This window comes from Lampris incognitus, chromosome 1 (genome assembly GCF_029633865.1).
Source record: "Lampris incognitus isolate fLamInc1 chromosome 1, fLamInc1.hap2, whole genome shotgun sequence".
NCBI lineage: Eukaryota > Metazoa > Chordata > Actinopteri > Lampriformes > Lampridae > Lampris > Lampris incognitus.
Window position 1 is genome coordinate 31,846,049 of NC_079211.1, and position 105,926 is coordinate 31,951,974.

At 44.9% G+C, this 105,926-nt stretch overlaps 2 protein-coding genes and 2 pseudogenes across 2 annotated transcripts; 3 read left to right on the top strand and 1 right to left on the bottom strand.

Moving 5' to 3' along the window:
* Positions 1 to 4,866: 4,866 nt before the first annotated feature.
* atp1b4 (ATPase Na+/K+ transporting subunit beta 4) lies at positions 4,867 to 11,021 on the bottom strand. The gene is made up of 9 exons (XM_056292463.1): positions 10,880 to 11,021; positions 10,404 to 10,471; positions 9,496 to 9,712; positions 7,748 to 7,876; positions 7,497 to 7,601; positions 6,876 to 7,075; positions 6,281 to 6,337; positions 6,061 to 6,153; positions 4,867 to 5,905 (listed from the first exon to the last, which is right to left on the bottom strand). The coding sequence occupies exons 2-9, from the start codon at positions 10,467 to 10,469 to the stop codon at positions 5,744 to 5,746; spliced, it is 1,029 nt and encodes a 342-aa protein (XP_056148438.1). The 5' UTR covers positions 10,470 to 10,471; positions 10,880 to 11,021; the 3' UTR covers positions 4,867 to 5,743.
* Positions 11,022 to 23,605: 12,584 nt separating this feature from the next.
* Positions 23,606 to 24,155, top strand: LOC130110316 (uncharacterized protein K02A2.6-like; annotated as a pseudogene).
* A 13,727-nt stretch (positions 24,156 to 37,882) lies between these two features.
* Positions 37,883 to 69,441, top strand: tmem255a (transmembrane protein 255A). Its single transcript, XM_056294131.1, has 10 exons — positions 37,883 to 37,940; positions 39,698 to 39,840; positions 40,672 to 40,734; positions 43,374 to 43,463; positions 49,154 to 49,219; positions 60,541 to 60,629; positions 60,887 to 60,958; positions 61,428 to 61,596; positions 62,616 to 62,759; positions 69,301 to 69,441. Exons 1-10 carry the CDS (start codon positions 37,883 to 37,885, stop codon positions 69,439 to 69,441), a joined length of 1,035 nt encoding a protein of 344 aa, XP_056150106.1.
* Positions 69,442 to 87,072: 17,631 nt separating this feature from the next.
* LOC130110324 (striatin-interacting protein 1 homolog) lies at positions 87,073 to 91,371 on the top strand (annotated as a pseudogene).
* The last annotated feature ends 14,555 nt before the right edge of the window (positions 91,372 to 105,926 follow it).

Here is a 105,926-nt window from a genome sequence, read left to right on the forward strand (position 1 = left end):
CGACGCGTTATTATGGATCCCACTCCTTTTCTGGGCAAGACACGCCCTGCGTAGCGTCCAGGCGCTAGGATTCCAGGAAGATCCACCCCTACTCTGACTCTGATTAGCTAACCTTACACCTAACTCCGCCCTAACCCTAACCTTAACCAACCCAACCAACGGAGGCAACGAGTACTGGCCAATAAGAGGCAGAGTGCCCAGAAACGCAGTGGGATCCATAATAATGCGGGATTTATACTATTACGTCGTGGCAATTTATACCCGAGCGTTCACTCATTACGTCCTTGCGGCCCCCCCTTACGTCCACTTACGTCCACCGCAAGGGCCTGACGTGTGCCTCCCCGAAATCCTAGACGCACGTCGAGGCGACGTAGCCCGAGCGCAGCAGCATTGGTTGTGATTGGTCCACTAACCACATCCGCTGGAGGCCGCTTTTCCGGTTTCTGCCCGAGAAACACCGCCATTTTTAAACGTCTTCGAGTCAGCTGGTTGGTTTTGTAGCACATTGTTTGAGTTGTATTCAGTGTAGTTATCTTCTGCATTTGTAGCACATTCTTTCATTCAGCTATCAAGTCGATAGAATCCAGAGTGTAGAACGAACAACTTGGAAGAGCGTCTGGCGGAGGAAGTTCGCAAGCACGCGAACCTGTACGAGGTGTCCGCGAGAAATTATAAGGACCATCAGATGTCCACCAACTCGTGAGAGCAGATCTATCGGAACACCGGGTTGTCGGTCGATGAATGCAAGCTGAAGTGGAAGAATCTGAGGGACCGGTTCGCACGTGTGAAAAAATCAATGGCGACAAGCAGCGGTGATGCAGGCGGCAAGAAAGTCCCTCTAATTTACCATATGCTCTCCTGGATGGGACCGCATATCAAACACCGGGCCACCTCATCGAATTTTCCTGCTGTGGTAAACATTTGTCTCCTCCACCTTTGTTTCGTCTTGCTAGCCGACTAGCAGAGATCCAACATCTCGACACATAAACCCCACGCAGAACCATCACGGTCTCATGACGGCGTCCAAGCAACGGCGTGGTTCTTACGTGGCCATTACGTGATCACCACGGACGACCATAACACAGGCTTAACGCGTTGGGCGAGCGTGACGATTAGATGCGGTGTAGTCTACGTCCTGGTCTGAGCTGTGAGCTAATCCGTTTACGCGTCGGGATGCTAAACATTAGTTAGCGGCTATCACTGATCACTATTAGGCTACTCAACAATCGTGTTTCGGTCCGTGGCAAGGTAGGTCCTTTTAATCCACAAAATCCTCGTCGCCATTGTAATGTCCACAAATACACGGGACGACTGTGTGAACGAATAACTAGGGCTTTATTTGATCACTCTCGTTCTGTCGTTCATACATCCATGCTGTGTGTCCTGCATACATGCTTGTGCCTCCTCCTACTTCCGTACTCTCCCCATAACCCCTTGCTTCTCTTAAAGAGGTATTCTCTATTAAAGTCTGAACGTCACACTGTTTGCATTTCTGCTAGCCAGCGGTGAAGGTTGAGAGTGAGACGTGACAGGCACAACACTACACCAACACACTAGACGCTTCACAACAACCCGACTTCTTACACAAGAATGTCAGACACACACACACACACTATATATACACACATATACATATGTACATGTATATATACACATATATACATACATATATGTATATACACATATATATATAAATATGTACATATATGTGTGTGTATATATATATATGATGAGTTCGATATATATCTATATATATCTATATAGATATATATAGATATATATCATCAGATCAGCAGCCGACGAGTGTGCGACGCACGAAACAAGGACGTACTGCAATGTATTAAAACTTTTTTCCTATATCTGTATTGATATTCCGCAAAAAACCGCTATATATATATATGTGTGTGTGTGTGTGTGTGTGTGTGTGTGTGTGTGTGTGTGTGTGTGTGTGTGTGTATTCAGTGGCGGCTGCTGAGCAAATTTTTTGGTGAAGCAACTAAAAAAAAAAAGCGCAGCGGCAATCTCACTTTTTATCTCCTGAACGGTAGCAGCAGTGGCTTCAGTCAGATCATTTTGTATGGTCTTAGACGTCCCAGAAAACACAGTGGACGATTTCAAATGAGCAGCCAGAACATCATCATAGCGGGAAAACACTTCTACCGTCTCTCTGTAGTTTCCTTTATTATCGGACTTTTCACTCTCATCATGCCCCCTAAATGCCTGCTCCTGGCGACCCAATAATGACACCGAATCAATCAACCTTTTCAGAATGTCACGGTTTTTCCGGACGGAACGTGTCATTATGCTTTGCGAGTATCAATCCTCACATTTCCCAACAGACTTGACTGCATGGCTGCACTGACATGCTGCATTGATTTTTCAGGAAGCTTAACAGATCTGTCAAGATTTAGTAGATCCTCAAATCCATCCCTTGCAAACTTTGAAGAACATCAATTTCCTGCTGCAGCACACTTAAACATCACGCAAGGCCAGCAATACAAGCGGTTTGTTAGCCCACTCTCAGTTAGCCACTCCATCTTGTCATACCTAGAACACTTAAAACTCCGACTTACCGAGCCCACTCTTTGCACTAGCTTGGCGGGGGGGCTTTGATCTCTCCTGTGCCTTCACTCCTAGTTTTTCCTCATAGGAGAGAGTGTGAAAAGATTCCCGTAGGATCGGGTCCACGATGTTTGCATCCATCATAATTCTTCTTTGCAAAAATTGTGAAAGACAGGACAGGAGCTAGCTAGGCTAGTAGCTAGCTAGCTAAGCTAGTTAGAACAACTAACGTTAGCCAACAGTACAGGGCTACTACACGAGGTCAAGATCAAAAATGCAAATATAAAGATGAACAATAAAGTTGAACAATAAAGATCTGAACAGATTAATTAATTATTATAATATTTACAATATATATACAAGAACCACCAAAAACTACTATAGTAACCCCTAATTTATCTTGGGCTAATCTCTTTTTCTTATCTTTTACCACACTATGGATGATGAAGATTGGCGAACAGGTCAAGGATCGGAATGCTGAACTGGTGTTCTCTGATTGGTTAGACGGGTGTCAATCATTTTCAGGTCGAGGGAAGACTAGGTGAAGTACTGCTTCACTGGGTGGGCATTAAAACGCGTCATAAACCATAACTGTCCAATCAACAACGTGTGAGGTACTTTTTCAACTTACATCCACTTACATTGGGTTACTGAAGCAGAACACTCCCCAGTATCACCTGAAGAGGGCGCTGTGTTGCACAATACCCACTACACTTTTTTTTTTAACAGTGACACTTTCTTGTTTGATTAGTCATGTTAATGAAATGTTGGCATCTAAAAAATATGTTTTATGTGATATGTTTGGTATGGTTTTTTTTGTTTGTTTTTTGGTGAAGCACTGCTTCACCTGTTGTCTTATAGAAACCTCCCCTGATATCTATATAGCTCTATCTATCTATCTATCTATCTATCTATCTATCTATCTATCTATCTATCTATCTATCTATCTATCTATCTATCTATATAATTATCATAATAATATTATAATATTGACACAAATATTGATATGAAAAATAATTTTGGTTCAGAAACATCGAGATTTTAATGTGTCCATGGTTTCCAAAAAGTAAAATACCAGCAATTTGTTCTGGTGACTGCGCTGTCTTTTTTTTTTAAATTGAAATTAAAAGCTAAAATCATGAAAATTGTCTTTTTAATTTCTAGAATGGTAATACATGGGACCAAAGATCCATCCAAAATGACCCCCACCACTGAGTAAAAAAAACAACAAAAAAACAAAACGAAACATTCAAACAAAACCTTTAGCCTTAATGTAGTAAAGGTCTTCTCTGAGCTCGTCCTATCTGATCTCTGCTTGTTAGGAACAACTTTGCTTCTTTGCTTCTTTTACAAATTCTCAATTACCTGCCTCTTATCTTCCACATTTCTGCTGCTATGATGAAAATGTAACTAGCTATATGCCATATTATTATTACTATTATTTCTTTTCTTTCATGTTTCCTGTTTTACATCCTGTAGAACTGGGTCCAAACTATGGACCTGAGGCACTATCGGGCAGATGTCACTTGATTGACAGTACTCGTTGTAATATGTGGGCTGTTCCCCATATTACAGAGATAATAATAATAATAATACGTATTATTATTATTATTATTATTATTATTATTATTATTATTATTATTATTATATTTTACCGGGAAAGTCCTACCCGACAGTAAGCATTAAAATGAGAAAACCAAGAAATGTTCATGGCTGGGATATTGGATTAGCTGTTGTCAGCAGCAGCAACGCGAAGTGTCAAAAAAGCATTTGCTTGCATGCAGAGAATTGAAGCTTTGGCTCACGAGGTAGAGTAGGCCGTCTGGTAACTGGAGGGTTGCCGGATCGATCCTCAGGGTGTCAAAAAAATTAGACGTGATCCTGAGCAAGGCATCCAACTCCTCCGGATAAGCTGGTTGTGTGTGTAGTGTTAAATAAATGTAAAGCAGCTAGAGAAGTGTTGTATAAAACACAATCTATTTAACTTGAAAAGCTCTGCATTGTTCTCAGTGTCCACTGGAAGAGTGGTTATCAGTTTGGTATTTGTGTATGGAAGAGGTTCCCTATGAAGAAATAATTTAGCCCACAGCCTGCAGCAAAGTCAAGGTACACCACAAGCCCAGTGGGGGAGAAATATTCAGATCAGACCATTGTATTTATTGCAAAAACTATTGTGAGAATAAATACATCATGGATACCAAGTTTAGTAGAACAGTTCAGACAAAATTAGTTATATTTCAGAGTAACTTGTTATCCTAATGCAATTGATATAAGTTTTCTTGAAAAAAAAGAAACTATTCCACAGTAGGTCTCTTTTTTATTGATCACATTCTTCTGTAGTATTTCATTTTCAAAAGCAGTCAGATGTTTTTACAAAAGAGAAGGCAAGAAGGCTTATAATGCTTGTTCATAAATGTAATATAATACTGAGCTAGCCTACACCAATAAAGTAACTCTGTATTTGCAGTCATTTATTTATTCATTTTTTTACCGTGTAAGTACAGTATAAGTCCTGCTTCCAGACAGTGTTTGCAAGATACTTCTTGGAATCCTTAAAATATACATGCATTTGAAAAGTATGCAAAAGAAATTAGTACACACTTTGATGTCACACCAAAAAATGCCACAAAAAACCATATCCTATCCTTATTCAACAAAATTCTAATTGTCTATTAATGGTTTAAGTCAAAATCGGATTTGCATAGCTAAAAATGCTAACTACTGGGCAGTGTGTAAAAGATGGCTTCTATTGTGAATTTAGTTATTTTAATCTTTGCTATTCATTGCAAAATATCAGGTGTTCAAGGGTAATAATTCAGTCTCTCTACATGTCGTGTGCTCAGCACGGTCTCTGTGAAGTGTGTTTGTGCATGTGTGTGCCGGTGTGTTTGTGCATGCATGCCTTAGTAAATGCTCTCAAGGCACCAGGGGAAAACACAGAACAGGAGGACTAGAAGGGCAATCTACCTCCTGTTCCTGAAACCATACTTGAGGAATTTGCTCTCCTGGGCAAAGGGATGCACAAGTGAGGAGAGGAGGAGGAGGAGAGGGGGGGAGATCTAACTTATTTCGTGTAAAAGGAATGGTTCAACAATGAGATTTGTCACATATTTTCCCATCTCATTTTGTCATGGGAGGTGATGGCTGGGGGGTGGGATGGGGGGGTTCTAAAAGTTTCCCTCTATGCTCCCACCTCCAAGGAGAAGGTCACACTGCCCAGGTAGCGATCAGTGGGGGAATCATTGATGATGCCCTTACCATTGAGTTTGCATTGTATTTGGATGTGGGAGTCATACTGCACTCCCGCAAAACGCACAGCTACCACTGGTGAAGAGTAGTTTACCTGGCGTGGAGGAGACGGGGCAGAAAGTTAAAAGGCATAACGTCAAAAGGGCACATATACAAATAATACATAAAGAAAAGAGGCAGTTTTGAAATGAGCTGCATTCATGCCACATCATACTACAGGTAGACTCAAGAAAGGATATCCCCACTTACATGTCTGAGTTTCCCATAGTATGGGTAGTACTTCATGTCAAAAGTGCTTTTAGGAAAGAACTGGAGTTCTCCCAATGCTTCTGGCGGCCCTCTCTGAAAGCATGAGATGTCCCATTATTGTTTTCTACCAATGGCACGACATCATTATGCCATGTTCATATATGCTGTTATTGCCCTGGTGAGATGTTTCAGGTAGGCATGCTGAATGATGACACTGTACCTTAACTGCACAAGTCACATTTACAGGTTTGCCTTGACCAGGTAAGTACCCCAGAATCTAAAGGGGAAAGAACAGTAAAAAACCAACAACAACATGTAATCACAAGAGATATAAAACATGTACATTTCAATTTTTTCCTGGTTATGTTTTCTATTTGGAGTACCAACAGGCTGTGTGTTTGGATACTGTACAGAGTCACACATTAAGCTCACTTAGCAAACTCCAACAAAGCTGACAGGATGTTTGACAGCCAAGACCTTTTCTTTCAATTTCAAGAGTGAATTGCATCACTTGTTTGCCTTCAATTATTCAAAATCAACACACGACAACAGTGTAGTTCAGATATCCTCCCATTTCACCTTCTCCCAAAATGACCACAAGAGGTCCCTGGATGTGCAAAAGGACAACTTCAACAGTACAGTGTGTATTTTACATTCACATATTTATTTGCTTTGCTCGTTATGTAACAGCAACCCCAGGACATGTCGCTAATACATGCAGTTGCAACACTTTTAAGACATGTTTCAAGTGCAGCGCTTCAAAGATGTGATGCACGTTTGTATGAGCTCTCCATTTCACGTGCCACTCATCTTACCCGGTTCATCCGAAGGAGGATGCATGGCTTTCCCTGAGAATAGCCATAGTGGGGGTCCTGGAGGCCTGAACAGTCCCCCAACCAAGACCTCTTGAACTGACATGCCTTTCGCTCCGCACTCTCCTCCAAGTCGTCCTGCTCGAAGTACCTCTCACGTGGACAGTGGATATTCTTCCTCTCCTGAGCGCCATCATTATATGCTGAAAGTGGAGAGCAATGTGTGTGTGTGTGTGTTTGAGACAGAGAAAAAGAGAGAGTAGGAGAGAGAGAAGGAAGGGGGGAGGGGGAGGAAGAGAAGAGGGCATAAATAAGCCACATCACAGCAATGCTCTGCCAGACCCAGGCCTCTGATTAAGGCAGCTTCACAAAAGCAGAGTGTGGAAAAAAAAGCAGCATTGAATGGCTGCACTCTATCCACAAAGAGGTGTCCCTTCCCAGAATGCCCTGCGAGGTGGCAGATGAAATAAGGGGACAAAGGTGGTGGAGATAGGGGCAGAAGGACTAACTCACTGTCTGTCAGTTTAATTTCAACATAGCCCCCCTGGGTTGACCCTATCACACATCCTGCCCCCCGCAACCAAAACCCCTATTACTTCAGTGCCTTTATCTGCATAGACTCACGCTTTAGATATTCCTCCATAGACTTCGTATATCTCTTCCAAGACTTCCGATCGGAGACGTTGAAGGTGATCTCATGGCCATCTAGGTGTGGGGCCATCGTCATACCTGCCAATGGAGACCCATAGACAGTCAACAGTGCTGAGACTCAAGTAGAGCCAACATACAGCAGGGCAGAGCAGTGGAGTGGAGGATGGCGAGTAAGATGAATGGATGGATGTAGGGAAGTGGTCAGAGATAGAGGTCATATTTACCTGGTGGCATCACTCTGTCATTGAATGTTGGATGGTAGGGACTTATAGACCACATGAGGCAACACATACAGCCACCGAACATGGCTGCCAGAAACACGTAAAGTGCAGCATAAAAGAGGAGGATGAGACCTAAAAGGAGGGAGGAACAGGAAACAGAGAAGGACGTATTCATGAGATAAATAAGTCTCACACTTTGGCACTAGTAGTTGTAGTATTTACATGTGCCTTCAGAAAGCACTGTCTTATTTAAATGGATGAAAACAAAGACCTGCAAAACATTTTCAGTTTTGCTGCGACTATCTGGTCATTCCAGACTAAAGCTATTGGCTTTGCTCAAGATTGCTCACCAATTTGTTTAGTTACACAAAAGCACTTCCTCCCTTCGTGTCTGGAAAGGGAAAATCACTTGAATCATTTCAGTACGAAGCCTACTGTACTGATCTGATGTAAGACTCGCACAGCGAGGAAATCCTGAGAGCTAGCATTGTGCTTTTTTTTTTAAATCAACAGCCCATTAGCAACTAATCAAGTCAAACGTGTCCTAAATTAAATGGCTTTTGCTGTGCAGGCAATTTCACAGGGCAGTAGTTGCAGCCAGCCTTGCGTCCCTGAAGCCACAAAGGCCTTTCTGTTTAAGCTCAGTGAGAATTCTCCCAGCTGTCCTTTCACTCAGGAACACAGTGAACCTCCGGTTGCCATCGTAGTGGAGGTCTTTTGCAGCCATAGAGTCCCGGCCAGCTCCAAGGAGCCTCAATCACCCCACTCTGGTATTGTGTCCCCTCTCACAGGACACACATCACAGACTTCAACTCAGACCCTTTCTTCCCCGGACGCATGCCCCCCCCTTCCTTCACAAGTGTACACACTGGTCTCTGCAATGAGCTCAGAGACCCGGGTCTATCTCTGTGTTACTGGGAAGGAAGTGCATCAGCTCATTATGCTATACAAGCTAGTGATGCATATTTCCCTGCAGTGTTTTCCCTTCGTGTTAGATCATGGATCGAGTTTGTATGCCCTTGCATACAGTGAATCTGCAGGGGGGCTCAACAGCATCACACGTACCCGACCCTGGAGAATCAAGAGACTGCTACATCATCACTGACTCGACGAAATGTCCCAGGCAGGGGAACTTCTGCCAAGAAATTTTGTCTACATCAATGGCTGAATTTGGCATCCGGCTCTATGGAAAACCACTTGAGCATTTCTACGTGTTTGACTGCAACTGTGGGGCTGCGAGCCTGCTAAGGTCAACTTTGGGGTTGCCGAGGTTTTGGGAAAGAGGCTGCAGAGTGCAGGGCAAGATGTATGAGGAATGTGGTTCCTGGTCGGTGCAAGGTCTGGAACAGTGCACTCCCGCTGGGGACATGTCCCCAGGCAGTCTGTTTTTGTCGGGACTGGTCTGAATTGTCCATTGCACCTATGTAAACATTGAGCTTGAGGACACACACACACTCACAGCCCAGTGAGCAGAGTCACTGGACTGGAGAGAAATTTCTGACCCCCTCAAACATAGCAGAATGCATCTTCTAAGAACAATAAACCATTCAAACACCATGTTTGCTCCTAATCATTGCTGATTATTGCGCCTGATTTCAATGGTAATGCACTAATCTATACAAAAGAATCAAAGTTTGGTATTCTGTGAACAATATGCAAGTGTAATGGGTTTCTTAATGGTAAAAGTACTTTGCATAACATTGTCCTCCCTTCCAATGCCCCAAGAACAAAGAACCTGTCTTTAAACTCACTCCAGCTCTTTCCGGAACGACCCATGAACTCGTTGGTCTCCGCGTTCCATAGGTACGTCTTCAAATCATCTATTTTCTGGTGGAGTGTCCTCTTGGGTAAAGGCTTGCGCTTCCATTTCTCAAAGTTCAGGTCTTCCTGCTCCAAAGGCTGGTGTTCAGCCAACTCCTCCTGCTCTTCTTCCAGCTCATAACCATGTCTGTGTATCCCTTTGTGAGGCTGGAGGAAGGGACACATTAAGAGGAAATGAAATATCAGGACAAAGAAGCCCCCATCACACATAGTCACATATCAACTTTCACACTTCATCTAATTTCTTTCTACTTCTGCAGCAGCACAGCACAAAATGAGATTAATTCTGACACAAGTATAAGCCATTATAAACTTCCAAACCATGTTTTATGTTTTTTCTTTTTTTCCCCTCCACTGATGGTTCTGTCCCCTGTTTCATCAAATTATAAACCCGCTGGTGACCCTTCTGGCCCTCTTTGGGAGAGCTGGTCTCCACTGAGCGGACCCTCCTGCTTGGCGCAGCAGCTGCAGAAAGCAGAGTTGGAGGGTCACTCTGACAGCCAGATGTTAACACTGTGACTCTGGGTGACTGCAGCTCGACACAGATCCCCAAGGATTTCCGGATACTTCACAAAGTAAATCACAATGTCACTTCCTCTGTGAGGTTATCAAAAAAAAGGAAAAAAAAGAAAAACGATTGTAGAGTTGAAGGGTTCAGATGAAAAATGATGGCCGCTTTTCAAGTCTTGGGAATCCAGAGTATTACTGAGTAAATGATAACCTGGCCGTCAATTAGTGACCAGCATAGCTGACGTGAAGGACACGTTTGCAGGGCATCTTCACAAAGCGTGTTGAAACAGTATGCATTTTCTATTCCATCCCTGAGAGGTGGACTTACTGGATTTGGTGGATGGTTTTTAAGCAGCGTCTCTTCAGCTCCTCCCTCTGTGGAATTGGGCTCCATGACTATTCACAGAGAGAGAGAGAGAGAGAGAGAGAGAGAGAGAGAGAGAGAGAGAGAGAGAGAGAGAGAGAGAGAGAGAGAGAGAGAGAGAGAGAGAGAGAGAGAGAGAGAGAGAGAGAGAGAGAGAGAGAGAGAGAGAGAGAGAGAGAGAGAAAGGCACTTGTTAAACCAATCACATCTGATCCCCTGTCACCGATGAATTAAAGAGGCACATCGTTAACAAAGTCCTCGAGTTGCATAAAACTTGCATTTTCAATTTCAATAGGTCCCCCCAGCCCCTCCACCCCACCCCCACCCCCATCCCACCACAGCAAATGAGAAGCAATCTGGCTGTTCGAGCTGTAATCAAATCATCATCCTTTGCACATTCCCTCAAACAGTGATTAAAGTTGGAAACTGACGTAGCCTACCTGAAGTTTTCTTTGCACGGAAGACACGGATAAATCAGTGGAGACCCCTGTTGACCCCCGGAGGCAATAATTCAAAGTTGGTCAAAAAGTATTTGGGGGTTTCATTAAGAGAGTTTTACGCACGCAATGAGATCCGGGCACGGAGAACCTCCTCCTAACTAGATGCGCATCATAGTGAATGAATGCTGGGACCGAGAACTGGGGGTGGGATGGAAAGTGCTTTTTTTTCTTCTTTTTTTTTAATCCCAAAGAAGTTTTTGGCAGTGGCCAGAGCTGATGCACGGAGCTGCATTCTGCACACGCACAGCAAACCCCCATTGTCTGTTGAGCTGGGATAAGACAGAGGCAATGAGTCGCAACGCCCGAAAATAATATTTATAGCTCATCTCAACACAGGACCCTGTTGTCAATCGCAGCCTGCGTGCATGCGTAAAAGTGCGTCGACCGCTGCGTTTGTAAGGTTATGTTTGCATGGACCGAGTCTTTACAGAAAGCTTCTTTACAGAAAGTCCACCAAGCATAAATGAAAGGCGTTTTTCTATAATTTCAACGTTAACAACGTTAAGCATTTCGCGAGTAACGCCTCGGTCGTAGCAAGCACAAAAGCCCCCCCACCCCCATACACACGCACACTGACGCACCAACTGCCGACCATAAGCAGTCCTCCTCTTGAGAAGTTCAAGTAGTCCTCATCGTCGGGTTTATCTGTACACTGGTCACGTTGCCTTCTGTTACCCCATGTACAAGCAGAAAAGGGGGACTTCTGAGGGGTTTTCTTTCATGAAAAGAGAAAATGCGTCACGGAAAAAAATCTAGTCTGTGCGTGCGTGCGTGCGCGCGCGCGCGTGTGTGTTACAGCAAATTATCATAATTATGAGCATACACAGGCTACGCATTTTGGCAAAGAATTGCATTTAATTTAACATTTCAAGGATACACTCATCATTTATGCTGTATAACATACGCTCATTTGGCTGATGTGAAAGCAGTATAGGCTGTCAATCCGTTAGTGCAGGCCTTTTGTGGTATCCTACCATTTATACCGTTATTTCCTAATGATATGGGTTATTACTAAAGAGTCCACTAGGCGGCGATCTTGTAATGTTCAGAGTGTATGTTCTATAACCGTAGAAGAGGAGTTATCTACTCGCTCTATCGGATGTGCTCGGGGTCCTGCCACTACAGATGATATCACTACTTCACGCATTATGATTGGGTAGAGTCTCGGGTAGGGGCTAGTTCAGTTTAGGAAGAGTGGGAAACAATAGATTGACATTAGACGCAGCTCGGGCCTTCGACCCTTGCGCGCGTTCGCTTGTCCTGAGCCTGCGGCCTCGCTTCTTAGATGCAGCTCGGGCCTTCAGCCCTCGCACCTTTACTAACCAACTCTGTGTCAACGTGGATTGTGAAAAACACACAGCTAAATAACTATAAAGCTAGCGTTAGTTTTGTTCTTCTTTTCCTTTCTTCTTAGATGGCGGGATGAGCAGCGAAACTTTTTGTGGCTCTGCTTCCTTACAGCCCAAAGTTATAAAATAGATGATTGTATCGACATCAAACAGCTGGATTTCAAGCTGTTAAAATGCCAAATTCAAAGAAACCTGTTGAGGGTCGCCCCTCGAGTTCTTCAGCTCCTCCCAATCTACTTGAAAACATAGGACACAACTACTTCATGAAGGTAGATCCGAATGCTAACAGCAGCAAGAGGGAATGGGAACAAGACTCCTCCAATTACTCTGTAAAAGAATGCAGAGAAAAGAAAAAGAAGTCAGAGAAAGAGGGAAGTGATGTCTCCAATAAAGCCATCTTGGAAGGCATAAAATCCTTACTGGATGACCAGTTGGTGGAGATCAAGGACCAGTTGAAATGCAACACCACCATGATAGCGAACCTAGCATAAATCACGCAAGTCAACTCAGAAGACCTCGCTGAATGTAAGAAAAAATCAAGTTGATGGAAAATGACATTGACCAGCTTCGGAAAGAGAATGCTGAGATAAAAATGAAAGCGAGGGAGCAAGAAAGATACAAGCGAAGGTGGTGTCTGAGGATTAAAGGATGGAAGGAGAAAACACTGGAAAACATCAGAGCACAGACAATCCAGCTCCTGAAAAGCATTGCTCCTGACTTGGATTAGAAGTTGGAGGTTGCAGCTGATGGGGTGCATCGAGTCAGAAGGAAAGAAGATGGCAAACATCGCCAAATGATTATTTTGTTCGCCATGCGCAATGTGAGGGATGAGATTTGGAAACACACTAAAGACTTTCCTGTGTGTAAGGAGGCCGGAGTGCATTTTGCAGAGGATCTGACCCGGGAGGACTTGATGGAGAGACAACTTCTCTGGCCCCAGATCGAGAAAGCAAGACAGGCCAATAAAGTTGCATACTTCAGAGGCCCCTTTGCCTACATTGAAGGTCGCAGGATCACAGCTTAAAGAAGAGTCAGAAGGAGCAACATTCAAAAAGCTGAACATTAGGAAAGCAGCAGGGCCAGACGGCTTCAGTCCTGCTTTGTTGAGCCACTGTGCAGCACAATTGGCCCCAATATTTTCCACCATATTTAACACCTCTCTAAGTCAATATACAGTCCCACAGTGCTTCAAACTCTCTACCATTATTCCTGTGCCAAAGTCCTCAAAGAGCATCTGCCTCAATGACTTCAGACCAGTTGCCCTGACATCTGTGGCCATGAAAGCATTTGAGTGCATCATTTTGGCACACTTGAAATCTGCACCTCCCCAATGATGGACCCATATCAATTTGCCTATCAAGCCAACCGGTCTGTTGAGGATGCAGTTAGCATAGCCCTGCACCATGCCCTGCAACACCTAGAATCACCAAACACCTACGCACGCACCCTGTTCATAGACTTTAGTTCCGCCTTCAACTCCATCAACCCACTCAAACTCTTAACCATACTCTTGGATAATGAACATTGACCCAGCCATATGCCACTGGATTCGCAGCTTCCTGTGGAACAGGCCACAGAGGGTGAAGGTTAATAACCTAACCTCACACCCTCTTACCCTCAGTACAGGTGCTCCTCAGGACTGTGTTCTCTCCCCCTGGCTCTTCTCACTTTACACCACCCAGCTCACATCCACGGATAGCTCTGTGAAAATAATAAAATACGCAGACGAAACAACCATTGTAGGCCTCATCTCCAACAATGATGAAACCCAGTACCGCACTGAAGTAGACCAAGCTGTCACTTAGTGCTCAAACAACAATCTTCTGCTTAATACAGCCAAAACCCAAGAACTCATTATTGACTTCCGATGCATGCCGAATCCTAAAACACCCAAACAAATGAACAGAGACCCCATCACCACCACCCACTCTTTTAAATTCCTTGGAACATACATCAGCAATAACCTGAAATGGAAAATTAACACTGAACACATTATTGCAAAAGCTCAACAACGACTTTACTTTCTTAGGCAGCTTAAAAATACCGGATTAAACATCAATTGCTCGTTCTGTTTTACTCAGCCATTATCGAGTCCATCATAACATCTTTTATTACAGTATGGTACGGCGGCACAGACAGTCAAACACAGAAAAAACTGCAGCGGATTGTGAACAAGGCATCCAAAATCATAGGCAACCCACTCTCCTCAGTTGAATCTCTACATACTAACCGGACTGTAAAGCGAGCAAAGAAGATCACCTCTGACCCTTCACATCCTGCTCATCAACTCTTCCAGCTCCTTCCCTCAGGGAGGCGCTATAGGTCACTGTCAACTAAAACTAAACGCTTCACAAAGATTTTTTCCCCTAGCCATAGGGACTCTGAATTCCTCCCTATAGTCCCCTCCTCACACACCATTGGCATAAATACCACCATTCACCTGTTATGCCTGATATGTTTATTTCTGTTATTGTGTAACTGTATTGTTCATGATAATATATGGTGTGTCTGTTGTTGTCCATGTATGTATTGTGCTGCAGAGTGTAAAATGTAAAGTGTACCAAAAACAAATTCGTGTGGCTAATAAAATTATCTATCAATCTATCTATCTATCTATATTCACCGTCAAGACGTCATTTTGTCATTCTGCTCCTCGTGTGCATTGAGAGAAAAGAGATCTGGAGACACACCTGACGCCCCTTCGCCTTTATGGAAGGACGCAGGTTTACAGTATGAAATACACCCACCGTACGTTACTAAATAGTCAGAATTACATTAGATGTCACTGACTAATTGTTTGGGGCGTTTTATTCGCTCTTTCTGCTATTTTCCCCACACAATACTCTACAATTCATTTGTTGTTATATCTACTTTCGTTCAGTAGAGTTGGTAAATGTTATTTTTGAATACTCATATTTCTTTTTGTTCCTTAAATACCCGGGGTTTAAAAGACAATGTTAAAGAAAAGTCTTATTTCTTTTCTGTAAAGGGCAAATGTTTAACTTTTGCTTTCTTCAAGAGACTCACTAATGCGTCACTGAAGCCACTTTCTGGTCCAATCAGTGGGGTGACTATGTTATTCAGCCATGGTTCCAACCATTCTGGAGGAGTTGCAATCTGTTTTAACAATTTTGCTGGTAAAGCTGTGACACATAGCGCTGATATTAATGGACACTGGTTAGCGTTAGTGGTGGATATAGACAATTTAATTTTTATCTTAGTCAATATATATGGGTATGTAGAGCCGAAGTAACGGAGAAGACCGTAGGTTCACACTTTAGCCGTGTAGGCAACTTTCTTTAATTAACGGTAAATCAGCGAGACAAACAAAACCCACAGCTCGACTGAGCGGAGGTGGCAAGAATAACCAGAAAACTGGCTGGACAACCATAACTTAACCCTGCGTTAACCTGCCAGGGCAACCATGACTTAACCCTTAGTTATTGGGTTGAATTCTGTCCCCAATACGTGTCCACCACATGAGCCCCCCCAGAATTCGCCCTAGTAATCGAAGTCAGGCAGGCGCGGGTGGACAACAGGCCGTCCGCGGCGGCTCCGGATAACAGGGGCCGGAGTGTCTGTGGGAGGCATTGACGCGGGCCTGTGGAGGTCGGCCTGAGGAGCAGAAGAGGCAGCACGGGCCTCCACGGGGGGAGGAGGCGGAGCCGGGGGACGACCGCGACGAGGAGGTTGGGCTAACTCCAACGGCTGCGTCAAGTCCAGGTGTGCGGGTTTAACTTGGTCCACTGAAACATGCTCGGCCGTGCCCCCAAAATCCACCACCAGGTGCTTAGTTCCCCGTTCCAGGACGCGGAAGGGGCCGTCATAAGGGGGTTGCAGAGGGGGGCGGTGTGCGTCGTGACGGATGAACACGTAGTCCGCTGACTGCAGACCTGGGGGCACCTGGGACACCGGAGCGCCGTGTTGGGCGGTAGGGACGGGTGTGAAAGCTCTGACCCCGTCCAGCAAGGAGGCTCGTTGGTCCACAGCTGACCAGGGACGCGTTGCATTGGGCATGAAATCGCCTGGGACTCGCAGCGGCGTGCCGTACACCAGCTCCGCAGAGGAGGCTTGTAGGTCTTCCTTCGGGGCGGTCCGCAGGCCCAGCATGACCCATGGGAGCTTGTCGACCCAGTTGCAGTCCTTGAGAGTAGCCCGAAGCGCAGCCTTCATGGACCGGTGGAAGCGCTCACATAGGCCGTTCGCCTGAGGGTGGTAGGCGGTAGTGCGATGAAGCTTGACGCCCAGAGCCTCACCCACAGCATTCCATAGCTCTGAGGTAAACTGTGGCCCGCGGTCAGATGAAAGGTCGGAAGGCGTACCGAAACGTGAGACCCACGACCCAATAAAAGCCCGGGCCACATCAGCAGACGTCGTGGATGCCAGGGGAACAGCTTCAGGCCAGCGCGTAGTCCTGTCCACCACAGTGAAGAGGTAGGTGAATTCCGAAATGTAGGAGAGTTGTCGCTGCTGGCGAGCGGACCATGGCTCGGCCGTCTTGGACATGGCAAACGTGAGGGGCTTGTGGTCCACGTACGCAGTAAACTCGCGGCCCTCTAGCAGGAAACGGAAATGCCGGACGGCGAGCCAGAGACCGAGGAGTTCCCTGTCAAAAGTACTATACTTGCGCTCTCGGGGTGTAAGCTGGCGACTGAAAAAGGCCAAAGGCTGCCAAGCCCCCCCCACCCACTGTTCGTGAACCGCACCAACAGCATAGTCCGATGCATCCGTGGTTATGGAAATAGGCGCTGTAGGTGAAGGATGCGCTAGCAGGGTAGCCTGGGAGAGCGCAGCTTTAGTCTCGGTGAACGCATGGTCCCGCTCTGCTGTCCAGTCGACCGCCTGGTTGGGGGACATGCCTTTCAGCGCCTCGTACAGTGGCCGGATGATAAAGGCGGCTCGAGGAATGAAGCGGTGGTAGAATGTCACCATCCCGATGAACTCCCTGAGCGCACGAGCTGTTTGGGGGGGCGGAAAGGCCGCCACCGCTTCCACCTTTGAGGGCAGGGGGACTGCCCCGTCCCCAGTGATGCGGTGCCCGAGGAAATCAATGGCTGTCAGCCCGAACCGGCACTTCGCCGGGTTGACGATCAGCCCATGCTGGCTGAGGCGTGTGAAGAGGGCATGAAGATGGGACAGGTGTTCTTCCTCGGAGGCGCTGGCGATGAGTATGTCGTCCAAATAGACGAAGATGAAAGGAAGGCCACGGAGCACTGAATCCATCAGCCGCTGAAAGGACTGGGCCGCGTTTTTGAGTCCAAATGGCATTCGTAGGAATTCAAATAGGCCGAATGGGGTTGTCACCGCTGTCTTGGGGATGTCTGAGGGGTGCACGGGAACTTGATGATAACCACGGACCAGGTCGACTTTTGAGAAGACGCATTTGCCAGACAGGTTTGCAGAAAAGTCCTGGATATGCGGGACAGGATAGCGGTCAGGCGTGGTGGCGTCATTTAGTCGGCGGTAGTCCCCGCATGGGCGCCAACCTCCATCAGGCTTAGCGACGATGTGGAGTGGGGACGCCCACGGGCTGTCAGAGCGGCGGATGATCCCCATGCGTTCCAGGTGCTCGAACTCAGACTTGGCAATGGCGAGTTTGGCGGGGTCGAGACGCCTGGCTCTGGCGTAGACCGGGGGCCCCTTCGTAGCAATGTGATGCTCCACCCCATGCTTAGCGGTGGGTGCAGAGAAGGTAGGCTGGGTGAGGTCAGGGAACTCAGCGAGGAGGCGGTTGAACTTGTCTGCCTCTGAGAGAGAGTTGGCTAGACCTGCATAGGCCGCTTCCCTCCGCGTACATGCGAAGGAGGAGAAGGTTAAGGCATCGACCAGATGGCTGTTCTGAATGTCCACTAGCAAACCGTAAGCGCACAAAAAATCAGCTCCGAGGAGGGGAAGCGTTACATTGGCCATGACGAACTCCCACGTGAAACGTTGTCCACCAAAACACAGTTCTACAGACCGCTCGCCGTAGGTGTGGACAGGGCTGCCGTCAGCCGTCGCCAACTGGGGGCCCCGCTCCCCGCCCATGATGTCGACGTCAGTAGCAGGGAGCACGCTTCTCTGTGCGCCCGTGTCACAAAGAAATCGCCGACCGGAGATGGTGTCGAGGATGAAGAGTAGCCTGCTCGTATCGCCAACACTCATGGCCACTACTGAGTGTTGGCCCTCTCGTTTCCCGTCGGCCTGTAGTTGCAGGGGGAACGGCACCGTTTAGCTTTCGCACCAAATCGAGCGTGGTACATACAGAGTCCAGAGGGCTTGTAGCGGTCTGATGCTGTGGCGCCACCGTCGGCCCACGCCCGCGATGTCGGCGGGGGGCCAGTGAAGGTAGGAGCCAGCACCCCGGCATGGGAGGAACGTTGTGTAGCGACGAAGAATCGGTCAGCCTCCTTTGCCAGCTCACGGGGATCAGTGATGGTGGAGTTAGCGAGCGCAGTCTGGACGTGGGGCGGCATGTTGCGCAGAAACAGCTCCATAAACAGGAAACATGGCTTTTCTTGACCCAGTAGGTTTAACATCCTGCTCATTAGCTCCGATGGTTTGCCATCTCCCAAGCCCTGAATTGCGAAGAGGCGACGAGCTCTCTCCGTTGTTGACAGTTCAAAAGTTTCAAGGAGGAGATGTTTAAGTGCGGCGTATTTACCATCGGCCGGTGGGTTGGTTATGAAACCGCTTATCCTGGAAGCCGTAGCGCCCCCCAGCGCTGCCGCTACGTAGTAGTACCTGGTCTCGTCTGCTGTTATGTCTCTGAGCGCGAACTGTGCCTCAGCCTGCGCGAACCATGTAGCCGCGGAAGACTCCCCAAACTCCGGCAGTTTAATTGCAACGGCGTTCGTAGCCATAATGTGTGTGGTTTCAGAAAACTTATCCGAAAACCGACGTCGGGGTCACCAGTGTAGAGCCAAAGTAACGGAGAAGACCGTAGGTTCACACTTTAGCCGTGTAGGCAACTTTCTTTAATTAACGGTAAATCAGCGAGACAAACAAAACCCACAGCTCGACTGAGCGGAGGTGGCAAGAATAACCAGAAAACTGGCTAGACAACCATAACTTAACCCTGCGTTAACCTGCCAGGGCAACCATGACTTAACCCTTAGTTCCTGAGTTGAATTCTGTCCCCAATACGTGTCCACCACAGGTATAATTAAAATCACAGAGGTTATAGTTTAATTGAAATCGTCCTTCCCTACTGACTATGTGTTAGTAGGTGGCGACTTTAATTTAATGACTGATGAGGGGTTTGATAGGTGGTCATCCAATTATGCTAATTTTCATTACAACCCAGCTATTTTACAATTTAAAATTGACAACCATTTGCTTGATATTTGGAGAAATTTAAATCCGAATGTAAAACAGTTCTCTTGGATTAAACCTAATGCAAGCAGCAAGTCAAGAACTGATTTTTGGCTTGGCAAAGAAGCAGTGATGAGAGTTACATTTAATTCTACCATTGCACAGGCCCCCTTCACTGACCGTTGTTTAGTCTCGTTAGTTTTGAATCCAGCTACGAAGCCTGTCAACTCCAAAGGTTATTGGAAGTTTAATGATGATCTACTGAAAAATGAGGAATATTGTGCCAATATTAGAAGAATGATTTCTGAAATTAAAAATGATATTCAACTCCCCTGTTTCCGGTCCTATTTTCTCTCTTCTGTGAACACCAGGCACACGAGATGTCACGTTAATGGTGGCTTCGTCATGTCAACTATTAAGTTAATAATGAACAGTAAAGCTGCCGCCCCAAAATGTGTAATCATTCTAACTAAAGACAAATTACAAACATAATAAAAAAATAAAAATAAATAAATACACGATAATCATATTCTTCGTTTTTTGTTAATACGACTGTAAACTACTAATAACAGACGTTAGCCCCTAGCTAAGAGATCTGACCCTTTAGCCAAGCGGTTAGTGATGTCGCTTTGTGGTGCAGTACACCCCGTATCGAATCCCGCACCGGGCAAGAAAGTAACCGGTTACAAAACTTAACAAGCACAACTAAATATAATAATCGTATTCTTCGTTTTTGACCGCACTGTCTGTCCGTCCATCTGTCCGTCGATGAACCTCATACGTTGGAATTCTGCAAACGTGAGAGCTCTGCGTGAGACATGAATGTAACGTGTAATGGTGCCACATTTTAAGTCAGTAAAATGTTGAAACGAAGTTTGCGATGTTGTAAACAATGCATTCTTCAGAAGATACAACATCTTTTTGGCGACGAGGAAAACGTCTTTTGAAGAGGACACCGATGCCGGTTTGGATGACAAAGCAGACGGCAGCGCGACGGGTCAGGTTGGTTAGCGGTCGCTAATGCTAAAGCTAGCAAAGGAAGAGGATTGCTTTCGGCTAACAACGGGGAAAAGAGAAATATTGAAGAAATGGCTACCGCTGGCACGCTCGCAGCGTATGATTCCAAAAATCGAACTTGGGAAGAGTATTGTGAAATACTGGATCAGTTTTTTTGCGGCTAATGCCATTGACGATGGAGATAGGCATGTGTTGTCGGAGCATCAACATGCAGCTTGATGAGGAACCTTCTCAGCCCAGACAAGCCGAATGACAAAAACCTACCAGCAACTTGTAGCGCTGCTGAAAAATCACTTTGACCCAAAGCCGTGCAAAGGTACAAGGTACAAATTGTGCAAAGGTACAAGTTTGATTCCCGAAATCGCAAGTCTAATGAATCAGTAATTGAATATGTGGCAGAGCTGTGTCGGTTGGCGCAGGACTGTAACTACGGTGACACTTTACAGCAGATGTGGAGAAATAGGATCGTCTGTGGGATTAATGACGACCGGGTTTAAAGATGGCGCCTGGCAGAAGCGGATTTGACACTTGTTAAAGCCTTGTCAATTGCCGTAGCAGCGGAGACCGCAAACAAAAATGCCCGCGATCTGCAAAAATCCCAGTGCAACGGCAAAGTGCTTCAATGTAAACAAAGGCTCGTAGGAGGCTGGTGCGTTCAAGGGAGCTACGAGGGAGTGCTGCCATTGCAAAGCACAACATACTGCATTAGAATGTAAGTTTAAACAAGACAAATGCCATGCTTGTGGGGAAATAGGGCACATTGCTAGAGCTTGCTGTAACAAGAATACCCAGAATAAATGGAATAAAAATGTAGCTGATGTAAAGAGAGATAAAGGGCAGAGTTCAAACTACCGTTCCCATAGTGTGCAAGAGAAGCATGATGACAGTAACACTGATAGCTCAGAACAAGGCACATTCACACTGAAGTGCATGAAGTTCAAATTGAGACTTATGAGTGAAGTGCACCTGAGAAGAGTAGACCCATATACTGTGAAGATGAAACTAAATGGGAAAAGTGTTACTTTTGAGATAGATACCGGCTGCAGTCTCACAGTAATGAATGAAAAAACATTCCAAATGATGTGGAAAGACAAAGAAACTCCTCGGATGAGGCCAGTCACAATCAAGATGGAGACTTATACAGGGGACCCTATTAAGGTGATTTGAGCAGTACTTGTCAGTGTTAAATACAAACAGCAAAGCGCTAAACTGCCCATGGTTGTGGTCAAAGGGAATGGCCCCACCTTACTCGGACGAGGCTGGCTGGAGGAGATACATCTAAGATGGAGAGAAATCAAACACCGACACAAAGCCTGTCAAGTGCAACACACCACAGCAGAGAAAAGAATACTACAGCAGGTGTTAAACCAACATGAGGATGTGTTCAAAGAGGAGCTTGGCACACTTGAATGTACCAAGGCTACCATCCATGTGAAAGACAACCCAATCCCACGATTCTTTCGTCTCAGATCTGTCCCCTACGCCATGCGAGCAAAAGTAGATGATGAAATAGACAGACTGTTGAAAGAAGGCATAATCACACTGGTGAAATATTCCGAATGGGCAGCCCCAGTTGTGCTAATCTTGAAGCTTGGGGGAATCGTGAGATTATGTGGAGATTACAAACTCACCATGAACACTGTTTCCTCACTGGAACAATATCCAATACTTCGGGTAGATGACCTTTTCGCAGCACTGCCTGAGGGAAAACCGTTTACAAAATTGGATATGAGTCATGCGTACCAGCAAGTACTCATGGACGATGAATCAAAGAAATACTTGACAGTGAATACGCACCATTGTTTATTCACATACACCAGACTGCTGTTTTGAGTGGCCTCAGCACCAGCTATATTCCAAAGGACCATGGAGGGTCTGTTAAGAGGAATTCCACAAGTGGCAGTGTACCTTGATGACATTTTGATGAGTGGAGTGGATGAGGCAGACCACCTAAAAAACCTCAACACAGTGTTGACAAGGCTGGAAGAGGCTGGGCTGTGCTTAAGGAGGAATAAGTGCACCTTCATACAGGAGGAAGTGGAGTATTTGGGACATCGGGTGGACGCACAGGGACTTCACCATGTGGACAGAAAAGTGAAAGCCATCCCGGAAGCTCCTGCTCCCACAAATGTCACTGAACTCGAGTCATATTTAGGTTTTCTAAACTACAACAAATTCCTTCCCAACCCAGCAACCTTGTTGGCTCCACTGCATTACCTTTTAAGACAAGATGTGCAATGGAAGTGAAAAAAGGAGCAGAAAGATGCTTTTCATAAATCCAAGGCCTTACTGAACACATCAAACGTGTTAGTTCACCATTCAGCTGACCGAGAATTGATTCTGTCATGTGGTGCATCACCACATGGAGTGGGCACCGTTTTATCACACAGGATGGATGATGGTAGTGAGAGGCCCATAGGATTCATGTCACACACACTGATGCCTGCTGAGACAAGATACACTCAGCTTGACAAAGAAGGCTTGGCAGTATGTTTGGTGTTGAGAGGTTTCACAGGTACTTATATGCCACCATCTACACAGATCATAAGCCGTTGATCTACCTCTTCAATGAGAAAAAACCCATTCCACAGATTGGTTCCCTGAGAGTTCAGAGATGGGCTGTGCACCTGAGTGCCTACGAGTACAACATAGTGTACAAACCAGGAAAACACCATGCCAACGCAGACACGTTGAGCAGACTGCCTCTGTCTCAAACACTAAGGAAGGAGGAGAAAACAACAAGTCTTGATGATGGATCTACTAGATGAGACACTGGTGGACCCAAACCAAATACAAAACTGGACAGCTAAGGATGTGATATTGTCACAAGTCCATGCTTATGTCCTAAAAGGCTGAGCTGCAGAGACACACTTGCTTCAAGCCTTATCCTCAGCGGAGAATGGAACTGAGCGTGAGGGATGGCTGTGTGCTCTGGGGAGCCAGAGTTATCATACCTACAAAAGACAGAGACAAAATGCTAAAGTTACTACACCAAACCCACACCAGCATGTCAAAAATGGAAGGTCTGGCTAGATCTTATCTATGGTGGCCAGGAATGGACCAGGACATTAAAAAAGCAGTGCAGTCTTGTGAGGAGTGTCAGATACACCAAAAGGCACCACCAACTGCACCGTTACACCCCTGGGAGTGACCAGAGTTGCCATGGTCTAGGATTCATGTGGACTATGCGGGGTCTTTCCTAGGAGAAATGTTTCTATTGATAGTGGACGCTCATTCAAAGTGGATGGGCATTTACCTGATGAAGACAGCGACATCACAGGCTACCATAGAGAAACTACATCAGTTTCAGTGTCTTTGGCCTACGGAAAATGTTGGTATCAGACAATGGAACCTGTTTCACAAGTGCAGAATTCGAGTCATTCATGAAACAAAATGGCATCTGTCATGTGAGATCAGCGCCATTCCACCCATCCTCTAATGGGCTGGCGGAGAGGGCGGTCCAAACCTTCAAAGATGGGATGAAAAAGAGGAGGGGGAGACTGTGCAAACCAGGCTGTCAAGGTTCTTCTTCAGTTATCCCATCACACCTCATGTGACAACAGGCATGTCACCTGCAGAGTTGATGATGTCACAGAGACTCAGATATCTTTTGGACTTGATCATGCCAGATGTGAAAACTAAAGTGCAGCAAAAACAGCGGAAGCAGAAACGGACTCATGACACAAACAGGAAACTGAGAAGTTTCAGACCAGGAGATGACGTTTTCATCAGAAACTACTCATATGGACCTTAATGGATTTCTGCTGTCATCGAGAGCTCCTCAGGTCCAGTATCCTACACTGTGCTCGTTGGAAGTGGTCAAACAATGAAGAGGCATGTGGATCAAGTGAGACCTAGACTAACAGATGCCGCGCCAAGCTTGGAGTTTGAAAGTGACTTGGTGTTGTTGCCGAACACTGACCAAGGCTCTGTGGGCCCCTTGCCTGCAGTGATGACTGAGGGAGACGGATCACCTTCAGGTGAGCCACCGGAGCCACAGCCTGCCCCGGATATCCAGGTTCAATCAGACTCACCTGTTGCCCCAGAGGTGCAACGCTCAGACAGGACGAGACGTTCACCCATGCACCTCAGAGATTTTGTTAGTTAGTGAGATCTTTTCCAGGAATGGAGCCACAATAAAGCTCTGATCTCACTGGAAGGACTTACCTTCCAAGTTTGAAAAACAAACACAAAAAGAGTTCCAGTAGGATATAAAAAAGGGGGAAAGGGGGTTCCAGAGCATTGTAATGTGATGCACTGTACATTGTAATGTGGTTATTGTGAGTTCAAGAGTTATGGTATTTTGTATTTTCTATAAGTAACGAGTTGTTGACTTAAAGGTGGGGGAGATGTGGTATCCTAGCATTTATACTGTTATTTCCTAATGACATGGGTTATTACTGAAGAGTCCACTAGGCGGCGGTCTCGTTAAATTGTTATGTCACTATGTTCCAGTATGTTCTGTAACCGTAGAAGAAGACTTACCGAAGACGGCGTCGGGAAGCTCGGTGTTGATACAGCGTTAGACATGTGAATGTAACGTGTGATGGTGCCACACTTTAAGTTAGTAAAATGTTGAAACGAAGTTTGAGATGTTGTGGACAATCCATTCTTCAGAAGATACAACACCTTTGCTGCAGCAAATTGAACAATTCGACTTTAAGATGAAAGACTAAGATTATTTAAGATTAAGAGTTCACATTTACAGATATCTGAAGAATTAGTCATGCATTTTCCAAATCATAGCCTGTACGTGCTTGATTCCCCGTGGTTCTTCAAAAATACCAACCACATATCACACTCGATATTATATGTATGTATTGTCATTATACCGGAGGTAGGATTTCTTAGTTTTTGATCTGCACAAGACCACAAAGGCCCGTGGGGCTTTTCAGAAACTGGTTTCACTGGTTTGAACCATTTTCAATGTGATAGTTTTGACATGGGGTGGCGCTCTAACATCATCAGTGCGATGTGGGCTACGTACTATGATTATAAACTCAGTAAATAAATAACACTGGAGCACATTTTTCAACGTTTTGCTCCCTGAAAAATAATTAAAGATAATCATAGACAATGTCGAGTTGAACTCAAAAATAACACTGGACAACGAAGATTGTACTTCCTGAACACGTTTGGGTGTATTTTATGGACTTTGGAATGCTGATCACGGAAACCACCTTAAGAATTTCCTATCACATACCATTTTTTAGATGTAACCTATTTTTGTGATTTCCCATCATATTTTAAGTCTACTAATATATAGCCCACAAAGCAAGCTGTTTTGGTCAGTCCAAGTATACCTGGACATGAACACAGTATAGGTGCTATGCAAATGTCTTAGGCATGCCTGGGCACGCTTAGTCAGGTTAGATGCTGGCAGACAGGCTATAAAAACTGTTCACATTTACAGACGCTGTTTGGATGTATGCTGATGCACATGTTCTTCAGGCCATATCGTAGTGAGTATAAATAATAGGATTTATTGTTGTCAGGAAGATTTAATACAGCAGAAATGTCACGTGTCCACCACATCATCAGTGTTGCAATAGCTGCGATACATTCTGTTACATCTTTGGCGAGTATACGCTTAAGGCTCAAAGACGCACCATGACTGCACTTATCAAGAAAGCTTATGAGCTCTACTTTGGATGTAAAATTGGTGACCAAGAGAAACCCTGTGCTCCTCACATTTGTTGCGCAACATGTCCAGTCAACCTGAAAGCTTGGCTCAGAAGTACTCGGAAGTCAAAGCCATTTGCAGTCCCAATGATATGGCAAGAACCGAAGGATCATGTGATGGACTGTTAACTTCTGTCTGACCAATGTATCTGGCTTCTCTACTAAAATAAGAACTCTGTTGAATACCCCAATCTGCCTTCAGCCATGAGACCAGTGCCACATGATAACAGTTTGCCAGTACCAAAGCCACCAGATGGAGCCTAGATGAGGTAGATGAAGATGACACAACACATGCACCAGATGTGGAATACGGTACTGATCCAGATGTTGAACCCTTTACACCTGTTTGTTCTCATGCGATAACACAGCCAGAATTAGATTTGTCAAAAGCTAAAGCAGAACTACTTGGTTCAAGATTGCAAGGATGGGGTTTGTTGTCACCAGGTAAAAAAAGTTCCGTCTTTTGGAACCGTCAAGAACATTTGACAAACTTTTTTACGCAAGTTGACAACCTTTTGTTTCTGCGCTTACACTGATGGGTTGTTCATAGCTTTGGGTTGTGTGCATGACCCACAACAATGGCGTCTTTTTATAGATTTGTCAAAGTTAAGCCTAAAAGCTGTCAAGTAAAGTCAACTTTATTTGTACAGCCCAATATCACAAATTACAAATTTGCCACAGGGGGCGTTACAGCAACACAACATCCTATTCTTAGACCCTCGTATTGGATAAGGAACAACTCCCTAAAAAACCTTTTAACAGGGAGAAAAAAAATAGGAAGAAACCTCAGGGAGCACAACAGAGGAGGGCTCTCTCTCCTAAGATGGACAGACGTGCAATTGATGTTGTTTGTACACAATTTACTGAATACAACATTGAAAGAAGATAACAGAATTATAATGGAATCATAAAACATATGAAGAATGGGGCATCGCATAAAGGTCTATTCCTTTGCCTACCAACACGAGGATCGCTGGTTCGAATCCTCCTGTAACCTCCGGCTTGGTTGGGCGTCCCTACAGACACAATTGACCGTTTCTGCAGGTGGGAAGCCGGATGTGGGTATGTGTCCTGGTCGCTGCACTAGCTTCTCCTCTTGTCGGTCGGGGCGCCTGTTCAGGGGGGAGGGGGAATTGGGGGAATAGCGTGATCCTCCCACGCTTTACATCCCCCTGGCGAAAGTCCTCACTGTCAGGTGAAAAGAAGCGACTGGCAACTCCACATGTATCGGAGGAGGCATGTGGTAGTCTGCAGCCCTCCCCGAGGGGTTGGAGCAGTGAACAGGACCACTCGGAAGAGTTAGGTAATTGGCTGAATACAATTGGGGAAAAGAGTCCAGCCCCTCTCCAGGAAATTGGTACCAGAGCCCATGCTATGTGTGGATGTGAGCCCAACTATATCTAGTTTGTACCGCTCTACCTCACACACCAGCTCAGGCTCCTTCCCTGCTAGAGCGGTGACATTCCACCAATCTGCAATGCCGGAAGTCGGCACACCCCGGTCTCTGCCTTTCCCTTTGCCTGGCCTGCATTGCACCCTACCCCAATGCTCATCCCCACGTGTGGTGGATCCAGGAGGTGGTAGCTCCATTTTGTTTTTTCAGGCTGGGCCCGACTGGGTGCCATGAGCCAAGGCCCGGCCACAAGACACTTGCCGGCAAGCTCCCTTCCCAGGGCTGGCTCTAGGAGGGGGCTCCGGTTTCCCTTTTCCGGGCGAGGTGCTGAAGCTCTGGTGGTGTACTTTCAATTGATTTCTTGGGAATCACTCTTAGTCTGGCCCCTCCCCTGGGACCAATTTCCCTTAGGACACCCTACCACGAGCTATTGCCCCCGAAAACACAGCTTCCGGGATCACTGGGACAGCCAAACGCCTCTACCACGTTAAGGTGGTGATTCTCTGAGAGGAGGAGACAGGTACCGGGGGCCAGAAGGGCTGCAGCTTTGGCGGTCGCAGAAGCAAAAACTCGGATGTGGGAGGAGTTCAGCGAGGTTATGGAGGAGGATTTTCGTTTGCCTCAAGGAAGTTCTGGAAAACCATCCAGCGACTCAGGAAGGGGAAGCAGGGTTTGACTCAGGCTGTGTTCAGCCAGGGAGGGGAACTGCTGACCCACACTGGGGATGTTGTCGGGCGGTGGAAAGAACACTTTGAGAACTTCCTGAACACGGCCAACACGTCCTCAGTGAAGGAGGTAGAGACTGAAGACTTTGGGGAAGCCCCTCCCGTATCCCTGGCAGAGGTCTCTGATGTAGTTAAGAAGCTCCTCTGTGGCAAGGCGCCGGGTGTGAATGAGATTCGCCCTGAGATACTGAAGGCTGTGGACATTGTTGGGCTGTCTCGGCTGACACGCCTCTTTAGTGTCGCGTGGAAGTTGGGGACAGTACCTGTGGAGTGACAGACTGGGGTGGTGGTTCCCATATTTAGAAAAGGGGACCGGAGGGTGTGCTCCAATTATCAGGGCATCACATTGCTCAGCCTCCCTGGGAAAGTCTGCTTTAGGTGCTGGAAAGGAGGCTCCAATCGATTGTCAAACCTTGGATCCAGGAGGAACAATGCAGATTCCGTCCTGGATGTGGAACAATGGACCAACTGTTCACCCTTGCAGAAGTGCTGAGGGAGGCATGGGCGTTTGACCAGCCAATCTACATGTGTTTTGTGGACTTCGAGAAGGCTTATGACCGTGTACCCCGGGGCACTCTGTGGGGGGGTACTGTGGGAGTATGGGGGTACCGGGGCAGTTGCTACCCCCTACCCCTCACCCTGCGCAACGATGTAACTACCAAATTACAAATGCTGTTGGAGGCTGGCATAATCGAGTGGGTGGATGCGTCCCCTTGGATTTCGAACTTAGTGGTGGCAAGGAAAAAGTCAAGAGGCCTGCACCCGTGCGTCGACCTCAGGTCAGTGGACAAGGCTGTGATCCCGGACAAGTATCCACTGCTCACAGTGGAGGAACTGACTTCCAAATTCTATGGCTCCTCCATGTTTGCCAAACTTGACCTTCGCTAGGGCTACCTGAAGGTCCCACTGCAACCTAACAGCCGCAAACTTACAGCTTTTGTGTCCAATGTTGAGGTTTTTTACTACACATGCATGCCTTTGGGCCTCAGCTCCTCCCCCAGCTGCTTCCAGAAAATCATGACCACCATCTTTGCTGGCATTCCAGGAGTGGTCATTTACCTGGATGACATAGTGGTACATGATGCGACATTGGCCCTTCAAGATGAAAACCTGACTAGGGTGTTCGATTTCCTCACCAGCCACAACCTCACACTAAATGGGGAAAAGTGCATCTTCACTGTGCCTGCCATCGAGTTTGTGGGGTTTCGACTGACCACTGATGGCCTCAGCCCACTTCACTCTAATGTGGAGGCCATGCAGCATCTCCCTGATGTGTCCTGCCTAGCCCAACTGGCATCATTCCTGGGGATGACAGCCTACTACCTGCGCTTCCTTCCCCAATACTCCGCAACCACTGTCCCACTATGAGAGCTCCTGAAAAGGGACACAACCTGGACCTGGACTTGTGCCCTCTCTGCTGCTGTTCACCAACTCAAGGCACAGCTCATCTCGCAGCCCGTGCTTGCACACTTTGACACAGCAAGCCCCACAATCCTGACCTGTGATGCCTCCAATACAGCGGTCGAAGCTCTGCTGTCTCAACTCCAGCGCGACGTTGAACGCCTGGTGGCATTTGCCTCTCGGTCCCTCACCTCAGCTGAGCAAAAGTACTCAGTAGGGGAGCAGGAGGTGCTGGCCTGTGTCTGGGCATGTGACCATACGTCCATACACGTACATGTATGTGTATGGACGGCACTTTACACTGCAGATGGACCACCAGGCCCTCACGGCCCTGCTTGCTATGACTGGGTAGCGCACGAATGACTAAGGATCCACCACGGTTGAAGAGACTCCCCACCAGGCCCTCACAGCCCTGCTTGCTATGACTGGGTCGGGCACAAATTACTAAGGATCCACTGCTGGTTGGAGAGGCTCCAGCAATACAACTTCACCACGCTGTTTACTCCCGGCAGAGAGAACGTGGTGGCAGACCTACTCTCTCGACCACCCCCAACCCTACACCAGACCCAGGCCCAGACACAACGGTACCAGAGCTTATCCACAAGCTCCACACTCAACTCCAGGCCACAGTTTCCCTTCAGGACCTCCAGCTTGCATCAGCGCAGGACCTCATGCTCTTCCAGCTCCACACCCTCATTCAGGAGGGGTGGCCCTCGAAAGTCCTAGAGGAGCTCACGCCTTACCATTGAGTCAGGGATGAGCTCTCCTGCTAGAACGACATCTGTGTGGCCCGGGAACTCCGCACGGTCATCCCCGGCACCCTGAGAGCGTGTGTCTTGTCTATGGTACACAAAGGTCAAAGGTCACCTCGGCATTGTGAAGGTGAAGCAACACTACAGGAAGCAACACTGCAGGAGCTTAGTATGGTGGCCGGGTATTGACAGAGATATAGAGACTATGGTAAAAGACTGCACTGCCTGCCCTGTCAGTGGGAAGACAGGCCCACTGCCGCCGCCACATCTGCAGACTTTGCAGTGGCCTCCGATACCTTAGAAACACATCCAGGTGGACATCTGTGGGGAGCTCCATGGCATCTCACAGCATCAATGCTTCCTTGTGGTAGCCTATGACCTCCATTCGAAGTGTGCAGAGGTGGTTGCCACAGGATCTGTTACAGCTCGGGTGGTCATGGACTTTCCCACCTCTCTGTTTGCTCGGTGGGAAATCCAGGACATCATCACTACAGATAATGGCCCTCAGTTTGTCTCAGTTGAGTTTTCAGCCTTTGTGGAGGACCAGGAAATTAACCACATCTGCATAGCCTTCTGTCACCCAGAGGCAAATGGGGTGGTTGAGAAGTTCAACGAGACACTGAAAAACGGTTTCAGAGTGCACCTGGCGGATAGTCTTCCCTTCTCAGCCGCACTGCTCTGCACCCTGCTACACTATCAGGCAACACCGCACTCCACTACAGCCAGCTCCCCAAGCCTTTTTGATTATGGGCTGTAGCTTCCCCTGGATCGGCTGCAGCCACCTGCAGTTAATACACCAACAGCAGCACCCCGACAGAGTGGCAACGTCACAGATTGTCAGCGTCAAATGAAACAGCAGTTTGACAGGAGACAGAGGGTGAGATCACCTCCCTTCACTGTGCTGGACTGGGTCCGGGTTTGCCAACCCAGCCAGAACCACAACCTGCCCTCCTTTTGGTCCACACCGATGCAGGTCACCGATCATCTGGGGCCAGCCACCTTCCGTCTGTCCGATGGATCACGGTGGCACACAAGCCTGCTTTGGAAGGTGGCACCACCCCCCATCACAGAGCTAGGTACTGATTAGGACTTGGGCTCTACGGTTGAAGACCTTGATTTCCCTGCTGAGCAGCTGCAGGCTCCAGCTGAGTGCTCACCTGAGCCAGCAGAACCCCTGGCTAAACCAGAAGCCCGTCTGGCCTGAGTCCAGGTCAGACCAAGTTACCCCAAAAACTATGTCACAGACTTTTGATTTCCTACACTAGTGTTCAGAGCATAGTCTGTCACGTGGCAGAATAATCCACATTGCATATGCTGGTAACTGGCAGTCTACCAGATACCTAGTTAGGTTGAGTTCAAGTGCAAGCACAGCTGTGTTGTATCCGTGGGTTCTTATTGGGGGGGGGGTGTTATATATGAGCCACACAAGTCGTGGCTGTACTTGCCACAGTAAGCACGGCAGTTTGACGACAGTCTGCTGGAAAATAGGCTTGGTGCAAAAGACTTAAAGACTGCGGTTGAAGTTACGATGTGCAGCACACAATAAAGTTAAAGTGTTCGAACTTAAGTTGCTGTCCGCAAGTTATTAAACATAATACGGACACACGCGTGCGCACACACACAAACACACATACGCGTGTGTACATAAGGACTCACTTTTCATGAATCTTGTGGACTTTAACAGAGCAAAATTGAACCATTAACTACCAAAGTACAGACAGCATATCAGTTGTCCCACCAGGGAAAATAACACAATGGACCACTGCTACACAGGGCTGGACTTCTCCTCCAAACTCTCCCAGCTCACTGGGTTCCCCGCAACTGACGGATGGCGGGGGACCCAGTGACTTCCCCCAGTAGGTCAGGCTGGGGAAAGTCACTTCTGGTATACGGACAGTCAACACTGGTGCTGCCCAGGGATGTGTCCTCTCCCCACTTCTCTTCTCCCTCTACACCCGCGTTTCTCAAAGTGTGTGGTGCGCGTGACCGAGGGGGAATGTACTGTTTTGACGTCGGAATCTTTTTCACGGCGGAACAATCAACAAAACGTGCTTTCATGAGACAGAAAGCCTTTCTCAATCTGCGTTCTTGTGTCCTTGTAAAACATCATCAATCGCAGCCCAAGTACTGTCCCAATACACAAGTTCGCCTTACGCCAAGAACGGTTAAATTCTCGTAAGTGTTTTTGACACGCCGATTTTACCGAGGGTACATCGGTTGGTAACTTGTATAAACTTGTCAACATACATATCCCAGCGTTCCTTCCGGCCTTCAAGCGCAGCACTGAAAGCAGCGGAGGCAGATGCATGCAAAGGTACGTTGTTTTTTTGTTTTTGTTTTTTCAAATTTTCGAATGGTATTTCTATCCATCCATTATCTGAACCGCTTATCCTGTTCTGAGGGTCGCGGGAATGCTGGAGCCTATCCCAGCAGTCATTGGGCGGTAGGCGGGGAAACACCTTGGACAGGCCGCCAGGCCATCACACAGGGCCAACACACGCGCGCGCGCTCACGCATGCGCGCGCACACACACACACACACACACACACACACACACACACACACACACACCTAGGGACAATTTAGTATGCCAATTCACCTGACCTACATGTCTTTGGACTGTGGGAGAAAACTGGAACGCCCGGAGGAAACCTACGCAGACACGGGGGTCCCGTTTGACTACCGCGGGGCTCGAACCCAGGAGCCTTCTCGCTGTGAGGCGACCGTGCTAAAAAGTGCGCCACCATGCCGCCATCATTAAAGTCACTTCTTAGAATTTTTCAGGTGAGAAATCAACTATGTACCTTTCAAATGTCGGCAGTTTAACGAAAATTTATGGCGAAGAGAAATTTTGCTGCACAATGAAACTAGTAATTTATCCTATTCATTCAGGTTTGCTCTCATAGTATTTCTCCACAAGGTGGTGTTGAGGCATCATCGACTCTATCAAACGATAATCTTAACTGATGGATGTGATCAGTTGTAAGAGTGGATGGAAATTTCCCGAATGAAGGGGCGAGCCTACAGCGTCACTGTTACACTGGGGGAATCCTGTTATTCATATTTTATGCCTTCACATGTCTATCTACGGTATTTTAGGCTATTTATTGTGGTTAATGTCCATAATTATTGAAGTTAAGTGCTGCTTTAGATAAACTTAAAAGATCACTTACATAGCCAGAGAGAAATGCTAAGATAGCCATACGTCTTTCATTCCCCCTCCTCCTGGCTCTTCTCTCTTGAATTTGCCAACATCACCCGATTCTTATTTTATTGTAAAAGTTTTATTACCTTTATTGTTTGAATCAAAAGCATAAACAGTAGCCTTTGCCGCCGCCCCCCCCCCCCCCTGGCCGTTGGCTCCTGATGTACAGAAAATTCACTTTAAAGCACTTTGGGAAAAATAAGCAACAGAAGTGGGGCTGATGTTGCTTTATTATTATAAATAGACATTACATTGTTAGTATGCAGTTGTGGAGTAAGCAGATGAGCTTAGTGTATTGCACAACATCAATCGTCTTGGGTCATTTGGAACACTTCCGGTGGCCTCTTTGCTGGGGATATTGCGCAATACCAGGAAGAACGCGTCGTCTCAAATTGTCAACAGAGTGTTCTGTGTGCTTGTGAACTTGCGAGTTCATTCTTCCAAGAACAACTATTAAGAACCTTCCACCAAAGAACACACGTCCATTCTTTGCGTTCTTTGGTTTGAGAAACAGAGTCTGTAGGTTCACAGAATGGAAAGATATTTGACAGAGACGAAAAGAAAGTCTGAGACAAACAAGAGAAAGTGCTTAGCTGACGGTAATCAACTATAATCCAACATGGGCAACAACAGATTTACTATTTAAAAAAACCTTCCTGCAAAAGTAAGTTTTAAGAAGTGATTTAAAAGAAGGCAACGAGTTTGCTAGCCTAATTTCCTCAGGTAGGGAGGTCCACAGCTATGGGGCTCTTACAGAAAACACCCGGTCGCCTTTAGTAACGAGGCTGGCTGAGGGAACAGTTAAAAAGGACCTGCCTGAGGAGTGCAGGTAGCAGCCAGGCCCATGGAGTGTGAGTAAATCAGTGATATATGTAGTATCGAGGCCATGTAGGGCTTTAAAAGTAACTAGTAAAATTTTAATCCTATACCTAACAGGTTGCCAGTGAAGCATTGCGAGAATGGGAATGATGTGGTCATGTCTCTTGGAATTTGTTAACAGTCTGGCAGCTGAGTTTTGGATGAGCTGGAGGTGGGAGATGGACTTTTGACTGAACCCTGAATACAGGGAGTTACAATAATCCAGACATGATGAGATGAATGCATGGATGACTTTTTAGAAAATGTTTAACTTTTGCGGTGTTCCTGATTTGGAGGAAGCAAGATTGTACTACCTTGGAGATTTGTGTGTCAAAAAGGAGCTCGGAGTCAAAAAAGACTCCCAAATTGTAGGCAGAATGCTCAATATTAGGGGACATGTCCCCAAGACTCTTTTACAGGTCGCCAGTTAGGTTAGGGCACCAAATAAAAGGACCTCAGATTTGGACTCATTGAGCCGGAGGAAGTTTTGTGACATCCAGCATTTAATATCAGAGAGACAAGCCATAACATTGAGAAAGATCGTGTGTGTCATTATCAACAAGCAGGACATAAAGCTGGGTGTTGTCCGCATAACAGTGAGAATTAATATTATGATGACGGATGATCTGACCCAAGAGAAGTAAGATTGAAAATAATAATGGACCAAGAATTGACCCCTGGGGGACACCACATGCGAGGGGGGGGGCTGGGGATGAGGAGAATTCTCCCAGTAAAACAGAGAAAGATCTGTCAGTTAGGTAGGTTTGGAACCAGGCAAGAGCAGTATCCTTAATGCCAACATAGTTTTCCAGGCAATTTAAAAGGATGTCATTGTCGACCCGACCATATCAAAAGCGGAACTCAGATCAAGCAGAATTAAAACTGAGCAAGCGCCACAGTCAGTGGTGAGCAATAAGTCATTGGTAACTTTAATAGGAGCTGTTTCTGTGCGTGGTGGGTACGGAATTCTGATTGAAATTACTCAAAAATACTACAACTATTCATGTGTGTGATTAGTTGAACAGCAGCAGATTTTCTAATATTTTAGATAAAAGTAGATTTGAAATTGGTCTAAAATTGCTTAAAATGAGGGTCAAGAGTAGGCTTCTTGGGGAGAGGTAGGACTATTGCGTGTTTAAAACTAGAAAAGAACAAACCGGTGAAGAGTTGATAATGGAGAGAATTTGTGGGCCGCCAGTGTGAAATACCTCTTTCAGAAATCTAGTGAGGATGCTGTCCAGTTGACAGGTGAAAGAGTTCAAGTGGGAGATTAACTCTTCTAAGTCTAATAGAGAAATTTGCTTAAAGTGTGTCAGATTGGTGGAGGATTCAATGCAAGTGGGGAGATTGCTTGTCACCCGTGTAATGTGGAGCCCAATGTCATCTATTTTCTTAACAAAGTGGTGGAGAAACTGTTCGCATTTTTCAGTGGATGCATCTAAAGGTTGGCTGGGAAGGGGGTAACCACTGAATTTATAGCCTGAAATAAAACCATGGGGTTGTGGCAGCTACTAGCAGTTAAATTAGAAAAGTAGAAATGCCTTACTTCCTTGACAGCAGTCTGATAAGCCAGCATCAAACTTTTCTTATCAGTTGTTGATTACTCGCCATAACAAGATTCTGTGTAGTAGCGACGTACCTGTTGTGCATACCTGCTTGCCGCCAATGTCCTGTTGTTGTCCCATTTATTTCTTCTTTTTTTGTTGTTTTGTGTGTGTGTGTGTGTGTGTGTGTGTGTGTGTGTGTGTGTGTGTGTGAGTGAGTGAGTGAGTGAGTGATGTATGCAAGTGCTAGAAGCTGCTGTGTATCGGAGTTAAATTCCTCTTGTGAATATAGGCACACTTGGACAACAAAGTTGATTCTGATTCTATCAGTGATCTTAATGTTTTGGCTGAATGGTGTATATTGCCGTTCGTGGATACCACTGAGATGCCTAATTGCAAAAGATCCCATTCACAAACATCAGCGCTAATAGCCACACGCAGTTAGCATGAAGTGTCTTCAGACAGTTGGTGGTAACTGAAGGGCATTTAGTATAAGGGGCGTCACACCCAGACTTTCCAGTTATCATGGTAGCAGTGATTGTAGCCAATTAATTGTTTCATATGAAAAAATATTGGTGGTATTTAACTTTATGAATAATCAGGGTTTGAAAACTGCTGCCCAGTACAGCTGCTGTTCATGGAACTGATGTCACAACAGTCATTTAATAAATATAAACACGGTCCAGCCATGTACCAGGTTTTAACCTAGTCTTGTTTTTCATTGCTTCCACAATCCTATGCAGTACAGTTTGGATCGTGCTTTTGATTTCAATGTTAAAAAAATCTTTCTTTATTTACTGATGATAGATCTTGCATTGCATACAGAAATTATATAGTGCAACAGGCATGTAAAATTACATAAAGTTTTACAAGTACAACAATTACTGAATAACAAGAAAAGAAAATACATAAGGAAAAGTAATTAATAACAGTAAAAACAAACCAGAGGACAACAACGTTACAATGCAACTTTATTTGTTTTAAATGTATTGTTAACATTTTTCGGCTGCTTTACCGTTCATGCTGAGACACATTTTGTGTATTTGTTCAAGATTTATGATACATATAATGAGCTAGTGGTTTCAGTTCATACATTTTGGCTTTGTAAACGAGGTGTTCTCTCCCAAAAATAATAAGTAACAATAGTCTATATCGATAAATTGAGTTAGGGTTTATAAAATATAATAACCCATCAACTAAATAGACAGTGATGTCTTTTACCGCTTTTCTTTTAGAAGTATTCGTTTTCCCAGAATAGTTAATGAAGTAGCTGTTCAAAAAAATAAACAAACCAAAACTGCAACATATATCTAAAGCAATTAGGTAATACTTTGGCTTATTTGTTTTGGAAGGGTAACTGTGTAACTAATCTTTCACGATAACGTTACTGATAGTGAGAAATTGAGGTTTGATTCCATTTGATCTTGTCATGAAAAATCTGACCCCGTTGTCTACAACGAGGGGTGCGTCGCGCATGCGCAAAAGCAACAGCGGCGGAGCGCAAGGAGAGGGGGAGCTGTCAACAGATGTAAATGAGACGGACAGGGCTGCAGCGGGACTTCTGCTATCAGAGAATGCCACTGCAAGAGAGGATTCCTTTCACGTCACCGCATAGCTGTAAACAATTAGTTGTCCCGTTTATCAAGTATTTAGTCTTTAACCTTGAATCTTAATTTTGTGTGTGGGTCTGTGTGTGTGTTTCGTCCGGCGAAACATCCTTCAGCATGCCTCCCGTGCAGATCCAACAAGCCCATGGAGTGACTCTCTCCGATACTGCCATGGGTACGTGTGTGCGTGTGTGCAAGGTCAACGGCGTGGCCGGCGCAGCTTCGCAGATTAAAACGTGCATCGTTTTACAGGTTGTGTAGAACGGACCGTAGGCTGCATTCTGTTGGAGGTCAAGGGCTTCTTAGACGGTTTATTTACTATGCCCATGCTACACAAAGGGTTTTGTTTTTGTTTTTTGGAGGCCGAAGCCCAATTCTTAAGTTTGTCCACCTTTGAAGGTGAACATTAAGAACCAGTCCCAAAACCGTTCTTTGGTGATATCGCAAATCAAACGAGAAAACACGTTTCATCGTCACATTTCATTCTCCTGTCCTGAGGCCTGTGCGCGTCACTGCAGGTGCTGCAACGTTCGCGTTACGGCAGCATCAGGAGCGCGGGCGTTAGGTAAGCCTCGGACTGGTTACGTCGTCTAAAACGCTCAACATTTTTTTTTTAAAGAAATCATTTGATCCCAACTGGAAAAATGGCTACCCAACCGAACTCAACAACCCTTCCAAAGTTTTTGAATGGGTTTATATAAACATATTTATTATGACTTGAATGAGAGATGCCTTAACCAAAATCTATTCCATCAAATGCAGTCTAGGACATTTTTTGTAAAACAAAATAATGTGTGTGTGTGTGTGTGTGTGTGTGTGTGTGTGTGTGTGTGTGTGTGTGTGTGTGTGTGTGTGTGTGTGTGAGACAGAGAGAGAGAGAGAGAGTGAAAGAATTTTCTTTGTGTGCTTGTTTTTACATTTGCTGCAGAGCCTACATCTTGTGCAGAAAACCAGTCTCATTATTGTACTAAAACTTTAACATTTCTCGGGATTTTGGCTTTTAGTGTCATGACGGAAATGCATTTTTCTATCAGGTGTCTTGTAGACCTTAAACATTTGAGTACCAGTTGTGGTGACCTCAGTTGTTCTCCAACTTAATCTTTCGACAAAATGATAAAAGTGCATGCACAGTTATTGTCACTGGACCACAACATCTTAGGGCTAAAGTTTGTCTGTTCATGAGTTTATGACTACCTTTTATCAAACTGATTTATTGTTATAAATCCCCAAGACAAAATGAAAGTCTTCCTTTCAGAACTTTTCATCAGTGCAACTTTAATGAGAGCTTCCGAGACTCCCATTATTGCAGTGTTGCTGTGTTTATTGAGGTCACAATACACCAATGATCTTTTAACATTACCCTTACAATCCTAATCTCCACTTGGAGTATAATGTACATTTTTGATACACCCCTCTAAATTGCTTTATTATTTGATTTGCCTTATTATTGACTATGAAAGTTGCAGAATGCTAATTTTTCCTTGTACAAGTCCAATTCATCAGCAGTTAAAATATAGACTCTGGATTCTGAAGAATATCAGTTTTATCTCCCTTGTGGTATATATCAAATTAGATATGCTCATCTTGGCAAGATGTTGTCGATAGAAGATGAGTCTTGTCTAACCACAATCAGATACTTTCATGAGAGCTATGATATTGAATTATATTTGCAGCATGCCACAGCCATATAGCACAGAGTCCAGTCACAAAAACAGTTTAATGGAACACCTGTGATTCAGGTTGGGGCTCAGTGTGTTGGCAAATGGACTCTTCAAAGAAGATCGACGATGGTCATGGGGATAGAACCAGACCAAGTTGCGACTCTCGCCAACCAAAACCTATGTGCACATGTGCTTGGAATGGATGCTTTTATGACTTTGTAGCATTGGGAGTATTGTTACAACATACCAGTGGATATTCAATGTCTTCCAGGTTCCTTTAAGAGGAGGAAGAGGAAATCCATCATGGTGACAGGGATGCTGTTAATTGTGTCTGTACTCATCCTGATCTTTGGACTAGCAGCGACTACCAGGACACAGAACATCACAGTGGGCGGCTACTACCCAGGAGTCATTGTGAGTGGATAGCCCCACATAAATATACAGCACTATCCTGCCTAGGGCTACATGCTGTGAAGGAAATGTCCAGTGTGAATGAAAACGTAGATAAGACAGTTTTCCCATGTGCTCTTCCCACTCCTGTCCTCTGGTGAGTTTAATTACCAGAGGTCCCTGAGTGGTGAATTTTCCCCACATTCATTATTCAGCAATTCTGTCATTATGGGCTGGGTGAGGCAAGAGCTTACAGTCCATAAGTTTGTTTTCCTTGCAGTCCTCAGCCTTTAGCATTCTGCCCTAGGGAAGGAACAGATGAGTTACTGGATGAGCTGCGGCCAAACGCCATCCCAGAAGATGTTTATTCTAAATGCAAATACAATTTCCTAGTTAGAGAAAAGGATAATCTGTCTGTCTCTCTGTCTGTCTCTCTGTTTGTCTGCCTTTCTGTCTCTCTGCCTGCCTGTCTGTCTGTCTGTCTGCCTGCCTGCCCGTCTCTCTCTCTGTCTGTCTGCTTTTCTGTCTGTCTGTCTGCCTGTCTGTCTCTGCCTGTCTGCATGTCTGTTGGCCTGTCTGTCTGTCTGGACAGGAAATGCACAACAAAGATTGTTATTCTCATTTTTATTTTATAAACTAGTTCTCTTGTTTTGCTGTACTCTGATCCGTGATAGTGAAAGCATTGACAATAATGTTCTGAATATACCAGAAGCTGTCGTCAGAGCTTTACATGTTTTGTACCCAATGTAAGTTAAACCTCATAAAACTCATCCACTGCATTTCAATCACTATCAAAGCTGATTCTGCACAGTCAGATGGCACCAACATCCTATCTGAGATTTCCTGTCATTTCAGCTGGGCTTTGGCTCTTTTCTGGGAATCATCGGCTCTCATTTGATCGAGAACAAGAGGCAGATGGTAAGTGGATTTATATTGCCTCTGTGTTTTGTGATCAGTTCAGTACATTAGAATACAGCCCTGTGCAACTGCAGGTCTCTAGCCACAGAGAACACAAGCATGAAGCTGCCTGTGAGTTCCAGTTACCTTAAGACAGACTACAGGCTGTTTATGTTGTAAATGTCACAATGGTGGAGTAGCAGAGCCTGCCCTGATAACGGCTGGCAGTTGCCATGCGGAGTTTTGGATTGTATATCCGAAACAAGTATCCTGGGCTTCATGCGAGATGCAGCCAGAAATAGCCGGGTGTAAGTGGAGGCGGACAGATGTCCAAGTTGGAATGTACAGCAGGACCTGCAGATGAGAGGAGAGACATGAGAGTTGCTATGCAAGGTTCACCATTCCTGAAATGAAGAATGAGTTTGTAGTGCGATACGCTTTACTTCTCCTTAGCCAGCAGAGTCTGGATGCGGGGCAAAAGACGTGCGGCAAACCTAGTCACCCTCAAGTCTTAACCAGTGGTCATGCTGAAACAAGTGGTGCTTACTGTAAAGAGTGGGACATAAAAAGGAAAATTCCGTTTTTTTGCAAGCTGGGTCTTCATACTTTTTTGCTATCTTGCATACAGGTTATGCTATTTCATTTACCAGCTTCATCTGGAGATTTTGGATATGGATTACACTGGAAAGAGCTTCACCATGGCATCTTATGGGGCAGCTGAACACGAATGTCAAGACATGTTTCAGCAAACCCAGTTAAATGCAATTATCTAAAGCAAATATTTGGAAGTGAAAGCGAAAGTGTGAAAATTGTTACCTGAAATGTCCATTATTATCAATGGTCAATTGTATTGCTGTGCTACTTCCTGGCCAAGAAGTGATAGAAAGTGAGAAATAATGTACACAGTCTGTCGCACTAGGATTGTTTTTGTGTGTTGTTGAAAGGACAGGTTTAAAACGTGTGCTTGGTTCTCCTGTAAGATGCCATTATAAAGCTGTGTTTATCGGGGTCCAAAATCCTGTGTTTATCCCATGTCCAAAATCTCCAAAATGAGATAGCGAGCAAAATGATATTGAAACAACATGCCAAATGGGAAAAAGTACAAAAATAAGACCTCAGCTGGAAAATAAAAAAGCAGAATTCTGCTTTAAGTTGCACTTCCTGTTGGTTATGAAAGCCTGGTTTAATTACACAGAAAATATAATATAATTTATAGTTTGACTATCTGCTGTTCCCAAAGGCTGTTAGATGCTATTAAAAGTTCTTTACTAATGCAGTTACACCGTTTTCATATAGTCATATAGTCAACAAGCAAACAAATCCATAATTTATTTCCACAGTTTTGTTTCCTTGTAAATGCCAGAAATCAGTTTTAGATCTATTTTTATTGATCGCTAATTTTTCTTCATTATAACAGTTCTAATAATAGGAACAGTCAATATGATGAAGAGGGACCAGCCCCACTCACGATCAACCTATTTAAGTAGAATTTTGCATCTTGATAATGGGGCTGCAACTGACCGTTATTTTGATTATTGATATTGATTATTGATTAATAATTTAGTTTGTAAAATGTCAAAAATAGTGATAAAATGCCCATTGCAAGTTCCCAGAGACCAAAGTGGTGTCATATAATTGTTTACTTAGTCTGAAAAAAAACCCCAAATTATTCCTTTTATTATGACATGAGTTGGAGAAAGATGAGCATTTGTGAAGCTGTAACCTGTAAATTTTTGGTATTTTCACTCGATAAGTGTCTAAAATTATTAATCAATTACCGAAATTGCAATCGATTATTGTTCTGCCAACTAACTAATCGATTAATCAACCAGGAGTTTCAGCACTACTCGATAACGGAGGTATCAAACCTCAGACTATCCAACCTTGCTATAATTTGATTGGTGTCTGATTGCATGCTGCTAAATTTACTCTTGCCAGCGTATGTATTCTTGATAGTAATAGAAATATGGGTGTGGATGGGAGAATCCCTTGTCGCAGTTGGCACGTGAATCTGTTGAATCTATTGCACTCAATGCACTCAATCTCCTTCCCTCTAGCTGGGGTGGCTGCAGACAGGGTGGGGTGATGTGTAATTGAATACTTGCTGTCTTTCATAGAAGACTAAAAGGAAGGACTTGAAGGGAGCTAAGGGGAATTGGAGAATAAAAGGTTGCAGTGCCTATAAAAGAGCTGGGCACCGTGCCAGCCATGAGGCACAACTGGAGCTAGGTGATCGCCAAATTACTCTATTATTGTTATCGTTCAGCGCCTCCACCTCACCCTGACCATGGGACAATAAACACAGATACACACAAACACACGCACACTAAACACTTCTCCCTCCTTTTGTCATCCAAACGCACAGATGCGTGACACATGCACACGACTACATGCCGGTATCGCACAAGTACTGCATGTGTATGGTCAGTGAAGTAAGGTTAAATTAAATTGACTGGCAGTGGACAGTGACTTGCCCAGTGGAAGAGGGATTAAATTTGAAAGATGAATCAGAGCAAGTTATATTTAGGCTTGCTAGCTGTGCTAACTCTTCTCATGTGGTGCTATAGAAAAACAGCTAACCTATTGTAAGCAGGGAGGGAGATGGAGATGGTAGTCTGAATTTCACTCGTTATTCTCTTTTTTTTTCTTTTTTATTACAGTTAGTGGCATCCATTGTGTTCATCAGTTTTGGAGTGGTGGCTGCCTTTTGTTGTGCTATTGTAGATGGAGTTTTTGCTGCAAGGCACATTGTAAGTACAGTATCTCACGAAACAACTACTTAATTAAGTGCATGAATAAATTATAGGTATTGATAACGCTGTTATCATCTGACTTAAAGCCAGCTCATTATTCGAAAGCCATCCCTATAAACACTTTGCTTTGCACTTGAACAGTATCTTCAGGTCCATCTTGCCTCTCTACTGTTCAGATACGGCAGGCTATGGCTGCTACCCCACCCTGAGTGCCTGGTCAAAAATATTTCGCTTTAAAAGGAAATTATTTAATGTTACACCTTCCACTTAGATGAATAGATAAACATCAGCACATTGAATGTGCTGTTAAAAGTACTCAGTAGAAAAAAACCCATTGCAGGGTGAAAATGAATATCACAACCATTAGGATGCAACCAGGGACAATATTGAAGTGGAAATATCTTTAAGCATGTTCAATAATCCAGGTAAGGTAACCACAGAAAGTTGAATCAGTTCATCTGGACACAACGTTTATTGAGAGAAACGTTTCATCACTCATCTAAGTGACCTCTTCAGTCTCAACTGACTGCAGGTACCCCCACCCTTACAATACAGTGGCATAACAACCAAAACAATGATCTGTTTCATATGCAAATTACTATGACCATTAACTAGAATTACAATGGCCATGTGTACTATTCACAGAGGATTTTGGAATGTTTGCAATCACAGCGCTGTAAAATGGTGACAAATGTACTCTTAGCCCCCCCCCCCCCACACCCCTCGGTTCAGGGATGGTCGTTCTCTCTTCATATAGATGGCCTCTTTGATTCCCCATTCAAACCAGCGTTCTTCCCTATCAAAGGTGTACACATCCTCATCCTTGACAGAGTGACCACTGGTCTGTAGATGGGTTTAGAGTGTGGAGTCCTGGCCCTATGTGTTAGCTCTTCTGTGCTGTGCCATCCTCTTGGCCAGTGTCTGTTTGGTTTCGCTGATACAAGTCATGGCAATCCTCCTGGCACTTACCAGCATAAACTATATTGCTCTGTTTGTGCCGAGGGACTTGAGGTGGACCAATTTCTGGCACAGCGTGTTTTGGGGTTTGAAAGCAACTGAGACGCGGTGTTTGAAAAATACGCGTCTCAACTGTTCCGACAGTCCTGCCACATACGGAATCGCCGCTGGTTTACACTTAGACAGCTGTTGTCCTTCTCCCCTCTTTGATCGGCTGTTGCAGTGTTTGGGCATCTTCCTGGCTTTGACAAATGCCCAGTTAGGATAACTGATCTTACCCAGGGCATGTTTAATGTGAGATTTCTCCCCTTCCCCAGCCGCTGTGTCAGTGAGGATGTTGTCAGCTCGGTGGTACAGAGTCCTGATGACTCTTAGTTTGTTCTCCAGTGGATGATGAGAGTCAAACCTTAAGTACTGATCATTATGTGTTGGTTTACAGTACACATCCACAAACAAATGTCCCACATCAATCACCAATTGCAATCTCAAAGTCTAAGAAGTCTAACCTGTCATTTTTCACATCCTCCCTAGTGAACTTGATGTGGTTGTTCACAGAGTTAATGTGGTTGATGACATGTGGTACATCCTGAGATTTAATTTTAACCCAGGTGTCATCTACAAATCTGAACCAATGGCTAGGTGGTATCCCTGGATAGGACATCAGAGCCCTCTTTTTCACTTACTCCATATATACAGAGGTGCTTGAAAGTTTGTGAACCCTTAAGAATTTTCTATATTTCTGCATAAACATGACCTAAAACATCATCAGATTTTCACACAAGTCCTAAAAGTAGATAAAGAGAACCCAATTAAACAAATTAGACAAAAATATTATACTTGGTCATTTATTTATTGAGGAAAATGATCCAATATTACATATCTGTGAGTGGCAAAAGTATGTGAACCTCTAGCATTAGCAGTTAATTTGAAGATGAAATTAGAGTCAGGTGTTTTCAATCAATGGGATGACAATCATGTGTGAGTGGGCACCCTGTTTTATTTAAAGAACAGGGATCTATCAAAGTCTGATCTTCACAACACATGTATGTGGAAGTGTATCATGGCAAAAACATAGGAGATTTCTGAGAACCTCAGAAAAAGCATTGTGGTGCTCATCAGGCTGGAAAAGGTTACAAAACCATCTCTAAAGAGTTTGGACTTAACCAATCCACAGTCAGACAGATTGTGTACAAATGGAGGAAAGTCAAGACCATTGTTACCCTCCCGGCAGCACAGTGGCGCAGTGGTTAGTACGGTCGCCTCACAGCAAGAGGGTCTTGGGTTCAAGCCCCAGGGTAGTCCAACTTTGGGGGTCATCCCGGGTCGTCCTCTGTGTGGAGTTGCATGTTCTCCCCGTGTCTGTGTGGGTTTCCTCCAGATGCTCCGGTTTCCTCCCACAGTCCAAATACATGTAGGTCAGGTGATTCAGCCATACTAAATTGCCCCTAGGTATGAACGTGTGCGTGCGTGCGTGCGTGCGTGCGTGCGTGCGTGCGTGCGTGTGTGTGTGGGCCCTGTGTGATGGCTTGGCAGCCTGTCCAGGGTGTCTCCCAACCTGCCGCCCAGTGACTGCTGGGATAGGCTCCAGCATCCCCACGACCCTGATAGCAGGATAAGTGGTTCGGATAATGGACGAATGGCTGTTACCCTCCCCAGAAGTGGTCGACCATTAAAGATCACTCCAAGAGCAAGGCGTGTAATAGTTGGCCAGGTCACAAAGGAACCCGGGGTAACTTCTCAGCAACTAAAGGCCTCTCTCACATTGGCTAATGTTAATGTTCATGAGTTCACCATCAGAAAAACAGTGAACAACAATGGTGTGCATGGTAGGGTTGCAAGGAGAAAGCCACTGCTCTCCAAAAAGAACATTGCTGCTCATCTGCAGTTTGCTAAAGATCACGTGGACAAGCCAGAAGGCTATTGGAAAAATGTTTTGTGGACGGATGAGACCAAAATAGAACTTTTTGGTTTAAATGAGAAGCGTTATGTTTGGAGAAAGGAAAACACTGCATTTCAGCATAAGAACCTATCACATCTGTGAAACATGGTGGTGGTAGTATAATGGTTTGGGCCTGTTTTCCAACATCTGGGCCAGGATGGCTTGTCATCATTGATGGAACAATGAATTCTGAATTATACCAGCGAATTCTCAAGGAAAATGTCAGGACATCTGTCCATGAACTGAATCTCAAGAGACCGTGGGTCGTGCAGCAAGACAACAACCCTAAGCACACAAGTCGTTCTACCAAAGAATGGTTAAAGAAGAATAAAGTTAATGTTTTGGAATGGCCAAGTCAAAGTCCTGCTGACCTTAATCCAATCGAAATGTTGTGGAAAGACCTGAAGTGAGCAGTTCATGTGAGGAAACCCACCAACATCCCAGAGTTGAAGCTGTTCTGTCCGCAGGAATGGGCTAAAATTCCTCCAAGCCGATGTGCAGGACTGATAACAGTTACCAGAAATGTTTAGTTGCAGTTATTGCTGCACAAGGGGGGGTCCCACCAGATACTGAAAGCAAAGGTTCACATACTTTTGCCACTCACAGATATGTAATATTGGATAATTTTCCTCATTAAATAAATGACCAAGTATAATATTTTTGTCTCATTTGTTTAATTGGATTCTCTTTATCTACTTTTTAGGACTTGTGTGAAAATCTGATGATGTTTTAGGTCATATTTATGCAGAAATATAGAAAATTCTAAAGGGTTCACAAACTTTCAAGCGCCGCTGTAAATTGACCACTATAGGTGAAACTGGAGAACCCATAGCACACCCATGTCTCTGCCTATAGTACTGACCCCTGTATGTGACGTACGTGGACTGAAGACAGCTTCAGGAGCAGACACACTTGGTCAGTGATAGGGAGGAATGCTGGTTTGAACGGGGAGTCAAAGAGGCCATCTATGTGAAGAGGGAATGACCATCCCTGAACTGAAGGGAGGGTCTAAGAGTACATCTGTCGCCATTTTACAATGCTGTGATTGCAACTATTCCTAAATCCTCTGTGAATAGTACACATTGCCATTATAACTCTGGTTAAGAGTCATGGTAATTTGAATATGAAACTGATCGTTGGTTTCGGTCGTCATGCTACTCTATTGTTTATAAGTAAGGCTGGGTGTTTGTCACGGAAAATATTGACTAAAGCCATGGAGCAATCACGGCAAAGTTGTAGACAATCACGGAAAACTGAAAAGAAAGAGGCAGAAATCACGGAGTGTTTTAAATAGCTTGAATGTATTCAATTAACCAAGAGATCTCATGCACAGTAGTGGTAAATTATTGAAATAACATGCGCAACTGTAGCAACAGTAACAAGTGCTTGAATAAAAAAAAACAGCGGGCAGTTGCCCGCTGTTTGCCTTGTCAGCAACAATGCTAATTCCGTCTCAAACTTGGAGTTTGTCTTTGATCTCGTTCACGTGTTTCACGAATATGCTAGGCAGGTGGGTGCGTCGGAGTTGACAGCACTTGGAATCACTCCGATGTCGCGGAGATTGCGTTCCAGATAGGACTTCAGGCCAACATTGTCCAGTGTGTGTAAGGGGATGTTGGCTGAATTGAAAGCTTCTGTAAGTTTAATTACCTCACTCTGTCTATGCAATTGTGCGGTTGTTTTAGCTTGAAACAGCTCTGACGCAGTTTTCGGCTGTTCTCGGTTTCAATGGCCCGATCTGCGGTTGTCTTTTTATGGTCGTTTGTCTGCAAATGCTTGTCGCAACTTGCTTTTCGAGTGTAGTCCACCGGGATGTTACACGCTGAGCAAAATAACAAACCACCACTGACTGACATGAAACGTTTTTTCTGGGTATTGTAGGGATCGTGCTTTAGCGGAGGTCTTTGCAGTTTTACTCATTTTGAAGTTTTTGATCGGACCGTGACTAACGTTAGGTGTTCATTCATTCGCACTTCTAACGTAACCATGGGAACGTAACATTACACTGTAAACTTCCACTAATTGGGACAATCTATGGGTCGGAGTTTAGGTCAAAATGTACAATGCTAGGCTATATGCGGTTCAGAAGTGATGGTTAAAATGCTTAGTGCCTATACAGATCACACTGTAGGCTACGTTAAGATTGACAGTTAGGCTACCATTCAAAACTGTAGAAAAATCACGGAAAGCACTAAAAACTGGGGAAATCGCGGACATGGCAAAAAAATGGCGAGAATCACGGAATCCGTGACACCCGCGACTTCCGTGACAAACACCCAGCCTTATTTATAAGGGTGGGGATATCTGCGGTCAGTTGAGACTGAAGAGGTCACTTGGATGAGTGATGAAACGTTTCTCTCAATAAACGTTGTGTCCAGATGAACTAATTCAACTTTCTGTGATTATAAGTGGAAAGTGATTGAAAGTGGAAAATTTGCTACAAAACTATTTCTGGTTTTCATACCAGAGAAGTACACCATGAAAAGATTCTCCCTACCATGAACGGAGGGGCTGGAAGCAATAAGCAGTGTCAGTCTTCATAGATAAATGAAATCTTTTCAACTTTTCAGCTTTTACATTATGGATGGCAAAAAACAAAACAAAGAAAGATTTGAAACACAAATAGAGGCAGTGTAGATGCACAATTTGTGTTGGCTGATTGTGATTCATTGAGCAACTTTCTCATACTTGTTTGACTTTGTTTTCTCTCTTCTTCTAGCATGCTAGCCTAAAATAGCCCTAAAATGATGCGATGTGCATACGTGAGTAATGGTTGATCATTGCACTGCAGGACCTACGGCCTTTGTATGCTGGTCGATGTGACTTCCACTCAAGTGAGACTTCGTCTGAGCGTGATGTAAGAAACACATGTTGCTTTTGGTCCTCCAGCAATGAAATGTAGCATTGAAACCTTTTTATTTTGCCCCCCCCCCCCAATAACACATCCTACACCTAGGGCTGTCACGATCATGACATTTTAGTTGCCAATTAATTGTCATACAAATAATCGCGATTCACATTTTTTAAAAAATTTTTTTGGTTCCCCCTTTTTCCTCCCCAATTGTATTCTACTATTGTAGAATACTGTATTGTAATATGGACATCATTATTAAGTTACATTTTAAAGTAAGCAAATATTTTTTATCATCTGGTATGAAATGACCAACAGATTTTCTAGAGAGTGAGGCAGAGTCCTCTGAGTTGGGTTTGGTGATGCTCTTTTCCCTGCTCTTTTCCTGGAAGTGATCATAGATTTGGCTAAATTATAGACTACGCGGTGCATGGATAATTCCCAGTGCATTTCCAAATGGTTTGAGGCGATTTTTCCATCATCGTTTCCGCTATCGAATCACAAGCGTTCATGGTTAGAATGCCTGTTTTGTCAATCAAACATATGTGGTGGTGTGAAAATTGCAGGAAAGTAGAGACGGACACTTTCTCTCATTGACTACACGAACGCGTGTGTCATTTATCTTCCATACAAAATCACGATCTCAGCAACATGGCACTGCTCCAACCAACCTCGTTCTCACTCCGCCCTCTCAACACGGAAACCCTTTCTTAAAGGGCCCGTGTCTACCAATTATGGTGAATTGTGCCCATATAGTCCTCCTACATACGTCCCCCCAGAATTCACCGTAACAAAAAAAGTCAACGTGGAGGGGGGCGGATTGCCCAGCTACAACGGCTTCAACAAACAGGTGCAGAGGCTGGGGTGCTTACAGAAGGGCCTTAAGGACCCTGCAGCGGCGTGGGGGTAGGGTGGGTGGTGGAGGAACCTTAGGGGCCTTGTTCGGGGGTGGGGGCAGGGTAGGAGGACGCCCCCGCCGTGGGGGCTGGGCAAGTCCAACAGGTCGGTCCAAGTCCAGGTGAGCTGGTTTGAGGCGATCTACTGAAATGTGCTCTGGCTTGTTGCCGACCTCCACTACAAAGTGCTTGTCTCCGGTCTCCAGGATGTGGAATGGCCCGTCATAGGGAGGCTGCAGGGGTCCACGGTGGGCGTCGTGGCGGATGAAAACATTATTTTTTCCCCCCAATTTAGTGGCCAATCGATCCCTATTTTAGTTCAAACTCCCACCCTCGTACTGCATGCGTTCGCCAACTGCATCTCTCCGGCCGGCAGTCTCAAAGGACACGCCTCGTCACTTTCGTGACAAGGTGAACCCATGCCGAACTACTGCTTTTTCCGACACACACACAGACACATTCATGTGATGAACACAAGCCGACTCCGCCCCCATCCCGAAGACAGTGTTGCCAATTATTGCTGTTTCATCGAGTCCGGCCATAGTCGGATCTGACGAGACCGGGGCGCGAACCCTGGGCCCCAGTGGGCAATTGCGTTCTAAGCTGATGCTTAGAACGCTACACCACCGCAGACCCCGGATGAAAACATATTCTGCCGATTGCAGACTTGTGGGATGTGAGACTTTGGGAGGCTGTGTTGCGAAGTGGGGACCGGTACAAAAGCTCTGGCATTATCCAGGAGCGTGGTCCGTTGAAGGGCTGCAGACCAGGGAACTGTGGTGTTGGGGACGAAATCCCCTGGGACCCGCAGCAGCTGTCCGTAAACCAGTTCAGCGGACGAGGACTGGAGGTCCTCCTTAGGGGTGGTCCTGAGGCCCAGCATGACCCACAGGAGCCTGTCAACCCAGCTGCTATCCTTGAGGCTGGCCTGAAGAGCAGCCTTCATAGAGCGTTGAAACCGCTCACACAACCCATTGGCCTGTGGGTGGTACTCGATGGTGCGGTGGAGCTTAACCCCTCTGCTCTCTGCAACTGCGTTCCAGAGCTCAGACATAAACTGTGAGACCCGGTCCGAGGAGAGGTCAGATTGGGTGCCGAACTGGGTAACCCAGTTCCTGATGAATGCCCGGGCTACGTCGGTGGACGTCGTCAATGACAGTGGGACGGCTTCTGGCCATTGAGTGGTCCTATCCACCATGGTGAGGAGGTAAGTGAAACCGTGGGAGGGGGGCAGGGGGCCCACTAGGTCCACGTTTACATGGTCGAACCTCCTTTCGGGTAGCGGGAACTGTGCTAGGGAGGCTTTGGTGTAGCGGTGCACTTTAGAGCGCTGACACTCCACGCAGGTGTCAGCCCAGTCTCTCACGTCTTTTGAGCGCGTGCCAGACGAACTTGGCTGCCACTAGTCTTTGAGACGGCTTTTTGCCAGTGTGGGAGAGGCCATGGACAGCGTTGAAAACATGCTGCCTCCAGCCAGTGGGAATGATGGGCTGGGGCCGACCTGTGGAGACGTCGCACAGGAGTGTGGTGCCAGCGTCGTTGAAAGCCACGTCCTCTAACTGCAGCCCTGTGACAGCTGTCCTGAAAGCCTGTACGTCTGGGTCGGTGGCCTGGTCAGCTGCCATACAGGCATAGTCAAGACCCAAGTGGATGGCCCCCGCAATAGTCTGGGAGAGGCAGTCGGCGACAAGGTTGGTTTTGCCAGCAACATGCTGTATATCCATGGTGAACTTCGAGATGTAGGAGAGCTGTTGTTGCTGGTGGGCGGACCACGGCTCAGCCACCTTGGCCATGGTGAACATCAGTGGTTTGTGGTCCACAAACACCGTGAACTGGCGGGCCTCCAGCAGGGAACGAAAGTGTTGAACGGTGAGGTAGAGAGCGAGGAGCTCCCAATCAAAGGTGCTATACTTCCATTCACTGGGGCGTAACTGTCGGCTGAAGGAAGCGAGCAGCTGCCAAGCACTATTCACCCACTGCTCATGCACCTCCCTTACCGTGTAGTCCAAAGCATCTGTAGTAATGGTGATCAGAGCCTTGGGTGACGGGTGCGCCAGCAATGTTGCATCAGCCAGAGCAGCCTTAGTGTCCACAAATGCCTTGTCCCTCTCCGCAGACCAGTCCACAGTGTGTTTGGTGGCCTTGCCTTTCAGGTCCTCATACAGGGGTTGCATGAGTTGAGTAGCTCGGGGGATAATGCAGTGGTAAAAGTTCACCGTGCCGAGGAACTCCTGTAGGGACTTCACTGTGAGTGGTTGCGGTAAGTTCACGATGGCATCCACCTTTGACAGGAGGGGTACCGCCCCGTCTTTGGTGACTCGGTGTACAAGGAAGTCGATGGTTGTCAGCCGAAACTGGCACTTGGCTGGATTGACGATCAGCCCATGCTGGCTGAGCTGCTCGAAAAGAGTCCGGAGGTGGGACAGGTGTTCCACTTTGGAGGTGCTGACGATAATGATGTTGTCTTGATAGACGAAAACAAAAGGCAGGCCCCGTAGCACCAAATCCATGAGGTGATGTCTGCACAGAATTCTTGAGGCCTAACAGTATGCGCAGGAACTTGAACAGTCCAGTCCAAATGGGGTGATCACCACTTTTTTGGGGACATCCAGTGGGTGGACGGGCACCATTTGGTATCCACAGATGAGGTCCACTTTGAAAAAGATGACTTTTCCAGCCAGGTGGAAAGAAAAATCCTGGATGTGTGGGACTGGGTAGCGGTCCGGTGTTGTTGTATTGTTGAGTTGGCAGTAATCGCCACATGGGCACCACCGGCTGCCAGGCTTCGGGACGATGTGGCGGGGTAAAGCCCATGGGCTGTTGGAGCAGCCAATGATGCTGAGATGCTCCATATTTTTGAACTCCTCCCTGGTGGCGGTGTGCTTGGTCAAGTCGAAGCACCGAACCCGAGCATAGACTGGTGGGCCAATGGTGGCGATGTGGTGCTCCACTCTGTGCTTGGCATTGGAAGACAAGAAGGTGGGCTGCGTGAGGACCAGAAACTCAGCAAGAAGCCGGAGAAAATCGTCTGCGGCGGAGAGCACGCTAGACAGTCTGATGGAGTCCGCTCCGCTGAGAGTACCCACATACGAGCAGAAAGTGACCACGTCAATCAAGCGGCAGTTTTGACATCCACCAGCAGCCCATAGGCGCATAGGAAATCCGCTCCAAGGAGGGGGACAGACACTTTCGCCGTGACAAAATCCCAACCGAATCGCTGTCCTCCGAAACACAGTTCCACGCACCTAGTGCCATAAGTGTGGATGGGGCTGTCGTTAGCGGCTTCAATGGGGGGGCATATCTGCAGGACAGGATGTCAACTCTCGATGCGGGCAGGACGCTCTCTGCGTGCCCGTGTCGCACAAGAACGGCCATCCAGAAATGGAGTCTTTGATGAAAAGCAGCCTGCCAGTCCGGCCGACGCACATTGCCACTACTGAGCGCTGGACCCGGCGTTTCCTGCCGCGCTTGGCCTTGGGTCTAAACTTTGCATGGTAAAAACACTGGCTGTGACCCTGCCACCGTTGAGGAGCTGCTGCTGTCCCGGCGACTGTTGTGTCTCCAGGCAGTGATGAAAATGTTTGGGCAGGAAAAAACGCAGCCGCGCAGTGCTGTTGACCAGCCAGGACAAATTTATCAGCCTCCTCGGCCAGACAGTCAGTGACGGTGGTGTTGGCTAAAGCAGCCCTTACCTGATAAGGCAGCTGTCGTAGAAACAGTTGGATGAAGAGGAAGTCGGGCTTGGGCTCTCCCAGGAGATCCAGCATCCTGTCCATAAGTTCAGATGGCTTACTGGCACCGAGGCCCTGTAGAGATAAAAGCCGGCTGGCCCGCTCAGCGTCAGAAAGTTTGAAAGTTTTCAACAGGTGAGCCTTAAGTGTCTCGTATTTATCCTGCTACGGAGGATTTTTAAGAAGGCTCACCACTCTGGTTGCTGTTGAACTGCCGAGAGCCGACACCACATGATAGTATTTTGTAGTGTCTGCGGTGATTTCGCGCAATGCGAACTGCGCTTCTGTCTGAGAGAACCAAGCTGAGGCTGACGACTCCCAGAACTCCGGCAGCTTGAGAGAAACTGCATTAGTCATCATGTTCGTAAAGATTTGTCTGTGGAAACGTCCAGCAGACAAATGTCGAGGTCACCAATGTGGAAATTGCAGGAAAGTAGAGACAGACAATTTCTCACACGCGTGTGTTATTTATTCCTCCGTACAAAATCGCCATCCCAGCAACATGGCGTTGCTCCAACCAGCCTTGTTCTAGCTCCACCCTGTCAACCCGGAAACCCTTTCTTAAAAGGCCAGTGTCTACCAATTATGGTGAATTGTGCCCATATAGTCCGCTACAGCAGCTGTCTTTCCAAGTTCGGCAAATTGGGTGGGGTGTTGGATCCGTAGATGTTTTTTTTTTAATTTGTAGCATTAGTGCTTTTGACCGCCAACTTTTTGCTGCAAATCCGACAAATCGCCTACTCCAAGTGACCAGTCTGACACAGCAGTGGCCTTCCCCAACTTTGCTACAGGGTGTGTCCGGGAAGATCCCTGTCCCAAATCTCACTGGCGAGCCGTGGCTGGTCCAGAAAAGCCACCACCTATGCCGTGTCCGCACCACATATGTTCCGTCACTCAGTGACGCCGCCGTGCCAGCTGATCCCCCCCCAAACCGGCCCCAACGACCATGTCAGCCTTGTCCTCTGACATTGTCGCTCTGGATCCAGATAACATCATGCCTGCTGACATCAGAGATGAGTTCCGTGCCCTGCATAGAGAGTTTGATGTAGTGTTTGATCCCCACTTTGAAGGATATAATGGCGCTGTGGGTCCATTCCAGGCCAGGGTGAACATGGGACCTGTCCTACCTCTACCCTTCACCAACAGGTCGGCCTGGCTTGCCATACAGGCAGAGTGCTCTGACCTCAGACGGACCTGCGCTCACCTCTGTCAGGGTACGCGTCCATCCAAGAAGCTGACTAACATTCGTGATGTGAAACGTTATCTGAACGTCACCACAGGGGCTAAGGACGGCCTCCTAGTTATTCACCGGCACCCCCCCCTCGCAGCCTCGACGGACTGCATCGTTGTGCCTTGGTCTGGCCTCGATAGCCTACTGACCTCTCTCCATATCAAGCTCGATCAACCCACTGGCAACCAGTTGAAGACAGTTATGCAACGCTACTTCTACGCGTTGGATATGGACTCTGCTGTGCAACGTGTCTCCAGCGGCTGCCACCAGTGCGCAGCTCTGAAGAAAGCCCCTGCGTTCGTATCTGACCAGTCTACAAGTGACCCTCCGGAAGTCGTCGGGTCTTCTTTCGTGGCTGATGTGTTCAGGCTAGACCGCCAGTTCATTCTGATTGTCCGGGAGTGTGTCACGTCTTTCATGCTGTCTTGTCTCATCGACGACGAGCGTAGAGACACTCTCAGGGACGCTTTAACCCGCTTATGTGTGGGTCCGTGCCCTCTCGACGGCCCCTTTGCTGTGATCAGGACTGACCCTGCCCCTGGTTTTGCTGCATTGGCAGGGGATGGGGCCTTCACTATGCACAGAATAGTTGTTGACGTGGGCAACGCCAAGTATGTCAATAAGAACCCAGTGGCGGAGGAGGCTCTTCAAGAGATTCAGGGGGAGATTTTTCGTCTCGAGCCTAACTGTAGGGCTGTTACTCCCCTGTTACACTCTGTTGCTACGGCCAACCTGAACAGTCGTGTTAGATCGCGTGGATTTTCCTCCCCGTGAAATGCTGCTTCAGCGTGACCAGTTCTCCCATAGGTAGTTGCCTGTGGTCGATCAGGGCCTCATCTTGAAACAACACTCGGAGCGTGTCACCAACCATCCGTACAGTCAAAGGTGCCCTCTGGTCGTGTGGCCGTGCCTCCCGCCATTCGACCTGGTGAACTCTTGTACCTGTGTGGTGACCGGAATAAGTCAAAGGCCCGTGACAGGTACCTCGTCATGAGCATGGATGGTTCATGGTGCAATATCCAGAAGTTCACGGGGTCTCAACTCTGTCGTACCTCCTACAGGGTCAGGCTGGGTGACTGCTACAAAGTGGAAGGTCCCTCTATGGCCTCTGAACCCCTCGCGGACGATTTCGTGTCTGATGAGGACTTGGACAACCCTGCCCCGCACTGCCCTGACATACCGCCAGCCATTGCCGAGCCCCCACCTGCACCTTGCCTGCCTTGTGAATAACGACATGAGGCTGGGGGATGAAACTGTGTCTCCCGTCGAGGTCGACCTGGGGGGAGCTCCCCTGGCGAGTGTGTGCCTGCTCTTGCACCTGATGCTGCACCTCAACGCTCGGAGCGTCGCCGGCACTTGCCACGGCATTTAGAGGACTTTGAACTTTAGGCCGGTTGTTTGTGTGTACTGGTGATAATGTTTTGTCTTACCTTACAGGTCTAGTTATATAGAGCTGTGATGTTGCCTGGTGTTCTGTGGTGTTATTGTTGTACTGTGTGTAGGAGGGGGGGTCTTTCTTTTGGAAAAAAAAGGGGGGACGCCAGTATTGGTTGTGGTTGCTATACTTACCAAGCCTCCCTTCTGGTCTGCCTGTGTTGCAGTCTCTGTTGTTCTTCCTGTTTTAACTAAATGGCTGCTGCTGCACGTTACCATCTGCGTTGTGTGATTAATTGATGTCGTCTCTCGTTACTGGCGTTGGGCTCTCCTTTTTTATTTGGCTTAAAACCAAAATGTCCCCACAGCTGTGCTGTGGTGTTTGGTTTTGCAACTTTGTCCATGATGTTAATGTCAACAGATGCTCATCGAAATGCAGTCGTCGAATATTATAGAATAAGCATCTCAAGATAAACAGTTTGTTGGCACTAATTTACCACTTGTGAATGGAAACGATTGTAACGATTATGCAAAATGATCGCGGTCAGGTTAAATGTGCCACTAAACCATCGCAGAAGGGGCAGAAGAAGATGACGTCATTAAAAGAGCACCAGTCAAACAAAAAAAGGTGGGAAACAACGTGGAAATAGTAGTAGTAATCTACTACTACTTTCGGCTGCTCCCGTTAGGGGTCGCCACAGCGGATCATCCGTTTCCATTTCCTCCTGTCTTCTGCGTCTTCCTCTGTCACACCAGCCACCTGCATGTCTTCCCTCACCACATCCATAAACCTCCTCTTTGGCCTTCCTCTTCTCCTCTTCCCTGGCAGCTCCATATTCAGCATCCTTCTCCCAATATACTCAGCAGCTCTCCTCCACACATGTCCAAGCCATCTCAATCTTGCCTCTCTTGCTTTGTCTCCAAACCGTCCAACCTGAGCGGTCCCTCTAATATAATCGTTCCTAATCCTGTCCTTCTTCGTTACTCCCAGTGAAAATCTTAGCATCTTCAACTCTGCCACCTCCAGCTCCGCCTCCTGTCTTTTCGTCAGTGCCACTGTCTCCAAACCATATAACATAGCTGGTCTCACAACCATCTTGTAAACTTTCCCTTTAACTCTTGCTGATACCCTTCTGTCGCAAATCACTCCTGACACACTTCTCCACCCACTCCAACCTGCCTGCACTCTCTTTTTCACCTCTCTACTGCACTCCCCGTTACTTTGGACAGTTGACCCCAAGTATTTAAACTCAAATGCCTTTGTCACCTCCACTCCTTGCATCCTGACCATTCCACTGTCCTCTCTCTCATTCATGCATAGCTATTCCGTCTTGCTCCTACTGACTTTCATTCCTCTTCTCTCCAGTGCATACCTCCACCTCTCCAGGCTCTCCTCAACCTGCACCCTACTCTCGCTACAGATCACAATGTCATCCGCGAACATCATCGTCCATGGAGACTCCTGCCTGATCTTGTCCGTCAACCTGTCCATCACCATTGCAAACAAGAAAGGGCTAAGAGCCGATCCTTGATGTAATCCCACCTCCACCTTGAACCCATCTGTCATTCCAACCGCACACCTCACCATTGTCACACTTCCCTCATACGTATCCTGCACCACTCCTACATACTTCTCTGCAACTCCTGACTTCCTCATACAATACCAAACCTCCTCTCTCGGCACTCTGTCATAAGCTTTCTCTAAATCTACAAAGACACAATGCAACTCTTTCTGGCCTTCTCTATACTTCTCAATCAACATTCTCAAAGCAAACATCGCATCTGTGGTGCTCTTTCGTGGCATGAAACCATACTGCTGCTCGCTGATCGTCACCTCTCCTCTTAACCTAGCTTCTATTACTCTTTCCCAAATCTTCATGCTGTGGCTGATCAACTTTATACCTCTGTAGTTGTTACAGTTCTGCACATCGCCCTTGTTCTTGAAAATCGGTACCAGTATGCTTCTCCTCCACTCCTCAGGCATCCTCTCACTTTCCAGGATTGTGTTAAACAATCTAGTTAAAAACTCCACTGCCATCTCTCCTAAACATCTCCATGCCTCCACAGGTATGTCATCAGGACCAACTGCCTTTCCATTCTTCATCCTCTTCATAGCTGCCCTCACTTCCTCCTTGCTAATCCGCTGAACTTCCTGATTTACTATCCCTACATCATCCAACCTTCTCTCTCTCTCATTTTCTTCATTCATCAGCCCCTCAAAGTATTCCTTCCACCTTCTTAGCACACTCTCCTCGCTTGTCAGCACATTTCCATCTCTATCCTTGATCGCCCTAACTTGCTGCACATCCTTTGCACCTTGGTCCCTCTGTCTAGCCAATCGGTACAAGTCCTTTTCTCCTTCCTTAGTGTCTAATCTGTCATACAACTCACCATACGCCTTTTCCTTTGCCTTTGCCACCTCTCTCTTTGCTTTACGCTGCATCTCCTTGTACTCCTGTCTACTTTCTTCATCTCTCTGACTATCCCACTTCTTCTTTGCCAACCTTTTCCTCTGTATAATTTGCTGTACTTCCTCATTCCACCACCAAGTCTCCTTGTCTTCCTTCCTCTGTCCTGATGACACACCAAGTACCTTCCTAGCTGTCTCCCTCACTATTTCTGCAGTGGTTTTCCAGCCATCTGGCAACTCTTCACTACCACCCAGTGCCTGTCTTAACTCCTGCCTGAACTCCACACAGCAGTCTTCCTTCTTCAACTTCCACCATTTGATCTTCGGCTGTGTCTTCACTCGCTTCCTCTTCTTGGTCTCCAAAGTCATCCTACAGACCACCATCCGATGCTGCCTAGCTACGCTCTCCCCTGTCACCACCTTGCAGTCTCCAATCCCTTTTAGATGGTGCCTTCTACATAAGATATAGTCCACCTGTGTGCACTTTCCTCCACTCTTGTACGTCACCCTGTGTTCCTCCCTCTTCTTGAAATATGTATTCACCACAGCCATTTCCATCCTTTTCGCAAAATCGACCACCATCTGTCCTTCCACATTTCTCTTCTTGACTCCATACCTTCCCATCACCTCCTCATCACCTCTGTTCCCTTCACCAACATGTCCATTGAAGTCCGCTCCAATCACCACTCTCTCCTCCTTGGGTACCCTCTCCACCATGTCGTCCAACTCATTCCAGAATTCTTCTTTTTCATCCATCTCACACCCAAATTGCGGGGCATATGCGCTGATAACATTCAGCAATAAACCTTCAATTTCCAGCTTCATACTCATCACTCTGTCTGACACTCTCTTCCCCTCCAGCACGCTCTTGACATACTCTTCCTTCAGAATTACCCCTACCCCATTTCTCCTCCCATTCACACCATGGTAGAAGAGTTTGAACCCACCTCCGATACTCCTGGCCTTACTCCCCTTCCACCTGGTCTCTTGCACACACAGTATGCCTACCTTTCTTCTTTCCATCATGTCAGCCAGCTCTCTCCCTTTACCAGTCATAGTGCCAACATTCAAAGTTCCAACTCTCACCTCCACATGCCTACCCTTCCTCCTCTCTAGCTGCCTCTGGACATGCTTTCCCCCTCTCCTTCTCCTTCGCCCAACAGTAGCATAGTTTCCACCGACACCCTGCTGGTTAACAGTACCGGTGGCGGTCGTTGGTAACCCGGGCCTCGACCGATCCGGTATGTAAGTCTTATTTATGATCCGCATATTTGATTTGGCAAAGATTTTACGCCGGATGCCCTTCCTGACGCAACCCTCCCCATTTGTCCGGGCTTGGGACCGGCACTAAGGATGTACTGGCTTGTGCATCCTCAGTGGCTGGGTTAAATAGTAGTAGTAATAATAATAATAATAATAAATCAATATGACATTTCTGTTAGTTTCATCCAGCTGTTTTTATACAAATGAATGGAAACTATTCTAACAATTATGCAAAATAATCGCTGTCAGGTCAAATAATTGCGATCAGGCGATTATGTAATAATTGTGACAGCCCTACCCACACCAACGCTTTGGATCGGCATTCATAACATTATTGCCATTGTAAATATCTGCTGAATGATGTGGACAGGGATGGGGGGAGGTCCTCTATGCAGGAATGTAAGATGCTTTTTTAACCCTAGGTACCCTGCCAGACATCTTCACGTATGTCCTGTAAACTGCGTGTGAAGAGCAACACCTGTTACTGCTGTGACCTCTATAATTGTGGGAAGTGAGTATTGTACCACATGGTGTGCTGCATCAGTGCCTGATCTGGGGGGGGGGGGGTTCTTCCAGAAAAGGAAGAACCCCCCCCAAAAAAGGGGGGGCGCTGTTTTCTCTCAACCATGTTGCGTTGCTTTGTTGGCTTGGACTTTTGATCTGTGCTTTTGTGTCATTTTTCGTTTCTTTTTTAAATTATTTATTTATATTGTGAGGTCCCATGTATCAAACTAGTATGGCTTTTCTTTGTTTTTACTTATTTTTCAGAGAACATCCTCTTATTGGACTTCAGAATAAAGATGTTTTGAAAAAGTTTAGGAAATCATCCATGATTTGGAAGTAGGTCACTTTTTTCTAGCCCCGCGATAGCCGTTATTGATCTACCCATGTTTATGTTTTTCATGAATTAACTATAGTAGTTGTCTAGAGTTCAACTGCTTGACATAAAACCTGCCATGGTAATGTGTGGATTGGATGCCATCTTACCTGCATGTCCTTGCTCTTCTGGCTTTGCCTGACTGAAGGTCTGTCCCCATTCATTTCTCCCTCCTCGAAGCAACTCTCTTGAGGGGTTTCTCTCCTGACATCTAGATTGAAACACTTAGTGGTTTCATAGCCATAAGACCCATTTTCTATCGATCAAGACATTTTCACGTCTGTCATTTTGTCCCGAATTAAAGATGCTCAGTATCTGTTGGTGTGGGTAATGTAAGCACGTCGCTCCACTCTAATACCATCATGGAAGTGTATATCATTTTGTTGTTACCGTGCATTCGTGTGACTGTCCACTGGTCTCTTCCACCTACGGGGCTAGCCGTGTAGAAATGATTGGAGGCTACCACGAGTACACGGATGTGAGGAGCTGCCAGGATGTGGTGCACCTCTACCATCTCCTATGGTCTGCCACCATCCTCAACATCATAGCTCTCTTCTTGGGCATCATCACAGCTGCAGTGCTGGGAGGCTTTAAGGACATGGTAGGTCAAGAGGAAGAGAAAAAAAACCGATAAAAACAAACAAAAATTAAATAGTGGGGGCAAAGTCTTTGCTTGATGCTGGAAGGATGGATAAAGATATTGGGGTTGATGCACGTAAGATTTTATTTATTTATTTATTTTACATCAAGGAGCTCGTGGGCCACCACCAGCTTCTTCCCTCAAACTGTCTAATCTTCCAGTTGTTTTCTCGGCTTAGTCTACATTTGAGTGTGTCTGCGTCTAAGGACTCAGCCTCATGCAAAGCAGAAAGCGTGCTTTTATAATAGCTCTTATGGACATTCTAATTGCTCATTATACAAGTTAATGACCAATGTGTCCACTGGGCCAATAGAGCCACCTACAGGCTCTCCGCCTCCAGCTGACACAGACCAGACTCCACTGCCACAGAAGCACTTTTAGAAAACTAAGTTACATAGTGCCAGACAGTAGAAAAAAAAGTCTGGTACGACATATAATAATGAATTGAAACAGTCTCCCTCAGTTATGTGCTGTGGAGAGGGGTGTATATGCTGATTTGTATTCCAATCCAACACTACAGCAGCTTTCTCTAAATAGAACTCCTTCAACAACCAGACAGGGGAGGACTGAATAGGGAAAACCTATGTACACGTCTCCTGGTGGCACATTATTGAGCATCAGTGAGTTGAAAAAAAATCCAAATAGCTATGCATAGTAGATGAAGAATCAAGGATGAAAGATTATAGATGGGTTTTATGGTAAAAATTAGCCAAATAATATGTAATAACAGCCCTAATGGTTACAATGAGCCTGAAAACATCCAATGTTATGCTTGGAGTCCTTTAATAACCTTTAAAGTGACTCTGCATATACATTACATATTTTATGTAATTTTAATCCTTTGGTGTGTGTGTGTGTGTGTGTGTGTGTGTGTGTGTGTGTGTGTGTGTGTGTGTGTGTGTGTGTGTTTGTGTGCGTGCGTGCGTGCGTGTGTATTTAGAGCCCATTAATGATCTTTGTCTTTGATTTCTTTGTGACAGACTCCATCTCCTGCCTCAGATTCATGTGAACCAGAGGTCATCTCAGCCCCGGTCCTCTCTGAGCCTCCACCTCCCAGTACCTCCCTCAGTTCTTACTACAACACTGCCCCCTGCCTCCCACCTTACACTGCCTATGACCTACAGGTAAAGCCACTTCATCCTCCAGTGCTTTTAACGTGATGAATGGAATGAGCGGTCCTGTTCCCATCCAAATATTGAATGATTCTCAGTGAACTTTAGAGAAGTCAAGAAGTTAGAATGTGAAACAGGTGTGCCTCCATAATCTGGCTTTAAGCAATCATGCAATCTCCTTTGTGTGCATTCAATTAAGTCAGTGTGAGTACGGAGAAAGGCTGGTGGAATTTAAAAATTCAATTTCCATCATTCTTTATTTAAATACCTCTTTGTCAGTACCTCAACCTTTCCACTTCGAGAACTTTTTTCCTTTTTTTCTAAATAATGTTCTTTTCCTTTTCTTCGACAACATACCAGCTTTGTAATAACTTCAATGTGAAATACCAAAATACGAAAGTTTGCATGTTGTCTATTTTTATACCCCCCCAGAAAAACAAAAAGACAGATTGTACAGAACAGAACTAAAGTGAAAAATAAAATAAAAATTTAAATGTACAACGACAAATGGCAAAATAGATCAAAATGTAAACATAAATACACATACAAATAAAATAGATGTATATATTAGTCACAGTTGTCTATTGTTAATCTACATGGTAATTTGATCAAATAAGAATCAGTTATGGAAGAGTACACAGTTTTAGCGTTTTCATATATATGTCAGAAATGGTTGCCATTTCTTATAAATATTACCTGTAGAGTCACCCAACATAAACTTTATTTTCTCCATGTTTAAAAATGTTCTCCAGCCCACTGGACATGTGTGGGAGCGGCCTCCTGCTTCCACTTCATACGTATAAGGTGTCTAGCAATTAAGGATGCAAAAGAGGCCGCTCTGGTGGCCGAGCGGAATAAACCGCCGTTCTTGCAGTCCGCTCGTCTTGTGGCTGGGAGGTTCGTATCCCAGACTCACCGTAACCGGTCATGGCCAGAGCGTCCACGGGTAAGGCATTCATTACGCCACCCTTACCCGAGGGATAGTGGGTGTAGATCGGTGTAGTGTTCGGGGACTCGTCGTTATCCAACGACCCCTCTGGCCCACCCGGGCGCCTGCAGCCAAGCAACTGAAAGCATTCTCCCTACGCCTCCTTCGCGGCTTGAAGGTGATGCAATCCATGCGAGACTTCAGTGTGTAAAATAGCGAGAGCAGCCGACACGAGTTTGAAGGAAACTGGTGTTACGCCTATCTCCTTCCTGTGGAAACGTGAGCCAGGGGAGTTATTCGACAAGAGTTCCGGCCATATGCCATTGGGTTAATCGGGTGGGATAAGGGGAAAACTAGAAATAAATGTATAAGAAAAAAAAAGGATGCAAAAGCAATTGCATTCGAATAATGTCTGGGAAGGAGCATGTCCTCTGGTAATGCTCCGAAAATTGCAATCAAAGGGGAAGGCGTATATTTGACTCCGAAGACAAAATGAGTATTGTCTCGTCAACAGAAAAAGAACAACCCATATGTCTTCAGATATGACTGTAAAACCAAAGAGGACTTTGAAGGTGGTGAGGGTCTTATTGAGGAGCAGTCTAATGCTAGATCCATAATAGCATTTATAGCTCCCCCAAGTATTAATTAGCGAGTGTCAGTACCGGGTAAAGGGGTGTGAAATAATGAGCCAGTCACAACTACATAATGACCATTTGGGTCAGCTGTGAAATCAAAAACAATAAATGGAGTAGATTTATGGATAAGTATTGCAGTACCCCTAGCTTTACTATTGAATTTACAATGGAACATTTATCTGACCCATTTTTTTCCTAATTTTAGGGTGTCTATATTTTTTAGGTGTGTTTCGTGAAGAAAAGTGATGTTTACCTTCAGGTGTAAAAGATGGGGAAATACTTTATTACGTTTGATAGGGTGGTTAAGTCCCTTAACATTCCAGCTGATAAAGTTAATATGGCAACCATTAGTTTCTGAAGTTGAAGGTGTAGGTATCACCATTTAGATTTATAGAAGGGGGAAATATGAAAAATCATATTTATACATTTTGTGATACATTTGAATTAACTGTGTAAGCATAGACAACCTTAATACATCTAAACAAGACAAAATAAATAGAGATAAAAATGTAAAGACAAAAAGCAAAAACATCAACCCCACCCTCCCTATTATCCTCAGTGTCATCCTCTAAAGAAAAAACACAAGCGTCCCAAAGCTTCCCAGCTTTTCCTGAGATCATTGTACACACTCCTAATCTCAACCATTGTCCCTTTAACAAGTAGTTTTTCTGAGCTATAATCCATATATTTAATCAATGATTCATCCATCCATCCATTATCCAAGCCACTTGTCCCAATTTGGGGTCATGGGATGCTGGAGCCTATCCCAGCAGTCATTGGGCGGCAGGCGGGGAGACACCCTGGACAAGCCGCCAGTCAATGTTTCAATTCACTGATTAAGAGTCAACGAGAGAAAAAAAAAAAACAATGGCAAATTTACTTAATAATGGCATCATAAAGTACAAGAAAGCACCCGTCTCGATTACAGCAACAAACTGCACGGGTGGAGTCAATCATAATTCAAAACAGTTGTGCAATAGTAATTTAAACATAGCCCAACCGGACCACCCGGAGATAAAAGACAAGCATACCCCACCGGGACCTGCCCTTTAACCCCATGGTCTTGGTTTGTTATCAAAGGAAATACATCACTTGCCGTGTAGAGCCTATAATGTTAGCCAAAAGGCTAAAGAGCTTAAGTAGTTCCATAAGCACCTAATCAATAACACAAAAGAATTGCCTTTTAGGCAGGGATGCCAAGTTTCAACAAAAGTTAAGAGTGAGACTCTGGCGAGGGGACTTTTGCCGGTATCGCCGGCAAAAAAAATGGGCCTTTTTTAAGGTGGATTTAGAGGAATATCTGAACTTAAATTAACATTAGGATTAGACTGTTGTGATGTTGTAATGTGATGTTGGCCTCCTCCTCATGCTCTCTCTCTTTACTCGGAATAGTGAACACATAAGAAATATTGTCAATTGCTAGAAAGAATAGAATACACAGAGTCCAAGCCTACATTAGAATTAGACTGTCGGATGTCATTATTCAGTCTTATTCTGTCATTTGTATTCAGGGAGCTCCTCTCAACCCAATTATTTGTGCAACTTAAAAACCAGTTTCCTGCTATTTTATATAGTGTTCATAATTGACCAGCACAAGTAGAAATGAAAACAATTGTAACAAGAAGAATTTAGACAAATAAAATAAATATATTTATAAAATGTCAATGAATACAGAACCACAACAATAATATAAAAAAATAAAATAAAGTGCATTTCTTTGTTTGTTCAGAGCACAAGCCTCAAACTATGAATTCAAGCAGTTCCCTTAATCCTTGGGCACCCCTCCAGAAAATCATGACATTTTACCCTCGGTGCAAAAAATGTTCAGTTCCTTAAAAGTGCTATAAAAATATTACACATGAATATTTTTTTTCACTTTCAATGCATTAAGTCTTTTGACCATCTTCAATACTGATCATAACTATTAAATTTACATGTATTTCTTAAGTAATTTTAACCCTTTAATGCCTTTTTGGGAACATAAAACCACAATTATTTAATGAGAAAAACATGAAATATGACATATTTTCCATATACTAATTGCAAACTGGAATTTTTTGGAGGATGGGTGGCAACCCTAGTTAAACCCACCAAATGACATAATAGTCATTTCAACAAACATTGACATACCCGATCTCAAATGTTCTAACATGCACAGACACTGAGCTAAACTTCTGCTCTGGAAAGTTAAAAGTTTAGAATTTTAGATTTAGACTATGTGGCAAAATAAATCACATCCTGGTTTTTATTAAAAAAATCATCACCTCATGTCAAGAACTATTAGATCAATTTCATTCAATAACACATTCAGAGATTTATCCGTGAACCAAGTATAAGAGAAACCAAAAACAGGACATTCACCAAAAAGGAAAGCTATTGTTCTTCTACAGATCTCTGACAAGTGACTGTTCGAATATTTTCCTTTTTAACTGCGAGATATCACAGCAGCCTGTGTAACATTACTCCTGCTCAGACTGAGTGACTATAACGCATTTTATTCTATAAAACTAACGTATTTACTATTTCGTATGATCAAAATCAAACAGTTACCTACCGTTTTCTTTCTTCTTATTCCTCTTCTTCTTCTTCTTCTTCTTCTTCTTCTTCTTCTTCTTCTTCTTCTTCTTCAGTGGGGTCTTCTTCTTGTGGAGCTCTTTTATTTTATTTTATTTTATTTTATTTCGTGGCGTTGATGCTATGACCCGCCCTACTCTGCCTCTGATTGGTTGATACTCGTGGTTGCCTTTCATTGATTGGGTTGGTTAGATTTAGGCATGAGGACTGATGATTGGTTAAGGTTAGGGTAAGAATATCTGGGTCAGCCAATCAGAGGCAGAATAGGGCGGGCTCACCCCGGAAAGCCAGTGACGGACCCGAACTACGGCAAGCCGCAAGTAGCATAGCAAATTGTGGAAATATTATATAGAAGTGAAGGGAAAACTTTTATGAGCGTGTGAAATAGCAAGTGTGGCATGTGAGCGTGTGAAGAGGTATAATTGCGTGACTCTCACTCCCAAAGGGTGAGACTTGGCAGCCCTGCTTTTAGGACATGAACAAACTCAAAGGCACACACGAGTTTTCAACATTAAAACTCCCCCCACAGTTAAATACTGTCAAATGGATTGTTTTTTCATTGATCATCCTATGTTGAAATGACAGAACGAAACTTATGAACTCACCAAATAGTTGGCTAGCTTGGCTCAGAGGTACGTGTAAGTCAGCCATTTGCAGTCCTACTGATATGGCGAGAACAGAAGGATCATGTGACGGACTGTTACTTCTGTCTGACCAATGTATCTGCCTTCTCTACTAAAAATAAGAAATCTATTGAATACCCCAGTTTTCCTTCAGCCATGAGACCAGTGCCACATGACAGTTTGCCAGTACCGAAGCCACCAGAGACATGGAGCCTAGATGAGGCAGATGAAGATGTCACAACGTATGATCCAGATGTTGAACCCTTTATTCCTGGTTATCCTCATCTGATACCACAGCCAGAATTAAATGACCTGGTCAAGGACTTTGTCAAAAGCTAAAGCAGAACTACTTGGTTCAAGATTGCAAGGATGGGGTTTGCTGTCACTGGGTATAAAAATGTCTATCTTTTGGAACCATCAAGAACATTTGACAAACCTCTTTATGCAGGTTGACAACTTGTGTTTCTGCATGGACACTAATGGATTGTTCGTGGCTTTGGGTTGTGTGCATGACCAACAACAATGGTGTCTTTTTATAGATTTGTCAATGTTAATCCTGAAAGCTGTCCTGTTACACAATGGCAATGTCCACCCTTCAGTATCCACTGGCTGTGCGGTACACATGAAAGAAACCTACAATAACATGGAACTGTTGTTGAAACACATACAGTACAACAATTATGACTGGAACATCTGTGGTGATCTAAAAGTATTGGCACTGCTACTAGGAATGCAGCTTGGATATACAAAGTACTGTTGTTTCCTTTGTGAAGGGGATAACCATGCTAAAGAGTCACATTACATTAAAAGGAACTGGCCACTCCGTAAGCATTTCGTTCTAAGGCAGAAAGTGTGGCGCATAAACCACTTGTCAACCCAACAAAGATATTTCTGCCTCTTATCCATATAAAACTCAGACTGATGAAAATTTTTGTGAAAGAAATGAACAAAGAAGGTGATGGATTTCACTATTTGAGACAGACGTTTCTAAGAATAACTGATGCCAAGATTAAGGTAGACAGTTTTGTTGGTTATCAAATCAGACAGGTCATCAATAACAGGGAGTTAGAAGATCTGCCAGTGGGGCCAGAGAAAATAGCATGGAAGGCATTTAAGGATGTTGTTGAGAATTTTGTCGGCAACTGCACAGCACCAAACTACATCGAGCTGCTTGACAACATGCTTAAAGCATACAAAACCATGAAGTGCAACATGTCATTGAAAATTCATTTTCTTCATTCACACTTGGAATTCTTCCCTGCTGATCTTGGTGCAGTCAGTGACGAACATGGTGAAAGGTTTCAGCAGGACATTGCAACCATGGAAAAGAGGTATCAGGGCAACTAGAATCCATCAATGCTGGCCGACTATTGTTTGACACTGACATGAGAGGCACCAGATGCTGAGTACAAACAAAAATCAGCTGCAAAACATTTTAAGCTCAGTTGAACTAACACAATGTGTCAGTATCATTATGCGATTAAACATGTTAAATTCAATAAAAGTTATTTTACTGTTTCTCCGAATTCCTACCTGACAGAGCAAATCGGAAATTGTTTTTGTGTTCAGCTTGACATTGTCTATCATAATCTCTAAAACAAAATTCTGGAAGAAAATCGTTTGAAAAAATTTGTTGTCCAGTGTAATGGATTGGTGTACTTTTTTTCACCTACATACAAACTACCATTGTGTTGTGTTGGTGCAGCTTCAATTTATCAGTGCCACTTGAGAAGGATGATACACTAATAGCCTGTTGCTGTGTAGTAGTAATATATTTCTTTCCTTTTCCATAGGCTTCCAGCATGTTCCCTGACTCCTCAGGTCTGTCGGATGACTCCCAGTCTGGAGCCAGCATGTGGCCTACTATGGTCCCACCACGATATTCCCCTCCTTATTACCCACCGGATGAGAAGCCCCCACCATACAGCCCCTAAATTGGTTACTGGCAGAGAATGGCTGGCATCCTTCCCTCTTTGCCGGCTGAAATGGCAACTCTAGGGCCTTGATTAGCTGTTTACTTTTGTTTTGTTTTTTTATACTGGTTAACCAGTTTGAATGTAAGCTGCTACTGGCCTTTCCACTATCTTATCAGAGCAGCAATGTCAGAACTGAGATGTGTACAAAGACAAACAGGGAGAAACGAGAGAAAAAAAAGAGCATAAGTCACATTCCCTGTGACTGTAAATGCCATTTATTAAAGCAGAAGGGATGAGGAGGTCGGCTGGGAAGACACGCTTTCATCCCAACATGTATTCGAAGGTTCACATCAGCCTGACCTGATCCACACTTGGCATACTTTGTGTGTGTGTGTGTGTGTGTGTGTGTGTGTGTGTGTGTGTGTGTGTGTGTGTGTGTGTGTGTGTGTGTGTGTGTATCAAGAGACAACTTCATACATGCCAGGACTGTTTACACATCTGCCTTAATGCAAGCTGACTTCCAGAGCCACGCCTCACTGTCACCTGGACTTTGTGAGCTGTGCATGGACAATCATCTCCTTCCAGCTCATGTTTAAGGTTCCCCTCACTTTACTGTAGTGACGCCTCAAGTCTCAAGTGGGTTCCATAATTGTCCATGGAGTTTCATGTGAGGATGATCGGTTTGCCATGTCTTGATCTGGAGTGCTATGCATGGACCCCCACTTGGTATTAACACAATATTTTTTTTTTGCTACTCCTGTGTCCTTTGTGAATCCACAAATTGGGCAGCTAGTTAACTAAAAACTGTACAAACTTCTAGGCCCAATCAGTTGCTGCTTTAGAAATGACATAGCGATTCACTACACATTATCAAAGGTGATGACAGCTGTAATGGAGGTATAACATGCTTATAATTTATGCAGCAGTGTGCTGTACAGTTGCTCTTTTATTACAACAAACAAGGTATACAATGCATAGATCCTAGCATCTATTAACCATGATGGTCTCACTCATTGTTCAGGTATGCCTTGAAGGATGGTGTATAGGATTTTGTAGAGAAGTATTCATGGAGTAAACAATTCTAGTTGTCTGTGGAGAAGTCGGCACCATTACACTCTTAACCCTAATCATTGTATTTTCACTGAATACCACTATTGGAATAAGTATATGTGATCTTCATCTGGAAGTAGTATTACACTAAAAACTTTTGAGTCTTAGTCACAAATAAACAGTAGCCAGTCTTGATGTAAGGTAAAAACATGGAAGCAATCTGCACTGGTTTCATTGACATGGGATTGGGCAATGCCAGTCCTGGACTAAAATATCTTTTTTTTTTCCCCAAAAGTATTTTATTCCAAGCAAGAGAAATCGTAGCAGGGATGTAGACTTGGACCATGTCCACGAAACCAGTCTTTGTCAGCTTTAAAAGTTGCTTTTTTTTTGAGTTTGAGGAGCACTTTCTCAGGGGTTACGGCGTGCTAATGAAGTGACTTTTTTTCTCTACCATTAAAAGCTGTTTTGTATAATTAACATCTTGTATCTTCCCCATAATGTAGCAATATACTGTTAATGTGAGGTTCTGGAAAGAACATTTCATAAGGTTTTCCAGTTGCTTTTGGTTTGTCTGGTATCAGCAACATTAGTCTGCAGGCTGCACGTGCTCTGGTGTGGACGTGTTGGATGGCATGCATAATAGTTTTTTATTTTAGCTGAGACTATAACTCTTGACACATTATTGTTGAGAGATAAGTTGGGAGTCAAATCTATAACAATATCATGGCCACAGCACAATATCTCAGTGCCAACGCATTAATTGCAATTGTAAAGTCAAAACTATTCTTTATGCTAAGCAGGATTTTCAACCGAGGGCCAAACATATGCAGGTGTGACATGTAAACTCCAAAATGTGATGTCTTTGATTAATTGTGTTAGAATTAATGACAATATTTAACGAGTGAAATGACCTTCATCCAGGTTAAAGTTCAGGTCGTGTTTAGGTGTAGGTTACTAATAATATTGATGGAGCAGGGTGGTGCATTATGGGGTTGTGCGTTAGGAGGCCCAAGTTTCCCTTGCTGATTTCCCTGATCATCACAGCAGACACAATGAATCGATAATTGAAATCGGTTTGCATTGTATTGAAAATATACTGGTCTTCGTGGCATGTGGAACCACATCTGTACAACATCCAAAATGAAACCACATCTGTACAACATCCAAAATGTCGAGGGACCGAATACTCCAGACAACTCATTACCACACACTATGTGAAACAAACCAAGGCTGGAAACAAATACAGTGAATGGTTCAAAATAAAAATGTGCTTGCCAATAAGCACTATATTTAAAATAAGGCAATGAGTCATTTATTATCATTTATTCAAGAGCTGACATCCATACTAACAGGAACTGATCAAAAAATAAACACCAGTGACAGGATAAGAGCCAGGCATTTTAAAATGAGTTTATTTTACTTTGTAAAGCACTAAAGACCTAATAAATACGTCTAATAATATATTACCCACAAAGCAAGCTGTTTTGGTCAGTCCAAGCATGCCTGGGCATGCACTCAGTGTAGGTGCTACGTAAATGTTGTGTTAGGCATGCCTGGGCACGATTAGTCAGGTTTAGATGAATGGATGATGATTTATTTCGAACATTTAAATAAGCAGGATATAACATACAGATAAGCCATTGCCAATAATCTGAAGTGATCAACAAATCCACACATCAAACTCAATGAACAAATCTCCATGTGCATCAGATTATTTTTTACATGTTCGAAAAGGAGTAGGAGGAAGTATTCATTTACAGTGCCTTGCAAAAGTATTTAACCCCCTTGACATCCATCCAGTATCCAAACCGCTTATCCTAATCAGGGTCGCGAGGATGCTGGGGCCTATCCCAGCAGTCATTGGGCGGCAGGCAGGGAGACACTCTGGACAGGCTGCCAGTCCACCCCCTTGACAGTCATCACTAATTTCTGGATTATGAGAGATACTCACACATCTGTTCCCGAACAATATTATTTTTGTGAACCCATAAGCTCTAACAGCATGTCCCCAAAGCCAAAATAAGTTATGTTTCGCTGACTTTTTATTAATAAATTAAAATTGAAATATAGTGCTTGCATAAGTTTTCAACCCCTTGTGCTCTGAAAGCTACAAGTTTACACAAATGACAAATTATCCCTAAAACAAACTCAGGTTAACACAACTGGACATAATTAGTGTGCACCTGTAAGATATTAAAGTAATGGTCTCGTTTGAAGAAGCTCCAGAGGTCAGCGGCTGAAACTGGAGTAAATGTACATGAGTCAACCATATCACAGGCTCTCCATAAATCTGACCTGTATGGGAGGGCAACAAGAAAGAAGCCATTGCTCAAAACTATGCATATAAAAGCACTCTTGAAGTTTGCTACCAAGCATGAGAAAGACCCAGTTAGGATGTGGGTAACGGTTTTGTGATCAGATGAGACAAAAGTTGAGCTTTTTGGCCAAAACTCAAAGCGTTGTTTGGCGCAAACAACACTGCTCATGCCCTAAAAAAAACATCCTCCCTACAGTGAAGCATGGCAGTGGCAGCATAATGCTATGGGGTTGCTTTTCATCTGCAGGCACTGGGAGCCTTGTTCAAATTGAGGGAAGAATGGATGGAGCTAAATACAGGCAAATATTGGAAGAGAACCTGTTGCAGTCTGCCATAAAACAGAAGCTTGGGAGAAGGTTCACCTTCTAGCAGGACAATGATCCTAAGCACAAGGCTGAAGCAACAATGGTATGGCTCAGCAACAAAAAGGTGAACGTTTTGGAGTGGCCAAGTCAATGTCTGGACCCCAACCCCGCTGAAAATCTGTGGCACAGACTGAAAATCATAGTCCAGAGGCACCATCCCACCAACCTGCAACACCTGTACAAATTCTGCCAAGAATGGGCAAAAAGATCCAGAAGAATGTGCAAAGCTTGAACATATCCCAAGATAATCATGGCTGTTTATTGCAGCAAAAGGGTACTCTACAAAATATTTATATGTGGGGTCAGTGATGTGTGGTGAGGTCAGTGGCTGGGTGGGCAGTGGGCATTCAATCAATCAGGGTACATTTTATATAGCGCTTTTCTAGCTGCAACAGCCACTTTACAAAAACATTGACCAATAAGCTGTAGTGCAAGTTAGAATTGGGGATTCTAATATCTCTATCATTCACAAATCCAAATTATATGCTTTTGTGCTCTCTAATGTTTTATAACAATCTGGTCTTTCTTCATTCTTCCAACTGCCACAGAATTCTATAATATTATGCCCCCATGGCTGAACTACATTCCAAATAAAAACCTAAACAAAAATATTGTCAAAGTACATATGAAGTACTTTTTTCTTGTTTTTATATGGGTTTTGATTGCTGTGAAATGACTAAGTAATACCATTGCCTTTCCATAGAGCTCCCAAACCATTGTACATTTCATTGCAGTCACTACAAACGGCAGTTATGAGATACTATTTGTGAATATTGTTGAAACATTACCTGAAAAGAAGAGCACAACACAAAGACACAACATTTGTGGTAAGAATATGTAATTTACTATATGTAAAATATACAAATACATATATTTAAATTATGTACCATTTCATTAATTAATTTCTAGTATTATGATGTATAATAAAATGACAGATAGCAGAACTGAGAGTGAATTCATGCAAATAAACTGGGTGCTGAGATAACAGAAGGTTGAGATCATATGTATTGAGGTCACCTGTAGATCAAGTAAAAACACTAATTTTTGGGCAATACATGTGAAAATAGCAGTTAGTCACTTAGGGCATGCTTTTACTTAAAACGATTTAGAAGGAAACTTGTAAGATACAAAGTGACATCAGCATATCAGGAATCAGCAACATTTATTTGTCATTTCATTTCATGGACGCAAGTTCATGAAATGAAATGAAATATCGTTTCCCCAACCCACAGCAGTGCAACACAGAGACAAAAATATATCCAAAACCTACAAGAACACATATATCCTACTACTACTACTACTACTACTACTACTACTACTACTACTACTACTTTCAGCTGCTCTCATTAAGGATCGCCGCAGCGGATCATCCATTTCCATTTCTTCCTGTCCTCTGCATCTTCCTCTGTCACACCAGCCACCTGCATGTACTCTTTCACCACTTCCATAAACCTACTCTTTGGCCTACCTCTTTTCCTCTTCCCTGGCAGCTCCATATCCTTCTCCCAATATATCCTTCTCTGCATATCCTTCCATATCCTTCTCTGCATCCTTCTCCCAATGTATCCAGCATCTCTCCTCCACACATGTCCAAGCCATCTCAATCTTGACTCTTGCTTTGTCTCCAAACCGTCCAACATGACGGTCCCTCTAATACGTATAATCATCCCTATTCCTGCTCTTCTTTGTCACTCCCAATGAAACTCTTAGCCTCTTCAACTCTGCCACCTCCAGCTCCGCCTCCTGTCTTTTCGTCAGTGCCACTGTCTCCAAACCATATAACATAGCTGGTCTCACAACATCGTATAAACCTTCCATTAAACTCTTGCTGGTAACCTTCTGTTACAAATCACTCCTGACACTCTTCTCCACCCACTTCACCCTGCCTGCACTCTCTTCTTCCCCTCTCTTCTGCACTCCCCGTTACTTTGGACAGTTGACCCCAAGTATTTAAACTCATATGCCTTCTTCACCTCTACTCCTTGCATCCTCACCATTCCACTATCCTCCCTTTCATTCACCCATAGGTATTCTGTTTTGCTCACTGGTTTTCATTCCTATTCTCTTCAGTGCATACCTCCACCTCTCCAGGTTCTCCCTAACCTGCACCCTACTCTCGCTACAGATCACAATGTCGTCCCCAAATATCATAGTCCACGGAGACTCCTGCCTGATCTCGTCTGTCAACCTGTCCATCACCATTGCAAACAAGGGTAACCCTGTGGTTAAATTATAGGCCTTAGATATATTACATTGCACTATTAGATAAGAGTTTGGCCTATGTTCGTTATTTTGTTTACCTTTTGAATATGAATATATTATATTGTTGATATTGTTCTGCAAAACAGTTGTTTACCAATGTGAAATGCATTTACTTTTATTATTTAAAACTTACCTTGAATGTGATTGGTTGAGAGGGCAGCGGGGAACGTCAGCGCGAGCAGACTGAACTGGGAGAAGAGGAAGGTCACTCGTGACTTGTGTGAGCAAAACGGAGCAGTTTGATGTCGAGTTGTTATATGCTATTTTGCGGTGAGAGAAATGTAATTGAAGTTTATTGAACAGTGATGTGTGCGGGTGTCTGACCGAGACCCACCCCGGGAACTGGTTGTGTGGACTGGGGAGACAAACTGACTACTCGTTGGTCCCATATGTGGACCCAGCGACGTTACGGTGCGAGCTAGCCAGTCGGTGTTCGTTGCTAGCACAGCAAGACGCGCGAATGGACTGGATGCGGTAAGGGGCTTGCCCCACAGTGAGTCGGGCCGTCTTCTCATTTAGCGAAGTAACGTTATAAGTTACAGTGTAGTGGTATGTTCATGCGACCATCGAGGAACGCAGAAGGAGTCGTCTGTTGCCGTGTTGTGCTGCCGAGGCGAGCGCACGGTTCGACCGTGAGATGGTGCTAACGGCTAACTAGCCAGTTAGCTAGGATGGCTGCCGGCCTGACGTTCGCTGCTGTGCTGCGGTGGGAAGCGCGAGACGAAGAGGAGCATTCTTTGTGAGTACACGTTGGATGTGCGGGCTTCCAAGGGGAGCGAAGAGGGCTGTTTAGAGCCCCAATGTACCCGATAAAGAAACAGGCCTGCAACTGGGGGTTGACTTTCTTTTATTTTTATTGCCGGCTTAGTTATAGGGTTGTTGAGCTGTATGCTAATGTGTTGGTCTAATTCATTTGTGTGTATATGAATGCAGATGCTTGTTAGCCATTGAGGCTTATTACTTTCATTCATTCTAATAATTATTACTCATAATACATTTGTATATATAATTCTATGTACCTGTGTGAGTGTGGATTATTCATGTGTGTTTATTCCTGTGGTGTCTAGGCTATGGTAAGTGACATGTTGAGTTAGCCTTAAACGGGCCGTCCACCATATTTTTACAACCTTAAAGGGCTAGTCCACCTTTTTACTGGACGTAACCTAGTGACACCCAGAGTTGTGTAGACCATAGTATATAACCTTAAAGGGCTAATACACCATATTTTAGAACCTTAAAGGGCTAGTCCGCCGTTTTAATATAAGTTATTCGGTGACACATTGAGGTGTCTAGACCATGTTAGATTGCCTTAAAGGGGTCATATGCCATATTTAAGCGCCTTAAAGGGGTAGTCAACCTTTTTAGTTGGAGTCACCAGATGACACTGTAAGACATTTAGAGCCTTTAGAACATACTTTAAATACATAAGAAGCGAAGTTAACATACTTCAATAGTTTATTGGATACCGAGTTGTATAGAGAACTCAGGAGCGTTGTCCTTGACAGTTAAAGGGGATAGATAGCGCTACACAAGAAAGGGCTCAGAGCCGATCCTTGATGTAATCCCACCTCCACCTTGAACCCATCTGTCATTCCAACCGCACACCTCACCATTGTCGCACTTTCCTCATACATATCCTGCACCACTCCTACATACTTCTCTGCAACTCCTGACTTCCTCATACAATACCACACCTCCTCTCTTGGCAACCTGTCATATACTTTCTCTAAATCCACAAGGACACAATGTAACCCCATCTGGCCTTCTCTATACTTCTCAATCAACATTCTCAAAGCAAACATTGCATCTGTAGTGCTCTTTCATGGCATGAAACTGCTGCTCGCTATTCGTCACCTCTCCTCTTAACCTAGCTTCTATTACTCATTCCCATATCTTTATGCTGTGGCTGATCAACTTTATACCTCTGTAGTTGCTACAGTTCTGCACATCGCCCTTATTCTTGAAAATCTGTACCAGTATGCTTCTTCTCCACTCCTCAGGCATCCTCTAACTTTCCAAGATTGTGTTAAACAATCTAGTTAAAAACTCCACTGCCATCTCTCCTAAACATCTCCATGCTTCCACAGGTATGTCATCAGGACCAACTGCCTTTCCACTCTTCATCCTCTTCATAGCTGCCTTCACTTCCTCCTTGCTAATCCACTGCCTTCCTGATTCACTATCCCCACATCATCCAACCCTAACTCTCTCTCATTTTCTTCATTCATCAGCCCCTCAAAGTACTCCTTCCATCTTCTCAGCACACTCTCCTCGCTTTGGTGGTTCTTGTATATATATATATACTATATATATATATATATATATATATATATATATATATATATATATATATATATATATATTGTAAATATTAAAATAGTTAATTAATCCGTTCAGATCTTTATTGTTCATCTTTATATTTGCATTTTTGATCTTGACCTCGTGTAGTTGCTCTTTACTGTAGGCTAACGTTAGTTGTTCTAACTAGCTTAGCTAGCTGTCCTGTCCTGTCTTTTGCAGTTTTTGCAAAGAAGAATTATGATGGATGCAAACAGGGTGGCCCAGATCCTACAGGAATCTTCTCACACTTTCTCCTATGAGGAAAAACTAGGAATGAAGGTAGGGGGGAGATGGGGAGCCCAAAGCCCCCCATATAGCTGGTGCAGCGAGTGGGCTCGGTAAATCGGAGTTTCAAGTGTTCTAGGTATGACAGGTGTAGTGACTAATGGAGTGTGCTAACAAACCCCTTGTATTGCTGGCATTGCATGATGTTTAAGTGTGCTGCTGCAGGAGATGGGTGTTCTTCAAAGTTTGCAAGAGATGGATTTGAGGATCTATGACATTTTGACAGATCTGTTAAACTTCATGAAAAATCAAAGAACCATATCAATGCAGCCGTGCAATTAAGTCTGTTAGGAAATGTGAGGATTAATACTCTGATTGATGAAGGCAAGCGTCTCCAGTTGGCAAAGCAAAACGAGCAAACTGTGACATTCTGAAAAGGTTGATTGATTTGGTGTCATTATTGGGTCGTCAGTAGCAGGCCTTAAGGGGGCATGATGAGAGTGAAAAGTCCCATAATAAATTTATAAATAAATTTAAATATATTTATGTGATTTTTTATTATTTGTCAGATTATTGTGATTTTAATAACTATATTGTGGTTCTTTTTTGTATGGTTGTTTGATTTAATTCATCAAGTCTGGTGTAGAGGATTTGTATCCTGTGCCAGAAATGTTTTCATTAAATTTCATTAAAGTAAACTACAGAGGGATGGTAGAAGTGTTTTCCCCGCTATGATAATATTCTGGCCGCTCATTTGAAATCAGTGAGGTTAGTTGTAAAAATATAATAGAGGGGCTTGCTTTCTTGCTTGCTTCACCAAAAATTTTGGTCGGCAGCTGCCACTGCTCTACATTTGTATAGGTTTGTAAAAATTAACAATAAATATCAATGCAAACTAGGGGTCTAAAAATGAACAATAAATATCAATTCAAGTGTTGCATTGATTTGTAAAATCCATTACTATACACTTCAGTTCAGCTACACAAACAGTTGGCTACCATTGTGAACTCTACATTTGTATAGATTTGCAAAAATGAACAATGAATATCAATGCAAACTTTGCATAGATTTGTAAAAATAAACAATGAAACTTGAATTAAGACATAGCTACAAAATAATTGAAAAAGAGCTATTAATAGTGAAGCTGGGAAATAACGAGTGTGTGTAGCTGATAGGGAAGGTGTTTCAGCGATGGTTGTTTGATGCAGGACAGCATTCTATAAAAAAGTCAACATTTAGAGAATAAAATCAAATCTAAAACCATATTTATATGTTAACTTGTCCAACACAGCCACACTACATGAAAAACACGTTTACAGATTACTTTAACACTGCCACGAGCATAAAAGCGCAAAATCAATGGCTTGTAAACCTTCACTTAAACATGAAGTCCATTTGCCTTTTTTTTTTAAGTCTATTTGCCTGTCTTTATCCATGTGAAGTCTATTTGCCTGTCTTTATCCACGAATCTCTCCGTGACTTTACGTGACGTGCTTGACCTTGATGGTTCTGATTGGCTCGCACTCCCGCCATAAGCAGTGCCTTTCCTCATCTGTTTATTTCGCCGTAAACTACGCAATACGCACGCGCAAACTCCGAAATTCACAACGTTAAAGGCAACCCTTATAAAACAGCCTACCCTTCCGACTGAAAAAGCAGGCGAGATTGTGCGCTATACGGCGTTTCACTCTTAGAAGTTTAAGGATTACAAAGGTCAAGGACATAAAAATATTATTAAAAATGCATTATAACACCGCATACTTGTAACTAGAGTGAGAATTTTATATGTTATTATGAATTTGTTGTATGGTTATTTTGGTTAAATTATCACAGCGCACGTCATTGGTGGGGGTTGAATACTTATGCAAGCACTATATTTTAATTTTTAATTTATTCACAAAAAGTCAGCGAAACATCACTTATTTTGGCTTTGGGAACATGCTGTTATAGCTTATAATGAGTTCACAAAAATAATATTGTTAAGGAACAGATGTGTGAGTATCTTTTATAATCCAGAAATTAGTGATGACTGTCAAAGGGGTTGAATACAGCAAGGCTTTGTATTTGTTCCTACCCCTTTTCACCTACTCTTAAGTTAATTCAGCTACTATACATTTCAAACTCAATTCCAACTGTACTGTATAGGTCAAATTCAATGCAAGTTGTGCTGCACAATACAAACTCAACTACTGTGAACAATAAGAGGAAAGAGAAAAAAGAAAAAACACATACACATCAAAAACACACGAGAGAAAGAGAAAAAAGTGATGCTGGCAGAAAGACTATAAAAGCATCTCACATTTACAGATAGGGCTGTCACGATCACGAAATTTTAGTTGACGATTGATTGTCATAGAAATAATCGCGATTGATGGTTTAGTTGGGGTTTTTTTTTTTCCCTTGGCTTTTTCTCCCCAATTGTATTCTACTGTTGTAGAATAGTGTATTGATGCCATTATTAAGTTAAATTTTTGGAAATATGTTTATTGGCATTTAAAATTTTAGCATATACAAGTCACATATTGAATAATTTAACACAATAAACGCCTTACCTCCCCCCACCCGACATTCCCAGATCCTCGAGGAGAAATACAGATTAAAGAAATAATGAAATTACATACAACTAAATCAAAGACAAAAAAAAAGTTCAAGAAAAATAAATAATCATCATGGTTCACCTATACACACACACACACACACACACACACACACAAAACCTCTCGGTTTACAGTCTATACTAGTTGGGCCGAGGCATCCCAGTCTTTTATACTGGTTAAAGGGTCAAAGTAAGTCAGAAAAGGCATCCAGACTTTCTTGAACTTGTCCCTGTTACCCCTTAAGATTAATTTTATCTTTTCCAACTTGAGATGAAACATAATATCCCTGATCCATCTGACATGGGATGGGGGTCTTGAGCTCTTCCAATTTAAGAGTATTAGGCACTGAGCTAGTAATGTAGTAAAGGCCACCAATTTATATACATGTTAGATGGCCAGTCACAGTCTTCTGGTCTCACACCAAGTATGGCAATTAAATGATGTGGATCAATAGTTGTACTAAAAATTTCGCTTAAGGATTTAAATATTGCTGACTAAAATGCATGTAGATCAGGGCATGTACAAAACATATGCAACAAGGTAGCTCGTGCATGTTTACATCTATCACAAGTGTTTGAGTTGAGTTTGATGTTTTGAGTTGTTTTCTCACCTTGAGAAAGTGAAGCGCTGATAAACACTCCTTCCAAGTTATTGTGTGTAGAACAACATTTAGATGTAAACAGAGGGGAGATGTAACATAGGAGGGACTACATGTCCAATCTGGCCTGGGAACGCCTTGGGATCCCCCAGGAGGAGCTGGAAGGCGTTCCCAGGCCAGATTGGACATGTAGTCCCTCCAGCAAGTTCTGGGTCTACCCCGGGGTCTCCTCCCTGTTGGACGTGCCCAGAAAACCTCCAAAGGAAGGCGCCCAGGAGGCTGTAATGTATCTCCCTCATAATCTAACAATATACTGTTGATGAGGCTAACATGATGGATAGTGCTGTTAATGTGAGTTTCTGGGAAGCACATTTCATAAGGTCTGTGAATGTTCTCATTCATCCAGGTCATGGTTATCCAAAGGAGTTGAATCAAGTGCAACTGGACTTGGTATATATCCGTGAAGACATTTCGCCTCTCAGCCAAGAGGCTTCCTCAGTTCGTGCCTTTCTGACTAGACGAAGCTAGTCTGACTGGCTGGTGATGAGACTCAGAATGTATCCTCTTGGAGTCATTGTCAGAGCTATAGATGTCCATGGCTCTTTGTGTCCCGATGTTTACCAACGACCGTCGCTAACAGAGCCATAGATATGAGTGGCTCTTTTGTGTACCGATGTTTGGTCGCGCCCGTCGCCATCGGAGCTATTGATTTGCATTTGTTTAGCAGCGACGGTCGTTGGTGTTAGTGACCGACTGTTGTTCTTGGAGGCTAGGCTTCTTGAGTCTCCTGGGTAGAGATGAAAGGATGGCATTGTAAGTGGGAGATAGGTGGTGTCGCAGACCTCCTCTGTTGAGGGATGGTTTTTCCAGTTTCGCATAGATGGCTTCCTTCACCCCTCTCTCAAACCATCTATCTTCTCTGTCCAAAATGTGTACGTTGCTGTCCTCGAAGGAGTGTGTCTTCTCCTTTAGGTGTAGATAACTGCTGAGTCTTTTCCTGAGGAGTTTGGCCCTCTGTGTTGGGCCATCCGTTTGTGTAGTGGTTGTTTGGTTTCTCCTATGTATAGGTCAGTGCGATCCTCATTGCATTGTACAGCATACACCAGATTGCTTTTTTGGGTGTGTGGTACACGGTCTTTGGGATGAACCAGTCTTTGTCAGAGTGTGTTGCTGGGTTTGAAGTATACCGGGATGTGGTATTTGTTGAAAATTCTCCTGAGTTTCTCAGAGACCCCAGAAACATACGGGATGACTGTGCTATTCCTTCTGTTCCTTTTCTCCTCGTCACTCACCTGGTTGGTCTTTTTGGAACGTGTTGCAGTTTTCACAAAGGTCCAAGTGGGGTAGCCGCAGGTTTTTAAAGCTCCACTCAGGTGTTTGTGTTCTTCTCGTTGGGCCTGAGTGCTGCTGGGCACATTGTCAGCTCTGTGTTGCAGAGTTCTGATGACGCTCAGTTTGTGTTCCAGAGGGTGGTGTGAGTCGAAAAGTAGACATTGGTCTGTGTGTGTAGGGTTCCTGTAAACCCCGATGTGGAGGATCCTGTCTTCCCGAATGTGGATGTCACTTTCCAAGAAGGGCAAACTGTTGTTCTTGACATCTTCCCTTGTGAAACCACATTTCACAAGGTTTTCCAGTCACCTTTGGTTTGTCTGGTGTCAGCATCATCAGTCTGCAGGCTGCACGTGCTCTGACGTGGACGTGTTGGATGGCACTCATAAAACAAATTGGAATAAGTTGAGTAGTTTATATTTTAAAATTTTATTTATTTTTGTTGCTGCCCGTGGGGAAATTCTTCCTCTGCATTTAACCCATCCTAGCTGTGTAGCTAGAAGCAGTGGGCAGCTGCCGTACAGCGCCCGGGGGCCAACTCCAGTTTATCTTGCCATGCCTCGGTCAGGGGCACAGACAGGAGTATTAACCCAACTTGCATGTCTTTTTGATGGTGCGGGAAACCGGAGCACACCCACGCAGACACAGGGAGAACATGCAAACTCCACATAGAAAGGACCTGGGAAAGCCCCCCCCCCAAGGTTAGACAACTCAGGGTTTCGAACCTAGGCCCTTCTTGCTGTGAGGCGACAGCGCTAACCACTGCGCCACCGTGCACCCCCAATTTAGCTGAGAAAATCCTATTTTAGCTGAGAATATTACTCTTGACACATTATTGTCGAGAGATAAGTTGGGAGTCAATGACAATATCCATGATCTCAGCAACATATGTCAAACTGACTTATTTATTAGGTATCAGAGACCTAATACATAAGTCTACTTGTATATTACCCACAAAGCAAGCTGTTTTGGTCAGTCCAAGCATGACTGGTCATGCAATCACTGTAGGTGCTATGTAAATGTTGTCTTGGGCATGCCTGGGCATCCTTAGTCAGGTTACATGAATGGATGAATGATGATTTATTTCGGACATGTAAATAAGCAGGATATAACATAGAGATAAGCCATTGCCAATAATCTGATGTGATCAACAAATCCACTCATCAAACAAGCAAACAAATCTCCGTATGTATCAGATCATTTGTCACACGTTTGAAAGGGAGTAGGAGGAAGTATACACTTATTTTTTCCTACTCCTTCTCACCTACTGAAGTTAAATTAGCTAGTATACATTTCAAACTCAATTCCCACTGTACTGTAAGAAAGAAAAACAATGATGCTGACAGACGGGCTATAAAAGCAGCTCACGTTTACAGATGTTGTTTGGATGCATGTTGATGCACATGTTCTTCAGGCCATAGCATAGTGAGTATAAACAATAGGATTTGTTTTTTTGTCTTCAGGAAGATTTCATACAGCTGAAATGACTAATCAGTGTTGCGATAGCTGCAATAAATTCTGTTACATCTGTGGTGAATATACGCTTAAGGCTCAAAGACACACCGTGACTGCACTTAAGAAAGCCTATCAGCTCTACTTCAGATGTAAAATTGGTGACCAAGAGAAACCCTGTGCTCTTCACATTTATTGTGCAACATGTGCAGTCAACCTGAGAGCTTGGCTCAGAAGTACTCGGAAGTCAAAGCCATTTGAAATCCTAATGATATGGTGAGAACAGAAGCATCACATGACAGACTGTTACTTCTGTCTGACCAAATCTAGCTTCTCTACTAAAAATAAGAAATCTACTGAATACCCCAATCTGCCTTCAGCCATGAGACCAGTGCCACATGATAACAGTTTGCCAGTACCAAAGCCCCCTGAGACACGGAGACTAGACGAGGCAGATGAAGACGCCACAACGCATGAACCAGATGTGGAGAATGACACTGATCCAGATGTTGAACCCTTTACGCCTGGTTATCCTCATCTGATAACACAGCCAGAATTGAATGACCTGGTCATTCAGAACTACTTAGTTCAACATTGCAAGGATGGGGTTTGCTGTCACCGGGTACAAAAATGTCTATCTTTCGGAATCGTCAAGAAAAACTGAAAAACTTCTTTATGCAGGTTGACAACCTGTGTTTCTGTACTGACACTGATGGATTGTTCATTGCTTTGGGTTGTGTACATGACCCACAACAATGGCATCTATTTATAGATTCATCATAGTTACGCCTGAAAGCTGACCTGTTACACAATGGCAATGTCCACCCTTCAGCACCCATTGGCTATGCAGTACACGTGAAAGAAACCTACAATAACATGAAATGGTTGTTGAAACACATACAGAATAACAATTATGACTGGAACATCTGTGGTGATCTAAACGTATCGGCACTGCTACTAGGAATGCAGCTTGTGAATGGGATAGCCGTGCTAAAGAATCACATTACATTAAAAAAAAAATGGCCACTCAGTAAACATTTCATTCTAGGGCAGAAAAGTGTGGCGCATAAACCACTTGTCGACCCAACAAAGACATTTCTGCCTCTTCTTCATGTCAAACTTGGATTGATGAAAATTTTGTGAAAGCAGTGAGCAAAGACGATGATGGATTTCGCTATTTGAGATAGATGTTTCCAAGAATAACTGATGCCAAGATAAAGAAAGGGGTTTTTGTTGATCCACAAATCATCATCGATGACAGGGAGTTAGAATATCTGATAGTGGGGCCAGAGAAAATAGCATGGAAGGCATTTAAGGATGTTGTTGAGAATTTGCCTGGCAACTACACAGCACCAAACTACAATGATATGCTTGACAACATGCTTAAAGCATACAAAACCATGAAGTGTAACATGTCATTGAAAATTCATTTTCTGCATTCACACTTGAACTTCTTCCCTGCTGATCTTGGTGCAGTCAGTGACACACATGGTGAAACGTTTCACCAGAACATTGCGACCATGGAAAAGAGGCATCAGGGCAACTGGAATCCATCAATGCTGGCCGACTATCGTTGGACACTGACACGAGAGGCACCAGATGCTGAGTACAAACAAAAATCAGCTGCAAAACATTTTAAGCTCAGTTGAACTAACACAATGTGTCCGCAACATTATGCTATTAAACGTGTTAAATTTAATAAATGCTATTTTAAAGTTTCTCCAAATTCCTACGTGATACAGCAAATCTGAAATTATTTTTGTGTATAGCTTAACGTTGTCTATCATCTCTAAAAAAATTCAGGAAGAAAAACGTTTGAAAAAAATTGTTGTCCAGTGTAATGGATTGATGTAATTTCCTTTTTCCTACATACAAAGTATATGCCATTTTGTTGTGTTGGTGTAGCTTCAACTATCAGTGCCCCTTGAGAAGTCATTAAGACACTGATGGGTCATTAAGGTTATGCGTCTACTACAGAAAGCTAAACTCCTGTAGCACACGAGATGCATTTCCCCTGCCCAGAATAGAGGAGGCCCTGGAGGCTCTGTGGCAAGCAAAATACTTCTCCACACTTGGCCTCATGTCTGGTTACTGGCAGGTAGAAGTGGCAGAGCACGACAAGCACAAGACAGCATTCAGCACTCCGATGGGGCTGTTCGAAGCAAAGAGAATGCCCTTTGGGCTGCAGACCACTCCGTCCACCTTTCAGAGGCTCATGAGCTGCTGCTTTGGGGATCTGAACTTTTCCCACCTCCTAATCTATGTTGACGACCTTATCATTTTCTCCAAAACTTTTGATGAACATCTGGACAGGCTGCAGCTTGTGTTTGATCAGCTTCGAGAGCATAGCTTGAAGTTAAAGCCCTCTAAGTGCCAGCTCACGAGAAAGGAGGTTCAGTATTTGGGTCACTTGGTGTCTGTGGAGGAGATCAGGACAGACCCGGAGAAGATCAGCAAGGTTAAGGACTAGGCAAGACCCACAAATTGGAAGGAAGTGCCTCAGTTCTTGGGATTTGCTGGATATTACAGGCAGTACGTTAGTGGATACTCCGCTTTAGCCGCTCCTTTATACCATCTCACCACTGGTGACCCTAGAAAGAAAAAAAGAGGGAGAAAGAAAAACCAAGGTCCTGACCCACTCTTTTTGTGGACTAAGGAGTGTGAGGTGGCCTTTCAATCCTTAAAAGAAAGGTTGACGACCGCTCCAGTGCTGGGCTATCCAGATTACAGCCAGCCTTTTGGGCTTCAGACAGATGCATCAGGAGAGGGGCTTGGCGCTGTCTTGGTTCAAGTCCAGGGTGGAGCTGAGAGAGTCATAGCCTATGCCAGCAGAGGCTATGAGGTGGTTCATAGAGGTGGTTCTATGACCACCTCTATGAGCGTAGATTCTCTGTCCTGATGGACAATAACCCCTTCAAATATGTGATGTCTTCAGCAAAGCTGGATGCTACAGACCAGTGGTGTCTCGACTGTCTGCATTCGACTTTGACATCCAGTATCGGAGGGGATGCAGTAATGCAAATGTCGATGCCCTCTCCCATATGTCCAACCAGGAGGTCGCCCAGATCTTGCAAACTTGCCCTCAGTGGGTGAGGTCCAGTGAACAGGGGTATGGGGAGGAACGACCCACCTGGGAACCAGAAAGCTCCCCAGGTGAGAACACTACTGCCACAGAGGAACCTGAACCTCAAGAACCTTGATCGTGCAGGTCTAGTGAGCCCTATAGGAATGTAGGGACGGAGTCACTGCCCACCATGACAAAACAGAAGATTCGCCCAGGGCAGAAGGAGGATCCTGTCATTGGACCTGTATTGCACTTTAAAAGTCAGAACCAAAAACCAAACCACAGCGAGAGGGTCGGTGATGGTGGGCAGCTGTGCCTTGCCTGAAGGAGTGGACGAGGACTAAATCATGTACCGCCGCATCAAAGATTGCCCCAAGGGCAGTATTGGATCAGCTAGTATTGCCAGAGAGGCTACATACATCAGTCAAGACTGCCCTTCACGATGACTCAGAGCGCTTAGGATTTGAGAGGACATTGCAGATGATAAGGGAGAGATTTTACTGGCCAAGGATGTTCCAGGAAATCAAGGCTTGGTGTGAGCAATTCGACAGGTGCTGCCTCAGAAAGACCCCAACTGCAGGCCTCAGAGCTCAGCTGGTCTGGTCAGTATCTACAGCAGTGCCCCCATGGAGCTTGTGTGTATGGACTTTTTGACTCTGGAGAAGCCAAAGGCTGGCATAGAAAATGTGCTCATTGTTACTGGCCACTTCTCTTGCTACTCCCAGGCCTACCCCACTAAAGACCAAAAGGCCAACACAGTGGCTAAGGTAATGTGGAGAAACTTCTTCTACCAGTTTGGCCTCCCTGAGAAACTGCATGCAGACCAAGGGCACAATTTCAAAAGTGCTGTTGTGAACGAGCTGTATAAGTGTACTGGCATCACTAAAACTCCCACAACCCCCTACCACCCCGAGGGCAGTGGAACCACCGAACGGTTCAGCCGGACCCTCATGAACATGCTGGGGACATTAGCGCCTCACTTGAAGCCCCACTGGCATGAGCATGTAGATGCAATGACACATGTCTACAACTGCACATGACACGATTCGACTGGATATACACCATACTACCTGATGTTCGGCAGATATCCCAGGCTCCCAGTCGACCTGATCTTTAGGCTCCCTACCACCAGTGAGCCATGTGAATATAGTGAGTACATCCAAACTCTGCATGACTGTCTGTCGCAGGCCTATGCCCAGGCTAATCAGACTTCTCGGTATGCTAAGGGACAACAGAAAAAAATGCTATGACTAAAAAGCAAGGGGTTAAGTCTTCAGTCTGGGGGATAGAGTCCTGGTCAAAATATGTTATGTGGAGGGGAGACAGAAACTGGGAGACAGATAAGAGTCACATCCATAGTGAAGAAGCAACCCGGTATACCTGTGTATGTGGTGCGACCAGAGGATGGTGAAACAGAGAGCGTGGTCCACCACAACCTCCTTACACAGTTTATGTTCTCCCAATTGAGCAGGTTGGTGAAGTGACAAAAGAGGGGGGTGAGTCCGATGTAGTAGAGGACTGGGAGATGGATGATACAGAGGAAATTGTGGAGAGAGCCCTACCGGGAACTACAAACAGACAGAATGATCACACAAGAATGGAGATGGAAAATATAACTGTCAGTAGCGACAACTCACCTCACGTACTCAGTGCTCCAAGGAGAAACCCGCCGAGAGATCGATGTCCCCCAAAGAGACTATCCTATGAGTCACAAGCCATGAGATCGGAAGAGGACCATCGGAAGACAGAAAGAGCGTGGAAGTTGTGGCAAAGGGCCAAACCAAGAAGAGCAGCTAGGCATATGTAACACAACAACACTAGCGCACCCACCTTGATAAGACTTACATGCACGCATTCCCTATGCAACACAATCATTCACTCATCACCTTTTTAACGTAACTGCTCTAATTTTCTGTGTTTAGTAGGATTTCGTTGTTTTATTTTGTTTGGTCTGATGGCTGAGACGCCATCAAGGAGGAGTAAATGTAGGGCAGTAGCCTGGGTGGGCCACTGGAGGTTGATACTGCGCTGTCTATTCCCCTGAGAGTTCAGCAATTACCGCTCTTTGTCCCTTACAGGACATTGTATTCTTATATGTGTTCCGTGTGGGACGCCATCTGACGTTAGTTTGTTTGACTACCTCGTAATATTATGGACTAGCAGCTGTTGTGAGCAAATAAAGTGCCACCCGGTCTCAAACACAATTCAGAACCCTTGTGTCCGGTGCTTTCTTCTCTCCGCAGAATACCCCACTAACACAAAAAAACACAACACAGAGTCTCAGGGTGTGTAGAGAGGCTCCAGCACCAGTTGGTTACACGGATGAATAGACTCGCTAGCCCTTGGCTAACAGATCGAACCCTTTAGTCGACTGATTAACGTAGTCGCCCGTGGTGCAGAAAATCTGGGTTCGCGTCCCGGCTGCGGCGGTTCCCGGGCCTGCCCCTGAATTCGCTACATTGGTGTCAGAAATGGGATGGTGAGACCGTGAGGCCATCGGAAGCGCGTGCGCCTAGAGCCGTGAGAGAGCTGATATGCTGAGGCGCGGGGACGCGCTTCCCGGAGGACGTGGGTAGTGTAACGGTCACGGATGACTAGACTCGCTAGCTAATGGGTCAGACCCTTTAGTCGATTGGTTAACGTAGTCGCGTGAGACACGTGTTCGCGTTCCGGCTGTGGCGGTTCCCGGGCTGTCCTCCGAGTTCGCTACATATAAAGCATATAAAAGCACGCTTGGAGTTTGCTACCAAGCATGAGAGCCAGTTAGGATGTGGGTAAAAGGTGTTGTAGTCAGATGAGATTAAAGTTGGGTTTTTTGGCCAAAACTCAAAGCGTCATGTGTGGCGCAAACCTAACTTCTCTTACCATAAAAAAACCCCACCTTCACTACAGTGAAGCAAGGCGGCGGCGGCGGGAGCAGATTGCTATGGGGTTGCTTTTCATCTGCAGGCACTTGGAACCTTGTTCAAATTGAGGGAAGAATGGATGGGGGCTAAATACAGCCAAATATTGGAAGAAAAACTGTTGCAGTCTGCCATAAAACTGAAGCGTAGGAGATGGTTCACCTTCCAGCAGGACAATGATTGTAGGAGCCTAAATGCAGTTTATTGATAAAATATAAAATATAAATATTTGACTAATTATCAAGAATATCGGACTAACAACCGTGTTTGCATCGTTTTTGGATACACACTCGGAAATGATACAAATACGGTTGTCGGTTTGCCCAGACCAATTCATGAAAGCGTCAAGACATTGAAGCAGCACAAATATGTTTCCATAGCAGAGATTCATATTTCAAGGGAAGAGGAATTAAAAAAAACTCCGCTATCTGGGTGCGAAGAGGTAGAGGTGTGTGCCACTGAGCTGCTCTATCAGTGTATTCTTCCCAGTTTGTCTCAATATATGATTGCCTTGCTAAAGATCCTGTTTGCATCAGCACCCACGTCAAACGCCAAGACAGACTCCATCAACATTTTAGCAGATGTGCTGTTTGAAGAAATGCCGACCACAGTGTTACCGAGTATGAAACGTGGTGTTGATGTCAATCGGTACAAAGAGATCATTGTGAAGGCCATCTCTGCCATTCTGCTGCTCCTCAAACACTTTAAACTGAACCACATCTACCAGTTTGAGCACATGGCTCAACATCTGGTGTTTGCCAACTGCATACCCCTCATCCTGAAGTTTTTCAACCAGAACATCATGTCTTACATCACAGCGAAAAATAGTATTTCAGCACTTGACTTCCCTTATTGCGTGGTGCATGAGCTGCCTGAGCTGACTGCAGAGAGTTTGGAAGCAGGAGACAATAACCAATTCTGCTGGCGGAATCTGTTCTCTTGTATTAACCTGCTGACTGAGAATCTTGAACACGCTGACCAAGTGGCAGCGTTCAAGAACCATGATGCTGGTGTTGTTCAAGTCTGTTCCCATCCTAAAGAGGGAGCTGAAGGTCAAGCAGGCCATGATGCAGCTATATGTCCTCAAATTACTCAAAGTGCAAACCTGGGCTGCCAGTGGAGGAAGGGCAACATGAAGACCATGTCTGCCATCTACCAAAAGGTCCGCCATCGCCTAAATGATGACTGGGCATATGATGATGATCTGGAGGCCTGGCCCTGGGACTTCCAGACGGAGGAGTGTGCACTACGTGCCAACATTGAACATTTCAGTAGTCGGCATTATGACAAGAACCAGAGCAATCCAGACTTCTTGCCTGTAGACAACTGTCTTCAAAGTGTTTTGGGACAGCAGGTCGAAGAGGACTTCCAAATGAACTATGACCTTTGGCTGGAGCGTGAGTTTTCTCCAAACATATATCTTGGGAGGAGCTTCTTCAGTGAGGGGCAGTAAATGTCAACATCCTTATTCTTATGTAAGGATAATCCCCTCCACCCATCATAAAAACACTAACAGGGATTTAAATGAGCCCTGAGTTTTTTTGTTTTTGATTTTTTTGTTTTTTTGAAGAGTTGGTTGAAAATTGTTAAAAGCATTTTGTCACATCATCTACACAGAACGAAGCATGGCTAAAATTCAAGGTCCAAAGGCACCCAAGTGTTGAATAACAGGACCAATACAAGTTTGCAGTTTTACAGAGGCACAAACCAAAATTGATCAATCATTGCCCTTTATTGAATTAATTTAATAGTAGGATATTTAAGATATCTATTTAAGATATTAATTCCAGCCCATATGTACTCTGTGTATTTTAGGTAAGATTTCCCGAGAATTTCAGTGCAAATATCAATCCAGTTTGTTAACCATTTTTATTTTTATCTCCTTTTAAAGTGAAAGAAACTTTTGAATTTAAACATTCTCCGTTTGTGCCATTGTGTTTAGAGTTGAACTCGATCGTGTGTCGTGGAGTGCTGTATGTCTGCAGGTTTTCACTCCAACCAAACACGACACCAGCAAATTTCACAGATTAGTCCTTCTGTCTGGTTAAAGGTGTATTAACCAGTGATATCAGCCGGCAGAGTTGGGTTGGAATGAAAGCCTACATATGATTGAGTACCTCTGGTTAGGAACTGCTGCCCCTTGAGCACAACATGACAGTACAACATTTCCCAACCCAGTCATCAAGTGTGGCCTGTCCTGCAGATTATCACTGTGACAGTACATCCACTCTAAACATTAAGTATATTAGTACATGAAAGGAGAAAGCAGTCCATTTTAACTGTGTATGAACTGTACAGAGTTTGACATGGGTGTGACTCCTATGTGTGCTTATGCTAACACCATTGCCCTTGGGTGGCACGGTGGCGCAGTGGTTAGCATGGCTGCCTCACAGCAAGAAGGTTCTGGATTCGAGCCCTGGGGTAGTCCAACCTTGGGGGTCATCCTGGATCGTCCTCTGTGTGGAGTTTGCATGTTCTCCCCATGTCTTTATGGGTTTCCTCCGGGTGCTCCGGTTTCCTCCCACAGTCCAAAGACATATACTAGGTCAGGTGAATCGGCAATACTAAATTGCCCAAAGGTATGAATGTGTGTGTGTGTGTGTGTGTGTGTGTGTGTGTGTGTGTGTGTGTGTGTGTGTGTGTGTGTGTGTGTGTGTGTGTGTGTGTGTGTGTGTGTGTGATGGCCTGGTGGCTCCAGCATTCCCGTGACCCTGAGAGCAGGATAAGTGGTTGGGATAATGGATGGATGGATGGACTAATTGGCATGCGATGATTTACAGTTCATATTTACAGTAATGCAATAAGTTAATTGTTTGATTCCTTGCACTTAAAAGGTGTGTGAATAATTTAAAATGTATAAGATCTCATTTATGTTACATTTGTAATATTTGGGAATAGGTGACTATAACAATCGTTCTGTACCAAATATTTTCTTGTGTCGAAGTAAACAGTTAAACTTTACAGAGTGGTCCTGTGGATAAATGTTTTGTTTCTGATGTGGATACGGGCGAGGGGAGTCGTTAGAACATCAAGCTAAGGCTTCATTCTTTGGAAACCTACATTATTGGTAAAAAAAAAAAGCCCCAAAAACTGTGTGGATCCACTCTCTCCTTGCCTTAACTCCACCTAATGGTAAACACAATGTTCAACCAGCAATGCATTGCATCCAAGAGCCTCGCCTGCACCGCACATGAAATTCAGTGACGGACCAGCGCTTGATAGTGTATGCAAGGCCATCTCTCAGCAAGCCAGCGTCACCGAGTACCTTGTGAAGAATCACAAAGCATCATTACTACCTGATCTCACAATTCCAAAATTCGAGGGTAACCCGCTTGAATATAAATCCTTTATCAGATCTATTGAACATGGAGTTGAAGGCCGCACTAGTGACAATCGTGATGGCCTACAATTTTTGTTGCATTATACAAGTGGATAACCGCATGAATTGGTTAAGAGCTGGAGCCACATGGAACCTTCAGCAGGTTATGTTAAAGCAAAACAAATGCTAAAAGAGTTTTTTGGCGATGACCACAAGATAGTAGAGGCCTACATAAAGGAGGCTTTGGATTGGCAGACAATCAAGCCAGAAGATGGCGCTGCACTACATGGTGGTGGTCCTTCACATTATCCCTCACAGGCTGCTCCAACACAATGACAGATATTAGCTACATGGAAGACTTGGACAACACAGCTAACATAACGGCACTGGCTAACAAGCTGCCATACAAACTCAAAGAAACTTGGAGAAAGTCTGCCTGTGACTTACAAGACAAAACAAAGAAAAGAGTGAAGTTCAAGGACTTTGCCGACTTTGTCAGCAAGCAAGTTAGGTTTATATTACATCCGCTCTATGGAAACATAAAATAAACCACCGCAAGCATGAGAGGCCCAGTCCGACAGAAACCAAAACCACAATATGCGGAGACACTCAAACCAAAGAAAGTATGCACATTAACCGTTGTCCCCCCCTACAACCGAAAACAAAGTCAAGACAAAATGACAAACAAGCAACACGAAAAACATAAACTGTCTCAGTGGATGCAAACAGCAAGCCTTGTGTTTATTGCAAAGGAGAGCAACACAGCCTCACAGTCTGCAGAAAACTGAAGAGTAAGCCACACAAAGAAAAGATTGACTTCTTGAGAAGCAAAGGTCTGTTTTGCATGTTTGAAACACGGTCACGTGAGTAGCAGCTAGAAAGAGAAAGTTCAATTAATCCATTCATTACCTGAACCACTTATACTGCTCTCAGGCTCACGGGGATGCTGGAGCCTATACCAGCAGTCATTTACATACCTAGGGGCAATTTAGTATGTCCGATTCACCTGACCTGAATGTCTTTGGACTGTGGGAGGAAACCGGAGCTCCCGGAAAAACCCCACACAGACACAGAGAGAACATGCAAACTCCACACAGAGGACAACCCAGGGCAACCCCCAAGGGTGGACTACCCCAGGGCTCAAACCCAGAACCTTATTGCTGTGAGGCGACCGCACTAACCACTGCGCCACCATGCCACCACTAATATACATTTCAAACTTAATTGTGAGTATCTTTTATTATCCAGAAATTAGTGATGACTGTCAAGGGGGTTGAATAATTTTGCAAGGCGGTGTATTTTTTTCCTACCCCTTCTCACCTATTCTTAAGTTAATTCAGCTACTATACATTTCAAACTCAATTCCCACCATACTGCATAGTTCAAATTCAATGCAGGTTGTGCTGCACAATAGAAACTCACCTACTTTGGACAATAGGAGGGAAAAAAACCCATCAAAAACACATGAGAGAAAGAGAAAAAAAGAATGATGCTGGCAGACAGGCTATAAAAGCAGCTCACATTTACAGATGCTGTTTGGACACATAATCATGCACATGTTCTTCAGGCCATAGCATAGTGAGTATAAACAATAGGATTTATTGTCTTCAGGAAGATTTAATACATCAGAAAGGTCTCATCAGTGTTGCAACAGCTGCGATACATTCTGTTACATCTGTGGCGAGTATATGCTTAAGCCTCAAAGACCCACCATGACTGCACTTATTAAGAAAGCCTATGACCTCTACTTTGGTTGTAAAATTGGCGACCAAGAGAAACCCTGGGCTCCTCACATTTGTTGTGCAACATGTGCAGTCAACCTGAGAGCTTGAATCAGAGGTACTGAGAAGTCAATGCCCTTTGCAGTCCCAATGATATGGCAAGAACAGAAGGATCACGTGATGGACTCTTACTTCTGTCTGACCAATGTATCTGGCTTCTCTACTAAAAATAAGAAATCTATTGAATATCCCAATCTACCTTCAGCCATGAGACCAGTGCCACATGATGACAGTTTGCCAGTACCGAAGCCACCAGAGACATGCATCCTAGATGAGGCAGATGACGATGCCACAACGCATGAACCAGATGTGGAATATGACACTGATCCAGATGTTGAACCCTTTATGCCTGGTTGTCCTCATCTGATAACATAGCCAGAATTAAATGACCTGGTCAGGGACTTACATTTGTCAAAAGCTAAAGCAAAACAACTTGGTTCAAGATTACAAGGATGGGGTTTGCTGTCAGCGATTTTTATCTTTCTGAACTGTCGAGAACATTTGACAAACTACTTTATGCAGGTTGACAACTTGTGTTTCTGCATTGACATTGATGCATTGTTCATGGCTTTGGGTTGTGGACATGACCCACAACAATGGCGTCTTTATATAGATTCATCAGCGTTACGCCTGAAAGCTGTCCTGTTACACAATGGCAATGTCCACCCTTCAGCACCCACTGGCTATGCATTACATGTGAAAGAAACCTACAATAACATGGAACTGTTGTTGAAACACATACAGTACAACAATTGTGACTGGATGTGGTGATATAAAAGTATTGGCATTGCTATTATGAATGCAGCTCGGATATACAAATTACTGTTGTTTCCTTTGTGGATGGGATAGCCGTGCTAAAGCGTCACATTACATTAAAAAGAACTGGCTGCTCCGTAAGCATTTCATTCCAGGTCAGAAAACTGTGGTGCATAAACCTCTTGTCGACCCAACAAAGATATTTCTGCCTCCTCTTCTTATAAATCTCGGATTGATGAAATTTTTTTTGAAAGCAATGAACAAGAAGATGACGGATTTTGCTATTTGAGACAGAGGCGTCCAAGAATAACTGATGCCAAGATAAAGGAAGGCATTTTTGTTGGTCCACAAATCAGACAGGTCATCAATGGCAGGGAGTTAGAAGATCAGTCAATCAAGCTGCATTTTATATAGTGCTTTTTTAGCTGCAACAGCCACTCAAAACGCTTTCTGCTGCTGGGGCCAGAGAATATAGCATGGAATGCATTTAAGGATGTAGTTGAGCATTTTATTGGCAACTACAGAGCACCAAACTACATCGAGCTGCTTGACAAAATGCTTAAAGCATACAAAACCATGAAGTGCAACATGTCATTGAAAATTCATTTTCTGCATTCATACTTGGACTTCTTTCCTGCTGATCTTGGTGCAGTCAGTGACGAGCATGGCGAAAGGTTACACCAGGACATTGTGACCATGGAAAAGAAGTGGAATCCATTAATGTTGGCCGACTAATGTTGGACACTGACACCGAGAGGTACCAGATGCTGAGTACAAATGAAAATCAGCTGCAAAACATCATAAACTCAGTTGAACTAACACAATGTATCAGCATCATTATGCTATTAAATATGTTAAATTCAATAAAAGTTGTTTTAATGTTTCTGCAAAATCCTACGCGATAAAGCAAATCTGAAATTATTTTTGTGTTCAGTTTGACATTGTATATCATAATCTCTCTTTTTTTTTCAGGAAGCAAAACATTTTAAAAAAATGTGTTGCCCAGTGTAATGGATTGATGTAATTTTATTTTTCCTACATACAAAATAACTGCCATTGTGTTGTGTTGGTGCAGCTTCAATTTATCAGTGCCACTTAAGAAGGACGATACACTAATAGCCTGCTAGTGTGTAGTAGTAATATATTTATTTCCTTTTCCATAGGTTTCCAGTATGTTCCCTGACTCCTCAGGTCTGTAAAATGACTCCTAATCTGGAGCCAGCATGTGGCCTACTATGATCCCACCATGATATTCCGCTCCTTATTACCCACCGGATGAGAACCCCCCCCCCACCATACAGCCGGTTAAGTCGGTTACTGGCAGACAATAGCTGGCAACCTACCCTCTTTTAGCAACTGAAATTGCAACTAGAGCCTTGATTAGCTGTTTAGTTTTGATTTTTATACTGGATAACCAGTTTGAATGTAACGTGCTACTGTCTTTTCCACTATCTTATCAGAGCAGCAACGTCAGAGCTGAGATGTATACAAAGAGGAGCAAGGAGAGAAGAACATAAGTCACATTCCCTGTGACTATAAATGCCATTTATCAAACGATAAGGGTTGAGAAGGTAGGCTGGGAAGACACGCTTTCATTCCATCATGTATTCCAAGGTTCACATCAGCCTGACTAAAAAAGAATTTTCCCCCAGAAGAGTATTTTTTTCCAAACAAGAGAAATCATAGCAGGGATGTAGAGTTAGTCCATGGCCCCATGTCCACGAAATCAGTCTTTGTCAGCTTTAAATGTTGTTTTGTTTTTTCTACGTTTGAGGAGCACTTTCTCAGGGGTTATGGCATATTAATGAAGGTTTTTTTTTTCGTCCCTCATCTCATCTCACCTTCAGCCGCTTTTCCGGGGTTGGGTCGTGGTGGCAGCAAGCTAAGTAAGTCACTCCAGATGTCCTTCTCCCCAGCAATGCCCTCCAGCTCCTCCTGGAAGATCCCAAGGCATTCCCAGGCCAGATTGGACATGTAGTCCCTCCAGCGAGTTCTAGGTCTACCCCGGGGTCTCATCCCGGTCGGCCATGCCCGGTAAACCTCCAAAGGAAGGCGCCCAGGAGGCATCCTTATCAGATGCCCGAACCATCTCAACTGGCTCCTTTCGATGCAAAGGAGCAGTGGCTCTACTCCAAACTCCCTCTGGATGTCCGAGCTCCTCACCCTATCTCTAAGGCTGAGCCCAGACACCCTACGAAGGAAACTAATTTCAGCCGCTTGTATCCGTGATCTCACCCTTTCAGTCACTACCCAAAGCTCATGACCATAGGTGAGGGTTGGAACGAAGATTGACTGGTAAATTGAGAGCTTTGCCTTCTGGCTCAGCTCCCTCTTCGCCACAATGGTCCGGTACAACGTCCACATTACTGCTGATGCTGCACCAATCCGTCTGTCAATCTCCCACTCCATCCTACACTCACTCGTGAACAAGACCCCAAGATACTTGAACTCCTTCACTTGGGGCAGCAACTCATCCCCAACCCGGAGGGAGCAATCCACCATTTTCCAGTAGAGAACCATGCCTTCAGACTTGGAGGTACTGACTCTCATCCCGGCCATTTTACACACTGCAAACCGCCCCAGTGTGCGCCAGAGGTCGCGTTCTGATGAAGCCAACAAAACCACATCATCTGCAAAGAGCAGAGATGCAATTCTGAGGTTCCCAAAAGTGACATACTCCTCACCTTGGCTGCACCTTGAGATCCTATCCATGAATATCACAAACAGAATTGGAGACAAGGGACAACCTTGGCAGAGTCCGACACCCACCGAAAATAGTTTGACTTTTTGTCGAGAATGCGGACACAGCTCTCACTTTGGTTATACAAGGACTGGACGGCTTGTAGCAACTGCCCCGGTACCCCTTACTCCCGCAATACCCCCCACAGAGTGCCCCGGGGTACACGGTCGTAAGCCTTCCCCAAGTCCACAAAACACATGTAGACTCTCTGGTCAAACTCCCATGCCCCCCTCAACACTTCCGCAAGAGTAAAGAGTTGGTCCATTGTTCCACGGCCAGGACGGAATCCGCATTGTTCCGCCTGGATCTGAGGTTCGACAATCGGTCGGAGCCCCCTTTTTTTACCCTAGAGTAGACTTTCCCAGGGAGGCTGAGCAATGTGATGCCCCGATAATTGGAGCACACCCTCCGGTCCCCTTTTTTGAATATGGGAACCACCACCCCAGTCTGCCACTCCACAGGTACTGTCCCGACCTCCACGCGACACTGAAGAGGCGTGTCAACCAAGACAGCCCAACAATGTCCAGAGCCTTCAGCATCTCAGGGCGAATTCCATCCACACCCAGCGCCTTGCCACCGAGGAGCTTTTTAACTACCTCAGAGACCTCTGCCAGGGATATGGGTGGGGCTTCCCCTGAGTCTTCAGACTCTACCTCTTCCACTGAGGACGTGTTAGTCAGGTTCAGGAGCTCCTCAAAGTGTTCTTTCCACCACTCGACAACATCCCCAGTCTGGGTCAACAGTTCACCTCCCCGGTTGAACACAGCCTGAGTCAAGCCCTGCTTCCCCTTCCTGAGTCACCGGATGGTTTGCCAGAACTTCCTTGAGGTCAACCGAAAGTCCTCCTCCATAGCCTCGCCAAACTACTCCCACGCCCGAGTTTTTGCTTTTGCGACCGCCGACGCGGCAGCCCCTCTGGCCTCCCGGTACCTCTCTGCTGCTTCAGGAGACCCCTGGGCCAACCAAGCCCAAAAGGCCTCCTTCTTCAGCCTGACGACTTCCCTCACCACCGGTGTCCACCAGCGGGTTCTTGGGTTGCCGCCTCGACAGGCACCGATGACCTTTTGACCACAGCTCCTGCCTGCCACATCTACAATAGAGGCTTTGAACATGGCTCACTCAGACTCCATGTCCCCAGCCTCCCTAGGGATACACGAGAACTTCTTCCGGAGGTGAGAGTTGAAGACCTCATGGACAGGGGCCTCTACCAGACATTCTCAGTTCACCTTCACTACACGTTTGCCAGGTCTGTCCAGCAGCCTTCCCCGCCATCTGATCCAACTCACCACCAGGTGGTGATCAGTTGACGGCTCTGCTCCTCTCTTCACCTGAGTGTCCAAAACATACGACCACAGATCTGATGATACGACCACAAAATCTATCATCGATCTTCGGCCTAAGGTGTTCTGGTACCAAGTACACTTATGAACTACCTTATGTTCGAACATGGTGTTTGTTATTGCCAATCCATGACTCACACAGAAGTCCAATAACAAGACAACGCTCGGGTTCAGATCGGGAAGGCCGTTTCTCACAGTCCTGCCCCTCCAGGTTTCTCCATCGTTGCCCACATGAGCGTTGAAGTCCCCCAAAAGAACTATAGAGTCCCAAGGCGAAGCCCTATCCAGGACACCATACCAGAGACTCCAAGAAGGCCGGATACTCCGAACTGCTATTCAGTGCATAAGCGCACACAACAGTCAGAGCCTTTCCCCCAGCGACGCGCAGTCGTATAGAGGCAACCCTCTCATTCCCCGGGGAGAACTCCAACATGGCGGTGCTCAACCGGGGATTTGTGAGTACCTGTCACCTTGGCCAACACCAGAAAAGTAATGTGTCCAGCCCCTCTCCAGGTGTTTGGTACCAGAGCCCATGCTATGTGTGGAGGTGAGCCCAAGTATACCTAGTTGGTACCGCTCCACCTTCCACACCAGCTCAGGTTCCTTCCCTGCCAGAGAGGTGACATTCCACGTCCTGAGGACCAATCTGTGATGCCAGAAGTCAGCATGCCCCGGTCCCCGCCTTTGCCTGCTGCATTGCACCCTACCCCAATGCTCATCCCTGCATGTGGTGGCTCCATGGGGTGGTGGCTCCATGTTGTTTTTTCGGGCTGGGCCCGACCGGGCCCCATGGACCAAGGCCCGGCCACCAGATGCTTGCCAGCGAGCTCCCCTCCCAGGTCTGGCTCCAGGAGGGGCCCCTGTTTTCCCTTTTCCAGGCGAGGTGCTGTAACTCTGCTGGTGTAAATTCATTGGGTTTTTTGGGAATCGCTCTTAGTCTGGCCCCTACCCTGGGACCATTTTGCCTTGGGAGACCCTACCAGGCGCTATTGCCCCTGACAACACAGCTCCCAGGATCACCGGGACACACAAACCCCTCCACCACGTTAAGGTGACGATTCTCAGAGGGTTTTTTTTACCGTTAAAATTTGTTTTGTATAATTAACATATTGTACTATCTCATTAAATCTAAAAAAGTGGACCAGAGGCTGTGTTCCAATTACTGGGGTATCACATTGCTCAGCCTCCCTGGGAAAGTCTACTCTAGGGTGCTGGAAAGGAGGCTCCGACCGATTGTCAAACATCGGCTCCAGGAGGATCAATGATGATTCCGTCCTGGCCATGGAACAATGGACCAACTCTTTACCCTTGCGGAAGTGCTGAGGGAGGCATGGGAGTTCGACCAGCCAGTCTACATGTGTTTTGTGGACTCGGGGAAGGCTTATGAACGTGTACCCCGGGGCACTCTGTGGGGGGTATTGCGGGAGTATGGGGTACCGGGGCAGTTGCTACAAGCCGTCCAGTCCTTGTATAACCAAAGTGAGAACTGAGTCCGCATTATCGGCAAAAAATCAAACACATTTTCGGTGGGTGTCGGACTCCGCCAAGGTTGTCCCTTGACTCCAATTCTGTTTGTGATATTCATGGACAGGATCTCAAGGTGCAGCCGAGGTGAGGGGTTTGTCCGTTTTGGGAACCTCAGAATTGCATCTCTGCTCTTTGCAGATGATGTGGTTTTGTTGGCTTCATCAGAACGCGACCTCTGGCGCACACTGGGGCGGTTTGCAGCTTAGTGTGAAAAGGCTGGGATGAGAGTCAGTACCTCCAAGTCTGAGGCAATGGTTCTCCACCGGAAAATGGTGGATTGCTCCCTCCGGGTTGGGGTTGAGTTGCTGCCCCAGGTGAAGGAGTTCGAGTATCCTGGAGTCTTGTTCACAAGTGAGGGTAGGATGGAGCGGGAGATTGACAGGCGGATTGGTGCAGCATCAACAGTAATGTGGACGTTGTACCGGACCGTTGTGGTGAAGAGGGAGCTGAGCCGAAAGGCAAAGCTCTCTATTTACCAGTCAATCTTCGTTCCAACCCTCACCTATGGTCATGAGCTTTGGTAGTGACCGAAAGGGTGAGATCACGAATACAAGCGGCTGAAATGAGTTTCCTCCGAAGGGTGTCTGGGCTCATTCTTAGAGATAGGGTGAGGAGCTCGGACATCCGGAGGGAACTCGGAGTAGAACCGCTGCTCCTTCGCGTCGAAAGGAGCCAGTTGAGGTGGTTCGGGCATCTGATTAGGATGACTCATTGACGCCTTCTTTTGGAAGTTTTCCGGACATGGCCAACTAGGAGGAGACCCCGGGGTAGACCTAAAACTTGCTGGAGGGACTACATATCCAATCTGGCCTGGGACGCCTTGGGATCCCCCGGGAGGAGCTGGACGGCGTTGCTGGGTGGCGTCTGGACTGCCCTGCTTAGCTTGCTGCCACCGCGACCCGACCCCGGAGAAGCGGTTGATGACGAGATGAGATGAGATGATATGCATCTACCCCATAATATAGAAATATACTGTTCATAAGGCTAACATAATAGTGCTGTTAATGTGAGGTTGTGGGAAGCGCATTTCAAAAGGTTTTCCAGTCGTCTTTGGTTTTTCTGGTGTCGGCATCATCAGTCTGCAGGCTGCACGTGCTCTGACGTGGCCGTGTTGGACGGCACTAGTAAAACAAATTGGATCAGACGTGCCGGAATCATTTCAGAAGTGGGGGGGGGGGCAACAACGATATATATGTGTGCAGGGGTGTACTGTATAGTGCTATAAGAGCGCACCGGGGCGCAGTTCCGTATGCCTGTATTTGCGGTTTTAATACAATAAAGCACGTTATCGAAGACACGTGTCCGCCCCATCTGTTTACTTTGTTGCAGTTAGGCAATCCCAATGTAGCGTTCTGTGTTGAGCTTGAGCGCTTAAGTGATACGTTGTATTCAGTTTTGAAATCCCACTCTTTCTGCTGGTTCTCGAGTTGGGGGACCAAGCTCCATCAATTGAGGTGTGGACGGCGGGGGTGTAACATTACTGTTAAAGTTTAGTTTTGTTTGGTTGTATTTTACTTTCTTATTCACTGGTTCTTTTGACATTTTTGCAGAAGCATGTGTTCGCAATATTGATAGCTACCAGAGCTGACGTAAGCTAACGGCTCAAACAGACAAACAACGCAAACACACATCATTTTATTGGTTGCTATGTAGGCTACAGTGCATTTGATTTGTGTTGCAATGTACCCTTTGATTGGATTAAAACGTGAATATTCTTCCTGATTTATGTCTGCGTGCTTTATTTGACCTAATTTCTTAGAATGGACGGGAATGATTGAAACGTCTTTTTACCGTAAGTGTTGCAATATAGGGGCATTAGCAGGGGCTGCAGAGATTCCTGACTAAAAAGATGTGGACCCCCCCCCCCCCATTCCGGCGCCCCTGATTTGGATGTAACATAGAGTAAGTTGAGTAGTTTTTTTATTTTAGCTGAGAATATTACTCTTGACACGTTATTGTAGAGAGATAAGTTGGGGGTCAAATGTATGACAATATCCATGGCCTCAGCACATTATCTCAAAGTGTAATATACTACTAGTATATTCCCCACAAAGCAAGCTGTTTTGGTCAGTCCAAGTATGCCTTGGCATGCACTCAGGTGCTATGTAAATGTTGTCTTAGGCATGCCTGGGCATGCTTAGTCCGGTTAGATGAATGAATGAATGAATGATTTATTCCGACCATGTAAACAAGCAGGAGGACGCTTGTTTGGCAAGCATGTCACCCCGATGGTGCTGGCAAGCCTCGCTAACGAGGAGGCCTTGAAGAAGAAGAAATACGCAAGATATAACATAAAGATAAGCCATTGCCAATAATCTGAAGTGATAAACAAATCCACAAATTAAAATCAGCAAACAAATCCCCGTATGCATCAAATCATTTGTTACATGTTCGAAAAACAGTAATAGGAAGATTACACTTATATTTCCCTACCCATTCTCACCTACTCTTAAGTTAATTCAGCTACTATACATTTCAAACTCAATTCCAACTGTACAGTATCAAATTCACTGCAAGTTGTGCTGCACGATACAAACTCAACTACTGTGAACAATAAGAGAAAAGGGGGGGGGCAACATCAAAAACACATGAGAGAACGAAAGAGAGAGAGAGAGAGAGAGAGAGAGAGAGAGAGAGAGAGAGAGAGAGAGAGAGAGAGAGAGAGAGAGAGAGAGAGAGAGAGAGAGAGAGAGAGAGAGAGAGAAGAAAAACAATGACGCTGACAGGCTATAAAAGTAGCTCATATTTACAGATGCTGTTTGGGCGCATGTTGATGCACATGTTCTTCAGGCCATAGCATAGTGATTATAAACAATAGGATTTATTGTCTTCAGGAAGATTTAATACAGCAGAAATGTCTCATCGGTGTCGCAACAGCTGCGATACATTCTGTTACATCTGTGGCGAGTATACGCTTAAGGCTCAAACACCCACCATGACTGCACGTATTAAGAAAGCCTATGACCTCTACTTTGGACGTAAAATTGGTGACCAAGAGAAACCCTGGGCTCCTCACATTTGTTGTGCAACATGTGCAGTCAACCTGAGATCTTGGCTCAGAGGTACTCGGAAGTCAATGCCATTTGCAGTCCCAATGATGTGGCAAGAACAGAAGCATCACGTGACGGACTCTTACTTCTGTCTGACCAATGTATCTGGCTTCTCTACTATCTATTGAATACCCCAATCTGCCTTCAGCCATGAGACCAGTGCCACAAGATGACAGTTTGTCAGTACAGAAGCCACCAGAGACATGCATCCTAGATGAGGCAGATGAAGATGCTACAATACTTGAACCAGAAGTGGAAAACGACACTGATCCAGATGTTGAACCCTTTATGCCTGGTTGTGCTCATCTGATAACACAGCCAGAATTAAATGACCTGGTTAGGGACTTATCATTTGTCAAAAGCTAAAGAGGAACTACTTGGTTCATGATTGCAAGGACAGGGTTTGCTGTCAGCACGTACATTTTCTAGCTTTTGTAACCGTCAAGAACATTTCACAAACTTCTTTATGCAGGTTGACAACCTGTGTTTCTGCACTGACATTGATGAATTGATTGTTCATGGCTTTGGGTTGTGTGCATGACCCACAACAATAGCGTGTTTTTATAGATTCGTCAAAGCCTGAAAGCTGTCCTGTTACACAATGGCAATGTCCACCCTTCAGTACCCATTGGCTATGCAGTACACATGAAAGAAACCTACAATAACATGGAACTGTTGTTGAAACACATACAGTACAACAATTATGACTGGAACATCTGTGGTGATCTAAAAGTATTGGCACTGCTACTAGGAATGCAGCTTGGATATACAAAGTACTGTTGTTTCCTTTGTGAAGGGGATAACCATGCTAAAGAGTCACATTACATTAAAAGGAACTGGCCACTCCGTAAGCATTTCATTCTAAGGCAGAAAGTGTGGCGCATAAACCACTTGTCAACCCAACAAAGATATTTCTGCCTCCTCTTCAAATAGAACTCGGATTGATGAAAGCAATGAACAAAGGTGATGGATTTCGCTATTTGAGATAGATGTTTCCAAGAATAACTGATGCCAAGATGAAGGAAGGCATTTTTGTTGGTCCACGAATCATCGTCAATGACAGGGAGTTAGAAGATCTGCTCGTGGGGCCAGAGAAAATAGCATGGAAGGCATTTAAGGATGTTGTTGAGAATTTTGTTGGCAACTGCACAGCACCAAACTACATCGAGCTGCTTGACAACATGCTTAAAGCATACAAAACCATGAAGTGTAACATGTCACTGAAAATTCATTTACTGCATTCACACTTGGACTTCTTCCCTGCTGATCTTGGTGCAATCAGTGACGAACACGGTGAAAGGTTTCACCAGGACATTGCGACCATGGAAAAGAGGTATCAGGGCAACTGGAATCCATCAGTGCCGGCCGAATATTGTTGGACACTGACACGAGAGGCACCAGATGCTGAGTAGAAACGAATATCAACTGCAAAACATTATGAGCTCAGTTGAACTAACACAATGTGTCAGCATCATTATGCAATTA

Bases quoted from the DNA above. Each gene is read 5' to 3' on its own strand.
- atp1b4 (XM_056292463.1), bottom strand. From the start codon at position 10,469: ATGGAGCCCAATTCCACAGAGGGAGGAGCTGAAGAGACGCTGCTTAAA. The intron at 9,713-10,403 runs GTAAGTCCACCT...CCCTTCCTCCAG, and splicing joins AAAACCATCCACCAAATCCA to CCTCACAAAGGGATACACAG. The intron at 7,877-9,495 runs GTGAGTTTAAAG...CCCTCCTTTTAG, and splicing joins TCGTTCCGGAAAGAGCTGGA to GTCTCATCCTCCTCTTTTAT.
- tmem255a (XM_056294131.1), top strand. From the start codon at position 37,883: ATGCCTCCCGTGCAGATCCAACAAGCCCATGGAGTGACTCTCTCCGAT. The intron at 39,841-40,671 runs GTGAGTGGATAG...CTGTCATTTCAG, and splicing joins GCTACTACCCAGGAGTCATT to CTGGGCTTTGGCTCTTTTCT. The intron at 40,735-43,373 runs GTAAGTGGATTT...TTTTTATTACAG, and splicing joins TCGAGAACAAGAGGCAGATG to TTAGTGGCATCCATTGTGTT.